This window comes from Melozone crissalis, unplaced genomic scaffold (assembly GCF_028551555.1).
Source record: "Melozone crissalis strain CALT ecotype California unplaced genomic scaffold, PUWL_Pcris_2 ptg000026l_1, whole genome shotgun sequence".
Lineage (NCBI taxonomy): Eukaryota > Metazoa > Chordata > Aves > Passeriformes > Passerellidae > Melozone > Melozone crissalis.
Genome location: NW_026535804.1, coordinates 9783511 through 9911180, shown reverse-complemented (window position 1 = coordinate 9911180; position 127670 = coordinate 9783511). Strand labels below are relative to the sequence as shown.

Sequence of the window (127670 nt, the reverse complement as noted above, 5' to 3'; positions counted from 1 at the left end):
CTTCTTTATATCATCAAGAAAGAAAAACCTTAAGATAAGTAAGTTCAAGACAGTATTTCTGCAGAAGTCAAATTCACTGCCATTAAAACTGCAGTGCTGCTGGCTGGCCCTACTTGTTCAGAAGGTACAAGGGCCTCATTATTCACAGTGTCCAGGTATTTAAGTACCAAGCCTGACAATTATTCATACCAGGGACAGTCAAAACTGACTCAGCAGGATGCCAGGAACAAATGGCTTGAGAATAACCCCCTGGATCCTGAGGTTCAGGACAGGATATGTCTGGCGGCCAGAGCAGCAGGCTCCAGGGCTCAGCCCCTCAGCCACACCTTCCCAAGAGTGCAGTAAAACTGCATTTCCTTCAACAGAGCCTTACTGGCAATCTGTGCTCTGGCAATCAAGACTGCACTAAGTTGCTGCTTACAGTGTGCCAGAAACCTCTCCCCAAGTGTTTTTCAGAACTTCAGAAAGAACTTTTATATACATTACACTTTACAAACACTTTGATTTCTCTTGATCCCTTAAATGGCTGTCCCAAAACTCTTCTTTCCTCTGAACTCCTTCCAACTTAGCCCAACCATGACAGAAGAGCAGTCACAGGCAGCTGCATTCTTACAGAACCCAGTCACTGCCACTACCAGATGATGTTTCCCTCATCTGATTATTTTGATTGCAAGCATACAGATTTTTTAAATTCTCCATGTGTGGTATGTACTTTATTTACCACATTTCCAAGTTACTTTTCTTGTTTAATAGATCAGGTGCAAATTTACCCAATTTAGCAGAGCATCAGTAACCCCTGCTCCTTAAAAAAAGTTATGTGCTCCTACTTAAGCTTAAAAAAACCTGAATTCCAAGACCTCATTTTGTTAATATCTATAAAAGTCACATCACTGAAATACTGTTACCTTTGTAAAGAAATTTCACTAACAGCAAGATGTCCAACTTTGTGAAACACAAACTGCTGCAATGAGAGCTGAAATACTGGAATATAACTAAGAACACACTTCATCCCTCAAAATAAAGAGGCATTTCAAAATTGCCTATTTTTTATTTTAAGACTCTAAGAGATTCAGATACTTTAAGCAAGAAGTACAAAGCCCCACAATGTATTATTTTGAGTTAAACAGTTTCCTTAGGCATTCTAGGGAAAAAATAACTAAGCCAAATGGTCCTATAAATGAAGCAAGTGAAAGAAGTACTAGTTGCAGTAGTTTATCTTGAACAGTTGTTCTCATCTTCACTGTTATCAGAGGGAGCACCACAATGAGAATTAGCAAAGCAAGACCATGCTCAATAACCATTCTGAAACAGTTAACATGGACATGTAAATTTTCCAGTCAGACAAGGATTTGGGGGGAGCTTCTACAGGAAAAATGCAAAGGGCAGAGTACAAACAAAGAAGGATATAACAGCAATGTGCAATCCACTCTAAGTGAATTACAACTCTATCCTTGAATTAAAATTACTTGAAATCCCATTAGGGGTCAGTATTAAACAAAATCTTGAAGAAATAAATAACTATGTTCATAAAAAAGCCTCACCACAAACTTGAAAAATATCTCAAAAACTTAAAAAAAAAAAGTCAAACCAGACTCCCACATTTGTTTATTTACTATTTCACTGCTGGTATTCTACAAAACCAGCTGTTCTGAAAGTTTCCTTAAGCAACCTGAAGCATTCACAAACAATGGATCTGCAACAGAATCAGCACCTTTTTCTTCACTAAGGGTAGAAATCTCTGCTAGGCACTGCGTGAAAGAAGGAACATCAAATAAAGGTAATTCTGAATATGCAACAGAATCTCACAAGGTTTAAAAGAAAGTTTTTCAACTCTTACTATTGTTGCAAGAGTCAAAACATTTTCAAATTTGACATATTTGAGATGGAGGAAGAAGTTCTCCCTGAACTGAGGAAAGAGAGACTGAGGAAAAGGTTCTCCCTGAACCTGGCAAGCTGAAAAATCTGCAGCTTTGATTTCTCACTCTTCTACTCTGTGTTACCAACGAGGATCTGATCTCTATTTCTTCACAGGGCTCTACATTAATATTTGTTGAGGTGCAGCTCACAAACACAGCAGTATTAACACCTTAACCTTCTTCAAAGAAACTGTATTCTGTAATTTGGGCTACAAATTTTTGTAGCAATTAACTTACTAGTTCAAATCTATTTTAAGCTTTTCAATAGATACACATCCTCAGAAGAGAAAACATTAATAATTGGTATTTACATGCCACTAATTCAGAGACTACACAAAATGAACACTACCAAACCCAAAACCAAATACAGCACAAAGGCAATGCAGGGAAGATGGGGATGGGGAGTCTTAAGGACCACCTGAGCAGCCTTGAAGGAAATGCATTCCATTAAGAGAAAAGGTACCCACACATCTTAAAACAGGTTCCCCCCCCTTAAGACTCTTAAAAACACAGTGATAATAAAAAGAGAAATATTAATATAGAGCCCATCTACCAAAAGAGAATAAAAAACCTAAATTAAAATAAATTTAGGGGCCTTCACCAAACTTGCTGCAAGTTTGGGGACATAAATATCCAACAGCCATAAAGCTGTGAAAGCCCCCAGAATGAATAAAATAAATCCCACTTGCCTCAGACTGAACAGGGCAACACTGAGACTCTGCCTCAGCCTGTCCTATGGCAGGGCTATAGGAAGAAGAAAAATTTGAATTTTAGAAAAAACATGACCCAATTAAGTGAAAGACATGCATTAAAAATTAACAAAATTCCACTGATCAAGCAAACAAAAGAAAATGACTGCTATAGCACCTCTTTTGTTAGGTCCAAACAATATTTTTTGTTGCTGGTAGTGATTTCTGAATTGGACAGCTTGTTTTGCTTTGTGTCTTGATCAATGGAACATCAGTTGTCTTGGGGCATTTCTCCCGTAACTGATCGTATTTGTTGTACTAGTTCATGGAAAGTTGAGTAAAAGATTCCACCAGCCACTGAAAATGTTCACCCTTGTCTTGGTGTTCATGTAGAAACTAGACCAGTACAATTATTAAGACATTTACTAAGAAGTGTCATCAGTTACCATTTTAAATTGTGGCCCCAGCTCATGGATGGTTTATCAGTCTCAATTTAAATGAAGGTCATAACGACCTTCTTGCTGTTCATAAAACTGAAGTAATCTTGGTGGTTTTGTTCTCATTTTGTATCCAGAATGATTTGATTCCTATAAAGTAACTGCAGGTTATCTGTGCCATTCAATTTCATCCACGTTTTAAGACAGTAAGTTAAACAGTTCTGTGTCAGTACTGCTCAAGAGCTCCTCAGACTAAAATCCTGGCAGAAACCACAGAAGGCAGATGCAGCTGAATGTGTTTCTAGAAGCTTGTTTACATTGTCCCATGCATGCACAGAGCGAGGAATAGTTATCCACTGTTATTAGATAAACAGCCCAGCCTCAAATTTATTATCAGCACCTAAAATATCATCTGTGGGGGAAAAAAAAAGTAATCCAGAGGTTTCAGAAGAAATTTTCAGCCCACTATGCCAGCTAAGTAGTATTTTATTTAAAGCAACTTTGCCAATGGCAGAAGGCTATTCTAATGGCTGTATGGTAGTTATACAAAGACTTCTAAAAATCTAACCCAAGCTTTTTCAAGGTTCTTTCATGCCAGTCTCTATCCATTTTGCCCTAAAGATCAGCTGCTTATTATAATATTGAGACCATGCATAAAATAACTGAGAACCTTCTACAGAATCCTAGATGCAATAAATTCTGGCATGCTTTCTGTTAAACCTATTTTCCCACCTGTGTCTGAAATTTTCTTGTAGCCTAATCCTTTGTATTCAACATTTGCATTATATTGCAATTTCAAGGCTGGTCGAAATGCACTTGCAGGTGTGAATTTTAATGCAAGATCTGCCGTGGCAGAGTTAGGCAACAACTGAAAAACAAAGCTTGTGCCTATGTAATTACATCACTAGGGTCCTGCAACAGCTCCACAAGATACGCTTCTCTGTAATCATAAAGGCCTCTGCAATCTCCTTCCAAGAAAGGATTAACTAAAGCAAAAGCCTGTTTTCATGGCTGCATTACATCAGGGATTTTGCTGGCAGAGCTATGTTGATTACACTTGGTACTGTAAACCAAGTCTTGGTCTTTATACAAGCAACTATTACATTCAAAGTAGTTTTACTGTTTTTGGGTAAATGCACCATAAATCCAACTCTCTGAACATTAAGAAGCAGTACCCAAAGAAATGAAGGCAGGGACCAACAGACAAGGCAGGCACCAAAACATGTGCCTGTTTACAGAAGAATCACACAGGAGACAAAAAGTAACTGAAGACTGAAGGCAGCCACACCACAGCTCTTATTGCACAGGAATGACAGGAGCAGGAAATGAAATGTCCACGTGAAAATCGCAGAAAAATTGTTCACCTGCTTGTATGCAGTACCAATGAAATACACGTGGAAGTACCTACTCAAGGGGTTTTCATAACATCACTACTAAGGAAAGATTATTCTTAAAATGCATTCAAGCTTGAAGTCTATGCAGTATTAGCTACAAAATGGTACCATTATCAGAATGTGACATTCACTGTTTAAAAGAGTGAAACTTAACTAATACAACTTGCAGAATATGCCAAGTTAACATTGCATGCAGTAAGGTTTTATCCCAGGAAAAGTAGGGGTCTGGAAACAACATATGGAAAATTACAGAAAGACACCAGAGGGAGAAGGAAATTACTTGACTGGGGCAGAAGGGCAAAGCATCCTTAAAGCAGCAGTATGATCTTCAGAGAAAAGTGAGAAGTTTTATAGTTTTATAAGCAGTAGTTAAGATCACTTTATAATGTACACATTTTATGTGTAATATTATAAAAAGGACAAATAAGACATCATAAAAATCTCTTCAGTATTTTGTAATGATCCTAATTAGGTAAACAGAAGAAAACCAGAGTATAAAAGCGCTGCCTCAGCAAAACAGGTTTTATCTGTTAGACTTATGTCTAAAGCAAGATGAAGAGCTAACAAAAATTCTGACATCAAGGCCCACTCAGAACATTTGCAAGCCAAATATTGCACATCTGACAGGCGATCAGCAGATACCAGTGATCAGAGAGAACTGCTTCTCAAACAGAGGCTTGGACTTATGGTCTTAAAACTGAACACTTCAGAAAAAGGTGCCTGGCAATTCTTAATGGTTAAACCAAGGCCATTCAGCTGCAACTAGATTGCACTGGATGCTCTAGTGCTTTTGAGACATTCTGTGACCACAGTTTAGAAGCTGAGACAATGTAGTATTTTAGCTGTACTGTTATTTTTGTACTTTTAAGAGACAGTACAGAATAGAGCCACATGAAGGGCTTTAGTGCAGCTACAAAACCCCAAGACTTCCAAGAAATAGAGCCATAATGCTCAGTATGAAAATTAAGTGAAAAACTTCCACCATCTACAAAAACTATGAATATAATGACACAAAAATGCTAATCCTTCTACCCCACCCTACAGAAGAGATATCCCCATTAAATTGCAGATAAGGCTTGAGGCTGGAACATGTATTTAAAGTTGACCTGCAAATGAAAAATTCACCACTCTTTTTTCCCGGTTGAGGAGAAGTCAGAGAGGCTCTCACTTCCCTCCCCTCCAAAAGGTCTCCCTCTACATTCTCATCAGAGGTGTAACACAGGAACACATGATGCCAGACTTAACTACAACCATAAGAGGAACTTGTTGCTCTACTCTTACAAACAGAGAAATTACTAATTCAGAGGGAAGATGTGTCTTTGATAAAAGGTCTCTTACTCCAGAAACTTTCACTGAATGGTTCAAGAAAACTTAGACAACATCTGATCATAGCACACAACAGATGGTTACAGATGGTTCACCTTTCAGAGACTGCCAATACATGAAATTCTGATCATTTAAAGTAAACACACAGCATATAACACATTACTCTTGCCTGCTTTGCCTCTTCTGTGCATTAAGAGGGTTAAGCTACTATTTCTCTTTTGCAGGTCAACTTCAATACATTAACTGGAAGTCACTCACCCATGTGCCATGCACCTAAGCTTCTAGAAATCTTCACCTAAAGGATACTAAAATTCATCTCCACTTGCACATTAAAAAGCATCATTTGCAAAGTGAACTAATGGGACACACCCTGGCACTAGGATGTATCTCAGAGCACTTTCACATCCTACAAGCAAGTGCCAGGATTAGAAATCATTTAAAATTTATTGAGGACAAGAAAGCACGAGTAAAGAAACATATGCATTAAGAGAAGTTACAACCAAGAGTTAGGATGTGCCTCCTGCAGCCTCAGTTTTGAGGAGTCAGTTAATAAGTGTACAGGTCTTTGTCTACTCAGACGTACAGCTAAGGAGTGACTTTTTAGAACAAGAAATTCAGACTTTATCAAAACAGCACCAATAACTGTGTTCATTACACCAATGGCTACCAACGGCATGCATCTGTACAAACCTTTCAGGCAGTTGTCCACAGCTGGTCATGAATAAAAAGGCATATAAATTTTTCTCCTCTTTTATTACAATGAAGTTTATAACAGTACAGAAAAGTCACATGACCTTAGTGGGTCAGTTTACTTAAACCCTGGAACAGGAGGAACTCTGAATACATTAAATATTGTTACAAGTTCAGACTTTAATGTACAAGTAGTTGGGAACAATTACAGCCCTCACCAAACTATGTTGGGGACATAAGTCCAACAGCACTTGAAGTGCTGTGAAGGCATCATTTCACAAATAGCAACGTAACATTACAGAACTTGCCTTTAAGGTGGTATGTTCATGTAATTCCAGCGCCTTCACAATTTAACGAACCATATTTACTATACTTCACTTCTAAAAACCTAGATGAAACATGAAAAAGAAGCCATACAGTATAAATTGCAACATCAGGAAAAGTTCCTGTTATTATTCCAAATAATTTTTCCCATGTAAAATAAAATGTCCAACAGCTCCTTGCATGTGGGAAGATACTTATTTTTTTAAGAGTCACAATGAAGCCTTAATTGACGGAAGCTCGGCTATATTAACAGCACAAGATGAGAAAAGGTTTAATCTCCAAACCTATTAGAGCGTGAGTAGGAGCATCAGTAGCGGCCACCTTGCGACATTACGGGCGGTCTCATTCCCATGGGAGGGCGAGGAGGTCCACTCTGGTACGGGGGCACCATCGGAGGTCCCTGACCGTATGGAGGCATTGCCCCAGGAAGGTATCCTGGCATGCCCTGGTGATGAGCACCATACTGACCTATAAACAGAATAGTTAAAATGCAAAGAATAATTTTTAAATTTTTTTTTAAATAGTGAGAAGTGTATTTTGTGAAAAGCTTCAACCCTCCCTGCTAGCATAGGCAACTTCACAAATCTTTCCAAAAAATAGGAAGCTGGGAAACGTATGATTACCATGAGGTGGCATGGGAGGTCTCATTCCTTGCTGCTGTGGAGGAATTCCTGGCTGTGGTGGCATCATACCTCCAATTGGTCCAACCGGTGGATTACCCAGGGCAGCCTGGCCTGGTCGAGGAAGGTTGCGCTGGTATTTGGGCAACTGTGCCCTTCTCTCTTCCTAAAAGCAGGAGAGACAACCACAACACATCGTGTTAGAATTCACCGAAAGTAAAGAGAGGTACAAAACAGCAGATTACTAAACTATTTTAGCTACCTTACAAATTCAAAGACTACTAGTAACATTACCCAGCAGCAGTAGGATTTGCCTCCCTTTCTGCAGACTTTCTTCCTTAATACAGACCAATTTGAGTATTCTCAATGGAACTCAAATCCTCCCTTTCCCCCAACTGAATAAAGCCTTTTTCTCTTAAAAACACAAACCTGAAGATCTCTGAACTGTAATTAACGTTCATTTGTTTTATCCATAAATTCCGTATTTCTAACTGCTGTAATAGCATCAAAACAACTTCAAACTGTTCAGTCTTTTGTTCTACACAAAAGTCCAAATGCAGCAGAAGTCCAAATTGCACTTTGGATTGAGAAATTTCCCACCACCACCAAAGCTAAGGCTTAGACTGCAGCATTGCCAACATGCCAATCATAACTCAGTTACATTTTTTCTGCACAGTCTGCACTCTCACCATTACTAAAATACACATAATGCAGAGCACAGATGAAATTCCATTCGACCTGCCATATCATCACAAATCGCATTTTTCAGTAAGACAATGAAAACATGTTACTTACCAGTGATATATCCTCATCTGGATGGATCAACTTACTGGTTGCACTGGTTGTTGTGAGGGTAGCAGGCTTACTTGTGATAGATGTAGCTGGTTTAGCTGCAGTGCTGTTTGTTGTGCTAGTGGTTGAGGCTGTAGACTGTGTGTAAGCCGGGAATGTTGGTTTGGGGGGTTCCGTTGTTGTCGCAGGTGTAGAATTCAAAGGTTTGAAATCAGTACCAACTGGCCCTGGCACAGCTGCTGCAGCCTGTGAAACACACAGACTGGTCAGTGTTTATTCTCAAATAAATTTTTCATTTAAGAAAACTTAAATGATGACTGTTAGACCTCTGAAACGTTCCAGTGAGATATATGATTATACAAGCTTGACAAAAGTAAAGTTCAGCCTTATTGCAAACTAGAGCAACTGAAACCAAGACAAAATAAACCCCGGTATGTACACATATACACACACACACAGGAAAGTCTAAAATCTGCAGGTCAAAAGCCACCACAACAAAGGAACAACAAAGAAAAAAACACCCTATACTTTATCTCAAACACTGAATTTGGCAAATATGTAAATCTTTCCTGAATCACTATTTTTAGGAGCCTCTAAGCATAGATTTATTATTAGTCTTTCACTAAATTAACATATTTCAGCAACCATTAGTTTAGAGTACAGCTCAAAGTGCTAGTATTCATTAAAATTAGGTATTTAAGAAATATTTTAATCAAATATTTATGAAAGCTCTATTGTGTCAGGGCTTTAAGTGTTCTCTCTATAAACACAATGCAGTATCCTCACAAAGTACTATGTCTATCCACAGAACTTTAATCTTATTTGTGAATGAAGAATCAATGGAAGCAGGTAAGAGGTCCACTAGAGAGTCCAACACTTCATCTCTCCTACTCTTTTGTTACAAAAACCCTGTAAAGGTCTGTTTTGCAAAGCTGTATCTGAAGACACAGCAATCTCCAAAGCAAACCCTAGTTATGAGGGAATGATTTTGTTTCTAGTCACTGGATATTTACAACTATCTGAATCTCTCAATAAAAAAAAAATTAGCATTTTGCACATAACGCAAATTTAAAATCCCCTACATTATGATGTAACATATTAAACAACATAAACTAAAAAGCCTTCACCATGCATCAAGCTAACCACTGCCCACTAAAATGCATTTAACTGCTTTCATGCTCTTTTAACCCTTTAGAACCAGGATGTTACATTTCATTCTTTCACACTAAGAAAAATTGGGCACTTTGACATGCTTATTTCTGGTAAGATGCAACTCATAATCAAGGACTCTGTAGTTTTACCAGCTAAACATAATCAGGAATATAACAAAAATTATCTGAAGATGTTTAGTCAATTTTAGATTTTACAGAATGGTCCAAAGGGTTAAGTTGCAAAGCAATTTGTTTTAAACTGTGACTTCCTGCGTACTTGTGCTGTGCTAGGAAACAGAGCGTTAGAAGATGCTGAGAGACTTTCTGAATTGGAGGAAGCTGCACTTGAGCTTGTGACAGGTGTCCCCATCTGTAGCATAAAAGAAAGGAAACAGTGAAAAGTCTCCAAACAAATGGGCGGACAGTATCCAGATGAAAGGATTTCTTATACTAAGCCCTTTCTTATGAAAGGATTGTATTTTTGTAAACATGTATAGTCCCCGCAGAAGCCCAAAATGCCAACAGTATATTACAAAGGCCTCTGCAACACACTTGAAAGCAAGTAAGAACTCCAGGACCCACAAAAAAGTGCATTCAAAGGGAAGAGGTCACAAGCCACTATCAATTCCCCACTTCCCCCCACAAAACACTGAAATTAAATTTTCACTACACCAACTTACTCCTAAACTTTTTGAAGTAAGAAAACCTCCTATCTCAGGCAATGTTTAACCAGTTTAACAAGAGTACAGAACAAATTTGTCCATTTATCAGTAGAGAGCCCATTATGTGCAAGTACAAGTCATGTAAAGATTTTTAACTTGGAGAGGTAGAGTTCTACGCAATCAGACTCCTACAGCTAACACAGCTCTTCACCCACCCAAAGTTCCCTTAACAACAACACAATTAAAGGCCTTTAAGAGTGTTTCGCCTACTCCTTTCTTCCCCAGTGCTTACAGAACTTCTCTCTGGTTTCATAGCTGCTTTAAGACAAACAAAAGAATATTTTAAAATTTATTCAAGCACTACACTGAATTAAACATCAACCCAAGCAAAAACCTGAACCAGTCATTTCTTAGACCTCCTCAATAATAAATAGGCACTATTGACACAGTGGCAATTTGAAGAACACGACAAAGATTCCAGGCTCTGGGATACCTTACCTGCCCTGCGCTTGGGAAGAGTGGTTTGGTAACTGGAGGCTGTGGAGTTGGTGCTGTTGCAGCAGGAGCTGGAGGCCGGTTCAGAATGCCCGGGGCTGTAACAGGCTGTGCTTGTGTCATTGGAGGCATGCCAGGCCGAGGCCCAACAGGAGGGGGCATCCCTACAAACCACAAACAACGGGCGGCGGATCAGGCTCCAGGGAGCACCAATATTCCTTTAGACAATCCCGCTCCCGTGTTCCTTAGAACAAAGTTTCCCACTACAAGATGTATTTTTAAGGCAACAGTAAAATAAAACATGACAAAGGGTAATGCCAGCAGTCAAGAGTCAATGGCTATGCACAGGCAGTAACCTCTAACACTTCAGAACAATGCTGGATTCAGTTGATTTTTACTAAAGCTGCAATAATGAAGTTTATGCCCTCAATAAACCAATACAATTCATGCAGTAACTGTTTCTGCCACACTGCAGGTATGCTGCCAAGAGCGTGGATGATACTGTTACAAAATCTGAGAGACTGAATTGTTTCTGAACAGTACCAGAAGTGCGACAGAGCCACTGCCAGCTTTACTGGGGCCAGCAGTAAAGTGCACTGGGACATTTCACAGTGTCACCACAACACCTGCACTTGTGTGTGTGGAGCTCTAGGAAAGGGTCAGTGGCAAGTTAACAGCTCCCATGGGTTCCATCAAGCAAACCAGTTACTGGTCAGATGGAACACCCAGGGAACTCAGGGCTACTTAAGAGCTGCACAAGCTCAACAAACATCTCTTCTAGCTATGGTAAGAGACCAAAATGTCAGTTAAGCTTCTTCACACTGCAGGCTCATTAGCTGGGCAACTATTCCACCCAGCTATTCCCCACTTTGCACATTTTCAGTCATTACTGTTTTCCAACTGCAGCCACAAACATTAATTAAAAAAAAAGGATGAAGAGAGACCAGGCAACACAACAGTGTGAGAAAATGCAATAAATCAAAGAAACAGTATTCTGTTTTTTACTTCAATAATAGTATAAAAGTAAAATAACTATTTATAATCAGAAGCTATGAATCAACCACCTCTGCACACAGTGGCTTCTGTGGCAGTCCAACCACATGAAGGTGGTGGGTGGTGGCATAAGTCAGAATGTTTATTACAAAAATTCTAAATCTTAGTAGAAAGAAATAAATATAATTAAACTCTCACCATAGTACGAGTTCGACAACCCTGACCTACCTGGTGGCATACCAGGCATAAGAGGTGGGATTCCTGGCCCAGGAGGCATCATTCCACCCATTGGCATCATCCTATTGAAAAGAAAATGAGCACTGGTATGAACACACGTGACCAAGTTTTAAGACAATTGGCACATCCCTGTATTAGACAAAAAATAATGGTAAATAATTTCAAGAAGCTCTCAAGAGAGGGAATTCCAAACCAGCTCCACAAGAATAAAACCAAAACATAACCCAGCACCCAAAACCCCAAACACTTATTTGAACTTTAATTTCTCAAGATCTCACTGTCTCTAATATGAGATTTCCAGAACTAGTGTCTCTTGAAATCTCTGTCAAGATTACAGGCTGCAGCTGAGTGTTCCAAGGACCTGATCTCAGTACATTCATGGAGTCAATGTAGGAAAACCAGCTAGCTCCAATCACACCACAATCACTGGATATCTGCTACTACTCCTCTCTGACACTGACTGGCAGATAACCCAGAGCTGCAGAACTATCCAAAAAACATTGACAAAAGCAGAGCAGAGATCACAGGGCAAGAAGGCTTCCAGAATTTCAATTACAGAAAACAATCCATATACTAATGACAAAGTGGGATTTTGGTTTTTTAATGAACATCCTCACTGTAACATATTTTTTCTCCACATTAAAAAGAAACGATTTGGTTTCTCTTCCTAAATGACTATGTATGAGCCCTTTACAGGGAACAACCAAGTGTAGCTTAATTTTGCTTAATTTTTTGCAGACATTCAAAAACGGATTAGGGAAACAAAATAAAAGAATGTTTATTACTTTAGTGAGCAAGATCAGCTGATCTGCAGCACTCCAGCACAAACCAAAATCCCACTAAGAAGCAGTTTCTGTTTGTATGACAGTTAAGACACCTTCACCACTGCTGTTTTCAGATCAAATCCCATGAACAAGTGAGCATTCTTTCTGGCAAGTCTGATTTCTGCTCTCAACTCATCTATCACTGCAGAGGCAGCAATGACTGGGAACACAGACCCATCGTCCCTTTTTTGGTTGGAGAAGGCAAAGTCAGTCTTGCCACCCAGCAGACCCCAAAACAAGTGCTGGGTGCTCACTGCCTGCTGCTCCAGAATGACTTCTGAGAAAGTGCAGATAGTGCTAGAACTGGTGTCACACCAACACCAAAGTTGCTTTGTCTCTCCTAATTCTTTGGTCATTGTTAAGCAAAATTTAATCAGGTTAAGAAAGCAAAACTTTAGATTAGACAAAAGCATAACACAACATCATCCTCTCCCCCCAAAATGAAATGCAGTGAAATTTTGGCAAATTAATTTGTGTTTTTACAGGTGACATAACATACACCTGAAGTTAACAGGGAATTTAATGAGGACTAAGTATCCGACAACCTGATTAAATTCTGCTGAGTTTCCACCCAGAAAAGCTAAATTTCTGATCAGCATCCACACCATGTTCGACTATGATATGATTTTTCAATTCAAAGGCTGTTAAATCAATATTTATGTCTCAGAAGTCAAGGAGCTTTCCCCTCAGTTAACTTAAAGTTTAGATTAAACTGAGTTCCTGCAGAATGTCCTGCAGCGTGAAGGATCAAGCACATGGAGCTGCTCAAGCTCTGGCTCAAGAGAGGCTTTAAGTCTCTAAGGGTCTGCTTGGTTTATATTTTGTTGAATGCATTTCACATACAGTTTTGTATTTAGATAAAACATAAAATATGTGTTTAGATAAAACATAAAACCTTCACATATTATACAGTAACAAAACCTAACTAGACACCTTCCCCAAATTCTTAGGCAATATTCAAAGATTTTCAGTAAAACAATTTCTAGCTTATCAAAAACATGACATAAAATGGCATAATGAATGTACCTAGAATTACATTAATGAGATGCTTACATGTTTCCACCACAAAATGACTGCATGTATTTTCTCTGTTGATGTAATCTGTGAAAATTTATGACAAAATCAAAAATCTAACTGTGAATTTCCAAACACATTGTGATAGGGTATGGTGTCAACCCCATAACAAGCATAAAAACCAACATCTTTTGCCCAAAATACAAGAAAAATATAAACTGCCCAGTACTTTTTTCCTCTTATGTTGATGACTGATAACCAGATGCACAACATATGTGCAATACACAAGGGAATAGTGGCTCACAGAAGGCTCTAAACCAACACAACAAAATTTTGTATTAATATATTACTACTTAATAACTATTAAGTCAGGAGAAAGGCAAGATACTTTATACATAAACCCAGTTTGGCCATATTTTACATGTTGGTTTACAGCCATCCAGTTCTTTGGCTAGTCTTAAATATTTAAGTTACAGAGTTCACAATTCCCTATTGTACATTCTTTTAATTAGCTTTACTTTTTCTATGAGTTTAAAATGCACAGTATGAACATGTAATATTAAGTCTTTCTTGCTACTTACCCAGGTGGCATTCCAGGCATAACTGGAGGCATTCCAGGCATCATAGGTGGAACACCTGCCATTAATGGGGGTATACCTAGAAAGAAAAATAAATTTTCAACAACTCTGATAACATACAGTTGCAAACAAATGTCATCTAATAAGTTTACACTGGATAAATGCTTTACAGCAAGTTCTAAAAAACTGGGTTCTGAAATAATACTGCTTACAAACAGTGCAATATAAACACTATCTGCAAATTTGATTTTGATTGATTGTCCTCAGCCCTGCAAGACTCTGAATTTCCTTAGTGGTCTCCAAAGAAGACATCTTACTACAAGAGACCATCCTTCACTCACTGATCAAACTCTTTCCTCACTGTATCTGTGGCCTGGGTATGAACGGCCTGTTCTGTTAGGAGTCTCCAGATGCAGAGCAGCTCTGCCCTGTTTCCAAACCCTGGGATAAACAGTATGAGCAAGTATCACTGCTAGACTTCTGCCTGAAGCACTAAGCTGCCTTACAACCACAACCTTCAATCTACATGCCAGCATCAGGTATCTGAATCTAGTCCACCAAGGAAGATGTGCTCATGCACAGAGGAGGGAAGAAAACGAACCAACTGCTTATCTGCACCTCCCAGAACTATTCTGTGACCCCAATGATAAAAGGGCAGATTAGCACTCAAGCATACAAGCAGCAATTCGTGTTTCTGTGAGGTTTTCAGCAATGACCTAACATAACACACCCACTCACCTGGAGGCATCCCTGGTGCACCTGGCACAGGAGGCAAACCTGGCTGTGCCATTGGGGGAATGTAGCCCTGCTGTGGCTGAACTTGCTGGGGTTGAAACGAAGTTGAAGCTGCAGATTCATCATCTTCATACTCATCAGAATCATCCTGTTGTTTCTTTTTCTGGCTCTCTGCAGACAGTACAACGCATACGGTCAAACTGAACATAAATTATATTCCATAGAATTAACTAACAGCAAAATTCAAACCTTGCCAGTGCTCAAAAAGTCACAGAAATACAAAGAAAGAATGCTGTGTGAGCCCACCTGCAGCCATAAATAAAGGGAAGGAATGTGACTCACACTGCCATTACCCTGAACATACAGAGGGATCTGCCTTTGTGTCAATATCATGCTGTCCTGCATAAACCAAAGCAGTTCAACCAAAGGCTTGAACAGCAAAGAAACTGAAGCATTTGGGAATCACCAGGACAGTTTTACCTCTAGCCTTTCCTCCCCTTACCCTCACAAACAAATGACCATGTCCATATTCGTTAGGTAATTGTTGTAGCTGCTCTGGCAGCAGCTACTTGTGAACACGAAAGGAAAAATCCCTCCCACGTGGCTGGCAAGTGCCTGGAGCTGCTGGCAGAGAAGGAATTAAATCCCACCCTCACTGAGTGCCACAGCTGAGTAAGGAACACACCAGGGAAATGACAACCAGCCACATTCCACCTTACCCTGAGTTTTTTGTTCAAGTAACCTCCTCCGTTCCTCCATGTCTTTTTCTGGAATGCCTTCCATTCCATAGATTTCCAGTTCAATGTCTGTTCTTCCGGGAATAGCATTTGGAACAGCATCTATTGTTTCTTTATGTACCTAAAGAAAAAAAAACCCAAATAAAACCTGCTGACCACGTTTCAGGGTAAATTCTCTGTGTTCTTCAGGCAGTTTGAAGACAGAAAAGGAACACCCTTCATGGGACTAATCTCTCTGGCCAAGCATTTTCTTGATCTGTGTCTCCTAATCTCTGTAACTACTATTACCCCTAAAACCAGCTTACATTAACTTAGAAAAACTGAGACAGCACAATTCCTTCACTCCTACAAAACACTCCTGAGAAAGATCTCTGCTGCACAGCGGCCATTTGACTGCTGACACAGCAGGACTCCTGTGCTGCAAAGAGGCCACTGCTGTCTTTTTCTCACCTGTTTTACAGACTCTGGAAGCCCCTAACCCCCCATCTTAAGGACACTTCAATTTTAGATACTGTAAAGAAAAGCTCACGTAAATCTAAAACTCCTTACCTGCATGCAGTGTATAGCTAAACCAGGTCCTGTATAGAGTTTCTTATGACATATATGGCATTTAAAGTGCTTTGCTTTTTGATGCTGTATAAGGATTTTCTCATCATCAAAGTCCCTATTACAGTACCTATTGAAGACTGTTAAGGAAACATTTAATACTGGAAGTGACCTTTTAGCTACGACTAGGGTATCGAGCATCAGTTTGATTTTTCTGAAGCAAAAGAAAGGCACAAGAAGCATCTCTGAGCATTCAAAGAGTGACAAACATTTAATGGATGTCTGAAAACAAACACCCTCATCCAGTACAGCACACCCCTCTTTACACAGGTACAGAAGTAGGAAGGTGTCTGCACACAATCAGAATCATCTGATTCCATATTGCTTGACTCGTGGTTTTCAAGTCCTACCTATTTTTCTCTTCAGGGGTGTGAATGCTGCTACAGCATTAAAGGAGAAACAGGCTTGAAATCAGCAAAAGGGAAATTATGCAAATCACTCAGAAATGCCTCTTTAATCAATTACCAGTAACTAACAATCATAAAAGAGAACAAAGGTTTTACTTTAAAATTTCCTTCCTCTTCCAGTTATCCAGCTATCAATTTTTATGACACAGCATAATTTGCTGCAGTAACTGAAGAATTCAGCTTTTAAAAAGAAATATTTTAATCAAAGAACTGTTTGGACGTCTACGTAACACCAGAGGCAAACTGCATTTCCTTTCTGTGGGCCAGCATTGATATTTCAGCAAACACTCCACACATTTCCCTAGGTGAGAAAAATACACATTATCTATTTATTATTAAGAAACTGTTAACATTGCTAACACACTGTGTCTCTTGCTTCCACCAAAACGTGAAATAATGTCTAAAACAATCACAGATGCCTCCCAAGACAAAATGGTAAAATACCTCGGAGCACCTTTTAAGCTTCTTTATTAAACAATTCTAGAGAACAGAAACGTAAGAGAGAGAGTAGATTTATAATCACTCCGAAAGTGAGTACATTCTGAAGGAGCGATCAAATAAAAATTCACCAGTATTGCTGGATACTGAACAATTAAACCTGATCATGATGCAGCAATTATAAACTGAAAGCTCCCCCCGTCACGAAGAAAAAAAAAAAGCTTTAAAAATTCTCTTTTAACCACATCCCACCTCATTCCGTGAATAAATGTATTTATCAGTAGCAGGATTTTCTCCCTTTAACATTCTCCCTCACAAAGGATAAAGACAACTCTCCATTTCCCGCTGCCCTGGCTTTAGGGATCGGGCGAGAGGCCGCGGCCTCGGCGAGAGCGACAGGAGCGGGCCGGAGGCCGTGAGGGGGGTGGGGAGCACAAGAAGGCCGCGGACTGAGCCCCATCCCGAGGAGCACAGGGCTGGAACAGGGCCAAGCACCGAGACAAACCGTAAGGATCGTGCGGAGAAGGGCTGAGCCCCATCTCGGTACGAGACGGAACGGGACCGAGCCCCGACCGCGCCAGGCCGCGCCGCCACCCTCCCCCACCCAGCTCTCTGCATCCGCCGCGTCCCACACAGAAGGATACCAGCACCAAGGCTTCAGCTGCTTCTTCTTCTTACGGCCCATGGCAGCGTCACCCCGACCTACAGGGCAGGAGAGCCGAGCGCTCCCTCAGAACCGCAGCGACCGCGCGGCCGCCCCGGACCGAGCGAGAGGCACAAAATGGCGGCCGAGCTCCCTCAGGCGCCGCTGCGGCCTCCGAACTCCCAGAACGCACCGCGCCAGCAGGGCGGGCGGCGCCCACGTGACGCGCTCGCGGTCGCCCCCGCCGGGCTGTCCCGTGACGCCTCACGGCGCCGCCGCCATTTTGGCCAGTCGGGGCTGTAAGGGCTCTGCCTGCGGCACCTGAGCGTGTCGCGGGAACAGTCACGGAGTGGTTTGGGCTGGGAGGGGCCTTAAAGCCCATCTCGTGCCACCCCTCTGCCATGGGCAGAGAGACCTTCCGCTAGAGCAGGTTGCTCAAAGCCCTGTCCAACCTGACCTTGAACACTATCAGAGATGGGGCAGCCACAGCTTCTCTGGACAGCCTGTTCAGGGCCTTAGCGCTCTCAGAGCAACGAGTTTTCTCCTAATCTAAACTGTTGCTTGTCTTCGTGTTTTATGTCACAGAGAAACTGTGTTTTCCCCATTAATGTTACTGGTCAGGAAGCTGGCTGCTCTGTGCAGTGTTCTGGTACTGGCTGTACCTGTGTTGCTGGGTGCGAGAACACAATAAAACCAACTTAAATGTGTTGAGCCATCAGTTACCTGGATGGGGGATGGTCCCTCTGTTACAGTGACAATCCATCAGGGTGTGTGTCTGTGTTACCCCCATGGTTCTCCACCTCAGTTACAGGTCCACCAGGTGCTTAGAAGAGAATCACAGAATCATTGAGGTTGGAAAAGACCTGTAAGATCATCAAGTGCAGCCATCTGCCACGTCCAGCCCTTGGCAGTGGCCCAGTGCAGCTGGGGGTCACAGCTGCTCCCTGCAGGGCTTGTCTGCAAAAGGAGATTGTGGAGTCTCCATCTCTAGAGGCATTCCAAACCCACCTGGATGTGTTCCTGTCACCTGCTCCAGGTGACCCTGCCTTGGCAGGGGAGTTGGACTGGACGATCTCCAGAGGTCCCTTCCAACCCCAACGATTCTGTGATTGTGGTTCCGTAACTACCCGGTAGCCACAAGGCCGAGTTAACAAACGTGCTGTTTTAACACGGAAAAGGTATTTCAGAAGCAGAACTTTTTAAAAGCAGACAGCATGGCTGATCCTACCAAATCCCCTTCCAACCCAAACCATTCTATAATTCTAAATGTGATTTGAGTAGATCCTGCCGTTAAGTCAGTGACCGGTTTTGAAGGATTACTTGGACTGACAGAGGCACCGCGGCGCTTGTATTGCATTTTTCTGTGCATTACACAAACGGAGGAGCGGCGGCAGCCGGAGCGGTTTTAGCACGGCTCGGTACCGCCCTCGGTAGGGTGAGGACACGGCCCGTGCGCTCCGAAGGCTCCTCCCAGCTCCGGGCCCCGGGGCGGGTTCACGGCACAGCCGGCGGGGCGGGGCGGTAGCGGGGCCCGGTGGCTCCCCGCGGCACAGGCGGGGCCGGGGCCGCGATGCTGCCGGCGCTGCCGGACGGCGATGAGCGGGAGCTGGAGAGCAGCGAGGAGGGCGGCGGCGCGGGCGAGGAGCGGCGGCCGGAGCGGCACGGCTGCACCTACCACAGCCTCTATGGCTACCGCAGGTGAGGCGCCGGGTTCCCCCGCGGGGAGGCCGTGCCCAGGCCTTGGCCGTTCCCAGCTCCCTGAATTCCCTTTATTTTTTTTCCCCTTCTTTTTCTCCCTGGTGAGATTCTTTCACTCCCACAATGCACGGATTCCCTACTCCTGCTTTTATTCGCCCTCGGGCCGTGCCTTTTCCCTGCTGCAGCCGCTGTTCCCTGTTGCGTGTCACGGCTGTAAACTCACTCCGGCAATCCCTCGGGTTCCAGGTCCGCGCAGCCGGGAGCCGCCGCCGGGGATGGCAGTGCCGGCGGCGCCGTGGCGCACACACCCTCCGCTGAGGACTTCAGGTAAAGCCGAGCCGCAGAGCGGCACAATCACGGGAATACCCCGATTTGAAGTCTTTGCCGTATTGTTGTCAGATCACTGTTAGGTCCTCTGCACTCCTTTCAAAACACAACCTCCCTCTGAAAGCATTCTGGAGTCCCCATGGCACTTCTTTTGGAATACCTGGAGAATGGACACGCATACAGAGCTCAAGTAATGTATTAAACAGAAACTATCATCCTTGAGTTTGAATTTTTTTTTTTTTTTTTTTTTTTTTTTTTTTTGCTACTAGTAATTGATATTGCTGTATTGACTTAGTTTTTCATGTAGGTAACATACAACAAGAATTTATTAATTTTCAAAAGATGTCTTCCCATAAACTCTGTATTACAGTTGAGGAAATTTAGGAACAAAGAGGGCAGTGTTTTGTCTGTAGCTGCTGGGAAGGTCAGCATGAGCTGACACCACATCTCCAGACTCCTGGTCAGTGGGCAAACCACTGACTGCTCATGATGGGCCAAAAGTCACAGAGCTGCCTTAGCTGCCACCAGAGAGATATCACAGGGAGTCCCTGCTAGAGGCAGGTTCTGCACATCCTGAGAGACACTAAACAATAACATTTGCCTTTGGGTAACGATTTCCTCTGGTTTTTAAAGCCTCTCCTTGCTGGACACCAACCTGCCCGCCGAAGCGGAGACGGAGTTGCGCAGTTTCATCGCTAAGCGCCTTACTAAAGGAGCGCTCTTTGAAGGAATGGGGAATGTAGCATCAGTGGGGCTGAGGTAAAATTTTGAAATTATTGGTGAATGAGAGCTGTAAGGAACATTGGCACATCTTGCCTGCCTGCTGCTGCACTTAGTTTAATCCTGATTCCATGTTCCCAGTCTGTTGTTGCTGTTAATAATAGCCTTACACAAAAACACTTTCCTTTTTTAAATAACTTTGAGAAAAATACTGTTTTAAATAATTTACTGTTTGAATACTTTAAAAATACTTCAGATGTTTATGATTACTTCCTTTTAAACAACTCTTATCACACAGAAGAAAAAAGAGAAGGTCTAAGAGCTGCACCTATGGCTGCACCTACCACTGCCATTGGAGCCAACAGTGCTACCTGTTAAAATTACCTCAGAAATAATGTATGTCTGCTTTTTGCACTCATTTATTGTGATGTATCTGGAAGAAAGTAATTTTTCTTCCTTTTCTCATAGCATACCAGAAGGTAAAGTTGGGTGTTACTACTGTCGTTTCCAACAAGAAAGTCTTCTGGAAATGGCAACGTTGGAATCAGACATCAATGCTCCAGAATATGTGGTTTGTTTCTTAGGTGGCTCAGAGAAAGGTCTGGAACTATATCCTTACCTTGAACTTTCTTTACCTGTATTGGGAAAGGGGCACGATGGATAAATTATCTTGTCATTTTGTCTGTTCCTACTTGAAATCACTCGTTTGTGCACACCTTTCAGTAACTGCAAAAGTCAGTAATAACCATATACTGAAAGGAAAAAATACAGGTCTTAACTGATGCATCTTATTTTCCTTAAGAAGATACTTTCAGACTTGAGCTGGACAAATACATTCAAAATCTGAAGATAAATCTTGATTTGGAGGTAAGACCTAACTTTTTTTTTAAGTGGTGAAAATTAGTATTTATGCAGGTTAATTGCTAAAACCATCTGGAAGATCTAATCTATAGAGACAAAATAGGTGTTTCAAGTACCAGTATGAAACACAGGGAGAGATACTTGACTCACTGTAGTACAATGAATGTCTAAGGTGCTATCAGCCACACAAGTCAAAAGAAAAAAAGAAAGGGGGGACCTTTTTGTGTCAGTCATAAATCTCTTAAAGGTCACTTACTGTTAAATTTGGAGAGAAGAGTAACCAATAAAAACTAATGGTCTATAAGGAACTTATCAATGTCCACCTCAGTTCTTGCCAGTTCTGAATGTTAAGAAAGGACATTTGTGGGTTTCTTGTCACAATTTTCTAGTGGAAGTTCTGCATTTTAAGTCTTTTTTGTCATCCCATCTGCTGTTGCATGGTTTTCACTCAATATATACCATAATATTACAGTTCTGGCTGTTTCTTAAAATGCAAAGCCTTTCATTGCCAATAAATCTCAAACTCACTGTTTTAGTTCACTGTGGTTTGAGATTAGGAAGGTCCCAACATCCAATTAGCTGAGATTGAGTAGATTATTAATAGGCTTCTATTGATGTAGAAATCTGATTTTTAGTTAAAATTTTAATGCTTAATGTGTTACAGCAAAAAAACTTGGAGGCCTGTGTTAGCCCATACCTGAGGAGCTGGTTTGAGGATGCCATCTGCCCTATCCAGAGGGTTGTGCAGCTCTTCCAGGACAAACTTGTCTCTCTGCTACATGCTGTAAGTGTATTTAAAACTGGCTAGCTAAAAAAAGCTAAAAAACCTTCAAAAGGCATCTCAGTGACTCCAAATGTTTAAAATATTTCTTTCATTTGCTTTCCCAGCAGGAGGAAATTAAAAACCCTCATTTTTTTTTTCTTTTTGTTGGGTTTTTTGTATGTTTGTTTTTTAAATTCAGAGCAAGCACTTTTCCCCTGCTTATTGCTGAAGAAGCACATAACAATTCCTTCTGTCACTTAAAAAAAATTACTTAATGGTGTCCACACTGAAATTAGAGTAAGAAAATCAGAAATAGCATGAGCAGTCTGTCCATGCCATAATTGTCTGAATGAAAAGGGATGTTATATTGTGTATGTGTCTTGTGTAATTCACTGGAAGCAGAAAAGAGACAAATCCTAGCTCTAGTCCCTGAGTTTGAGGAGGTTCTGGATGGAATAGCTAACAGAGTATAACTGCTGAATTTCTTCTGAGTGCAGAACCTGTAATGGCAATAATAGAGAGTACTGCCTTGACAAGGGCAATTTTTAAAGTACCACATTATGTATTAATTGCTCATAACTGCAATATAGCTACAAAAGTAATACTGAAGTTGTATCCATCTTTTTCCTTTTTTTTTCTCTTTGTTTCTTTTTTTGTTTAAGGCTCTGAGTTACACTCCTGTAGAAGTCAAAAATGCAGATGAAAGAACAGAAAAGGACATCAGCAGGTAAAGATAGTTAGAGCCCAAGGAACCTTTGAGTAACTTGGCTACTGTGTCTGACGGTCCCCTCAGTGTGCAGGAGCTGGAAAGGAGCAAGCAGTTGACAAGAGCTTTCTGTGTCAGGTTCCTGGCAGCTGCCAGCCTCCAAGGACTTGTCCAGGAAGGCACAATGACCTCCCTGTGCATTGCCATGACAGAGGAACAGCACAAGTCCATGGTTATAGACTGTAGTGGACCTCAGCCCCAGCTGCATAATGCAGGTGAGATTACAGCAGGGAACCCTTCCTGTTGCTCCCTTGGGTCCATCAGCTGCTGAGAGCTGTGACATTGAGGATATTCAGATCATAGGCCCAGAAACTTTAGGTTCTGTTTTCCTGTGAGGTACCAGAGTAGTTTGTTACACCAGACACACTGGAATTCTGGGTTGAAAATGCTTGGCAATAAAATCCACAGTACATTTAGTTTGTGGACCATGAAAGTATGACTTGTACTTCAGGGAAGTATGACTTGTAATTCAGCGAATCTGCACAACTTTTTTCCTGTTGTGGTTTTGACAAATGTTGGGAAAAGGGATTCACCAATCAGAACACAGTCTTGCGCAATCACTGTCACTGTGTTTGCTTTTCTTTTCCATGTGTATTGGTTTTCCTTAAGACTCATTTCCTGGCCCAGGTATATTGCTATCACTTGTTATGTGAGAGTGATTAAACCAGGTGAATGCAGCTGTATATTTATGTGGAGCTCATTTGCTTTTTCTCATCTCTTCTCTGTGTTCCTGCACATTTAACAGGAAGCAACAGATTCTGTGAGGACTGGATGCAAGCTTTTGTGAATGGTGCTGAAGGTGGAAATCCATTTCTCTTCCGGCAGATTTTAGAAAACTGTAAATTGAAGGTACCTGTTCATATATGTTAAAGACTTGAAGAAGATATTTGGGTTACTGTGGGAGCAAATACTACACACAAAATATTATTTTGCACTGAATAAAAGTTTTAGGTTATTATGATATCTATATGTCTGTTAACTGACTAACTCTGAAGTTTAATTTGAGGGCTGGCTTACTGTAGTTGACAAGAACAGCTGTAAAGTAGTGTCAGAGTTTCTTCAGTGAATGCTCCAAAGGTGTTTTCTCAAATTTGAAGTAAGACCCACCTTCATTGTTACTGTTTTCTTCAAATACTGTTAATCTGAGACTTGCACACACAGTCTCATGTAACTGGTAACAGGGGTTCAGTAGCTAACAATTCTTAGCTGCCATAATAGAATTCATGCTACAAGTTGGACACATCACGTTGTGTCCACACATTTTGCATCATTACAGTTCCAGCTATAATATGCATCCAAGACAATATTCAATTCTTATACTACTCTTAAGTAGTAATACAAAATTTCTGTTGGAAATGCTTTTGCTTCTCCTGCTATTTATCCTTTATTTTCCACAATAGTGTGTTTTCATTCCATGTAGGAGGATAAGCAAATGCTCTGTTGCTCTTTGCCAGGCCATCCAGGACATTAACAACCTGAAGAGGTTTATCCGCCAGGCTGAAATGAACCACTACGCCTTGTTCAAGTGCTACCTGTTCCTAAAGAACTGTGGCAGTGGAGACATCCTGCTGAAGATTGTGAAAGTAGAACATGCAGAAATGCCAGAGGCCAGGAATGTAGTGACCGTCCTGGAGGAATTCATGAGAGAAACATCAGTGGCTTAAAATTATCTTATGTATAAATCATTAATTTCTTCTGTGCAGTGCAGCTATTGCTGGATTTTTAATTTATATTTAAAAGTATTGCCCAAGTCAAATCTTAGCTGCAGTTTCACCTGCCTTTTCTTGGTTTTAGACAAAGCACTATGAGCTTTTTTAATGTGTACATATCAGATAATACAAACTCCTGCAGAGTTTTCAGATTCTCCAACTGACTTGCTCCTGTTCTGAGGAAATCATGACATTTGATTTTTATAGTCATTGCAAAACCAAACCCAAATCTCTTACCTGGCAAGCATGTCACTGTTCTAAATAATTTAAATATCTTTAAAATAATTTAGATCTGGCTGCTTTGTTTTTATAAAGAAGTACAAACATCTGGATAGATCTAGATAATGAATTCATCATTTTAGTTTAGAAATGAGAATTTAGGTACCAAGTCTGTGTCTGGTTTCTGCTTTCAAACTGCTGGTTTGTTCTGCTGCCACTGGATAAACAAGTTGGTAGTTGTGTGAAGCAGAGCAGCCTGAAGACTGAGCCATTGCAGTGGTCAGTTTGTATGTGCCTGTATGTGTGCATACACACACACAACAGGTACCTGAAATTCCCAGGCTATTTGATGTATCCTCTTCTTCCTTAGGCTGAGATGTGATCAAGACCTTCTTTGTATGTTCTTATATTACAGTTTTGCATAACTGTAAATAATGCTATGTTTTTCAGTCATGAAGAAACTAAAGAGTTTCTTCTTTAACATTTAATATTAAGACTTCTTCAGAATTTGAAATAAATGAACTTCCCAAATTAATTACTCAGACTTTAAAACATTAATTACTCACTTTAAAACATTTCAGTGTATCAGCAATGGATTCTTACCCACATCATGGGACACATAGGCAGCAGAATACCTGAAGGAAATCTTTGGCTACAGCTGGAATAAAAACTTACGAAGTCTGTGAGTATTCTCATAAAGAGAGCAATTTCTGCAAACCTGATACAAGCAGAATTCCCTGTTTGTTCCCTTTGCAGCAGAGGGTGTTTGAACTCCCCTGAAACAGTGCCTGTAACTAATGTGGTTCAGTGTCACTTGTGCTGGTGCTCTGTACTGTGAGGGCAGGAGTTGCTGCTTTCCTGTGACACCACATGTTGAACCTATAATAAGGCTGACAATAAAACACGTTGAAATCCTCACCAGTGTGCCTGTAAATTGTCAGTGAGTGTGGTCCTTGATGTCTGCTGCTGAAATCCATTTATCCCTCAATGCAGAGGAGCTGCAAGTGTGGCATTAACAGCCATGGTGGCATATAATGTATTGGAGAGGAAAAGTAGTGTGAAAGAAAACAAACCCCTCATTCAGTCATTTGCAGGAGCTCTGAGAAGAAACAAGTGTTTTCCTTCATGAGTAAGTACAGCAGCAGCACTCAATAAAACATGTCACCTTTTGTTGCTCCTGTACATTCTAAAAAAATTGGAGCACTCGTGGTTGAGTTTTCTGGCTGATCAGGGCACAAGAAGGAGCTCAGTGCTTAAAACAGTAAGTTGGATGTGAAGAATAAGTAGCAAGAAAATGTATGGTGCTAGTAGGCTGAAACACTTTTTGTATTAATTGACAAAAGCTGACAAAACCCACCTTACCTTCATGTTGAAAGTCCTCAGCTAATGAATAGAGTGATTTGAGTGTCTCAGAAAGTTTAGTTCAGTGCAGAGAACTGACAGCAAGAGCTGAGTCCCACACATGGTACCAGGGATCTGCCTCCCTTTAGAGTAGCACATCTGACAGGAATTGCTCCTACATACATCTTCATTCCTACAAGTTACTCTTTAACCCAGTGTTTCCCAACAAAAACACAAGTTACTTTTCAAAACAAGCCTCTGCCTTCTACACTGGTAGAAGGATTTTTATTTTAGTCAGTTGGGGGTTTACTTTTTTCTGGAGATGTTGTTTCCACTCTTGATTTGATAGGAGTGTTGGCTCAGATTTGAAAACACTCAGTAGAGCCTAATGTTAAAAGAGCACAACCCTCCTCCCCAGTAAAAGAAATTTACTCAAATGTAAAAAAATGTAGAAAAATTTACTCAAATGTTGTCAACTTCCCTGCAGTTGTGAGGCCACGGCAGTGAAGGGACAGCTGCCAAAAGGTGGGACAACACCTGAATTTCCATACATGTCCCAAGCCAGTTCTGCATCCTCATTAGATCTTGTGGAGAAATGAAGCTGCAGTTCACTCTCCCCTTTATCTGTTAGACAGACATAAAAATGAGTTACCAATGTCATTATTAGAAGATTACATGGCAGAGCTCCAAACCAAGGGCTCTTTTGTTGAAAACTATGTTAACTGTAGACAAACTTACAAAATTGTCCTTGAAAGTTCTTTCTTGGTTTTTTTTTTTAGTTTGTGATATAGAACAACTCAATTTTATTTAAAAAAATAAATAAAAGAGAAATTAAACAGAAAACAAAGAAAACCACAAAAAATTTAATGGATTCTGCGCTCAAATAATATTGTCACAACAAAAATATACAGAATGTACACAATACAAAAATATTTGGAAACATACAATAGCATCTTACCTTGCAAATATCATTTTGCTTTACTAGCCCTTTACAGGGAAAGTACCATTTGTTCAGTATTTTAAGGCAGAAAATTATGTGGTTTAGTGCTTTGTGTTTCACACTTGGATGTGTTGTTAGCATTACTAGTGTAAGCAGAAGAAAAGCTGCATAAATCTGGCTTTATTTGCAAACTGAACAGACACTGTGGGAGTCAGGAGAGAGTCAGTGACAACGTGTCTATCAAGCTTGCTGAAAACAAGGTACTTTAGCTACTTGAATCATAGGGAATATTTTGTGCTTTGTGCTGTAAATACCCTGAAACACAAATTTTCTGTACTCCTACTGGCATATTAGAAAGCTTTTTCCAATTAAAAGCCAATGATTATTGGTGACATTAAAATACATTTGCCTTTAAATAAGCTTGGTTTCTGTCTTAGGTGTGATTCTTTAATATGGAACTGCAAAATACACAGCACTCCTTTATAACAAACTCTTGGCATCAGTGATCAGAGAAGGAATCTTTGAGTTCTACCCCAGAAAGCACTGCAGAGGAGCAGGGGAGCAGCAATATTCAGAGGTGCTGGCCTGGGCTCTCCGGTCCCAGCTTGCCCCAGAGGTGGCTGGTGCTGAACTGCCATGTCCCCATTCTCCAGTTCCACTTGGGGCAAAGCCAATGGGTGGGATGGGTGTTCCAGAGCAATTGGGCTGAGCTTGAATCTTTGTGAACAGACTTTGAGCTCTTTACTCACTGAAGGATGTGTGAAAGTCCTACCCACCATCTTGTGAGACTAAATATTGGCAGAGAACAGCAGCTGCCTTGTGAGGTCAGCTGTCATGTCAGTGCCAGCTCTGAACATGTCAGATGCCAGCCTCCAGAGCACAGTGCAAACTGAAAGGGCCCAATCTGCTCCGTAGCACATGGCCAGTATAATCCATCAGAAGCAGCAAGGTGTTGGGATACAGAATCCCTGAGCTTTATTTCTAGTAACAATTTCTCTAGCTTCCCCCTTCCCTGTTGATAACATACTTCCCACTGCCAAAGGAGCAAGTAGTGAAAAAGCACAATATGCCACGTAAGTGCTAAGATTCCTCATCAACTGACAAGGAAACAGTGACACAAGATGTTGTTTTAAAAACTCAGCAAAAGTAAATTCATCAGCATTTTTATGACTACTACACCTCACTCAGAAATTGTGTCTGGAAACCTCCTTTCCCATCACTGCATCACAACTCTCTCCCTCCTCTTGCCTATGTTATTACCGCTGTGTGTAACACTAATCTTTACCTGTCTGGGAATAACAGGTGCCACTGCAGTCGCCGTGCACTTGGATCTGCCTGCTTCTCCTCCTCCCTCCTGCTCCTCCCGGCTGCGGGAGCGCCCTGTCCGGCCGGTGCCGGTGCCGGTGCGGCGCTGCTGCCCGCGGCCGGCAGGGGTCCCCGGCAGCGCCGGCTGCTCCCCCGCCGCACCGCTCATCCTCATCCTCATCCTCATCCTCATCCTCATCCTCATCATCCTCACCGACCGAGCGAGCTCTGCTGCAGTCAACTCACCGCACGGGAAATCCACCCCCCGCTTCTTCCCTTTCCTCCCCCAGGTGTCGTGTCCTCGCTCAAGGACACAGCGTAAAATAACTTGCTCCGAGGTGCACTGCTCAAACCTGTACACTGGTGACAGTCCTTGCCTTCTGCTCCAGCACTGCACAGTCATAAGCTTCAATAGATTCATGGTTTATCTCACTGATAGAAAATCCTGGCAGTAGCTGAAATAAAACCACAACAAATCACTGAAACCAGTCCCTCAGTGGATGCTCCTCCAGGAACATGCTGCTGACTGTGACAGGTTGGAACCACAAATGAGCAGGATGGAGAATATTACATCTCCAACAGGAGCCAGCAGCTTCAAGGACATCTGGAGGTAACAGAAAAGCCTGGTTGCTGTTAGCTCTGTGGTGCTGCAGCACTGTGGCACTCCTGGGTGCCTTAGAAAAGAACATAACTGGAATTTACAATACTCTGTAAAAACATAGCAAGTTTTCACACTGTAATTTTAATGATTAAAAAAAATTTTTAAAAGCTTAAGCACTTTGTGCTGCTTCTGGCTCCATGGGCTGATTGATTCTTAGCAGACAACAGGCTCTGTGCACAAACTGCTCCATGTATGGGAGGAGATTTCAGCTCAATGAACAGGAATGTGAGAGGGTTTCATTCCTTCACCTTCCATAAATCTAACACTGCCTTAAAGTCTGGCCTTTCTGATCCCAGGGTTGTTTGTAAACTTGCTCAGGCAGGGTATGGGGACATAGAATGAAGTCAGGAAGATGGACAACAGTTTAAAAGAGCAAGTCATAAGATCAAATTCAGAGCTGTTTTCAACCAGTTCATGTAAACTACACTCATCTATGGAAAAAGGACCAAGGAAGGCTGTCTGCATTACTCTGTTCAGCTCCTTCCCACTCCTGAGCTGAGTAAAGACATTTTGGCCATGATCAAGCTGTTCAAGAAACTGGTGATTCTTGAACTTTTATCTTGCTGCTTCACCTCAGAGCACACACTGGCAGCAGGAAAGGCATGGAAGCCTTTACTGGTAAGAAACTCATGGGCAATAAGTAGCTTTCAGCTGAGAAACCAAAAATAAAAGTCACTTGGTGCACATTGCACTCTGGTAAATTATAGGCAAAATAATCTGGGCTTTTTTGCAATTGAAATTTTCTACCAAAATTTTAAAAGCTTTCCTAAGATTTCAGGAGAACTCCCATTCCTGGTCACCTCTGTTTTCAAGGCATCTGTAATGAGAAAGGCTTAGCAATAGGTGAGGGAAGGAATGTCCTCCTTACTTGATAACCATGTCAGAACTCTCCTTGCTCCTACTCTCCTTCCTGCCTGCTCCCAGGGGGATCCACAGCTACAGCACTCACTGGGCCAGCACCTGCAACAATCCATGGAACCCTGTGACTGCTGGGATCTGGACCCAAACTGCAGAGGTAAAATGGCTCAGGGAACCAATCCCTTCTCCAAAATGATCAGAGCTCTGGCCCTTATCCCTTCCTCTTGGTCCTCAGTGAGGGCCCATGAGCAATGTACTGGCCATGTAGAACAAGAAAAGTGCAATCGCCCTCAGAAATCTCATTTCTGTGCACAAAGGTGCCAAAAATTGTTTCTTTTGCAGGTAAGGCTTATTCCAAGCTCCAAATACAGTTATTTTCTATCCCCTCCTTCTGAGGCAACAGAAGTTTTATGAGTGCATCTGGTAGGAGAAGACTTCACCCCTCAGCCCAGAGTTATTTTTCCATAAGAGGCAAAGAAGGGGGAAGCTGATAAGCACTTGTGGGTGTCCCCTCTAGAAGGACAGGCTCGTACTAGCTTGTGGTATCATCTGGCAGCATGGAGAGCATAGCTGAGAGAAGAAAGTCCACAACACAGAGACATTTTTCTACAGAGCAAACACAACTGCTACGGTGCCCGTGGGATGTGCTGTGAAAGACTCTGGTGGCTGTGCCTGGGCACCAGCAGGAAATAGGAAAAAGGAAGAGAGGAGCTTGTCTGGAGAGACTATTATGGCTGCTTTGTCCAGACCTTTGGATAGGTGGGTAAAGGGCAGAGAAAAGGAGGGCACCCACAGTCCTGGACTGTAATTTGGCAGCTCTCTGAAGTGACAAGCAAAATAAGCACCTTACAGAGAAGAGTACCTATAAGCTCTGCTTGTGCTACAGATGTCCCCATGTGGTCCCTAAGTCTGTGCAGGCAACTGTGTGAACTGTGCCACAGCCCACTCACAGATTGCCTGAACTGACCAACATTACAGAAAAAGGCATCACTCAACCAACTCTTGTCTGGGGCTCCTGAACATCCACTGCCTCAGGAGGAGGCATCCTCGACATTTTAGAAATCATATTAAAATCAGTTTTATCCATTTCACAATGATCACTGTAGCAAATAACACCCTCTCCTCTTCATTGGGAAACCAGTGCTACATACAAACTGATTTAACTCCACTGCCTTCAGTGGACTTGGCCCCAAATGAATTGTATGGCTGTAAAGACTGGATAGTTCCCACCCTGGGCTGCTGGAGGTGATCATGGTCCCATTTTCCTAGTAAGAACCTGCTGGAAGAGTTGAGATCCTTGCTAGGAGCTGACTGCAGGACAGGTGTTAGGTCAGTGTGGTCGGAAAAATAATGAGAAGAAAACAGCACCTGATTGTCATCTGATAAAACCACAAATGAACATTTGGACTCCTTTTCTTCATCTCTCAAAAAAACCCCAAAAAAACCCCCAAAAAACCCAACAATCCAGCCACACCCTCTAGCCACAGCAGGCTGTGGAAGGGGGAATAATTAATGAAAATCAAGTGAAACATGCACAGGAAAAGTCACTTCTGGCTGGGTATCCACAACACTCTAAGATTCCCAATGTTTATAGTGCAATTTCATTTGACCTGTGGTTGAAGACCAGTCTCCATCACTTTGTGTGATCAAGTTCTGCCGATTCCTTTGAAAGTTGTGCAAGACAAGTTTCAGCAGAGGCTAAAATACCTTAGGAACCATTCAAGTAATGAGACAGTGGCACTGGTATGGCTGAACAGTCAGACGTGTCCAAAGAAACCAGACTCAAGCTGCCTTGTGAGTACCATTTGAGTCTCTAATTAGTAAATGCCTGCTCTTTTTCCCTTTTAGTGTTCAGTAACATGGAGGAAATTCACTGAACAATTGGCCACAATTCCAGCACTGACCTGGAAAATACAAATATCTCATAGAAAATATTGATGTGTGATAACAACCCAAGCAGTCAGTGCCCAGATGCAGGGCAGAAACTGCAGGGCATGGCCAGCCAGAGTTACAGAACCTGCTGGATTTGTGAACAAACTGATCAGCCCATTCTTTCATGAGATCTTTAAGCACCTCCTCCAGCACACTCACGTGTTCAGAAGAATCATCCTCCCAAGTGAAATACAAAAATAGATCCTCCATCTTCATTCATTTAACACAGCTGACAGATGACTTCTGCTCTCCAGTTTTCTGTCCCATGTTTTCAAGGAGGGGGAGGTAGCTTGAGATCCAACAGACTGTAGGCAAAAATATTCCAGAAGATGGCAAACAAGACAAAAATGACGTAAATAGAAAGGAAGATCCACCATAAAGTCTGATCTTGGAGTCTCTGCTCGTAGTTCCTCAGGATGATAACACCAAGGGTGATTCCAACCATGACCCCTCCCAGGTGGGCCATGAAGCTGGGGTGGGGGCAGGGGGGGTAAGCAGAGGGGTGGAATCGCAGCCACACGGCTCTTCCAAATTCAAAGCTCACTGGAACAAAGAATAAAAAATGAGTTAATTGTCTAGGTTTATCCTTCTTAAGTCTATGTTGTGAGCAGCACTGCATCCCTGAGGAGACAGAGAGGGAGAAATTGCCTGGTATGGTGAGCACAGGGAAGCTGTGGCTATGTCAGGGCTGTGGCACACAGACATGAGGTCTCTCCAGTGGCTGGAAAATGGTCTGGGTTTGTGAGAGTGTAGATAGGTTGGGGAATATTCACCTTCTGAAATTTATACCAAAAGCATACCAAAAATAAGTTAGAATTTGGAGACAGTTGTCTGTGATGAACACACAGCTTAGTTTCCCTTATTGTGCCCCCCTGAGGATAGGGCTGGAAGAGAATTCACCAGGGTGGGTATAATGCTGCTGCCACCCCAGACAGGACGTGCTCTAGGAAACCCAAGTATTATCATTATGAAAGCACTGCATGTTTGAGACTGCAGAGAGAAGATATTTAAGCTCCTTCACAAACACCACAGGCTACAGATGCTGGCTAATGACAAATCCTTGTTTACAAAGGCTTGTGTTGAAAGCCAAAATCTGCAGTGGAGAGCAATGTGGTTCCTGCTGCCAGAAGGTCCAGCTGCAAGTTCCTACCAAAACTGCTGCAAAGTCAAAACCCTCTGAATCAGCATGAGGTATTATGACAAGGACAAACAAAACAGGACTGGCTGCACGTGTGCCAAGCACTGTGTGGTACTTACTACAGATCAAGGCAACAGCCATGCGCAGCAGTTTGAATTGGCACTTCATTCCTGACCAGTTCTGGAAAAGAGACAAGGAAAACAAAGTAATGCTGCACACAAACATGAAGGGATATTACATTTAAATCTGTCACTTGTCAGGCAACTTCTCAGTGCATTCAAGACCTACTGAGCTTTTTCAATGCTACCTTCTGTGCCTCAGGCTCCCTGAAATTCTGCAGCTCAGATCTTTGGCAGAGCACAGAGAAACAATAAAGACTTCAATAAAAGCATATCAAGGAAACAGTGCCATAAGAAGGCCTGGACTTAGTCTCCTCTGTCTTCAGGCTTGGTTATTAATCAATATAGTGGAACAAAAATCTCTGAATGATAATCAGAAATAACGGAGAAATATTAAAAGTCCTCCTTTTCCACTCGCACGTAATTTTAAAGCAGGAAAAGAGATCATGTTTTGAGAAATTCAGATGTATGACAACATTATTATTATTTTACCATTACTATTATGTGACTAAATGAAAATTTGCTTATTGAAGGCAGACTGAGATGCCAAGATAATAATGTTTCTTGTGAAAAGCCCCCTATTTTTTCACACTGAAGAAATAAAAAGAATGCTTGTAAACTCCTCAGACTATCTCTAAGGACACCTGGGATGGCAAAAAATGCAACCTCCACAAAATAAGTAACTGATTTTCTCTCTCCACAGAGAGATCTAACCCAGTCAGAAAGCTCTGAGCTCATGCTGATTAATACTGTGCTGCCTCTTTCACTTTTAATTTCCATGTAGCTGATTTGAATCCCTCACTCTTTTCCTTGGGGTGACATGCTTTATTGCTTCCCCCTGTTGGTTATTTTATGTATTTCATTCCAGTAATATTTCTTTTTCCAAGCAGGAATGTTTCCATTTCCTTTGGTTACCAGGAGGGAACAGAAGATTCCAGAGACCCTCCCTGCCACAGTCCCTGCTGTCCCCAGCTGTGCCAGACTGAGCTTTGCAGCAAACAGCCAGCAATGCCTTTCAGTGTGCAGGAGCATTGCATCTAGATAACAAGTGAGCACAGGGAGACAAGGGGGGGAAAGGAAAGCAAAAACATCCCTCCACCAGAACTGGAAAGGCAGCAAAAATAACTTCAGATGAGAAGAGAGGCAGTGGATAATGGAGAAATAAAGATGCTAAGGTAGCAGTTGCTAAACAGATTTGGCAGAGGCCAATGAGAAGTGAAATGACAGATCACTTTGTGATGGTCTAAGAAGTCAGGGAAGGTAACTGCTGAAAACTCTTCACACACCTCTGGAAGAGCCTGTTCCTCTAAAGCAGACTAAAATTTCCTCCAATGTCCCCCTCTAACCCTGTGAATTGTGGTGTTAAAAACCCAGAGTCTGCGTTACCACCCTGAGAGACACAGGAAGCTCCCTCCTGCTTCCCTTGGCACAGTGCAGGGAACACAAATCACACTGGAAAGAACTGAATGTAGGGGTGCAATTCCCCAGCAGAAACCCTGTGCTAAATGGGCAGCCCCTCTCCTCCCCTCCTGACCTCTCTGCAGCCACTCAATGTCTCATTTGGACAGCAGCCTCAGCTCACTCATGCTCTGAAAAGCTTGAAGAGGGTGAAGCAGAGCAATTCTGCTCAGGGTATCTCTCACTTCCCAGCTGTTACAAAGCTGTCTGCAGCAGCCCCACTGAGGGTCACAGCTGAGCCTGCTGACTTTGCTGCAGACAAGCATCAAGCACAAGGTTTTCTTTTAGGCTTGGCTCCACCACCACTACACACACACATCTTCCAGCACCCATATAACAGATCTGCTGTCTCTACTGCAGCCACCTCACATTATCTTCCCACTCAGACCCAGGGGAGGAGCATTATCCTCGTTTTTATGGTTATTCTGCTCTGATATTGCTGGTACAGGACACACATGAATCTCCTATCAGCAAAGCTTTTTTTGCTCAGCGTCAGCTGAGGAGTCCCCAGGGCAGCTGTGCTGGGCTTTGCCACCACCTAGCTGAGGGCTGGGGATGAACTCCTGTTTCCAAACTTAGAAGAATGACAATGCTGGTGTTTGCTCACCTTTGTAAAGTATTTCATGAGGTGAAACAGCAAAGAGATGCATCATTAGATCACCCAGGGTTCATCTTCAGTCTGGGTTTTACAAATGGAGATAAGGAATATTCTGCACATGAATCCACTGAATGCTAAATTTCCTTAGATACTCACTAAAATTACATAGCACATCCAGACAGAAACAGGTCTGCCACTTCTGCACAGCCAGTCTGCTTTTCCAACATTTGTCAGCCATTGCATGGAGAGTTGATAGCCTGGAGAACACTGATAAATCTTGGATTACCAACATCTTTAGGTTGTCCTGGCAAACTGTCAGCTATCAGGGTACCAAGCCACCAAGTGCAGGGTAATATTTCCATTCCAGAACCATACCACTGAGACAAGACTCTTATCTGGGGCAAGCTCTGAATGACCAACAGCTGGGCCAGGCCTTACTTCCAGCCCCTTTGGGCCACCAGATGTGGCTCACTCTGAGGTCAGACAGTCACTCTGGTACTCACCATCACAATATTGGCCAGGTGAGCAGAGACAAGAGCATACACACCTCCAGAGGAGCCCACCACCGGCGCCCTCATGTCAGCCACAGACACTGCCAGGGACCCTGGGGGAAACAACAAGGCTTTGTGACAATTGCCCACCAAATAAACACACCCTCTCCTACCCTACCTCCCTGCTATGGCCTGTTTGTGCAAATTGCTGCAGGTCAGGAATACAGAAAGAGAAGGAGGGGGAAACTGATTGACTCATGAAGCCAACTCAGTCCTGTCAAGGCAGTGACTGATTGATTCCTCTGCACCTACTTTAAAAGCAGCCAAGCAAGGCAGCAATGTGTCTTTAAACTTGTCCTGCAAAAAGGCATTTATTCCCTGATTGAAGGAACAAGGGAGCAGGAGACAGACAAACGCCTGTGTTTGTTTCTCACCTGAAGATAAAAAAGAAGGAGCTCCCGTGTTGGCAAGAAAAATATTAGCACAGGCAGAAGGAGCTGGGGACTTGTAACTTAGCACAGACCTCTGATCAAAGCACAGCCTATTACCTGTAAAACTTCAGAGTAAAACTAGTCCAAAATAACCTGGATGGAGGCAGTAGGCACATGACAGCAAAATGACAGGTCAAGTACATAAAGGCACCACTAATGACAATACAGCCAAACACAGACATTGCTTCTTCTTATCCCAGTTGGAGGCTTGGATCTGCTCAAAGCTCCTTTCATTGCTGACTTTAAGAATAATTTAAGCGATAGAGGGAAAGGCAGATTTGCTGTCACAAGGAAGGGATAATGAAGATCTTTGTGACGATTGGGAATGGGAAAAAGACATATTGGCAAATCTTGAAAGAGCCCTTGGTAGCACAGAATCTAACGAACTTTTTTGCTAATTGCCCAACTGATTCCAGGTCAAGAAAGTGCTGAGCTTCCACCAGCCAACTCTGCTGATAGCTCCCTCCTTCCTTGTATGGCCCTGAGAGTTCTCAGCTCTTACACACTGCCATTAAGGAAAAAGTTAATGAGAAATAGAGGAAGGAGTAATAAGAACTTGCAGTTAAGTCCTCAGACACTGCACTGAGCGCCTCAATTTCCATTCTTAATGTGTCTTCTTAGTAAAGCCAGACAAATGAGAAAGAACCATAAAAGTTGTGGCCCAACTACATTATACATTTTACTACATTTTGTCTATTCCTGATTATTTAGCAGCTGAGTTACCTTTATATTGCCTCAGCATGAATATACCCATTTTCCTCTCTCTTGGCACTTGACAAAGAATAAAGGATGTTTCATAACTGGCTAAGATATCAGTGAAGCCCTAGGGTTTGGTAGGTGTATCTGTGTTGAAAAGCTTTATATGGGAAGTTGCAAATTGGGCACCACTTTTGTTAGTGTTTGTTAAAATAACAGCCAGGGGACAGTGGAGCTGCTCTGCTAACTCCTTTCTCTGCATTAAATACCATTGATGTTTGTACCATGCCTCATCCTGTGTCCTAGTCCAATTATTCTTTCCACAGACTGTCTCCTGGAATGCAGGATTTATTAGTACCCAGTGCAGCCCATTCTGCAAAGGGTTTATCTGCTTATTATGGAAAAAGTAATTATGTGGCTGGAAAAAACCAAACAAACACTATAAATCTTGAACAAAGGTAGTCAATCACTGAGTTCATTGTAAAGCTCTTGGTTGTTTGTTTTCACACCCTCCTTCTGTTTTAACTAGATTTTGATCTATTGTCAGCTTCCATCACCTCCAAACTGCTGGAAATTCCAAACATAAATAAAAGCAATTCAGCACAAACTAAAAATCAATCAGACCCCATGGCTTAATAATGAAATGAATTTTCCAGATTTCTGTGCACTGCTCACAATCTACAACCAAATACTTCTTGCTTACTTAGGCTGCAGAAAGGTGACAGACAGGACAAAAGGAGGAAGAACTGCCACAGGACCAGCATGACTCCACATTCAGGAAGATCATCTAAAGCAAGGCTATTTTAAAATAACAGGCAGTTGGTGCATTTTTAACAGGCCTCCTAAACATAGAGTCTATGGCTGCATAGAAATAGATGTCAAGTTGTACCATATTTTCTATGTCCAGCCCTGCAAAGGATTTCAATGCACAGATCAGTGAATGTTCCTCTCCTAATCCCAAATATCACAAAACATTTCTCCAACTCAAAAGCCAGCACAGACCATTTTCACTGCTTCTCCACCTGGGGCATGCAGAGGTGTCACCTACCTGCCACAACTCCTGCAACGTACACAAAACTGATCCTCGCAGCTCCGTGCACCATTTCCAGAGGAACCCCAACCAAGAGCTGAAGGACAACATTGAGCCCAAGGTGTTCTATCCTGCAGCAAGGAAAAACAACAGTTGTCCTCTTCTCCAACTCTTCATCTCCTTTCTCTACCACTGAGAAAATCAAATAGCACCCGATTCACATAAGTAGACTAACACTGGGCAAAACAGTGATTCCAGAAAAATCAGACCCAGAGCTGCAATATTTCTTCCCTCCTTGCTGCTTTTATCTTTTCCATATCCACGCAGGTCCTTTCAGCTAAAGACCTCACACAATGTTTGGTTCTTAGTCAGACATTTTTTTCCTTTTTCTTTGCTTGAAAAAGTTCAATGACTTGTCAAAAAAAAAAAGCAGCAAGATGGCAGCAGAGCCTGGAACAGAAGCCAGAAAACCTGCCCTTCTCTTCTCCTCTCCTAATGATTCCACTTTTCCCTGCACACATCACACTGCCATGATGGGGAGTGGTTGTTAAGAACGAGGTGGATGTAGAAGTTCCAGGAGAATTGCCAATTTCTGGTGCTGTAATGCTCCTTTACAGCATGGGTGTCTGACCCTCACCCTTTTCTGTCTGCTGTGCCTACCTCAGTGGTCAGAATGGGAAGCAGAGGGCATTTTGATGTCTGCTGAGGTGCCCAGGTGTACTCACTGATGCTCTCTCTTCACCCACCCTTGTTCCCATTACAGCCAATAGCAAAACTCCAAATCTGTTGAACACACAGCAGAAAGCTGGGCTGAGGGAACCCCAGCAAGGCCCACTACCAACAGGGCAGGACCACTGGCAGCCTGCAGGCAGAGTGTGACAGCTCAGATGTGTGTGTTGGGTAGAGACTCCAGGGCAGCAGATCTCCCCTGAGCTGAATCAACAGCTTCAACTCAAGTTCTCTGTTGCTTTAATCAATACTACTTAACAAACCTGACCTGCCACTTTTCAAAGCTCTATACAGACATTCATCTGTAGGGTCTCCAGTGAGCTGACACCAGCACCAGGCCCTGAGCAGGATCCTCAGCTCTCTGCTAGTGTCTGAGATTTACCCTGGGCTCACAGGACTGTGATCTCACTGAATGGTGACATCCCACTGGAGCCAAGGGTATCCTGCTCCTTGTATGAAGAGAGCCTGCTTACAAAACAGATGGATCTAAAAAACACAGTGGCAGCCTCGATGCAGAAGGCCAGCATCTTTTGGGGAAAAGAGAGCAAAGTACCTAATGCCTTGAAAATACACATCCTATTTTATACAAGAGAAGGGTTGCTCACAGGCAGGCACTAACAAACTTTGGATTAAGTTACATGCATTTCCACTGTTTTGATCTTTTTCATGTTACCGTAGCAATTTCCCATATCCAGCAGAGAAAAACACTGATGGTGAGATTCAGTAATGACAGAACAGTCTCATAAATGAGAATGTAAAGTTGGACTGCAAAAAAATTGCTAGAAATGATACTGCAGAGAACAATCCTCTCCTGATATCTTAAGTTTGTTTCCGTTGAATTTCTCTCCAAAGATGAATTTCCCTCCTGCACAATGCACTCAGCACTGCAATTTTTCATCATGGGAACCTGATGCATGTAACTGAGTTCCTTCATTACCTTTTCAAATCTTTTGAAGTCACTGGACATGGTCAGCACTTGCTCTGATCCTGCATGCTCACAGAACGCCGGGAATTAAATTAGGAACAACCAGCAAAGGTCAAACTGAGATCACTGGGATGAGTCCAAACATCCAAGTGCCCTTTCACAGAGGGGAGGGAAGAAGCTTTGGCTGGCACACAGTCAGCATCATGAGGTGGCACCTGACAGTTCCACACAAAGCACTGGGTCTTATTTTTCAAAGGAAGCTTTTGTAAGAGCTCAGCACAGTTTATCCTGGACTCTGAAGTGACTGCTCTGATTCACAGCTGTTCTTAAAAGACTTCTCAGGAGCAATCCCATTCACTTCTCTTCCCCATCATGCTAAGAGCTTTGAAGGCACCAGAGTCAATAAGTGCTCATAAAATATAATTACCCTTTGCCAGTGCTGAATGTGTCATTCTTGAAATGACAATTTCATTGATTTATTAAGGACTTTCTCCTTCCCTGGGACCAAACAAATGGGACTGAGCATCAATGCAAGTCATTAGTTATGGCAGTGATACAAATGTGTGGGCTTCAGATTATCAACGTCTGCTTTCCATGAAAACAGAAGGGCAGAATTTACAACTTTGCCTTTTCAGCCCTTGACAAAGCTCCCTCCATCAGAACCAACACAGAGCCTGCACATTTTTGGAATCTTTCTAGAGGCACAGCCAGCCAAGCCTTAGCAACTGCTGCCTTCTCAAACACCTTCCAGCTGCCACTTGCTCTTCAAAAAAAAGACAGAGTGCACTAAATTAGGAGCAGTCCACATTACCATTTAAAAGTCTCAGCTGGAAGCAGGGTAACAATAGACCCATGGCATTGTGTTATCCTCTCATTTGAAAATGAGAGGAGAATGATGGGTGTCCACTAAAAGACAATATTACCTTTCCAAGATTTATCTGTTTTCCTCACAAGAAAGGAGCTTAATACAGAGAACTTAGAAATAAAGGAACATTTAGCTTAACTCCAGATACTGCAGATAAATCACAAGGTTTATTGTTCCAGTGGGACTCTCCATTGTTTTAAAGGCTGTGTAGCTAAAGGACTTGGAATCCATCATGACAAATCCCCTGCTCACCACCTTCCATTGCTCCACTCTGAGTCAGCCAGAGGTGAAATAAACCTGAGGGATTTTTGGCCAGTGAGTGTGAAGAACGCCAGGGAACTGCCTGCTACAAGGGTGACCTGGCACAGGTTAGGAAACCATGCCACAGAAAGGCATTCAGTGCTGGGAAATTGTCCTTGTGCAGGTGTTTCTCCTCCAATGTATCCTAGAGCAATCTGTAGTTATAGAAGGGATATGGTAAAACACCACCACCATCAAAAGAAAGCCCAAATACAAATTAACTAACATTAGTTAAAAAAAAGGTTTTCTTTCTTTTACAAACCCAGTTTTCCCCATATTTTCAGTGATGGAAATTTTCATTTCTCATTTCATGTAACCAGCCTCATGTCTAAGCCCAGCAGTCCCCCCTTGCAGGATGGAATCTGTGTTATCTGTGTAATCCTTCTTTGGAGGGATTCAGCATGCAGAGGACAGAGGTTGCCACATCCAAAAGTTTCTTCTAAAAGCTTTTCCCCACTCTTCCCTTGGGTGGAGTCTGTTTTTATCAAGGGATCTGGGGCACATTTTGTGCTCCAGGGCAATTACACACCAAGGAAGTTATTCCATGGCAGGGAAGAGACATCAGCATGTCTTCCATCAGAGATGTGGAAAAAAGGCAAAGATCAGCTTGATCTTTCTGGCCTTTCATAGAAGAACATTGAGTGATGGAAATATAGGCTTCCTATTTAAGAACAAAGGGTCCTTATGCAGTTTCAAACTCTACACTACTGCTGAAAGGCTTTCTGCTGTCATTTTTCAATGACAGAATTAAAGAAAATTGCAATTATCTGCCAGGAATGTGTGAAGATAATGATCTGAGAAACTCTTCAGAGGGGGTAGAATGTTTTGTACAGGGATGAACTTTCCAGTGACACTTACTCATCACCATGGCATCACAAACATCACACAATTAAGTCTATTCAAATTTTGTGAGGACTAGGACAGCTGAGAAGAACAGAGTTAGAATCCCCTCACCTTGTATATTCTTCCCAAGTCTGCTACATACCTGCCATGGGATGAAGGAGGATTCATTTTATTGTGCACCTTCATTTTGCATGGACACCATTCCGTGTCCATCTGGTCACTCGAGACTGTCAGCTCTTCAGGAACACTGAGTTTGCTCAGTGTGTACAAAATGGGAGTTCAGGCTTGACACAGCCTTCTAGGCACTAGCTCAGTCCCTACAGAAGGGACCAACATTACTGAGTGATGACAGGTCCCAGGCACAGGAATTTAACTGACTTTTCCAACACCCTGTATTTTTAAATACCAGTCCAGCATCTTTGCAGACTTGTCCTACCACCGGCACAGCTCCTTTAGTGGAACACTGGGCTTTGACCTGGTTTTAGGAAGTGCACAGTAAGAAGAAAGTGTGGTCCCAACACTGCTAGGGAGGAGAGCAGCATCTGTTAAGTTCCTTTTATTGCCTTTTCCCTTCAGAGAGCTGTGAAGGTTTGCACCTCATTGCCCACCAGCCCACATCATCTTCAGATTTTTACACACAATTTATAACTGAGTTTTTAAAATTTAATTCTGAGCTGATTCTGTCACTTCCTCTATCTCTCTGGGGAACCTGAACTGTTTGTAAGTACTCACCCTGCATGCATGAATATGTAGGTTAGGTACCTCCAAGCCTGGGCCCGAAGCTGGGGATGGTACAGCAATGCATTCTTCAGGTACAAGGGGTGGCTGACTTGCAGCACAAATCTGTCTAAGACCACTCCATTGTAAAGAAAAAAGGCAACCTAGAAGAGCAGAGAGATTCATTGGTTACCAAATGCCTTTTCTCATCAACAAGCCCCTTTTAGCTAAAATTATGGAGAAAAAGTAATATATAAAAAACTTTTCTCCCATTTGACAGCTTCACACAGCATGAAATTCCCTGTTTTGAGGAACCTGCAACACATTGATATAACTGTATTTGTAACACACCAGCCCCTGAGTCAGAGGAACCTGCTCCCAGTCAGCACCCTACTATCAGTGTCATATCCTACTCTGTACTTACTCGAGCACATTACTCAGCAAATGTGCAAAGATCTCATTTGGGCAACACATGAGCAGGTCAGAATATTTAACCAAGAGGTTCTCTCCCCTCCTTTTTCTCTCTACTCACAGAACAGAGGTAGCTGTACAGAAATTTTGAATTCCATTGACTTATCCATTTCTCTAGAACTGTCCTGTTTTCACTCCTCAAACAGTTGTGCTCTCATTTCCCAAACTGTGTAGTCCCATATACAGATTGTTCCAGTGACAGGATCACAGTCCCCATTTAAACACACACACTCCAACAGGCAACCAAAATGGCCACTGGCTTCACATCTGTCCTTGTCCAGGTGTGAACGAGTCCCTCTCTGTGGTGGTGTTTACAGGGATCTTAGGATGAGGGAAGAGATGAAAATGTTGACTCCATGTTTCAGAAGGTTTGATTTATTATTTTATAATATATATTAAAACTATACTAAAAGAATAGAAGAAAGGATTTCATCAGAAGGCTAGTTAAGAATAGAAAATGAATGATAACAAAGGCTTGTGACTGACTGAGACAGTCGGGACAGCTGGACTGTGATTGGTCATTAATTAGAAACAACCACATGAGACCAATCACAGATTTGCTTGTTGCATTCTACAGCAGCAGATAATCATTGTTTACATTTTGTTCCTGAGGCCTCTCAGCTTCTCAGGAGAAAAAATCGTAAGGAAAGGATTTTTCAGAAAGTACCATGGCTGCACCTCTCCAACCCTGACTGAGTCCCAGCAGGGCCTTGGGCAGTGTGGGGAGGCTCCCAGGGAGGTACTTGCCTCCACGATGGTGATGGTGATCATGAACCAGGGCGGGGGGCAGCAGGTGTAGCTGTCGTAGTACCACTTGCGGTCGATCTCCCGCGGGAGCGTCTCGTAGGCCACGTGCCGGATCAGCCTCTGCGAGAGGCTCAGCCCCGTCTCCTCCAGCAGGGCCTTGCTGCACAGCCTCCTGTTGCCCTGCAGGATGGCCTGGCGGAAACTGTTGGACCTCTTGTTGCTCATCTGGGTAAAAGGGGACAGAAGAAACCATGAGTACAGGCCTGGCACAGTCACCAGGGAGAACAGTGCCAGTTTGGCAGCACCAGATCCAGGCAGGCAGGAAAGCCACCACCAGGCTGAGCTTTAGGAACCAAGACTTGGGACAATGACAGGGTGACCTACTTGGGGTGCAAGGAAAACGAGTACCACAGTTTACCATTATAATGTCAATAAATGAGGTCAGGGCAGAAATCTGGCAAGGCAGAGCAGAGGCTGCTGATGCACCTGGCTGAGCTCTATGGCCCATTCTCCAGCCTTCCATGGACTGTCTTCACCATCAGTTATCACAATCCACATTTCCTGTGTCCTCCTTCCCTCTGCTCCCCCTGCTCTATCAAACTTCCCTGCAGTCTCGGGGCAGGAAATTTCTCAAATGTAGCAGCAGGCACTTTCAGAGCACATCTAACCCTTGGGGCAGGAGTTAGCTCTGGGCAAAGAAAATTATCTCTTTGTGTAAAACAAAACTGCCTGGGCAACAGCAACAAACAACAAATTAATCGCCTGTACAAGGTGTCTTAGCTCCTGTAAGCTTGCAAGCCTTTACAAGGCTTCTTTTATAAGTTATCCTCAGTGGGGGCAGGCTCTGAGAAGGCACAGGCTTACAGCTAATTTGTATATGCATTATCACCTCACATGCATAGATTTAGCTATCTTTCTGAGCATACACTTTACCAGTTTGGATGCATAATTAAAGCAATTGCATTTGCAAATTAGGCAGATGGAATCTTATGCTTAGCCTTCTGGGGGTGGAGGAACAAACCAGGTCTGAAAGAGCTTGCTCCAAGATGTGTATAATTGTTAATTAGCCCTGATGTCAAACAAAGCTGCTGCATTAGAGCCACTGTCTGTACTGGCTGAATGTTTGGCAGGGAGCTCCAAAGGCTCACTGTGTACATAGGCTGCTGCAGGGGGATCTTCCACTGAGCAAACATGACAGCCTGGTCCTTCTGAGAGAGCTGCTGACTGCTCTCAAAGCATATCCAGCCTCCCAGAACCAAGCAAGACAAGACACTCAGCAGCAGTTGTCTTGGATCATGCTGGTTTCAGCTGATATCCCAAAGCCAGCAAAGCCCAGAGCTTGTGCTCTCAGTGCCCAGGCAGTCAGGGAATTGCTCCAAGCTGGACCAAGCTGCTTAAACACAGTAATCACTGCAGGGAGCCACCTCCCGTTAATCACTGGGGGAAGGCAAGGGGCCATCTGAGGTGATGGCACTGCGACCTGCTCTGCCCATCCCTCCTTAGCCTTCATTTCTAGCCTGTCCCTCCAACACAGAAGAGCACTGAACGCCAATTGATATTCTTATACTTCTTTTAAACTGAGGAAAAATGTGTTGCTGTTGTTCTCTTTGAGTTGTTTCAGTGAGAAGATGTTTTACCCTAACAACTCTCTCCATTGCGGAATTTCTCCTTTGCTCTCTCTTTCCTTCATTGATTTAGAAAACACTTGTAAAAGAACTTTTCTTGTAAAAAAAGCAGAAAAACAAAGAAGAAAAAAAATGTCCACAGAGTCTCTCTCTCAGTCTTCTCATGTCTATCATCCAAAAGCCTGCATCTAAAACTGGGGAAGATGAGGGGGGAAAAATTGTTGAAATTGTTGTGGTCCTCTGTTGCATTAAGAAAGCCTGTTCATACTGAAAAATAATATTTTCATAGAGAAATATCCAACAGGTACAAGGCTTCTCTTAGCATGTGTGAGATGCCTTTTGCTAGGCAAGAGATGTACCTCTGTTTCAAAGATACTTTTAGCCACCTAATGACCTCTCTGTGTCCACAGAAGAAAGCTTAATCCCAGGTTAGTTCAGAACAGCCTTTTAGAGATGTTCTGCATGTGCTCCCTCACAAAGTTCATTTTTTCTCTCTGGCTTTGCCCCTCTTATGGACAAGAATAAATTCAGACAAACTATAAAATTGCCTGAAGATGCCAGACAGTTGAACTGGAGCTGCTGATCTGCTTATTCCAATTACAGTGATAAATGGGATTTCCTGCCTACCACAAAACAGTCAGTGCTTTTCCCTGTTGCAGCACTTCAGTGGAAAAGATAATAATTTCCAGAGTCAAGGAAAATCATCATTTCAGCATCAAGAAGGGCTGGCCACCCTCAGTAGATGATCACCTCATCAGTGCAGAGATTGCCAAGGGAGATGGGCAGGAAACTCCAAAGGCTGCTATGTCCATGGTTAGGACCACATCCAAGATTTCTTTGCATCTGTTGAGCAGAGGATCCTAAGGGAGGCACCCTGAACTCCTCTGTTACTGTTACAAGGGATGGCTCAGTTCAGTCACCTGAACTCAGCACAGCCCCATCAGTCCAGTGTCCCCTCTGCAATAATGCTTGTGCTGCCCATGGAGCCCAGAAAACAGCCAGGGCACTGCAAATTCATCACCATGACATTTCTGAAGATTCTCCTCAATATAATAAAAACAAAACAGGGAAAGGTCTTCTTAGATTTAAGAGGAAAATATTGCAGGATCATTGTAGATGACCAAAGCCTCCACTGGCTCTTTTGAGGAGGTAGGAAACTTGTCTACTGTTCAGCAGAAAGCTCTGCCTTCCTTCTTCCAGAGAGGAAGATAAATCACAGGACCTTGCACACCCTACACAGAAGCTAACATGGAAGGGACATGAAAATATTTGCCAGACCATCTTTAGAGCAAAGGATATGGAGAGAAGGTCCAGGTTCCCTCTACATGCTGCAGTCTTGGCATGGTTTTACCCCCCAGTGAAGCAGGGACACAGTGTCAGGAGTGTGTCAGACATGCTGAAAAGCCCTCACAATCCCTCAAGATATGGATGAGTAGATGTACTGAGCCCTTGTTGAAATCAGACCTCTCAGGAAGGAGGCATCCTGCTGGTCCCCACCTGCACACATTGCCATGGCACCGAGGAGGAGATGATCTCCAAAGAGGCAGCACAGCTGACTGCCAGGGCTCAAGCAAACACAGCAATCCTGGCCCTACTCACATGGCCTTGGATTGGGCTACGAGGAGATGGGCATGAGGAGAGACAGAGGATTAAGTCAGTATTGCTGCTCTCACCAATTCTTGATGAGAAGTCTATTTTGTTCCTCAGACTGACTTTGGAAGAATCAAATCTTCCCAAACAGAATCTCGCATATGGTCACAATTTGCTGACTGGATTTTGCAATTACATAATATTGGTATTTATGAGCCAAGTATTTAATCATCAGCTGAAAGAACACTAGGCCCATTGTTGGCCTGCACATTATCATGGCTCCAGGAGCCCAGGGCAGCCCACCCCACTTCTCTTCATGCAATTGATCTAGGACTTCTTTAATGAGTGTGATATTAAAGCTGCAAGCAGATGGGTACAGCAAACAGTATGTGGAGAGAGAAGATAGCAGTGGGGAACAACACATTCCCTTAGTCCTTCCTGCCTGCAAAATGGTGTTCTGCAGAAAGAAATTTCCCTTGCAGAAGAGCCAGGCTGAGCTGACTGGTACCCAGGTGGTGCCATCTCTGCCCTTTGGCATCACCCTACCAAAACAAACCATGGCTCAGGGCTGGAGATCAGCTCAAGGGCTGGGTCTGATACCTCTGTGCAAATGGAACATTTTTTCCTACTTAGATCTGAACCTGTCTTCAACACTGAAAACATCAACATTTAGGATGTCAAGAGTAGAACAGTGACAAACTTTGATGAAGTACAAAGCCCTGCTTTTGTTTAGCACACATGGCATTCAAAAATTACTCAGGGATAATCTGCAACTTGCAAAGCAAGTTGTTCATCCCCACTGGCAGACCAATTTCTCTGTCTTCCTTGGATATCTGTAGTACTGTGGCTACCTCTGATAATCAATAGCCAAGGCATGTAGTATTTCCCCCATCTCCAGTTTCAGGACTTGTGTGGGGCACAGCACACTTTTTATGGTTTTATTCAGCCTCACTCAGAAGGTTTGGAAAACACGGATTTCTGCTGATTACGTATTGGCATCTTTGAGACTGGTCTTGAGCTATTTTTAAACACATGCAGCTCTGTGACAGGCAATGCATTCAGCTCTCCAGCTCTGATCCTCCAAGACACAGAACATTAAATCAGAAGTTAGCACAAGCTTTTTAAAAGCCTCTGCCAGCTCCAGTTTTATAACCCACTTTACTTACAAATGCAACCTCTCCAATCAATTTTGCTTTCAAGATTCACATTTATTTCCTTCCCTCTGCCCACACTTCTACAAAATGCTAATGTGGGTAGAGACAGCTTTCCCCAAAATGCATGTCTCAGCATTAAGTTCATCTGTCACAGATGTTCACATCCTCTGAGCCAACCTGGTGGCACTTTCCCAAACAGTATCAAAGGGAAAAAAACCTGAATACCAAATACCAACATTCTGATCTGGTTTGACCAAGCAGTGGTTTACTCAAGGGATTCAAAGAAAGAGGCAGGAGAGACAAAATAAATTATCCCTGCTCAAGGTTTTGCCTGATTAAATGTGCCAGGCTTAGGCCTTCCAGCTCTTCCAGTAGAAAAGGTAAAACACTTTCAAATTGCAAGGTTACTTGAAAGAACATTGCTTGCAGGACCAGACTATACATTGTGGTTCAAATAACATTGCTACACAGTGCTTCAAAAATGTGCCTCGTTCACACTAAAAATGAGGTGGAATTAGCCTGTCCCTAGAAGCCAGCAAGGCCAGGGAAATCAAAGCAGGCAGTGATTCTTGGTCTGGAAAATAAAGGATGTGCATTTAATTAGTTATCATATTTTGCTCATTATTGAGATATTACATCAACTTCAAGTTACTACAAAGCCACAGCTAAACCTTTCTGCTGGAAGCAGCAGTGTTTCGTTTTTCCCAAGTCACATGAACTCTGTCTTAGAGCTCACTACTTACTGCAAGCTTTATTACAGCTCATGGGATATTATGTGAAGTAACAGCAATTGCTGTTCAGCAAGAATCCTAGCAAATAATATCTCAAGGATAATTAACTCCTGGCTTGTCTCTTCTCTGAAAGTAGCAAAGTTAGTTAAACACCTTGGTTCTCTATCTCCTCCTGTGGCCCATGCTGCTCACAGCCAGAATTTTCTCTGTGCATCTCTTTTCACAATGCTGCAAAGCAACCAGAGAGCACAGATGCACAAGATGTCTCCACTTGTACAGGAAACACTTTTGTTACTCTGCACTGTCTCAGACACAGCATAAGAAATCCCATCTGAAACTCCTTTCTGCCATTACTACAAACCACAGTGCAGAAACAGAAATGGGTATGATTGCAGCATTGTGTTTTACAACTACATGAGCTGAATTTCACACACACAGAGGAGAAGTAATTTCCAATGAGCTGCCTATCTGATCTTTTTGAGCCTTTTCTGTTTGCAGATCACACCAGGAGTTTTTATCTTCCTTGAATTTATTCATTTCTCAATTTATTTCCCGAGTGCTTTCTGGGGTCTAGTCTCGTATTTTAAAACTTTCAATTTCATAAATTTAAGTTGCTTTGCTGAGAGCAGGCATACGTGTGGATGTTGCTATTAAGGTGAGAAGTCCTATAATTACACTTTTGATGTATCTAGGAGTTCACAAAACATTTTGGACATCAGAGGATAGCATAGCTTTGCTCAATAGCAGTCCTCTAGCTGGGGATCACAGTGCCTGAGAGAGCAGGCAGAGATCTTGGAGCTCAGAATGATGCTGGAGAAAAGGAAAATCATACCTACAGAGAGCCTGGCTTGTAAAGCCTCTGGTTTAGTAAAAGGTCAGCCTTTCCATCCCCACACCCAGCAACATCATGTTTGGCAGCAGATCAGTTCTTGCTAAGCTACTGAAACAGACAAATTAACCTGAGCATAAAGCAGGGAGGGCTAATGATCATCAAGCACAAACATGCACCTAAACACCACCACACCACGGGCTGACAGCTAAGAGGTGAAGGAAATCCCCAATTTCACAGTGATGCTGCATCAAATGTGCTGCTTCTTTCCATCAGGAAGTTCAAAAGAAAGTTCAGAAGGAGCCCTAAAATAAAAAAAGTTTGGATGCTGGAAATCAATAGAAACTAGAGGAGAAGTGAGAAAAGAGATGTCATTTGTAAGTAGTTTAATGTTTTGGCATTTGCATTGCCTATTGATTAGAAAGTGCAAAAAATGCAGACAAGGATAGAGGGGCTGGTGACAGGAAAATCAATGGCTTTTTTATAGGAGTCATTCAATAGTAGTGAAGGAAATTTGCTGTTTTGCAAAAACCACATCACCTGGGTGTGAGCTGGCACAGCCTCCTATTCCCAAAGGGGGAGAATGTCCAAGCATTTCAGTTCCCACCTACCTCTCATTAGTGTGTGCTGCTCCTGAGCCCTGTGGAGCAAGGAGAGAGAAAAAAGCCCAGCTCTATTCCTGAGCCTGTTGCCAATGTGTTGGCTGGCCCTAGGCCATCATTTCTGTAAAAGAAATTCGATGATGCCTCTTCCTGCTACCTAAGGGTTGTGCAGCCCAATTAGTGAATGCTTGCACACTACTTTGAATATCCCCAACTGTGGAACAAGCAGCTGTTACTATAAATACTCTGCTGAGCACTGAGGACCACACTGTTTGTTATGCTGGAGTGAGGAAAACCTCACACTGTGTAATCTGTTTAAGAGTTGCTGCATTTATTCTACTGTGTACCTAGACACAGGCAAGGGGCTTACAAGACTGCCTGGTCAGATACAGGAGGTTTATGTCATTCCAACAAAGTCACTTCACCTTGACACTGCCCACAGCCTGATGGAGGTCATGACCTGGGTCCTTGACAGCTGGGCCATGTTACCATAACTCTCTGATAATTGTGAAAACAGGACAGATGCAGGACTCTTTCTAAACCAAGAACATGTGCTTGAGTGACCATGATCAAATCCCACATTGTCTGCAGAACACACAGAGATACAAATTACTGTACTCAGCAACAAGGACACATCCAGCTTTCCACAGAAACCTCAGAGATGTCACCAACTCCCATTCCCCTTTGACTTTGTCACCCAGGCTTATATTAATATTGCATTAAATCTGGGATTCAGGTGTTCAATGACAAAGTAAGAACAAGGCAAAGCCTCTGAATGGCCAGTGTCCAAGATACATAGCAAACAACATTTCTAAGCCATCCTGGGCACCTGACAACACATGTCTGCAATTGTGTTGACTCAACAAATTGCCTTGACAAGAAACAGAGCAATCCCTTCACTAATTGACTCATTAGTAGAGATAGAGAGGCATCCAGATCATGACTCATGCACTCTGAGACACCTCACCTGGCATAAAATGAATGTGACCTAGAAACAATTTATCCCTGTTGCTGTTGATGCCTACAGCAGTGCAATATGACTCCACCCAGCATGTCAACACAAAGTTATCTATACATTTTTGTCTGGAAGTGGTGAAATCTCTAGATAAAACAGGAGACATCCAGACTGACAGACCTCTGCTTGCAAACAAATGGCTCATTATAGCAGCTAGCAAATGATACTGAGAGCAAAAACTTCCAAAGTAGCAGCAGCCATTGCTTCATGATATTACTACAGTTCCCACAGTTCCTTCCCATGCAAATTTGTTTCCCTGGAAAAATCAGAAGCAATTTGACTCTTGCTGAAGCAAGTCCACGCAGAATATGATGCAGCAAAGACTGGTGTTAATAAAGGGAGGGAAAGAGACACTGTGGCTCAACAGCCCATGTTTTAAGTAGAACCAAGGACTGACAAGCCAGAGCACTCACCAGGTTGACGAAGTCCTGGTAGCAGATCCTCCCCTCAGAGTTGCTGTCTGCCAGGGCCAGCAGCACCTCCAGCTTGTGGGGGTCCAGCTCCGAGCCGTGCCTCTGGAGGAGGGAGCGGAACTTCTCCGTGCTGATGTAGCCAGTGTTGTCAGGATCAAACTGGGACAGGAGGGGAGACAGCCACAATTAACAACCCCATTTACACACAACTCTGTCCTCCTGTGCATTCATCACCCACTGCAAACCCACAGGGACCCAGGGGCTGCTCTAGGCTTTGGTGACACTGCCCTGCTGCAGAGAGGGGTGAGTCCAGGCATCATCATCCACCCAAGCTTCAACTACATCAGCTCCCTTCACCTTCCTGCCCTCTGCATCATCATTTCTCTTGTCTATTTTTTATATCTCTTTCTAGCTGGAACATCAAGCAAACCAGAGATACAGTTTGTGAGATAAAATGCACTGGAAACAGTTTTACTCCACTATTTCCTAACACAATTCCTAGCACAATGCCACCCCTCCTCAGGGCCCTTCCATGCTCAGTGTTTCTGACAGTCACCTTTCCAGATCATCTCTACAGATGCCTTCACTATGGTAAGTGCTTTCACTGCTGAAGAGCTATTTTAAGACAGTTGGGAAAGAAAATCTTTGGACAGGAAGCAAAGCAGATGAACACCATGTCAAACTAAAAGTGACAAAGAAGCCACATGCCATTTTGAGAATGCAAACCAGAGTCATTAGAAGGAAAGTCCCAGGTGAGACCTGGAGTGAATCCCACTCTGACCCAAAACATCACTGTTTTCCCTGAGCCTAAGTGGCTAATCTAGACATGCCACTGATGAAAAGAGACACCTTTGCAAGGCTGTCCGAACTAATGACTGCTCCAGTGGCCTCTAGGGCACTCTGTGAGGGGCTGCCAGCTCACAGGGCACAGCCTCAGCGCTGACAAAGGCAGTGCTGGCACCACTCCAAACACCTTTCTGATGCTCTTGGAACAGAGTGGCTGCAAGCTGCCAGAGCAGTCTGCACGAGCCCTGGTGCACTCTGATCTCTACCAGTTCTCTGTTGCTGGGAGATTTTGCCTTTGATTTCCCAAACTTGGCCGTGAGGACCCTGGTGCTCGCTGGCCTCCTTTTGTAGATAATGATATCAAGCTTGTTGGCTGGATTGAATGGCTGTCAGGGGGCAGGGTGGTCAGGAGGGAGTCTTTTCATGGAAACATTTGGGACATAATAGGCCTTGGCAGAGCCAGAAAGGTCCTATCAATCCTCACTCTTTCCTAATGGAGAACAAAAGTTGAGCAGGCACTGGGCCTTCGATCAGACACAGTGGAGGGAAGTGCCTTGGCAAGAGAGGGGTAGGAAGGAGGATGTGGCAGAGGATGCAGCCTGCCAGCAGCAGGGCTGGCACAGCTCTGCAGTGAGCAGAACAGCTATAAAACAGAGCAGCCTCAGGCATGGCTGCTTGTTCAGAGGCTGTAGTGCCCATGTGTGAGGATCTGGCTCCATCTCCTTCTGGCCTGAACACCTTTGTCCCTCTGCTCTGCTCTCCCCAGCTGCTTGGCTGAGGAGGAGCTGTCTAACCTGAGGAGGGCAGGTCACAGCTCCTTGCTGGAGTGGGACTATCTCCCTTTGGCCAAAGCAGCAGCCCCTCTGTGAAGAAGCTGCTGGGGATTACACAAAACAAAATAAACCAAGTGACCTGTGGACAGTCAGAACTGGGCACTCTCCTGTTCTCTGTCAAAGATTGTCCTGCCCTTGTGAGGTGGCCTGGATGTGCCTCCCTGACAGATGGCACCCAGAGCCAAAGGTGGATTTCATCAGCTGTTTACTGTTAAACAAAGGCTTAATATTAATCCCTGGAGAAGTTTAGCTCCTCTACTCTGTCCCACTCTGATGCTTTGAGTTAACAGATCAAGCTCTAAAACCAGCCCCAAAAGTCAGGGCTTCTGCACTCAGGCTCAGCTCTGGTGAGTTTGGGCTCTTGCTGTAACTCTCAGGCCAGCCTGTTTGTGGTGCACAATCCCAGCCACACATACCCAGGAAATAAAGTATTATTAGCACAATACCTGGGATGACCTTTCTCAAGGGGAGTTTGTAGGAGCTGTGAGATGAGTCATTCAGTGAATGGATCTAAGACCTGCAGCCCCATGGATACTGCTCTGTTCATCCCCGTTTCTCAAAAACATTTGACCTAACCAACATCTTACTTAACTGCACCACTTTAACTGTGTCTTGATATTTAAAATATCAGAACCTAGCTTGTCTAGGATAAAACCATTTGCTCCTTGAAGGCTTAAGTACCTCTCTACTTTGAGGGCCAGGGTCAGCACCCAACGTGTGGGACTCTCCCCATGCTGTGTGGTCACTGACTTGGCAGGAAGACCAAGGGCTGCAGCCCCAGGGAACATGGCTATTCCTTCAAAGGGCAGATGCGATACAGAGCTGCAGCACACAGGCCTCCAGAGAACAAAAGAGCTGCTGAGATCACAAAACACTTTTCCCAGATTTTGTTCTGCTTTCAAGCCTTCCAAAAAGAAGCATTTTGTAACCAAGAACAGAAATTACACAACAGCTTCAGAGCTTCAACCCAGCCCACAAGGACACACTAATGACTTCAGGCTCACTAGTGCTGGAGCTGATACATCCTCTCACTCAGGATGTTGTTGTGACTGCTGCCTTCCAAAGGCACAGCTGAAGCTGTAGCTGTCTGGTGGCTACAAGTGAATCTGCTTCTTTCTCACACCAATAGGCACCAGCACTCCTCCTTCAGCTCACTGAAGTCTTGCTGTTTGCTCCACAAAAGTCAAAGCAGTGGCAGAAGGTGGCTGGTGTTTTCTGTAGTGTAATTTGGCTATTCTCTTCTCCTCTTTCATGTTATTATATATAATTATTTTTGGCACCATGTTAATGATAATAATTAGAAATAAGTGTGAAGTAAAATAGTGGATCTAAACAATGTGAGAGTAAGAGATGAACAATGAACAACTGGCATCTGAACTCAAATACCTCAGAGCAGGGCCAGAGCACAGGCTCTGCAACCTGGAGCAGAATGTTTTACTGTCAACCTCACCTGTAAAGAAGTCCTCTTATTTATGTTTAAACAAATTTTTAATTGTGCAACATTTCTCTATAAAAAGAATGTAAAAATTTCATCTGTCACCACTCAAAATCCACACCAATACTTCAGACTGCTTCAAACCCTGTTTCTGATATCACAGCTATCCACAAAAATCAAGGGGTTGAGCAGGTCCTGCATATCCTATGTCCCTACACAAGGCAAATCACAGAATCACAGAATGTGCTGAGTTAGAATGGACCCATTAGGATCATTGAGTCCTCCATGCTCCGTCCAGCTCCTGCTCCCATGCAGGACAGCCAAGAATCCCATCATGTGCCCGGGAGTGTTGTCCAAACATTTCCTGAACTCAGACAGGCTTGGTGCTGTGACCACAGCCCTGGGGAGCCTGTTCCAGTGCACAACCACCCTTAGATATTCAACCTAGACCCCTCCCTCACTCAGCTCTAGCTGTTTCCTTGACTCCTGTCGCTGGTCATAAGAGCAAAGAGATCAGAACCTGCCCCTCATGCGGATGTTGAAGACCACAGTGAGGTCTCTCCCCAGGCTCCTCCAGGCCAAACCAACCAAGACACCTCAGCCGCCCCTCACACGGCTTCCCCTCAAGTCCCTGCATCATCCTCATGGCCCCCTTTGGACACTTTTTAACAGTTTCATGTCTTTTTCACAATATCATGCCCAAAACTACACACAGCAGTCCAGGTGACGCTGCACCAGTGCAAAAACATGTGACAGCAGACTCAAAACACTCAGCTCCATCAATTATAAAAGAGAAAACTGACCTTTGCAAGCCGCTTCATGCATTTATCCATGACGATCTCCTCCGGGGCCAATCGTCCCCCAAGCCCAGCCGAGCACCAGGGTCTCACCCGAGGCCAGGCAGTGCCTGCAGGCAGCAGCAGGGCCGTGCTGAGCCTGCTGCAGCCCCACGGGGAGCAAAGCTCCCCCAGCACAGGCACCTTCCCTCAGCACAGCTCCTTCTGCCTGGGCAGGATCCCGGGCAGGCAAGTGATCAGGGATGAGGACGCCGTGTCCCCCCCCTCGTGCCCCCAGACAATGGGACGCTAACGGCAATTTCATGCAAGGTTTCATCCGCATTTCAATGACAATCACCCTTAACTCCCCTGATCCTCAACCAGGCTCTTAAGCAAAAATGTAAATATGTTAATGACCGTAGCAGCCATCTGACCCAGGATCTTAATTCCCTGGCCCAAAACAATCTGTTTTTCTCCTGTTCCTTCCTTATATTAGAGAAGACACACCACAAACTAAAGGTCTCCCAGCAAAACTACAAGACAAAAGTAAGGTGAGGGGACCTCACAAAATGTGATGAAAATAGAAAATTCAGTTGAGGAAGGAAAATGAAATCTCAAATTGTTCCTCTTCTTTAATTAAAGACACATCAGCCACGGTTGAGTGAGCAAGTAGGGTGGAGGCTGGTGCTGCAGACAGACAATGAGTATCTTGGGAAAACTGAGACATTTCAGAGTGCAGCCAGCTGCTCCTCTCCCCATGGCAAACAGCCCTCAGGGCCATGGGGGCAGCTGGAGAGTCAACAGCTGAACTGGGCACAACAGCAGGATCCTTGGCTGGCTTTAGGATTGCAGGAACAGTTTGCTACCACCCATAGTTTCCTCATTGAAGGGCTTTGTCTCAACATCACCAAAGCCACAGTTGTCTTTCCAGTGGGCAAGGCTCCAAGCAACTTCATCTAAGTTGGAAATCAGCCTTGAGTTAGACCAGTTCCTTGAAATCTGAGTCATTCTAAGGTCCAGTGGTGTCTTCACTTTTGGCCTGGCAGTGTCAGGCCTCCTGGCACTGACCCCAGCTCTGCTCCAGACTAGGAGATTCTGCAAAGAGATTGCCCTGAGCTTCAGCTTCTCCTCCCTATTATATAGAAATGACAACAACTGATTCATTTCCCAGCAGAAAGGAGCTCTCAATAGTTGGCCTGTTTCTTATTTACATGTAGGTCCTTTTCCACTAGAAAGTGGAAATTGCATGCAACATCTTTTCATCTTCAAGGATTTCAGAAACCACTCTGAGCTTTGCTGGATGGAACTCAGGTGGCACAGTCTCTGCAGTCTAGGAATACTTAATGATCCTGCTCTCTCTTCCAAAGGAGAGAAGTGCATGTGAGAAATCCTGATCCAACAGAGAGGAAGGGCAGTCAGAGGTAAATGCATATCCCACCACCCTGAAATCCAGCTTCCCACCATTTAAAGTCACCTCATCTGAGTTGCCTGAGCACACATGGTAAACCATTAGTGCTGGCTCCAGTGACGCACACCCGCCTCCCCTGTAAATAATGAATTTACTCACCACTGCCCAGACAATATAAAGTGATTAAGGGCTGTCCAGCAGTACTTTTAGGGCATGTTAGATTGCTTTGACCTGAGGTGAACCCGAGGGCTGGAAACATCACCCAGATCTCAAAAGCCAGATTGCTTTCAAGCACAGAGCATAGTCCCTCACCAAGCAGTGTTCCCAGAAACACCTGCTGCTCAGGAAAGATGCAGTGAGAGCACAGAGCTGCCCAGCTCAGCTCTCAGCTGGGCCAGGAGGCTTCCCAGAGAGGAGGGCCTGTCACCTGGATTTGGGTGTCTCTGCATGTAGCACATGGCAAAGTGGAGATAGAGGGGGCTGGTATAAGATTCTCTTTTCCCTGAACAGCAGAATAGCCTGAAAGACCAGGTTCATGAGCTAGTTGGCCAATCTATAGAGGCATTTCTGTTCTAATTTATTTCTCCTACTGTCTTAGGCATAAAGACAAGAAAGGGACCTACATTACTACCATCTGTTGTTACCTTCTGCAGAAGCACTTCATCTAAACAGACAGTAGAAGCACAGATTCAACAAGAATGAGAGAATCAAAAGATTCTCTCAGGAGTGTGCCACTACTCAGTTCTGAGGCAGACTGGAAAGAGGGCTTGGAGCCAGATTTGATTTTTGGTTTTGCCAGGATTGCTGGAGTGAGCCCACAGACTTGTGTGGTGTTGTGACCTCCCCATCTACAGGGCACAGGCACCACACCTGTGTTTGTGTGATCCAGCACAGTGAGGGCTGGGCAGAGCTCAGAGTGTGGCTGGATGATGGCTGCAATGGCAAAGGGCAATGGCCAAGCCACCAGGCCAAGCAGCACAGGGACACTGTGAACAGAGATGACCTTCTGGGGAGGTTTCAGGTGCAGAAAACAGTCAGACTTCCCAAAGCCAGTGACAGCTGGACACCACACTAACTTCTTGACTCTACAGAGTTCTGCATGACCTGGTCCATAACCACCATAGGCCAAGCAAATCCTACACTTGGAGACCCCAGTAATTTCTGACCCACAGCTTGCAGGGGAAGCTTATCATGCTCAGACACATAACCAAATTAATGTTTCTGTCTCCATGTTAATTTTTAACACAACTCTCTTCCTTATCCATCCTCTGCCCGTGGGTTTCTTGCTGCAAGTCCTTGCTAAGACAGGACAGAGCTGAGAGGTGCTCACAGGACCAATGAGTGGGTTTTCAGTCCTCAGCCACCTCGACATCCCACCACTCTGAGCAGCCCCTCTGTCTCTCTCCAAATCAGCCTCCTGGCAGAATACTTCCAGAAACAAGCCTCTAGTCTCAGCTGGGGAATTAGAGACAGTGTTCAAGCCACCCAGAACTAAATTATTCAAAATACACCACTGTGCTGGCTTTGAAACCAGAGCCGCTCCCCAGAAAGAAGCCAGGGTAAATAAAAGCTCCATTACCAGCATCACTGACAGGGAAGGAGATGCAGCACTGAAAGTGAGGGAGATAATTACATGATTAACGAGACAGTATGGGTGGCAGGAGATGCCCTCCATTACACCACAAGGCCTAATGCAAAGAGACATGTTTATAGACTGAGCCCTCTCCAGCTCTGCTTCTTCCTGTTTTATTATTTATGGCAGTGCATTAAGGCTACTGGAAAGAAGCTGAGGCATTCTAAAAAGTCACAGGTGAGGTTTTTTTAGGTGAAAATATTCTTTTTAATCTTGATCCAGCACTGACCATGCTGCACGTTCCTACATGGGCAGTTGTCTCAGCTGCAGTAACAGGCTGGGCAGGCTGTGACCCAGACAGGTGACTCACATATCCAACAGCACCAGCCCAGGCTCTGGTGCTCTCTCTCATTCCTGAGATTGTGGACAAGATGAAGCCAACAAGAGACCACCTAGTGATTGGTGTGACCAAACTCACATGAACAGTTAAAATATTTTCTTAAATCCTGAGGCAAAGGGCTTATAACTTTGCAGAACTGCTTGTCAGCACTGGCCCAAACATTCTTAATGTATGAATGCCCAATCTCTTGCTCTCCCTTTTGAATTCCTCCAGTTTTTAGGCCTCCACAATCTCCTGAAGCAATGAGTTCTGCAGTTTAGATAAAATAAACTCCACTTTTCATCGGATGGTGTAAGGCATTAAATATCAAAAGCTGAAAACTGCAATATCCTTAGTATCATAAGACACGTGATATTCTCATTCACCACCACATAATTATTGTTTCGGTGGTTTTAGACATATCTGACTGGAAAATCTCAAAATTCTCTATTAATATTAATTAAATCTCTCAGGGCTTCTACATGATCAGGGAATGTAATATGTAAGTTACTTCATTCAGATCCAAAATGCAACACACTCTGGGTGAGACGCTGCATTGATTTGCATTACATAACTCACCAGAAGACATAAGCAGGCACAGTCAATCTCACAACTGGGAGACACACAGGCTCTAATCACTACTGCTACAAAAAAAAGCTAAAAAAGAAAAACCCAAAGCAAACCAGAAACTGACACACAACAGTGAGAAGAACTGCTCAGGGGGGGCTGTATTTCACACCAAGCTCCTGCAGTCGATCCCTGCTTACCCCTGGGTCAACTAATGATACATAAGATTTCTGTAAAATTCACTGCTATAGATAATGTCTCCTGTCACAGCTGCATCTATGCTAGTACAGTCTAGCATATGAGTCTGTGAGTCTTCTCATTCAAAACAGGTTTTTGGTCTGATATTATCTGGAAAAAGTTGCATAGGTGATTGTTGCGGTGTGTCTTAAGCTTCTGGGTCCCTTTCCCAGGTGTGCCTATATGCCTCTCCCTTCCCCCTCGCCCCCTTGCTTAGTGTGTTGTGTCAATCAGGCTTAACATTCCAGCAAGGCATCATGTTATTGGTCAAGTTCAAAAGATGCCCCTATGCCCAGGGGTCATTGGTCTATGTCTAGGTATCCCTCGTCCCTTGAGACCCCGCCCCTTTCACCTGGTTGGTGGTCACCTGTCCCCCCCCCTCCCCCCGCCCCAGGAGCTTAAAAAAGTGATCAGGCCATGTGCTCGCCATTCTGCTGGAGCAGCTGCTCCCGTCCAGACCTCTGTAACCATGGAATAAACTTCTGGACATTAAACTCTCCAGCGGAATCCTCTCCTTTTTCTCTTCACCATCGCCAGAAGCTCTCTCTCCTGAGGTAAACGGAGTTCCTGACAAGCCTGGACTTGCTCAGTGCCCAGCTGCAATCTCCAGCAGCCAAGGTATCTCTGGGGTGATTTACACCACAGTTGCTGCCTTTGGCCCAGCAGCGAGGGTCAGACTGGCCCAGGCACCATCTAACTGATAATATTGGGATTCATATTCCATTAGGTGATATCAGTGTGAAAGAGTCAGGGGAGTTGAAATGTTTCTGGTTTTTATGTGGACAAAAGCCCAATTAATTATCTCTATCACATGATGATGATGATGATGATGATGATGATGCACTTTCTGTCCCAGCAGTAACTCTGGAGAATGTTACACAGCAGCTGCTAAAGTTAGTTTTGAATCAGCAGGTCAAGGTAACTTTCATCCAAAAGGTTTTAAAAAGTCATTACAAATACTGATTTTCTGCAAGTCTGGGAACACTGGAAGAACATCAAGATCTGCTTGCTCCCGTTCTTCCAGTTTTGAATCAGCAGTACAGCCCTTCCAACCATGGCTCCAAAACTCCTGTGCAATCACAGTGACAAGCACACACCCTGCTCCCTGAACTGCCCAGCAAGAATTTAATGGCATACAGCAGGTCCTGATGGTCTAACAGCAACCCACAGCAAAGGAACAAATGACTGATATTGAGTAACACACACTTGAAGGAGGACTGGTCTAACATCAGTCAGAACAGCCCATAGAAAACAGATTATGTCCAGCTGATATTATCTGGATGAGAACACAAACTGGGCACAGATCATAAGCCAAGGTGGCCTGTATGACTGATTTCTGCAGGGCATCTGACATCACCAGGCAACCCTGAGTCTGAGGATTTACTGTGACACAAACTCACACTGTCACACATTCAACATGCTGAAATCTGGCTATTTGACAGGTCTCAAAAATAAATCTAAGCCAGAGAGCCACCATCAGGTGGCAATGCCTCTAATGGGGTCCCAGGAGAATTCATTCTTCCTCCTACAGAATTCTCATTAGTGACTTTGGAGCAAACTAAGGAAAAGTCTGTTATCATGCTCACAGATGAGTTAAAGCAGCAACTTACTAAGTGTGAGCAAGGTCTTCTGGTAAATCTGGGCACTTGCAAACAATATATTTTACAGTAAAAATAAACAGCAGGCCATCTGGCCAGGAGCCAAGAATGCCAGCCAGTGCACAGGGTGGGGAATGCCATCTTCAGCAGCAGCCATTCCCAGCAGGGGAAAAAACCCCTTGCTTGTTATAGAGAGTGCTCTCAAGGTAACACTGCCTGCAAAAAGGGAAATGTGACCTGCAGGTTTGTAAATGAGGTGACATTACCTCTTTGGCACTTTTTACTGGTACAGTCTGACTGGCTGCACTGACAGGCTCAATTCATTACCTTATGAAAGGAAGGTTAAGAAATTACTTGATCACTGTCCACAGGAACAGATATTTGGCAGTACAGGAGTTTCCACCAAGACAAAGGTATAATCACATCTAGGGGCTGGAAGTCAAACTGGACAGCCTTAGATCAGCCTAGGTTGATTATTTTTATTATTAACAAAAGAAATGTCTCACTAACTTCACCAGAAGTTTTACAATTAAATTGCAAGTTCTCCTAGGAGATGAGGTATGGCTGAGGTCAAGCAGAAGATCACTCAGAAAACCTTCTTGCCTACATTAGGAGAGACTAGATGATCCCAACAGTTCTCTTCTGACCTGACAGCAAGTTATGAGGGTTCAGAAAAGCTCAAGCTAAACAGATGAATTTAAAACTCCAGCTAACAAGTGCCATAGCCCACATGTAGCCAAAATGACCCACCTGTACTGGAATTCAAACCACTCTCCTGGTTACAGCAACAGCCATGGAGCAAAACTCCTGCTAAATGGACTGGGAAAGGTATTGAGCTCCTGTTGGTATCACAACTGGCTTTGCTCAGTCATAGGAACTAGAAGCTATCAAAGAAACTCTGCTTCTTAAGTGAAACTGGAGCAGAAGTTTAAGTCAGCCTTGTGAAGAGGAGACAGAGCCATCACATGATTCCTTAAAATGTCTTGTAGGCACTGGCACTACACTGCAATGACACAACCCTCTCAGAGGTACTGCAGACAGGCTGGTTCCAACTGCAGCCTGGAGCTGGGAGCATTCATTATTCTCTAACTTCTACCATTTAAATGCTTGAGAGCGAGAAATCCTGACTTGCATCTTTCCAGGGTGATCACAGGAGTTACAGCTCCAGGAAGGAGCCAGACTGCTGGAAGTTGTGGTGGTTTGAATTGTTTCTTAGGTGATCTATCCAAATCGCTCCTGGATGACACCCAGACTGCAGGTTCCCTGCATTGATCTGCAATAGTCATTTCTGCAGTGTTTGCACTTCACCAGTGTCTGCTATGTCAAATGTGCTTTGGTTTAAGCGTAGAAGAGATTTGTCCAAGTGCCAAAGTTGCAAAACCACAAGTCAAGAAAATCAAGCTGCATTTTGGATTCCTATATGCTCTTACTGGATACAAGGGACAGTGTTTCCAGGGTTCTCTCTGCCACAAGTTTTCAAACAGAAAGAAAATGTGTCTGACATTTTAAAACAAATCATGACTAAATAAACTCCACAGCAGGAATGCAACTAACTTCACAGGAAGAAGTGCTGTTTGTGCTGTGTTCCCAGTCCAAGCTTTGCTGGCTGCAGGTGACAAGATGCAGGGCTGGCCTGGGGTTAATGTGCCCTGCCAGGTTCAATGTCTCTGTGGGGCACAAGCACAGTGAACAGGGAATCTCATTTACACACTCACCAGCCTGACAACAAACCACAGCAGGGTTTGAAATCCTACTTTGAGGCAGTTATCAGGGGAAAGGGTCCTTCTCAGAGAACTGACAAGTCCTCCCAGAGCCTGGCCCTGCCAGGCTGTGTCAGGGGCTCCTTTCAGCCTCATGAGACACAGGGGATGCTCCTTTCACAGCCTCCCACACAACAGAGAGCTGTCCTGTCAGTCGAACCTGCAGACACTCACAGAGCCCCTCTCCTTGCCTGTCTGCACCTCATTTCTGTCTCCTTTACTGAGCTGATCAGATTTCCCACAGGCACAGGGAGCACACAAGCTTTCAGAGCACTTGCTTCCTCCAAGCCTATCCACTCTTCCCAGGCTCTAACATTCCCCTTTTATTTGACCAGACTGACTTGAATGCAGTTTACCCATTCAAAGCTGAAGCCCCCCATGGGCACCCACGGGCCAGCAGACCTCCCACTTTGTTTTCCTGCCACACTGCAGCAGAGATCTGCTCCTTCAATACCATGGGGTGATGTCTGCACACTGCTGGCACTGTGGGAGCTGCAGGGGACCAGGTGCTCAGCAAACTGAGAAATCTTTGGCAAGGCTGTGGTCCATATTTCCTGTGTCTGCATCACAAGCACAGGGTCATGGCTGCATTGAGACCCAGAAACAACAACGCCTGACTAATACAATTCATAAGCTCTGTTTCCTGGGGAACACTTAAAACACATACTGGAGAGCAGAGATGGCTTGACAAAACTGATACAGCCTCCAAGTAGATGATTTAAAAGAAAAAAGCAGAGAAGACACAGGCAACAACCATAATTACAGAGCCAGCATAATTAAGAAAATTCATGTTACGTTCCTCAGGAATGAGGAAATCCAACCAACCTCCCAGGGAATCACCTGAGAGCTGCAACTGCTGCAAACAAAGGAGAAACAAGCCAGGAGGGAGAGACAGAAAGACCAGACTGATCAGGAAGGTTAGCAAATTGTAATACTCTTCCTGTTCATGCATCATGATGCATCTCCAGGAAGTGGAGGTAAAAGAAATCTTCTCACCTGCAGGGTAAATAGAGAGACAAATCCACCCAAAACAGTCCCACCAGGTTTCCACTGAGGATTAATTTGCTCATCAGCTGGGGCCAACTTCTAGAAGAGCATCCTCACAGAGCACACTGCAGACTGCTGAGCTTTGGATGGCCACAGAGAAGGGAGTGCAAAGACACAAAAGGAGGACTGTGGAAGGGGCAGGAGGAGAGGGCAGCCCAGCCTGGGTGAGGGGAAGCCCAGATGAATGGGGAAAGGAAAGCAGGGAGGTGAATGAGCAAGAGGTGATGAATGGTAGGGAGGGCATGGAACTTTTACACAGGGCAGAGAGCAAAGACAGAGCTTGAATGGGGGAGACTGAAAGATGCTGCCTGAATGGAAGGGGAAAGAGGGAGGAGAAATGAGGCAAGAAGAGAGCTGAGCAGCACAAAGTGGAATAGTGCAGACAGAACAGCTTCCCACATGGACTTGACAAGGCCTTAGAGAGACAGACAAGCAGCACAGCATGAACTTTAATCCAGGAGCAGAAAAGCTGCCTGGAGCAGACAGTGCTACCATCGTCTGTCCCTGTATAATCCCTCCACCACTGGGCACCTCCCTTGCTCCCAGACAACAAATTCTCATGAACCCAGAGCAAATCAAACAGCAGCCACCAAAGGTCAGACTGCCCCCATCAAGGGGAGCTGTAGCAAAACTGAACCAGTGACATGGAAACGGCCGATAGGATAAAGCACCAGGATAATTACAAGCAGCAGCCCAAGAGATGCAAGTGTAACACTGCTCCAAGGGCAGGACAAGATGCAGTTTATATGCAGAATATTATGTTTATCAGCAGTGTTATCTGCAGGGCTTGTCTCCCACTTACACTGCAAGGATAAAGTTTTTCCAAACAAAACTTTTCCAAGCAAAGAGATTTCCTGAGATTTCAGTCATGCCAAGACTTTCCTGAGAATTTACCTTAAATTTGAATACTGATTGTTTGAATACTGATTGTTTAGAAGTTCCTTCAGATTCTAAAATTCCAAAGCACTGGACATTGCCATTTTCAAAATGTTTCCTTAAAAACTGTCATTTACATTCCTATTCAGAGTGCCCAGATGGTTCAGCTCAAATCAAATTAAATATTTTGCTTGAAAAGGAAAAAGCACTGATTCCCCCAGTCTTTTGGTGAATTTCAAACAAAACTCCCTGTATTATTATTCATCCACCTCCTCCCTTTGCACAGCTGGGGAAAACAAAGCATTTTAAAAGGGCACATCTTATTACTTGAACCTCACTGGCAGAGCTGAAAACTGGGTGCCCTCCTCTCCTCTTTGGGTGGCCAATGTCTGTTTTCCTCCCAGGTCCATCAGGCACCACTGTGTGAATATGTGCCAAAGTTATTTTCCCAATGCAAAGCAAAAGACAGTGACTCAGCTTAAAAGAGATAGTGTAAGTACCTAAATCACAGTATTTCACTTCATATTTCTTAGGAACAATGATTTAAAAGCTAATTCAGTGTCTGGAGCAGGTGTTTTGCTTGCTTATAAACAGACCCCACTAACACATAAGCTAAAATGAGAGGTCATAGAAATGCAGAAAGTAGGACACTCCCTGCAAAAACAAACACAATGGAAAGAACCCAAATTTAAATGTAAGACTTGACCCTACTTTGCCTTTTCAACATCAGGGAAGTCAAACATACAAACTAGCTTTTAATGGGTTGCTAGAGGAACCATGAGGGGCCCATCTGTACCCCAGCTTGAGACTGTTCTGCCCCTTCCTTTTTTGATGTTCCTTGCACCTAGCAAACATAACAATACCAATGTGGGTAATTTCAGGCAAAAAATGTGAGTCTTGGAGTCAGAGCACAAGCAGCATCTCATCTGAGAAAACACATAAGGATTTCTTTCCCTGCTCCATGTCCTGCCAAAGAAAGAACAAAGGAATTCCTGAGAAATCTGGGCTGGATCATCAATCCCTCAGAGAGATCCAAAAATGTAAGGACAGAGACTTGGGATCTGGCTGTTAGCAATCAGGTCTCTAGGACATAGTACATTTTGAAATGATAATTTGTGCTCTTTACAATTCACAGTGGTATCACTTCATAAGGAGTTCCACTTTTGAACTGGGAAACAGGCAAAGTAATTTACCCAAGTAATTACCAAAGTAATTTGCAGGGACAAAGTAACTCACCCAAGGATGCAAGAGGCTTAAAATGCTACTGCAGCTGAGATGAGGTGCCTGTGCTCAGCCACCTCCATGACATGCTCCTGTATTGCCACCTAGTAACTAACTAATAAAATCTTTTAATTGCCAAATACTGGAGGGGGGACTTTGAAGGATAGAGTAAGATGGAGTAAAGGTCGAAGCATCTCCACAAAGCACACTAAGCTTGGTGATATCCACAAGCAACAAGGAAAGATGTCCAAGAGCAAGGGTCTCTCCTGGAAGCAGCAGGGAGATAAGACATGGATGTGGGTCTGTGCAGGCACACACACAGCAGGGCAGGGGGACAGAAAAGCTGCTCTGCCAAAGCTCACAAGCTGGAACACTGCAGCTTCACAGGCCAGTTGAGCCCATGAAGAACCATTACTGCAAACAGAAGAGTTTTGGGTTTCCATCTGGCAGCCTGGGCACAGGGAGATCATGTTACACGTGGCACTGGGGGGAAGGGAGAGAAAATACGATTCATTCTCAATCCAGTGAGAGGAGTGAGAGCTGTGCAGCTGCTGCAGTGCAAGCACGTCCTACCAGCACTAGCTAGTGCTTTGGGTCAAGAGATCATACCATTTCAGCCTGCTTCCTGACTTCTGCTCCATCCCAGCTGCTTTCCTCTTGCTTTAGTGCCTGCCTGCAGGAACAGCTACCTTTCTGGAAAAAATCCAAACACAAGGAAGAGAGGTTACATGTACCTGAGGGAAAGGACAAACACAGCAGGCCACTGCTTAGTCTAGAAGCATTTGAGCAGGGTCAACACCTACTGACAAAAAAATAGATAAATACACACATACACACTACACAGGGGAAGGATTTCCTTGTATGGAACAGCCAGACACTCAGGCATGCTTGGGGTACCTGGAATCTGCATCTTTGGGAAGCTGGCAGCTCTTATATCTGAATCAGACGTGGTCAGGGACTTGCAGTGCCTGAGATCTGACAAGTTATCCTCCTTCCAGGAAGGGCTGCTGTACACCCATGCTGCTGGGGACCACAACAGCCCCTCTCCCCATCCCACTCAGCCTGGGGATTCCAGTTCTTTCCTGCTTCCCAATGACAGTGTCCCATATCAGACAGCCAAGGCAGTGCCACTGCCACAGGCTGGTCGATCTTCTTATGCAAATGAAATGAGGGTAATTGGGACAGTTACAATGAGTCCCTGACAATGTTTGCCTTTGTGCACACCAGTGGTAAATATAGACTGAGCTGCTTTCTAAGGATGGGGTGAGGGGAGAGCTGCACCCAGGGACAGCAGCTCAGCTTCTCACAGGGATGATGAGGAAGTAAATGCTGCTTAAACACAAGAATGCTCTCAAAAATGTCAACCTGATACAAGGAAAGAGGCAGATGCTGCAAGTAAAGTCACTGCCTGGAAGTCTCAGAAATACTCATGGAGCACAGCCACCGTGGCAGGCCTGTGGAGCTGTCCCCTGAATTCCAACCCTCATTCCACAGACAGAATGCTTGCAGAGCATTCATCCCACTAAGGATCTCAGCCCACAGAGTCAGAGCTCTACCAGAGCCACAACTGGACGTGGCACAAACAGCCCAGCCAGAGCAATTGCTGGCAGTCTCCAGGCTGCAGGAGCACAGTGGCTGGTCAGGCTCAGTCACTCCTGCACTGAGAGCTTTGCCCCATGAATCTCATAACACAAGCTCTACCTTTGTTGTAGCCCTCCAGGGCCCATTGCAGCAGCAGTGGAAGAAATCTAAACAAAAAGCAATGGCCCCCTGAAATCCTGTCATGCAAACAAGACTCTTCCCACCCATTGCCAAGAGGCCTGAATGGAAAGGGACTGAACAGCCCCCACCCAGCCCTGCCTGGTGGTCTCTTTGTCTTGTGACCTTCCCCACACAAACACAACCCCACAACAATCAGACAGCCAACACAATGTGCCAGCGCCGGCTTTCCCAGCCCTTCAAGGAAAGCTGGGGAGGGGAGGGGGAGCTGGGGAGAGCTGAAAGGAGCTGGGGGTGACTAACAGATAGCATGGGCAAGGAAATAGCAAGCAGGGCTTTAATTTCTACTTGTACAGTCTCATGAACCGGGATAAAAATAATGAAAGAATGTTTCTTTATAATGAAAGAAACAAAATAAATTTTTCATCTCAAATGGCTTAAAAGAGACATGGGAATACCAACCAGTGAGATTTTCATAGAAAAATAAACAAATCAAAAAATGCTTCTAAACACTGTGAACATCTTTTAACATCCCCTTCAAGAAGCCAACAAAATTGAGCCCTTTGGTGCAAACTCTGCTGGTTTTACTTGGCTATCTTTATGATTTGAGAGTCTGAGATGAATTAGATATAAAGGTTTCCTTCTAGACTGGGAGAAGACATTTTTGCAGCTGCTCTAGCTGTAGAAAGCACTAACACACATGGAAACCCTTCCTGGTGTGATGGCTTCACACTCTGTCCTGAATATGGAAAAGAGAGTCACCACTGTGCTACTGCCAGCCAGCAGCAACTGCACCTCCAGGCCCAGGCTGCCCTTGCAAGGTAACTTTTGCTTACTGCAGGACACATTTCACCTTTGGGAAAGAGCAACAAGGGTTTCCAAGGGCTTCCCAGGAGCAGACCAGGAGACCAGCCAGGTAAGGGGAAACTCCTCACCTCCTGAAATGCCAGGGAATACTTCCAGGCTCCCTGTGCAGACACAGGGAAAAATACAGACTCCACGGGAAAGCAAACCTGATGAAACAAAATGAAATATAATCTCTCAGAGCCTGGATTCAGTGAGCTTAGCAGGGCCCTCACCTAGGCTTCAGGCACTGGAATTGTATACCAAGTACCTTTCCAGGGAAAGGAGACCACACTTTTGCCACAAGCTGAGATCTGTGTCCCACGAAATGCTGGCAGCTGAGGCAGCAGCAGAAAGCAAAGCTATGGGGAAGCACTTGTGTGATTTACAGACACATTAACCACCTGGGGACCACGACATGGTAAGCAATGACATCTCAGCTCCCCCTGCCAGCACTCCCACTACTCTGTTAGCGTTATCACTGCCTTGATTAAAGCTCTGTGATCACACACTGGTCTGCACCTGACCAGGGATGGTGCAGCTGATGTAAACAGACAGAAAGTCTCCTCGAAGGCCATGTGCAGCAGCTGGGTGTAGGAGGCCTCTCCCAAACCCAGACCAGACCATGTCTGGCCTGATGTGCTGGTGAGAGGTCATGGAGCTGCACCTGACCCTTGCCCATGTCCAGAACTGGAGGAACTGGAAGAGCAGCAGCACCAAGCATGCACACACCTGGCACACTTCCCACAGCAAGGATGCTGCCTCCTGCCAATCCACTCCAGCCTTAATCCTGCATGGAGAGATCCCATCAGCACTGTGCTAAGAGGCAATCTCTCAGGCCAGACATTAACAATTAGTGATAGCGAAAATGACGAGGAAGGGACAGATGGAGAACAGATACAACCAGGCTCTGCTCATCACACTGACTTGGAGGAGCTGGGCAGGAGATACAGACAGGATTTTTAGTTTTGGTTAGCCCTCAGTAAAGTACTACACATCAGCATGCTTGGGCCAGCTAAAAAGCAAGCCCATGGCCATCACCGTCTACTCTCAGCATTTCTTTGCTAGAAAATCTCACTGCATAGAAAAATGTTCATTGTAGCAAGTAAGGAAGTACAACAGACTGGTTGCTTTGCTGAGATTTATTCCTGTCCTATTTATTGCATGAAAAAATTAATTATACTACACCTTAGTCTTATTATGTCAATTAAAATTATATTGCCGTTTTAATTGACCAGTATTCCTTGCTCCAGTTCTCAACTCTAGAGAGTTTGGAGGCACCTTAAGTAAAAATTGTTTCAGAAACTGCTACCTGGTGTCACCAGAAGAAGCAGGTCCTGGTGAGTAGCTTCTCCATTCACTTTTCCCTTCCCAGGCCTTGTGGTCCTGGTCTCAGACAAACTGAAGTGAGAATCTCTCCTGCACCAAGGAAAAGGAACATTCTAGAGAACTTTAATCTGCAGTGGGGGCTGATGGGGAAGGGGGGAAATTTCCTGAGGTCATTTTCAGCCCTCTACATTCATTGTTCCTTTTCCCTTGAGCCTCATGAGCTGTGGGCAGGGCTGTGAGCTCAGGCAGCTCAAGCCAGAGCTCAGCTCAGTGGCACCAGAGCTCAGGGGCACCAGAGCTCAGTGGCACCAGAGCTCAGGGGCACCAGAGCTCAGGGGCACAGAGCTGGTGGTTACACTGACCTGTCCACAGTGCAATGCTGCCTTCTGCAGCCCCAAGGAGTCACTGGTACCCAAAGCTGCCAAATACCTTCAGCTGCCACTGAATTCATGGACTTGAGACAAATATGAAACTACTCATGAGAATCTTATCTGGGAGACAAAGTCTCCAGAAGAAAAGCAGCTGAGGTTTGCCTACATACTCGCTGATGTCCTTCAAGGAAACACAGCAGGTTTCTTACAAGTTGAAAGATGTGTTTACACTAACCCAGAGCAGGCTGCAGAGCCCTGCAATCACAACTACCAATTTCAGAGCCAAGACATCATAACCAGGCACCCCTGCTTGCCTCTGGGGGAGTTTTCTTCAAATGCCACAATGAGAGAAAGAAATGTCACAGAGGTGCCACCCACAGCCTCAGGCACTCCACACTGGTACTTCACCCTGGCTCTACTCCTGCTGCCCACACAGCAAATCTGCCTCTTTCAATGGCCTTCTCAGAAACACAGCAAACCAGGGCCCTTTTCTCACCCTGAAAAACTGAGACACTGTTCAGTCTAAGCCTGGCACACATCCCTTGAGAACAGAGCAGGCAGAGGTGGATGCAGTACCCACAGAGCAGCACACCATGACAGCAGTGACAGACTTTCACAGCCAAACTCTGCTGTGCTGAAATCACCAGGATCTGGAGGGGTGGTGCCCAAGGAAGACGCAAGTAAAAGATTTTTTGTCTGATGTGAAAGATGCTGGCTGGTAGCAAGGCTTGGATCCAGCACTTCACCTTAGAAAATATTAAAATAAATCACAAAAGCCTCAGGGGAAGGGTTCATTTGAGCCTGTATATTCCTTTCACCTTGGCACAACTTTATGGTGCATATCACAATATTCTCCCTGCATAGTTGTTAACGTCCCTTCAGCCCAGGCTTGGGGAAGTGATGAAAAACTGAAGTATTTGCCTCACAGTGCTAAAGGGAAAAACAAGAAGCACCAATGTTTTCAGAATGTAACTCTGCAATATCTGAGGGATCATCACCATCTCATGTGTTTGTAAAATGCAATTTATCACACAAATGCTCTGCCATGGAAGGGGCGTACAGCTTCCTTTAATGAAACCCTCAGCAAAAGAAATTTAATATTTCAATGCCTGCATACTAAAAGAAACATTGTAAAATTAAAATCAGTGGAAGTCCTTACCCTTCTGAAACCAGCAATGAAATTAGCATGGGGCCCAAAGGAAGCATGGGAGGCCCCTTCCAAGAGGCCAGGATTTCATTTTGTATTTAAAACCCCACAGTGGCAGATCTGTACTTATTTTAATGACCCACCAAATCTTTTTAGTCCTCTGTATCCCTCAACGAAAGCCTAATAATGAAATATTATCTACTAAAACTTGGCTTTTCCTGAAAAATAATATCTGAACAGATCTCCAAAGACAGCTATTTCTATGGACACCATGAATTTTACTTCAGTGTTTTGTTTTCAGATATCATTGCATTTCCCACTTTCACAGCTTCCTTGGAATAACATTTGATACAGAAAAAGTTGAAGTGATACTCACAGACAACAGAACAGCCAGCCCTCAGAAACCACAGAGCCTCTCCACTTGTATTGCTTTTTGTAACAAATACAGCCAGAGCCACAAAATTACAAGAGATCCTCAGGAGACTTAAAAATTCAAGCAAACCATTGCCATTGCAACATTAAATGCATTCGTTTTATGAGCATCAAATTCCACCTATTAACAGATCAGTCATCCTCTGCAGCTACCAATTTACATACCCAGCCTGTGAGCTGCTGAGGGGCCAGTGGACACAAAATACATGAATGCATTAAATCTGAGAAAGGAAACTAATGTCCATTATACCTCAACTTAATGATCATGTTTTCTTTAGGAGCAGCAGCAGAGCCCATGCCTGACAACCACACACCCTGCAGAGGCACCCCAGGCGCCAAGAAGCACTGAACCCTCTGCTGTGAGACTGTGACTGCACTGCGAGCAGTGTGCACAAATTAATTACATTCAAGCCCTGTACAAAGAGGGAATTCCACGGAGCCACCTTCTTACCAAGTCACTAAAACCCTTGCTATTATTGTACATGGACTAAATCCAAAGGCCTGAACCTCACTGTGGAAGATAGTTTATCTGAATATACATTAAAACCCTGGAACACTTTGTCAGGCTTTTGCCAAGCCAGGCAGTATTACCAGCTTTAATGTAACTTTTGATCTTGAAACAGGCAGTTTGTTGCTGGTACATCTATTATTGCTCCTGGAACAGAAGCGTGGCCTGATACCACACCTACAATTCACTCTTTGTGCACAGCTATCCAGAAAGAGATGCGAGTGTCTCAGCAGCCTGTACCCCCTCCATCACCTCTCCAGCCCAACCCAGCACCAATTACAGCTATGGCAAGGAGAAAGGCTTCTATTTTAAGCTTCTTGAAAAGGGAACTGGGTGCTGCAGGCAGAAGAACAGACAAAGGGGGGAAGACTCCCCTAAACTGGTTCTCCATTTTTTCAGTTGGGCACCACACAGATAGACAACACCTTGAGGAATTAGGGGCAATTCCACAATCAAATGAATTAAATTCCTTTTTCAGGTCTGCAGCAGGCAGTTCCCCACTGTAACAGAATATGATTACTGATCTCCTTATTCCATTTTCCCATCTATGAAACTAAATGAACTGATACTGGAGAATGAGCTTTGAAGTCCTGGAAGAGGAAGGGCTATTGCAGTGCTGAATAAGGCAAATTCCCTCCAACCCACAGCCACTGTGGTGATACATGCAAAAACCCTGAGGTGCAGAAGAATCGGGCTCTGAAGGAAACTAAAAAGCTCAGACAAAAGATGAAAGAAACTGAACATGGAAAGTTAATACTGCTTTGAACATTTGCTGAGCAGAAATCCTTCCCAAAAGTGACAGAACTGTGGTTACCAATCAGGGACTCTGGGTTCAGGCTGTCAGGCAAAGCCCACACCTCCCAGGAGATCTGACTGCAGGGCTTACTCAAAGCCATCTCACAGGCACCAGCTACAGCAGTGCCTTAGAAAGGAAGGGCAGGAGCTGTTACTGAGCAGTGGGGAAGAAGCAAACACTGCTTATTTATTCACAGGTCTTGCTACTCAAACTTGTTGCTTCCATCAGATGTCACAGTGATAAGTACCTGTTTAAGAAAAAATCAGGAACAAGAGCAAAACCACCCCCCTGCAGCTAATCCAATTAAGACACAACATAAAGTTGTAGAGGTTAATCAGATCTGAGCCACTGGGTCTCTCTCTGCTGCTGTTTAGTGACATGTCTGGTGAGCAGAAACACCAATGACCCAGCCAGCCCCAGAGACAACTGCTGCTCCTCCCTTTTCTGCTCCATCAGGCAGAAGAGTGGAGCACACTGCAGGGCAGCCCCTGGGAGAGCTGCTGGGTTCAGAGCTTGGCTGTGCCCCTCAGCCTTATCAGGTGCCAGGATGCTCTGACCCACAGGCTGTGTTAGACACCCCTTGCAGCAAGCACCAGGGCTGTGCCTACCCCGTGCTGCAAGGTGGAATCCAGGCTGGAAATGTACTCAGCAAGGAAAAGTTCTGCCATACAAGTGCAGGGAACTCCTGCTACCTTGTGTTTCATTAGCTGTGACTCTGTGTGTAAAAAGGCTGCAGCAGGGCAGGTGAGGGCTGTCCCAGTTCAAGGGGCACCAGCACAGAAACCACCTGGACTGTCACACACAGCCCCCCCAGCACTGGGAGCCAGGAAAAAGCTGAGCTGGGCTTTGCACTGAACCAGCTCCACCAGTGTGGGTTCAGTGCTGATGTGGGATTGCTGCTCCTGTCACATCCAAGGTTTCCTGCCTACTGCCTGGCCTGAAGTCCTGTCCTAAAGCCACCTTGCAAAGCTGGGCACTCTGCTTTTCCCCAACTCCAGCCCTCCTGTACAGTCAGATCTGCTCTGCCTCTCTCCCTCCTCTTCCATGTAGAGCACAAAGCCAGTGGCCTCAGCCCTTATTGCTGTGACCAGCATCTGCACCCTGGGAACAATTTGCTATCCCATCAGCACACCCAGGACAGGGTGCAGGACACTCAGCATGCAAGGATGGACCTGCTCTGGAGAGTGAGCTTCCCTCTGGCCCACCAGACAGGGCTCAGGCACAGAAGGGCACATTCACTGGGCAAAGGAGGAAACATTTCTGCATGCATTTCTTCTGGGCAGAGACTGCATTTGGACCAGAAATTCATCTTCTCTCCTGGACAATACATGCCAGCCCTTCAGGAAGACAGGTGGAGCAGGCACTCCAGTGGGATGACAGAACTGTAGTGACAGCTAGAAGGTGATGAAATGTTTGTAAGCACCATTCTGACAGTGATGCCAATCTCTCTGGTTGCAAGAAATATTGTTTCAGGCAAATGATTCCTAATCCAGTGACTGTCATCTTCTCCCCTGGAAGGGAACTGGATCTTTTGATACCACTCTGCCATACAAGACTTTTGTTTGTCTCCTCTGATTAATTGTTCCTCCTTCTTGGTAAATTCTTTAACATGAGGACAGTGACTGCCACTGTTTTTCAGTTTCTAAAAGGAACTAAAACCTGTATCCCCCAAATCAGAACTTCTGCCCTTCCTGAAGGAAGTTTTTTCCTTCCTTTATAGACATGAAACTTTATAGCAATAATCCATGAAACCTGTCAGGAGAAAAACTACATTTTCATACTCTGGACTCAAAACACAGAACATTTCAGAATATTGCTTAAATGAAATAAAAATAAAAATAGCTTATATTAAAAATAGCTCCCCTTTTCACTGTCTGCCAGATCTGGGAGGAGGGTGAAAATACACAGGGACTTGATTTGATGTGTGAAAAACAGAATTCTATAGCAGTGAGTACGTGCACACATTTCTTTCAGGTTAATAATAGCTCTGCAATAATACTAAGCTTTGTGGAGAAAACTAAAGCTGGGATAGACCCAGGCTGGCTGGTGCTCTGGTACTGAGTACCATGACAACTTGAGCACATCCATCAGAAAGAGAATAAATAATTTTTTTTTAAATCTTGTCACATCACAGTTTTCCTGCTTTTAGGATACTTTCTCTTTCAAATTCCAGATACCTGCTCCCATATCAGCAGTCATGACTAGTATCTTGGCTAAACTGGTAGATCTTAGGAAAGGATAACAAGAATCAACAGCTTTGAGTCTAACAAGAGAGAGTTAAACATCCAGTATTAGGGGTTACTGAGTAATGCAGGAGACTGAAGGAGAGTTACCTCAGTAATCTGATTAAGGGAGAACAGGCAGTCATTGCCTCCCTCCGAGTGGTGTCAGATGACAGAGGCTGGATCACCTGTACAGGGCTGGTCAGTGCCTTGGCACTGTGAGGAACACAACACCAGGGCAGCCAGAAACATCTGTGCTCTGATGTCAGCATCACAGCTGGCACACACAGAGCATCCCCACCACGGCAGACAGGTCCTGAGCAGGGCTGGCTCCGTCTGCTAACATCAGAAAAACACCTTGGTGTTCCCACTGAGAAAGGGCTCATTCACCTATGTGTGAGGAGCAGAGAATGACCTCAGAAAGACTCCAGTACTCCCACTGCAGAGAGCAGCTCTCCTTGAATGAACTGCAGCAGCTCAGCGTAATTCAGGCTGCTTTAGACTACAAGAAACCACCCAATGCAGCTCTGTGTCAAACCTCCACCTGCACATCAGCTACATAATTAATAAGGATGAAAGAGAACTTTATCCCAAGCTGGTGTTCAGAGCCTCAGTGATCAGTAAAGCTTGTTATGCTCTGTTCAGCTTTGGAAGCCAGCAAAAGGAACATAGTTCACACACTGCACTACATGCTTGGTCATTAAACACAGGCTTATAAACCCATAAAGTCACTGTTGCTTGCAAGTGTGGAGTATTTTTGCATGATTTTGTTTGTTTTGCAGTAGGCACAAAAGTTAATTAGTTTTCACAGTTTGATTACTCCACATGGTCAGATAACAGTCTGGAGCTTCCAGGAGCTAGAACTGCATAAGACCCAGAAAATTCTTACTGTGCTTTTCAGGACTGTTCACTAGGGTCATAAATCAGCAGCTGGCAAATGACTTTCTGGCTCTTCTTGGCCACCAGTACCAACACTAAAAGATCCCATAAATCAATGCAGCAATGGCAGCTCTCAGCTTATGGAACACAGAGGGAATAAAGATGGAAAACACTGTTTCAGATACATTAAAACAATTATTTGGGAGGAATTTTGGCTATCACTACCCTGGAACAAGCCATCCAGAACACTGGTCTTGTTGAATTTGGTTCATTAAGCCCTAGAAGAGACAACACCAGAATATTTAATATGTCAAAGTCACATCCTGCACACAGCACATATGCACAAGACCTGCCCAAACAGTTCCCAGGGTTGGCAAGTCCAAGTGTAATAAAGCAAATACAGCTTGATGAAAAATTTTCAGACACTTTATTCAGGTTGGAAGGAACTTATTCCTCCAGCCATGGTCTCCAAGCACAGCTCAGAGACCAAGGACAGCAGCAGCAGGACTATCTCCCATGCTCTCCACAGCAGTCTCCCCCAAAAGGGCTGCCTAAATGCAAAAAAAAAACATTTCCCCAAGACCTAAATACTATTGTCAGAGGACATATGAAGGAAAAATATTTATGCCTTGCTTGTTGACAGGGAGGAGAACAACCCAGAAACAGAAATCCAGTGATAGCAGGACTGTGTGCAAAAGCAACTCCTCTATCAGCAACAAAGCAGGAGCTGAGGGAAGAGACAGCAGTTCCAATGGAAGAAGGAACCATAATAAACACTTTGATTTTCCTTCCCAGGGCAAAAGACAAGGCTAAAACCCAACATCATTCCATGGAAGCCACTGCCTGAAGTGAGAAAAAATGCTCAAGTCCTAATTTCCATTATTTCTCAGTGTGAGCATAAATGTGAGAGGAGTGGCAGGAACACAAGCATCTGGCTCTGTCTTAGAGCCAAGGGGCAGAACTAAAATCCCACTTTGGTCTCTAAATTCCTTAGGGCACACTCCATTCTGATACCCACCCTGGCAAAGCATAGTTTATTCAGACACAGAAACAATCCAGGACACTTGTCACACTTGTTTTCAAGTGCTTTGCTAAACCAAGTCAGAGCATTCAGGATCAGGTCCTCCAATAGTTTTTGTGACAGTTCCAGTTTTTCACCTTCTAGAATATTGATCCTTTCTCTGCCAAGAGGCAAACAAGGCTACCTCTCACTGGCTGCAGGCCGCCATCAACAAACCCTTCCACTGCCACTGTACATCATAAACAAGTATGCTCCCCAAACCAGGCACTCCTATTCATCACTGGTACCTTTTTGTGGAGGCTCACTGAGGCAGAGATGTTTCCTCAGGGAACATTACCCTGAAGAAATGCATCAGACCAGAGGTTTGATGATAGTCACAAACAGCTCTGCCTCCAGCTGTCTCATTCATCTTTCCCACATGAACTCAGGAGCTCCAGAGTATTTGCTACTTACAAAGTATGTCAAGTATCAAAGAACATGAAGAACAGTTCCTAGGGGCAAGATTGATCTTGCTTGTTTAACATCAGTTTCATACATCGTTAGTCTTACCAACAACACAGGGTCACTGCAGATGCCTGTTCCTAAGCAACAGGAATGGACACTAAGAACTCATAAATTCTCTGTGTCTTGCTAGTGTGAGGTTTTACTTTTAAAGTTGAAAGAATTCAAGGTCCAAGTGAGACTTAGAGGGATCACAAACATTCAGGACTTTCACTACACTTTTCACCAAGAAATATTGTGTCTAGTGAACAGAATATTCCCTGTGTCACCCTGAGCAGCCAGATTGGGCTTGATGCCACCACTCAAGAGACTGGGAGAGGGAAAGAAGTGCTACAGCTTGAACAGGCAAACACAACAAGGTTTGAATCACACAAAAATCCAGGGCATTCAGAGATCAGCTTCCCTCAGGAGCCTGTATGTACAGTGGTGCAGGAAAACAGCCCATCAGCTGAATCCCATCAACTCTGTCTCATGGTCTGCTGTTACTTAACTGATTTCAGACCAACATATAGTACAACACCTAGTGAGGAGGCAGAGAGAGATCACAGCTTTCTTGGATGCTGTCAAACACTCCTACTGCTGCATTTAATTTGCAAACGTGCCCCAGTACTTTTGCACTGATTGCAAATACCAGAAAGCAATGGGAACATCATACTTCCTACTGTAGAGGAGAAACATTTGTTTTGTCTGGTAAAGAGTAACTTTAAAAGTCCAGTAAATGTTACAGGTGTAAGTGATGATGGTGTAGAAAAGTACCTCCAAACTGTTTCCACTGGCTAAGCAGCTGCCTTGCTCCTCTGGAGATGAGATGATCTCTTCCCCTTCTCTGTCATGGCAGCACACAGCCACAGAGCACAATGCACCAGCTGATTTGCAAAACAGCATCAATCCACTCTGTGTTTATGGCTTTTTCTCCCCTTTCTTTCTAAACACGCAGGCTTAAACGTTTTTATTGCTTCAGTGACTTTCTATGTGCAAGACAGGATTTGAGAACAATGCATTAGCAAGGATCTATGTGCCTAAATCCCATCCCACACATCCAGCTGAAACAGCAGAGCAGAGATTCCAAAGCCCCTCAGTGCAGCTGGGATCAGGAAGCAGCAGAGACACACGGCTCTGGACACTCCAATGTGCAGGTTCCTAGACTCAGACGTGGAAGGTACACAAATGTGTAGTGAGTAGGAAGCCTCCTGAGGCTTTTTACAAATCTAGAGACATCAAGCTGCCAGTAACTCATGAGCTGTGTAAGACTGACTCAGCCTCCATGTGTTTTTTGGTGTGTTTGTTATGACTCCTTGAAACATTTCAGGAGATGCCTGGCACAAGCTTAAGAGTGCTTTGTTTGCTGTGCTGCCAATATCTGGTTCATACTGATGGCTTCTACTCCCAACTTTTTGCACTAGTCAAAGCCAACAGTCAGTGTACAGGGTGGTGGGATTGGAGAGAGGAGTGCCCAAATAGCCAGGGAAAGGAGAAATGGGATAGCTGACCACAAACTTTTCAAGCTGTAGGAAAGGTGTAAAATAAAGAGATCCACATTCAGCGTAAGGGCTGGCTGGTGCTCCATGTACAGTGATAGAAGATTAAGGAGGAACCTGGGACATTTTTGCTGTTCATCTTGCAAGGGGTGGGAAGATCATTAATGATCTCCATGTGGCTTTTTCATGCTAAGCCATCACTCCAGGGTATTTTGGCTAAAAGTCAAATCTGGGTATAAGCCTGGAAGTGCTGGGAGATTGCCATCCACTGTAACAATACTGGGGATGGACAGAGGCTAATCCAGGCATGGTAAAGGACATTATCATGCAGAGGGAACAGTCACTTGGACATATATTTGCTGCTCAATGCCCAAGTTTCCCTCCTTGACTGAGGGAAGGATAAATTCCCTCCCCTTTCCCGGGTTGTATTTAAAAAAGCCTCTGGCTGAAGGCAGTGAGGAATTGACAATCTAGAGGGCAACAGCAAACCAATCTTCAGCAAAAACACATCTCCTACCAGCCCCTTCTTCCCTTCAAGGCTATCCACAGGGCCATGAATTTGAAGAGATTCTTTTTTTTCCCCCAACCCCATAACCCAAAGTGGAGGAGTCAAAGGGTTAATGCTGTACGGCAAAGGTCAGCCCAGTTTGGGGAGAGAGGAGAAAGGGAAGCATTGTGGCCACAGACAGCTCTCTGCGACCACAACGCCACTTGAGAAATGTAAAGTGATGGTGCTGCTCAGAGAAAAGCCTGAGAGCCCAGCCTAAATCCCAGGGCTTTATCACTCACAAAAGCCCAGCCCCTCGAGTCATTAATCGTGTGCTCCATGGCTGGGTGCCTCAAAGAGCAGCAGATGACACATGCCCAGCTGCCACTGCCGCCCCTCCTCAAGGTAGCGGGGCAGAGGCAGGTGCACTCCCCGTGCCCTCTGCTCGGGACTAATCTGTTCTCCCTCCTTGTCCTCCGCCTTTCATCTCCTCCAGCAGCCCACGCTGACAACTGTAAATGAGATTAGACTTCAAGGCGTGGGGCAGATGCAGAACCCCCTCTGTGCATTGTAGAGACCCTTGTAGATTTTAAAATGTCTCTCCCCTTTACAATGCACAGCTTGGCAGAGGGGGAGAAGGGGACACGTTTCCTGTCACACTCTCAGAAGCGTCTGATATGGCAGACGAGGCAGACGCTGGTTTGGGGCCTGGAGGCTTATCTCTTATCACCATGGACAGTCTTCCCACCAGCACCTCTGATTCCCCAGTCACCTCAGCAGATGAAGTAGAAAGTTGATGACTATTTCCTACTCGCAGTTTCCACAGCCTCCTATCTGCAGCACCACTCCATTTAAATGGGGACAGATGTCCCAATGAACACTATAACGGCAGCAATAGTCCAAAATTCAGGCAAGGACTTGAAGGCTACACAAAACCCTGGGCTCAACCCCCCGGCTACACTGCTGCTATCACTGCCATAATTTCCTATTCTTTATATTACAGTTTGTGCTCCACCTGTTCCCAGTGATCCAACAAACCAGCAGTGAGGCACAAGTTGTTTGTTAGAGAAAGAGATGAAATTTCAAGGCACAAACCACTGCCTACAGCTCAGTGAGACCTGCCTGGAGACGTCTTGAAGCCACAGCTGGCAGGGGTTTGCCAGCAACAATAGGCAGGGGAATGTTTCAAAGTGAAGGGTCACGTTTAGCTCAACAGTGCCACAGTAAATAAACTGGAATTTCTTTTACAGCGTGGGAAATAGCTCTGCCTGCCTGCACTAAAGGCTACCCAGAAAAAAGGGACAGTTAACATAAAAGTTCATTAAGTTCAAAATAATTCCCTTCCCTGGTTACCACCAACAATGATAATAGCTGCCCCAATTTTATGGATTGCTCTGCAATTTCAATTGTGCAGGAACCAGCCCTGGATTTAAGGCAGCTGCAAAGTCAGCACCTTTTAAAGCATATTTTAATCTTTTATGAGACCATGGCGGAGCAGGTTCAGCTGCACCCACTGCTGGTAGTGTCAGCAACTGAACTCTTCCTGGCAAGTGCATGTCTGTCTCTACAGCCTTGTTTCTGAGCTCAAGTTTTCCATTAGCTGCCTACACAGACTGGGTAACTTGGCATCTCTCTGCATTCCCCATAAACTCTGTTCATCTGTTGCCATCACACCCACGTGCAAGTCTCAGGGAGGAATCTAGGATTTCTAAAGCAGCTGCAACAAAAACACAGCCTGGATTGACAAGCAATAGGATCAAGGTGTTGAGGCAGTAAGGAGGGTCTTTTTAGAGAGTTTTTTGTGTGTCTATTTAAAACAAGTTTGTTGTCATGACTACAAACCAGGGTATGGGTGAGAAGAAGTGAGAACTCCAAGATGAGGGCTGATAATGCCAATTCATCCTCAAAATCTCAACAGCCATGGGGATGGGGAAGCAGAGAAGATGACACAAGCTCCTACCATCTAACAAGGTTAAAAGCCACCTTCAGAAGGCAGGTCTGTCCCAAGAACACTGATGTCCTATCCAGCCCCTTTCACCCAGCCCAGCCAAGGGCTGGGTAACACCAAGCAGTTGCAGTCATTGCCAAAGCAGGGGCACTGGGGACACGGTGGCAAAGAACTGCACCCGAGGCCCCAGAGAGGGCGTAGCAAAGCAGGAACAGCCCCTCAGGACACTCATCTGCAGAATCACGCTCCAACCATCAGACAACTTGGCTTCAGCAAGGACTGGGAGATGTTCTCAAGTCTGAGTGCAAGGCAATTAACAAATCTTATTAACACAGAGAAGCATGAAACTGTCAGCAGCTGCTCCTGGGATTGTCGCATTTTCAGCTTTGCCAGAAGATTAACAAAAAAATGGGGCTTTGGCCACTGAAGAACAAATGAAGAAAACCCCAAGTGATTGCAGAGGGATGGAGAGAGCTTGCTCTGCTCAGAGCTCAGATTCCTCACAGAGACAGCACAGAGCACGCAGCGATGGTGCAGGCACTGCAGAAGGCAGCAGATGCAGAGCTAATGTGTGTGTGGGGGTGGAGGGTGTTTATGAGCACAATAAATAAATGTATGAATCCCTATAAAAGTTCCCATATAAAAGTGAGTTAGAGCTGCCCGAGGGCCATGGCCTTGTAATAAAAACCACATCTTGCAAGCACAGTATGAGGCAGCAGCTGAACTGTAACTGTCTGGCTGCAGCACTGAAGAGCTGTGAGTCTGCCTGTTCCCAAACTCTTGGGTGAAGTGCTGACCCCACTAAATCCAGGAGGAATTTTGGTACTTGCTTCAGTGTAGTCAGGGTTTTGTCCTGGGAAGGGCTTCTTTGAACCTCAAAGCATAGGAAGCAGTTCTGGGTCTGAGCTTTTGTCAAATTTAAGTTCCTTTAGTTCCTAAATAAATCAGTCTGCAAGTGGCTGAAGATCTTGGTTTGAGATACTGACAGTTCCCGGTGTGACAGATTAGAGCTGGATCAAAACAAATAAAAAATTCCTACAGAAAACATGGTCAGTCACTCCTCTCTCCTAAAATAACCAAGCAAAAAGCACTGCTTTATGGCTGAGCAGCAATTTTTCCATCAAGAAGTTCTGAATTTTTAATTTAAGCTGGGGAGGGGGAGATCATAAAAAAACCAAACCCCTTAAATTTTGTATGTCTAAACAGAAAACTTGCTGCTTTTTTTGGTCAGTAAACTTAAATGAAAGTTTTAAAAATACTTCCTAAAAAAAACCCAAACCAAACAAACAACCATTAATAATAATTTCATTCCCCTCTCAGAGGCTGGGGGTGTGTGCACTGACCTCTCCTTCACAGTTTTCTGGGATGACAGAGTATAACAGCAACAAGCCACTTGCAGACTACCAGCCTGTAAATTCACAACTACTCTTAACACTTTCTCCAGAGCCTTCTCTGGCTCTCTTGGGTGGTGGTGACTGCAGGGGCACACGTGTCTCAGCTCAGGTGGCTCCCAAACCTCAGTCCCAGCCCAGGAGCCACAAATGCCCGTGCACCCTGGGCCACCCATTGCCACTGCAAGTACACACCCAGTCAGGTCCTGACTGCCAGGGAGAGCTGCAACTGTTCCCAGTGCCAACACACGGGCTTTCTCTAGTTATTGAGACTGTCCTCATGTTTCACATGTATGCCAATCAGAGCTAAACAAAGTGCTCCCCTCTCCTCCTAGCACATTGCTGCTGGGAATAGCAACCTTGTTCCATGACAAACAGCATCTTGCAATTCACTGCAGGACTAATTGCATTGCTTTGCTGATATAATACTCCAGGAAGACGTCAGCTTTGCCCACAGGCAACAAGGACATCATTGATTTATTCAGGACTTATGTGTAATTGTCACAGGTTGCATTCTCTTTGATAATAAAGTCTTACAGACAAGGTTTAAAATTCAGCTGCAGCCCTAATTGAAACACAGCTAATTACTGAAGGTCTGTCTTTACAGCCTGTTCCATTGTTACTGGGCTAGTGTTCTGTACATCCAACAGTCAAACTCCCTCCCCTTAAAAAGAAAAAAAAAAAGGAAAAAATCCCATCTACTATTCATATAAGTCCAATGGGAAATTACAGATTCCTCTCTTTGAGCCTGAGGTAGCTACCAGCCAACAGCCCCATCCCACAAGGACTCAATGACTTCAAAGGATGCTTGTAGAATAAGACTCCAAATTAGGGCCAGTGTTGGAGACAGGAGAATTCAAAGCGGCTGAAACAAACATTCAGCCCAGACCACAAGCAATTTACTGTGCATCAACCTTTTCAGTGGCAGCATCCCCTCTGAGCCCCAGCAGATTCAAACACACCACACAATTTAGGTGTGATCAACAATCATAATACCCAGCTCCCAACTGCCTGCTGACTGTAGCACAGCCAACTTGCTGCAGTCCAGACACGTGGATTAGCAGTTGGTCACGGCTAACCCTGTATAAATGAGCACTCATCAGAACAGGCAGCCCCAGTTAATAGCTGGATGATAACAGGACCCCCAGGGTACCAAGGACATCCTTGTGCAGGCTGCACCACAGCTTTGGCTTTGTAGTGCAGCCAGACACAGAGGCAAGATTATCGCTTCATAAAGCAGGGATGAAATCCCATCCGAACTTTATTGCCAGGATGATGCCAGCGTCAGAGGAAGCTCCCTCACAGAAGGTGACATTTACATGCACACACAACAGCACAAAAGTTTATGACATCAAGAGAGTGCTGCAGTTTAGAAGCAAATCAACCCTAGAAAAATCCCTGTTTATAGCTGCAACGCATTTCAACCCGGCAGATGGAAGGGATACCACAAAGCAAACACGTCCATTAAAGCAGCTAAAAACATCATCTACAAACTAGAACCCACAACCCAAAACCTCAGCAGCTACAGTCTGGAGCTCTTCAGAGCTGTGCTGACTTCAGCCAGCTACAGATCTGTCCCAAGGCATTTACCTGACACAACCAGAGTCTTTGGTACAGAAGCAGATTCTTTGCTCATCCTGTGCAAGTTTAAAGCAGCAGGTCCTGCCTGGATGATGTAACCCTGCAGAAGTCAGTTTAGCTGCTGGGGAGCCATTTCAAAGAACCCTGTGCTGGTTTTACAGGTCTTAGTCTGCCTGCCTGAAAGAGCAGAAGATCCTTTAATCCCCAAGCAAGGACAGCACAACTGGCAGGAAACAGAGCACCTGCTGCAGCACCTTGGCTCAGTCCCTGGGCCACCAGGAATGGGCTCACTCCTGTCCCTGGCTGCTCTGAAGAGGAACTGAAGAGAAAGGCCCAAAGCAGCCGTGATAATTATGACTTGCACACCAGCATCCTGCATGGGAGCATGCAGCACATTTCTCTTAGGCTGTATTTTAAATGCAGGGGAAAGCCAGCACAGAGGAAATTAACCAGAGGTTAGGCTCTTTGCTCACAAGACAGAGAGAATATATCAGTTGTTCACATACCTGATCAAATAGGGCTTTCCAGTGCTGAGAGGCAGCGTAAGGGAGGAAAAAGAGTAAAAAGAAGGTATAAGAGCAATGACATTAACATGCAGTAAACTGTAGAAGTATATTCTAACAGAGAAATAACCAAATTATTTAATGCCATTTCCAACATCCTTCTTCATCCCAGAATCACCTACCCTTCCGGAGGAGGAGGAAGGGGAATCTACCAAACACAGGGAGAACAGTTTTCATTTACAAATCCAAATTTGGATGAACTCAAAACATTCATGTGTTAATTCTGTTTTCTCCCACTATGTCTATTTGCAGGCAAGCAAGGAAAAAAGGGGTTTTTAGTCACAGAGATCAAGAAAGCTCAGTGTATGGATGAATTAGCAATGTTTTTCCAGATCACTTTCTGAGATCCTGTGGCCCAACACTGACCCATCAATTCCTTTGCTGGGTTGTCAGAGCCCTGTCTGCTGCCTGCTCCTGAGTCTGGCTTTCTGCAGGCTTTTGATAAGGCATCAGTTCTCTGAGCCTCACATGTCCACATCTGAAAAACAGCTAATTCCTCTTGTGCAAGGTGGGAGGATGGAAGGCTGGAGAGAGCCCACTGCAAGGATTTACCCCACATCTTCTGTTCTATCAGATCTGCCTTTAAAATGCTGTATAGGAGGAAGCTCCACTTTGATGCTCACAACCATGTGAACACCACAAGTCCTTGTCACTTGGAAACAGAAAAAAATAGCAGGAAACTGGCTCTGATTTCTGCTTTGTAGAGAGACTGATATCAACTCATCTCCCTGTCTCACTGTCCCACGAAACAGAGGAAATTCCTACTGAATTGTTTAAGGCTCTCATCTATCCTGGATTTAGGGGCCAGTTGAGAAGACAGCAACTGCCATGGGGCAGCACTGGGGTAACTACTGGCTTAGGATCCCCAGAAACATTTGAACATTTCCAGGTCTGTTGTTTTCTCATTTACCTTCCCAAAAAAAGAAACAAATTGAGTAAAACAACAAATATCAGACCTTTATAAGCAAATCTCCTCACAGTGCTATTAGCAAAGCAGAAATCTGGTTAGAGTCCTATCTAGTCTTAGAAGAACATTTCCTTTCACATGGTAGGCAAATCTAAAGCAGAATTGACTGAAGAGACAGTGGGGTATCAGGCCACTGAATTACTTTTCATTAGTTAAGTTGTTGGCTCCCCTCCTCCCCATGTCTCTCTCCATTTATAAGCTCTCATTTATCATCATAAACCAGTCCAGCACTTTAAAAAGAACATTTTGGGACTGTCTGAATCCTGGCTTTATGGAATGCTGCTCTGAGAGCTACAATGACATCACAGCTGAGCTGTTACACACTGTCAAGGCTGTGACAGCCAAACCTCCACTGTGTTATATTTTTGTGGTTAATAACACATAAAGAACTGACCTTGTGTCAGTTCTTGCTGGCCAAGCCAGAGAGCTTCCATCAGGCTTTCAGATGTAATAGCAACAACACAAATCAACCCCCAGCTAGGTCTCAGGGGGCACAGAGTAGCACAGAGCAGTTGAAATTTTCAGAGATGATGCTCTGTAGCCTGCTTGTTTCAGCAGGAAATCTTGGCCGAGTAGAAGGAGGGCATTTGCACCGCTTCCTGCTTTTCTGACTTGCAGATGATACATGATACCTCAGGCTTCTGTCACATCATCTATTGCCAGGTCTCAGCAGCTTCCCATAACCAGTGCAGCTGCAGGCTTTAGTTTTGTTGATTATAGAAAACAAGGTACCAGAGTCAAATAACAATGCAAGTAATGGCAAGACACTGCAAGCTGGATCTGACCCAAGCTCTCCTACCTCAAGGTCAAGCAGGAAGGCAGCAGTGGAACTGGGATGAGAATTTAGACTTCATGAGGGACAGCTCCTGTCCCAGGAGCCCAATCCTGCCAGGCACTCAGCATTTCAGCATCTCCTGGGCCCCCTGGCAGGATTGAATTGCTAATGGCTGCGTTTGTGTAGAGGCTGGAGCAACTCCAAGGGGCTCACATGTATCACAACAGGAAATCTTTCCTCTAGGACCATCCAGACAAGCACAAAATTTGTCAGAGAAGAAAAGGTCACAGTCTGACGTAAGCCAGCAATGGGATTTGGAAACCTGGACTGTAAAAGCTCCAGGAAAGCCACCCTTTCCAAGTCATAGCTGCACACACTCCTGAGTCAGGCATCTCCTCTTAGGACTGTCTGGCAGTGCTGTAGCAGAGGTCAACCTGCATCACACGCTCCCTCCTGACTGCGCTGTGCTCAGGAATACAGACTGGGAATGCAGCTCTAGCAAGCAACTGCACTTCCTCCATTGCCCTCTGGGAGGAAAATCCAACAGCAACCGAATTCTAGGTGATTCAGAAGGGCTGGGGGGTGAAACACAGGCTCTGTCCCTAAGCATGCCTGGGCGGCTTCCTCCAGCAGCATCAAAAAGGCCGAGAGAGGGCCGAGGGGATGTGCCGCTGCTGGACGTTCAGCTCCCAAGTGTCCCTTTTGTAGTGGCGCAAGACCCGAGCCAAAGCCCGCATCAGAAAGACATTTAGTGTCTCTGCTTTATGTCTGACAGGCTGGAGCAGACCCTGCATTTACCGCTGCAGACTGAGCAGACACTTTTCAGTCCTCATCCCAGCCAAGTTTGCTGGGAATGAGAGCTGTGAGCAGTCCTGGGATGCACCAGGATCTCTCACGTTCACTCCCTCCCAGACAGGTGCACGGCAGCTCCTGCCTCCGGGTCCGGCAGATGTAGAACGACTGCCCGAGCTCTGCAGGCACTGCCGCCCGGCACGGCAGGAGCAGATCTGGAGCGCGCAGGACCCCTTCGCGTCCTTCTGGGCCGGGTGAGCAGAGAGCCGGTGCTAAGTTATCCCACCCTCACGTGCCTGCAGAGCTCGGAGGGTGGAGAGAAGCCATCAGCCCTGCCGAGCCGAGAGAAAACTTACTCGACTCTTTGTTGCTCGGGGGCTGGAAGAGGGAGCAGCTCCCGAGAGCGGGAGCGTTTCACATCTGTCACCTTTAGGGAGGCTGTGACTCTGGAGGAGCTCTCTGTCCCCCGGCCGCCCCTCGAGACAAGGCGTCAGCTCCTCGCCAGGCTCCAGAGTCGCGTCCGAGCGCAGTCCGATGCCCCTGCCCGATCAGCCGCCACCCACCGGACGCGGGCACCCAGCGAACCGGGAGCCTGTCCGGGCTGCCGGGGCTGGGAAGGACGGGAGCTGCGGCCCCGGGGACGGAGCCAGCCCGGCGGCTGCTGGAGCCCGCAGACACCCAGCGGCGGGAGGCGCGGAGGGCGGCGGGGACGGCGGCTTTCCCTGGTCCCGCAGGGTCACCGGCCCCGCTCCTGCGCCCATCCCGGGCTTCAGCTATGAATAGCTTGAGCCGATTATCCCGGCCCGGGGGAAAGGGGGGAAGACACCGAGCAAAGGAAACTTACATCCTCTGCGGCCATAGGTAGGACATCTTCGGAGTCCAGCACCTCGATTTCTTCCGCCTCCGAGCTGGCAGCCACAGCAGGGGAAGAGCTGGCGTGAGGCTCCGGCAGCCTGTCTCCCATGCTTGGAAACGGTCCCCCTCCAGCCCCCGCCCCCCTTTCTCCCCAGATCCTTAAAGAAATTAAACCTAGCTGCTGGTTGGCAAACTTTCAAGCGCAGCCGAGCCTGCCTTCATGACTCCCGCAGCCGGGAGGGGAGCAAATCCTCCATGCACGGAACATCCAATTAGCGCGGGCAGCGCCGGCGGGCGGCATCCCCGCGGCCGAGCTCCGGCCGGGGCAGTGACCCCTCCCCGCCTCCCGCCCCTGCGGCCGGGCGGTGCCCCCGGCCCGGGCACGACCGGCGCCTCCCCCGAGCCATCGCCCGGGGACGGGGGTCCGCCCTTCGCGGTGCGGGGGGAGCCCCGGGGGCGCTCGGAGGCAGAGCCCGGAGCTGCGGCACGTCCGAGATGCGGGCTGGGCGGCGGCGGGGGGGCAGCGCCGGGCGGCCCCTGCCCAGGGCCGGCACCGCCTCCCACGGGGCGACCCGCGAGGCTCGGCCGTGACCGGCACCGGCACCGGGCAGCCCCTGCGGCGGGGCCCGGCCCGTTCCCGCCCTGCCCTCCTGCCCGCGGACAGGTGACCAGACGTGCCGGTTCATCGGGGCTCCCTACAGACTTCTCTGTCCCAGAGGCTCGCCGTGAGAGGCTGGTGCGGGGGTTTACATCTTTTACCATAATTATTTGTTCCTATATGTCAGGATGGACAACTTAACCATCTGGAGCCTGGATTAGGAACTTGAGGAATGCCTTGACTGCCGGCAAAAATCCAGCAGTTTTAGCTTCTCCCAATCAAGTACAGAAATAGCAGGTTGGCAAGGGGGAAGGGCGAGCAGAGCCAGGCTGATCCACATGGTGCCAGTGTCTCTGCTTTCTGCTAAGAGCCAGGCAGAGCACAGTCAGAGCAGAGTCCAGCACCACAGGCGGTGTTTTCTTCATGAAAAGGTCCAGTACCAGATCAGACACACCTCAGCCACGAGTACAGAACCAAGCTGGAAGCCCCTCTTTTCTCTACAACCTGTTTAAAAATCAACCAATCACAAAACCAAAACCAAATCAGCTAGAATACCTCTGGAAAAGGAGCAGGACCTTCCATGCCGCAGTAGCAGGGCACACAGCAGAGAAGTAAAACCAGAGCCCTTGGACCTGAAGAGAACTTTTCAAGCTCAGGATTCAGGTAGGAAAATGACAACAAAATAAAAGCTCTTCTGAGGTCTTTAGTGCAGCTGACAAAGAGGAGGGCTTCTGTCCCCTTAGTGACATCAGTGAAACAGAGCAGACCTTCTGCACATTTAAAGGCAATTCCTTGAGCCATTTCTCCCTGGTCTAGAGCCTGTCCAGCCTGCTCTCCTGAAGCATAAGAACAGGATACCAAATCCAGCGCTTCTGAGAAGCACTAACCCACTTCACTCACACCGCTCCTGCCAAAATATTCCAGGCACTAAACAGTCATTATACAAACAATCTCTTTTTGATTGAAAAACTAAACCTCATCAAAACTTCAAAACAGATGGATAAGCAAAAATATGCTATGCCAACAGAAAGAAACAGCAGTCATTATGTCTGTAGGGAGGAGGGAAGTGAGTTTTTAGAGTAAAGAGAGAATACATGAGCTGAATTTCAGGGGTAACAGGTTCCACTCAGCTGGGGACTGTATCATCTCTGATTCCAGATGCTAGTGGGAAAATGCCAACTGTGAAGTCTAACAGGAATGCAATCAACAACAGCAAGAACCCCCAGAACTCCTTACCTTAACACCAAACTCCCACTAAATTGAGAAATTGCTGCAAAATTACAAGTTCATTTTTCTTCTCTAAGGACTGTTTTTCACTAGTGGTAATGATAGGTTTTGGGTTTTTTTTTTTTTTTTTCAGGAAAATATCTCTGCACATTGCACATATGAGCTAGTGCTGTGCTATAATTGCCACAGAAAGGAAATTAACAGTATTCTAATGAGGAGTTTTGTTACAGACAAATTATCATCTTGCAAGTGTGTGAGAGGCTCTTAATTTAGAATGCCATTTCTCCCCACTGCATACCCTGGTGACTCTACCTTGGAAGACAGTAATTGCTGGATAAACTGGGGGGTTCTGGGCCACCCCAGAGCAGATGCAGACAGAAGGAGGGGCTTCAGAAGAAATGCAGACAGAAAGGACTTGAGATAATAAACCCCAATCCGTTTTCACACTCAGTCATATAGGCAACTTTTATATTCCAAATACTGCGAACAAAGTGTAGATGTACGTCCTCCCTGCATTGGGAGTGGCTCAAAAGGTCAGTCCATGAATATGCAATAACCCCCTCAGAGCAGGGACCCAGCCAGCCTCTGTTAGCTCAGCCCTCTGGGGCGAACCTGAACACTTTGTGCACCAGTCCTGCCTCCACCCAAAGGAGCCCCAAAGCTACAAAACTTCCCAGTTCTGAGAAGCAGCTTCCCAATTCTTCCCTTGTAGCTTTTACAAAACTTCCCAGTTCTGACAATTGGAACTATGTGGAGAAAGCTACTCAGCTTGATTTCCATACCAGAGCTCAGCCAGCTGGCCAGACTTGGGAGGCAAGGAAGGAAAATGCAAAATTTTGGATCAAAACCCCAAAATGCTGCACACAAACACAACCTTAGGAGGATATTAGATAGCACATACACAGTTGGGACTGGATCAGACCCCTCAGATTCCTTCAGCTAAAAACCTCTAAGGACCACAGATGGGAGACAGGGGCTTAAACTCAAGCCCAAAAGGTAACAGTGGTAAAGGACTCTGAGCATCACACTCCTTGTGCTGGGACAACACAAGTTTACCTTTCAGAACCAATATGAATCAGACTATAAGTGCTACCATTTGGCTTCCCCCTGACTCATGGGTACTCTCCCTCCTGGAGTGAAGGAATAGTGGGAAAAAATAAACTCCAATCTCCTCTGTGATTTCTAACTTGTGTTGAAAGACCATCATCATGACCCTTCCTATTCCATGTTGTACTTAGAACTTTCCAAGTGCAGCTCTGAAAAAGCACTAGTCTTTCCACCTGCACCCCTCTCTGCCACAGTAACTGTTACTGGTTGCAGCTGGTTCGAATTGTCTTTTTGGTTTTTGTTAGGGAAATAATTAAATCTGCCATTAACCCTTTTTTGGGGCAGTTGTCTTAAAAGGGTGCTCTCCTATCAGGTCAGCCTTGTGGTATTTTAAAATGTCTGCTTGTTTTTACCTGTCACCTGCTGGGATCATAACACAGGTTCATTCCTAAACAAAATAATTGCTTGAAATTGAGACCAATTAGTAATTTAAGGTTAATTTCCAACATAAAATCAAGTCTTGCTTACTATTAATCCTGAACTGACAAGCTTTCAGACAGGAGGTCAAAGCTGAAGCATGAAGGATGTGTCTCCGAGGAAGATGAATCAAGGTCTTTGTCCTGTCAGTGACTTTACACCATGGTCAGCCAATTCATGCATCAGACTGAGCAGGAAGAAATTGAGTCTGGTTGTGGAAAATACAATGAAAGAAGTTATTAGAAAACTGGCGGTGCCAGAAGAAAGAAAACAAATTGCTGTTGAGAGTAAGTGGGCTGGGGTGCTGCTCCTTCTTCCCAGCACTTAATTGCAGTAGCTAACTTTTGGACATTCTTCATTATATAGTGAAGAAGAATTTCCCCTCGCGGTAACTCATGAGAAGAAGAATTTCCCCTCACGGTAACTCAAACCCTCACAGGATCCAGGAGGGCTTGGCTGGCGGCACCAGGGCTCCCTCAGGGAGCACCAACGACCCGCCTGGGTGAGGCCACAGCAGAGCTGGATAGCAACACTTGTACGCTGTTCCCTAAGAAAATTCCTGTCCCCAAACCACTGGGGAAAGCCTGTTTTATATAAGCGGGCGGGGATCCGCTCCGTCCCTCACCTGCGCTGGTCGCCTCGGGCCCTGAGGGCGGCCAGGCAGCGCCTCAGGGCAGGGGCGCTTCCCTCCGGGGGACGGCAGAACCCGCTCCGGCCGGGCCAGGCTGGCGGGGCCGCTCGTTCCTCACGGGGACCGCCGCTCCCGCCGGGCCGGGCTGATGAGGCCGGGGCCGCTCGTTCCTCACGGGAACAGCCGCTCCCGCCGGGCCGGGCTGGCGGGGCCGTTCATTCCTCACGGGAACAGCCGCTCCCGCCGGGCCAGACTGCCGGGCCCGTTTCCCGCTCCCGCCGGGCCGGGCTGACGGGGCCGTTCATTCCTCACGGGAACTGCCGCTCCCGCCGGGCCGGGCTGCTGGGTCCGTTTCCCGCTCCCGCCGGTCCCAGCTCAGCGCGGCCCCGTGAGCTCGGCGGCAGCGCCCCCTGGCGGCCGGTCCCGGGCGGGCTGGGGTCCCTCGGGGCATTCCCTGGGGAGCATCCCGGGACTCCCCACAGCCCCCCGGGAACGCCGCACTGCTGGAGCCTCTTTAATCAACACGAAAATATTAACTAATTCACTGCCCACAGCGTCCTACACACCACGGAACTACTTGGTCTTTTCTCCCAGTCTTTGTCCTTGACAAAAATTTGAAGTTCATAGTTGACTATTTGCATTTCAGCTTTTAAGTATCATAGAAGGCACTTTAGTCCTCTGATATAAATCAGAAATAAACCTCTAATGGAGGCATGAGAGAAACTGCACTGCCAAGATATGTGACCTCCAACAAGTGAGGGCACTGGCAGCATCCATTTACATAAAGGACAAAGTTTTGGTAAACTCCAGCTTTCGGGGCACAGGAAGGTAAAGAAAAAGAAGAAAAAGACAAACACAGACACAGTACACAGTTATTTTATTGAAATACTTGAAAAGGCCAGCAATGGAAAAATAGGTTTGTCATGAGGAATTTAATGTTTGGTTTACTTGATCATTAAAAAAGCTGTGTCTATAGGTAATTCTAGCCCATTACAGAATGCACTGTGATCCATGCAACTAATATACTACAGTAGAATAGGCACTGTGTACTATTGCAGTTTTCTCTTATACACAGCTTTTAATGAGAGTATGACTGACAGATGTGAGAAATTAAACTGCAACACTTCCAAATTATAACCATTTAGAACATACAAAATTTGCTCATCTGATTCATGAGGGTTATAAAACACAACATAGTGAAAAATGAAAAACACAGGTTACACACAGTGTATGAAGTTGGTCTGGCAGTTTTCAAAGTTTTACTTTTTTCCTCCTAAAAGAGGCCAGACTCTAAATATGTCACTGGTCATGTAAAATACAAAATCATAGGCCAGGACAGCAAAGGTGACTCTTTCCTGAAATACATGATTAGAGGGGCAAATTTGTTCATCAGTTAAAAATATGAACAAAAATCACAAATTCTGCCTGCTATAGCTTATAGTCCAAAAAGATGAAGTCACTTCAGATGAATGTGAAATAAATAAGCAATCCTTGAGGAAGTATGATCCTTGAGTTGAGTCTACTCTACTGAAAATGAATTTCACCTATACACTAGAATGTCACCATGGTGAACATCTAAGAACAGTATTTTGAATAGGTTTTTGGGAAGCAATGTCTTACTTGCTTTAATATGTACAGGTTATTTACAACAAATTCCCTTTTGGCCTTACAAGTTAAGCCATTTTAGCTGGCTGTTAAGATGCAATTCCTTTTTTCCACACATTATGCAATACTGTAGTTGGAGCTATAATTTAAAATAATCTTAAGCATGAATTACAAATATTAATAAAGTAACTCTGCATATATAAATATTTCTAGCAGAATTTAAAGCATTCAGAATGTACATAAAAGTGGTTTTTTATTTATTTATTTGGTAGGGCCAGATGTGCTTCTTCTCAGATCATCGCTGCTTTAGTAGTGCTTTGTACATGGCAAAACCCAAAACTGCAAACACAGTAGCACCAAAACTTGCTCGGAGCCAGAACGTTGAGCTCTTGAGGTCCGCTTGTGTCACATGCCTGAAATTTAACACACATACAGAGCCAGGTTAATTCCATGCCAGGAACTCCAGACAGCTTGTGCTAAACTACTCTGCTTTTGGAAACTCATCACTACACTTGTCACAGGCAAACAGCTCACAGTTCAGCCTTAACGAGCACTTTACTCTCATTTTGCTTTTCTTAAAGCTCAGGGTTTGATCTGCAGCCCTGAGCACATCTGATCTCCCTGAAGTCAGAGGGCTCACACAGCTGAGGAGAAATGCAGGAGCAGATAATTTCTCATGGATATGGAGAGGGCAAGGTGTCCTCCTTTGAGAGTACCAGCAAGCATTCGGGAAAAGAAAACAAAAATAGCTACAAATAATTAGTAACTCATAGTGAGAACAACTCTGTCCAGCAAAATCCTTTTTTCTTTCTTTTTTATATGTTGAATTTAATATTTCTGCTTTTCCATTAAAAACTTCCCAGTCCTGTTGAATACCTACTTATTCTACCCCCAAAAAAAGTTTACTGACAAGTAGCAAGTAATATTTTTCCAAAAGCTAGAATCAAACCATTTTAAAATCCCTTTCTTCCCAGTAGTCACAAGAACAGAAGCAGTCATCCAACACCAAGCTGAAAGCTAAGAGAGAGTGCGAGTGAAACAGGCAGTGACGATGGCACCAACAGAAAACGACAGTATGGAGTGACTGTATGACAGAAAAATCCACATCTCACATGACAGTGGAGACAGGCAATGACCCAACTCTCCCAAATATTGCAAGAAGTCTGTGAACATGCTCAGTTAAGCAAGGCTGACCACCCTTAACAGCAGTCTGAAGTATGACAGCTTACCAGAAAGCAGGAGCTACCATTTAAAACAAGTTATCATAAATGCCATAATTCAAAGCACAGGAAGTTCCCAAACAATGGTAAAGTTGATTTTTTGTTTGTTTGCTTTAGAGATAGAACTCAGAACAGAACTTCACTAGCCTACATGTTTTAGCCTGTGTTAATCGCCATGGGTTACTCAGTGAAGCCGCAGGAGGGTTAAGGAGAGGAGCACAGAGATCCTAAGCACACACAGGAGTTCATAGAGGGAGAACTGCAGAGCTGTAGCTCACAAGCTGTTTAACAGAGCAGGAATTGCTACTTGCTATCAAAACACACAAAACCAGTTTTGAATATGCTTTAGTAGACTTCTGCAGGAGCCATAACAGCCAGATAGTTAATCAGAGTTCTGCCATACCACATGCTGAAGAGCAGGCTCTTTGATGCACACACAGTTGCTCTTTAGTCTAAAAAATCCTGATCTTATTTAAGAATGTCTTGCTGGGTTATAGAACACACCAAATCCAAGAACTCCTGCAAGCATTAGTTTTTCTACAGCTAGTTTTGACAAAGTCTCTGCAAATTGGATGTCAGGTGGCTTGCTGGGGGGAAGACAGGGAAAAGGCAATGGCAAGGTCACCTGGGTTTGGCTGTTGTTACCTGGCTTCAAGCAAACGTGGACCAAGAGATGACTCCATGAAGATGGAATCTTCTACAGAGTGGACGGCGTGCACCTGCTGCATAATCCTGCTCTCCTTGTCTGCTACCAGCATGGCCCCCACCTCAGCTAGGTAGGCTCTTAACCTTTTCACACACATGCACAGTGCATTCATTGCATGGCTCAACACAGCAACCCTCTCAAATCAAAAAGCTCAGAGAATTCCTGATTTATAGCTACCTAGCCACTGATTCTTGTGCAGTTGTTAAGAACTTAGTTTTGGGGAAAACCAGAAAGAAATCAAGTTTGTGCTTTTAATAAGCAAAGTAAAATGTATGATTTCATGTAGCTAAATGCCTTAATTGCTTTAAGGACAAAGAAACCTGTTTATGAAACTGGATTTCTCTTCCCACTCCATCTCCACAGCCTCAATTTCCATGTGTCCCACAGGACACTGCAATACTCTGCACCATGTGCACATCAGCCATAAAAATGAGATCCCACTGCTGTTGAGAACTCAAAGACTGTATTTTATCACTCCAGTGATAGTAAAAGGCTGTGAAATCCTTTTCTTCAGATATGTAAATTATAAAACTAATCTGTGTCTGTAACATGAATCACTTGTAGGTAACATGATTTACTAGATTACATTTGGTAGTACACAGTGCCTGTATTTGTGTAACTAACAAGTCTCCAGTTTAATTTGGTTAATTCAAATGCCCAACTATTTGTACAATTTAAAATCCCATCCCTTTAAATATGCAAATCAATGTTTCAATTGCAAATTAATGCTTTTGCATTGCCTCATAAAGCACTATCTCTCACATCTAGATTTTCTGATTCCTATCTACAATTTGCCTTGTTTTGCACATGTCCATATTTAATAGTATGCAAGAAACTTGCTGAGCATGCTTCATCCTTCTAAAAACAATTAATATGTTCTCAGCCATGGTAAAATCCTCTTGTAATGTCTAAAGGGAGACTAAATTGGCTTTGATCTCTTTTCTAAGCCTAACAATAGCAGATTCTTTCATTTAAATAAGGAACTAATTCGAGACAGGGACTCGTCTTACAACCTCAAGGAAATCTACTCTGAATGTCTCAGCCTGAAAATCCAAAGTTCAAAATGCTTACTGAAAGTCAGAACATTATGGATGTCTAACTGCTTTACAACTTCATAAACATCCAATTTTTCTTCTTTCAATGTTCCTTATGCTGTCATAAAATCCATTTTTACAACTTTAATCTCCAATATTGTTTAGCTGCCATTAAAGGAACAAAAAAAATTCTGAGATAATAAAAAAGAATCAATATTTGTTTCTAGTGCAGGTTCTTTGACATGAAGGTGGCTACAATGCACCAAACCCTTTTTCAATACACACTGAAAAATTCAACCTCATCAAATAATAACTTTCAAACTTAACTTCAGTCTAGTTGTGCTTATGAAACTAATTTTCACCAGTGGTGGAAATTACTACTGCCTTGTTAGTAAGAGAGTAACCCTGAATTAGAAAAAATATTCTCTCCAAGGGTAAAACATCTAAACAGATGTGCACTTACACACACAGAGAGTAGTAGTGAGGACTCCATAAGTGAAGCTGCATTTGAAACTCTTGCTTATTAATAAGAATGATGGTTCAAACTTTCCAACCAGGCTGCTGTGTGTACTTAATCATACAACTAGTTCCACAAATATATGAAAGTCTAGAAATTTTGCCTTTGGCACAAAATTTGGATTTTAATGCACATTTTGGAAAGAAAAAGGCATATTTTTATTCAACCTACTCTTAACAGTGAGTCAAGTACCTTGCCACTTGTTGACGAAGATCTTTGAAATCTGGATGGGATTTTTTTTTCAAGAGACTTCAACAACTCACAAGAAGTTTGTCACATGCACTTGCTAAGAAGTTAACTGAGCATGCCTGCCATGGGTACACACAGAAAACTGCTGAGTTACACACTGATGCTGACACTTCTCCCAAGGTCAGCAGCACAATAATTCCCAGCTCTGGGAAGGTTTATCCTTAAATACAGAACTTCAAAAACATTCCTATAGTAACTTCCAAAGCGTTTTAAAAGCACAGTGCTGGGGCCAACAGGCTGCTCACAGGGCTACTCACAGCAGAACCCAAAGCAAGATCATGCAGCAGCCTGCTCTGACAAAGGCTCTTAGCATTAAATATAAGCAACTGAATTCCAAAAGCATCACATAACCTGCACGAGCTGCTGCAGCTTCCCTTCAGGCACATATTTTCCTAGGTTGCAAACTAAGTCCAGCAGTTAGAATTTTCCCCCATGCATTAGTAATCTAAAATGTGAAAAGCTCCAAATGCATCTTATTATCCACAAAACCTAAAAATGGATGTAGAATGCCAATTCATTACACTTTGTTTAGAAAGAAGTCAAGGGACACAGCTTTGGAAATTTCTATGCACTCTGGGGCATCAAACAGCTTAGAGAAGGAGGAAAATAAATTAGCAATTTCTAATGTCCTAATGTCATTTTGGGGATGTCATTTAGCAATGTCCTAATTTGGGGGACACCTAAGTGTAGAGACAGATTTCTGCAATTAGATTTAAAGGCAACATGCAAGTTTTGAAAAGAAACCTGTGTACACTGCACATAGTGAAAGGTAAATTCTGGGCTATACTCTTAAAACTTCACCATTATTACAGGAAAACACAATAATAATTTATTGTCTTAACTGTAATTGCACAGAAGGAAGGTTGTCACAGAAACCAAAACCTTACTAATAATTCCTGAAACAACCAGGTTTCATGTGGAAGTAGAATTTAATTTCAATTCCACAGTGTTTTAAAAACTTTTAAAGAAAAACATCCTCCGAGAAGTCTCCTTGATGAACACAATTCTCATGCATTTGGATCATCTTATTTTGAAATGAACTTAGTTGACAGAAAAATGCCACTGCTGTACAAGCAAAAAGCAACATGGATGATTTGAAACCAAGGGAAAAAAAAGCCAAAAATCCAAGCTCATCATTAAAGGGTTAGAATGACTGCTTTTGGTAAAACAATGTAGTAAAAAGAGATTAGATGCCAGCCAGCCAAATTCAAGTGAACACCTAAAGGAAAGAACATATTAAAACTACAGAAATACTACAGGATATTAGCAAGTCTCATACATGCATGTCCAGTGCTTTGAATGCTGTGCCTCCTTCCTCAAAGAACCAACAAATTGTGACCCTGGGCAGTTCAAACCAACACAGCAACCTCCAGGCTGAACCTGCCTTTCTGACAGCCTGCAAGCCTCAGGGAACTCCTGAAATTTGTCCAGAGAAACTGAGGGGAGCATGAGCAGGTTTCTCAGCTGCACAGAGGCAATGTTCTTCCTTTAATTACTACAGTGGGAATATTCAAATGTGAGTTTTTGTTGTGCCTTGGTAACAGTGTTTAGGGGTTACTTAGCAACAAAGGGCACAGGAAGGGGTCCCGTGTGAAACATTCCAGTTTACCTGAAAAGCTCCCACAGCCTAAGGGAATAGAAGGGGATCAGGAGAATAAAGTGCTCACTAGAAACCTCCTTCCCCCATCAGCTATCTAACTTTTGCCCAACTAGCTGACTTAATGGTAAGCACTTGTGAAGGCAGAGTAAGAAAATTTATGGAAACTATCTGAATCAGAAAGTCCTTGATCCAAATGCTTTCTCTAATCACACATCATTGGATGTATGATTTTTATAAGACAAGAAATCCATCTCACCCTCCTGTGCCTACAACTGGGAGCTATTTCCTCTTGTTTAGAGGTATCCCAGTTCTACCACAAGTGCTGTTGTGCAGCAGTTCACGTGCTGAATGGTAAATAACCTCAGCAAGGTGTTTGGTTAGGGACTAGGTGAGATGAAGTGAGCGTGCTGGAAACCTGGAACAATCCCTAGTGACTGAGAGGCAAGGGGATTCTAGCAAGTAATTCTTTCAGGAGGGAAGGGTCTGTGAGGAATTCTCCTCACCCTGAATTACAGACTTTTCAGGCAGTAGTGGATTCCTGTTTGTTATAGTCTCCCTAGTGATAAGGTGAGAATGACAGCATCCCAAACCTCAATAAAATATTTCAGTACCCTGAGACCCTGACAGCACTTCAGAGGAATGAAGTTCAATGTCTAATGCAGGACTCAAAAAAACCCATACAAAAGAGAAACAATCACAACAGCAAATGGAGCAACCTATACCAGTTCCAAAAAATGAAGATGTGTTAGAGGAGATTTCAGCCTCAATAATGAAGAGCTGGGATTTTCTAGTAGTGACTGCTCAATGAAGTTTTAGAGTGACAATATGCAGAGATTGCTGTTTCAAGGTATTTCTGTCTATGGGATGACTGCTGTAGAACAGATGCAGCATGAAGAGCCTCACTCATTCAGTCTTTTCCTAAGCTAATCAGTTTTTCACCCTTGAATTCTCACTCTGTGGTTAACACTTGTATCTTGGATTAAAGTGGTATTTGACAAGGAAAATGCTCACTCCTGTAGGTGGGTGTATCAGCAGAGCTCCTACATGTGTGTCATTTGCATTAAAAGGAGGCAGACACTCTTACATGGAGCAGCTACATCTGAAACCTGTAACAAGCAGTAACATCCATGGACCAGCAGCATGTCAGGAAACCTCAACCATGGCCTCCAAATAAACACATTTCCCATCTAAGCCTCCAAGAAGGCCATGGAGGATGGAACTACTGCACTGCAACAGTTGTTTGGTTTGAACTCCCATTTGCTGGGGTGTGATGAGAAGTGCTGAGGTGTTAGTAAATCCTGTGTGTCCAAAATTGCCTGCAGAACAAGCTCTAGCACTGTTTTCAATGCTGAAAACCAGTTATCTCTTTTACCAATTGTTTTTCCAAAAGTATCTGGAAATGCAAATGTTTAAGCATTTACCACTTACATGTTGCATTTCATTCAGAGAGGAATTGGATGTTTAAACATCTGGATTATTTTTTAAGACAAAATGCCCACTCTTTGTGTAAACCAAGCATAACACACACACACACAGAAATTCTATGAACTCCCAAATATCAAATTAGCAATTATAAACATGTCATATATTACATGATGCTGCTGTAAGTCAAGCTGTGCCTTTATGAAAATACCTGTGTAACTGGGATCTAACAGGCACTACCTCTAATCAATACTAAACAAACCTGCAATGTCTCAAGTGAGAAACATTACACAGCTGTGCAGACACTACTTAAGGACTATTAGCAGTTCCCTAAAAACCCAGTACTAATTCCTGCAATCACAAAGAGCCTGAATCAACAACCAAATCGGTAATGTTTCACAAAAATGTCTAAACTAAGCTCAAAAGAACCTCCAAGTTAAACCAAGTTTGATAATTCCATGACAATTATTAAAGTATTGGCCTATTTAGTGGATATGGAGTGAAAAACCTGCAGTATATGAGGTTACCAATTGGTATTCCAAAGACACCCTTTATTTTAAAAGCACACCTGGTACCTAGTAAATAAAGTTAAGGACCTGTTAAGAACTGCAGTGAAGAGTTTGTTCTTTACAGATTGCAGCAAGTCTGAGTTGAGGAAGTTCTGACAGATGCAAAATGTACACCTGTTGCAGGCGCACATACAGCGTAACCGGGCATGGCTGCGAAAACACACAGAAGGACAGGAGTTGAAATCTTGCTCATCAAATCAGGTGCACATTAGGACTGTGCCACAACCAAGAGAGATTCAGGAATAAAAGGTACATTTGAATGAGTAAGGAGAGGAGGAAAAAAAAATACACTGGGGAAGAAAGGGTACAACTACAGCTGTGCAGAATTTAAAGGTTAGAGGTTCTACGTCTTGGACATTTTGGCATCACCACCATATACAGATCTTAACAGCAAAGCACAAACATGAATGAAAATGTCTGATGAATTTACACAAGGTTCCCATAAAAGAGAAGCACTTAAAGGCTTCTGAGTATGTCTGCACAGCAATAGATAACACCCCTTTTTCAAAGGAAAGGAAGCCACATTTTCTACCACTTTGAATGCACTCTTTACAGGGTGAGTGTTGCCTCGATTTTTCCCACCCTACCAAACACACATGCTTGAAAACTAAGGGAGAAGCAGGAATATTGATATGACAGACATTTGGTCAGTGCTACACTTTAGTGGTTTCCCAGTATTCCAGTGCTACAAAATGAACACAAGAGTAAAAAAAAAAAAAAAAAACCAAACCCAAAACCAAAACTACAGCTTTACAGATGTAATTCAGTAAATTCAGTTTCAAATAATTAAAAACACCCTATTATTTTGGGTGAAAGTGACATTAGTTCTATTTATTTTAAAGCAAATGTCAGCTGTCATACTAGACTCCATCTGCTGTAATATTTATGTAGTTCATCACCATATCAAAAGCTTCACCCAACAAAAAAAAGAGATGCAAAGTGAGTTTAGCAACAGTGAGATGCGTAGTGAAGAAGAATGTGAGGTTAAGTATCTTGTACCTGAAGTCCAAAGATGTTTATACAAAAATTCTATTAAAATCATAATATTTATTAGATGAATGACCTGTAGCACATGGTAATAAACATCCTGAAAACAAAAAGTATTTTAAGCAGTGCACTGGGGAAACTGTTGTGCACTAAGGGGCCATTGCAATCAGCTGTCGAACTACCAACAAGGATTACAGTACACCTCACTCTCAAAAATACCAAGATGTAAAACCTTATGTACTTTTTATATCACCAATATGGACCAAACAGAAGCCTGTTGGCTGGAATTTGCATCATGAGCTGGATGAACTAGGGCATTCTTCAATTTAGCAACAATACCTGAGACTGATTTCTGTGTTGGATCTATGCCTAGCTCCTCAATTTGAAATAGTTTAAAGATCCCACTGAGGCCATTTGTGTCTCTCTGTTGCTAAAGCTCGGTGAGGCAGTTCCATCCTGTGGCTAACAATGGCATGCAGTGAGTGCTGCTGTGTGACCATGCACATGGAAAACAGAACAGCTCCAGTACTTACGGATACATGGCCATAGTTGTCAGTTTTACAAAGATATCCTTACTCGGCACATCAGCAGTATTACAAGTAAAGGCTTGGGGTGGAGGCATTTTGTGTTTTCTGCAGAATTCAGCAGGAGAAATACTATATTCCTGTCTAACTTCATGCAAGTCGGACTTGGCAGCTACCACTAAACATGGTATTCTGCTGTCCATGAAGTGCTGCTGCAAATTTAAAGAAAAAGAAGTGAAAGAAACAGTATATGAAAAATTCAACCTGGAAGAGGCTGTATTACACTGGTTGCAGCAGCATTGAGATACATTCATGCCACTGAAGTCAGGCACTTCTAGAAGCAGAGTAGTTTACATAGAAAAGCAGATGTTTGCTTTGTATGAGTAACAGAAGTGCACCACTGCTAAGGCATCCTGATAAATAACCAGCACTTAGAAATAAAATGTCTTTTAAGCACTAGAACCAGTGTATAGGTCAGGTAACTGATACTGAATATTTAGTCAATGAGAAGAAATATAAATGTAGAGGTTTGTAAATATAAACTCTACAAACCTTAAAAATCCTGGCACAGTACTCAAAGGATTTAGGATTACTGACATCATATACCAGGCAGACAGCATCGCATATGGTCTCAGCATCAGTTAAAAAGTCTGAGTCACTGACATCGTGTAGCTGGAAAAAAAGATGGTTGCACAGGGAGGAAAGCTTGTTATTATGCAGTTAAAGGAATTTTGTAATTTGTCTCATAATTTTTATAGCTTATTTTTATGTATCCTTCAAACTAATGGACTGACAGTAGGCAGAATCAATGAAAAAGAATAGTAGGAATTTACCATGCAGCCAGCATATGTGAGCTGTTAACATCACATCTGCAGGCAATCACCACCTCAACATAAAAAGTGATATTTACTTTAGAACAAAGGCTTAGACAGCTACAGAAATGGGCATGCATCCTACAGAGGAAAACCACAGAGCAGGACTAGATCTCAGAAAACAGAGATCATATTATCATAAAGAAGAACTAGAATGGAACAAGCCTTAAAGAAGTGATTTCTCCCACTGAATACTAATTTTAGCCATTCTAATCACTCTGTGTGACAGACACTTCTTACTGAATAGGTAGACTGACTTTTGATCATTTATCACACGTTATAATTTGATATGCTGCAGTGTAACCATAAATGGACTAGGTTTTGTACAACTCAGGTCAAGGTTTCAAAAATAGCAGGGGTCTGACCAGGTTCGGCTAAATTATCAACAAAAAAACCCAGAACTTATTTGGGACAGAAAATAATTGGGAGAAATCCACATTAAGAAGAGAGAATTAAAACTAGTTTGTGGTAGAAGGCTCTGAATAATTCACAGAATTTTAACATTAACCAGTCTAAGGCAAACAAGAAAGAGGCAGCCTTACCAGCAAGTACTTTTCCTGTCCATATACATAGACTGTATTAATGGCATAGTAAGATTTGTGTTCTGCACGTATTTGCCTCTGTCTCTGAAAAGGCAGAATTTCATGTTAGACCACAGCAACTTTTCCCTTTAAGTTAGATTTGAACAGCTTGTTTACTTCATTTATTAATAAATTAAAATTATAATTATCTTTGGATTTTTTCCAAGGAAATGCATAGCTATAATCTATGATGTACAAATCATTATTGCATGCAATAGCCACTGCCAGAATAGAACAAAACCAAAAAAAACCCAAACTCTTCCGTACTAATTCTGTATTTCCTCAAAGAACTCTGCAAACTGAGTAATAACCACTAAAGCTCTAAGATAATCACTTCTGCTGTCTAATCTTAACTCAAGAGCATATATAGATGAATACTGTATGTTTCTTACTATTAGATTTCTTCCAAGAAGAGCTTGAAGAACTCCACTTTTCCCACAGCCTTTCATTCCAACAACATTGCATCGGAAGACATTTCGCTGAGTCTGTTTTTTCTGGAGGTCTATCTTTTTATCTCTTGTCACTTTTGGAAAAACACAAATATTTTTCACAAGATGTAAACACATGTGAAAACATGAAAATGCACACAAATCAACCTTTCAAAAACATTAAATCAAAGGTTTCACTTGAGCAGAAAGTAAAAGAGAGTAAATGAAAATAGATGAACCATCAAACAATTTACTCTCTAGTATATTTCTAAATTTAAATTTCTGTGTTGTATCAAATTTTTATTACCTGTGATTGCTGATGCTTGAGACTCTTGCTCTGCAAGTATGGAGTACCCCAAATAACCCAGGTACTCCAGGCAACGCTGCACATCCAGGTATGTGGTTAGTCTGGCAGAGGGGACAAAAAGAATTTTCAATTGTCACCATCTGGAGTACCAGTTATTTATAGCACTGAAACAATCCTTATCTCCTATCTCCAGACTGACATGATAGAAACATTCCTGGCACTATGCAGTACTGAAGGACAAAAGTATCTGAATCAATGAGTAAATGGTGATAACTCCATCAGTCTTACTGGTCACCAGCACTCTACAAAGGCAGTACAAGCAGAGGCCTATCAACCCACACTGTATCTTCTTATCTCCCCAAATAACATTTTTCTCATTTTCTGTATTTTAAATTGGGGAAAAAAAACCCTCATTATTGAGGACCATTTTTCAAACCATCTCTAAGGGGCAGAACAACAGCAGTAACATTTCAGCAGGGACCATAGGGATTTCCACATTTTGAAGAGAAACTTCTTCATTGTCAGCAGTAAATACTGGCCAAATCCTGAACAGGTTATCACAACAGTCTGAAGATCAGGCCACTGGATGGCTACAAAAAGTTGACTGCTTGGATCAATTATCAACTATAAATCTTCTACTCTTTCCAATAGTCTTTAAGAGGAATCCACAAACACATGATCATACCCAGAGTTCTCAACTACTAAAATGTCCTATATCACACTCACGTCCACTGCGAGAGAAACCCTTGGTATGTGATCCATCCTCTTTCATTTGTACAAACTGTGTTGTTCACATCAGGTCCCCATGGCATGTAAGGGAAGACTTTGAACAAGTCTTTCAATTCATCAGGAGATAAAGCACAATCTCTATCCTGAAACAAAATATGGTACCAGACATAATTTAATTCGTGTCTATTCTAAACTGGCATTTTCTTGCTGTGCATTTGCAAGATTCAAGAAACCAAGCTTATTTCTTTTTAATCATTGTTCTTTCCTTGTTTTTAATAAGATTAAATGTATGAGCTAGTTAAAAACAATTTGGTAGTACAGCTATAACTGCCAACTCTCCTTGTAGACAATCATAAGCTGCAGGTTAGTACTGACTCTATAGGTTAAGCTGAATAAAATGACATCATGATAAAAACCATTTTTGTTAGCAAAACTCCTGACAAACCAAGGCTTGTAAACATAAAGACACATACACACACACACAAATTAAATGCTTACCAAATCATGTTTATCAAAAATACTTTGAAGAAACAAGTACGCATGATGATTTAGTTCTGTTGTGCAGTCAGGGGGAATTTTTAGGCTGTTCATTGAAAACAAAAACAGATACAAGAAGCATTAATTGTTTATGAAATACAGAATATTAAAACTCAAAATATATACTTTATAAATTATAACATTTAGTATCTGACTTGGCACTTTAATAATTTATCTTCACATAGATCAAAGCACATACTTTCTATTAGGAATTCTAAAATGATGAGTGAGTGCCTTTTGTGATATATAGCTTTACAGTAATCACATTTTTGTTGGTTTGCTTTGTTTTTGTACTTTGGGGTTTGGGGATTTTTAACCAAAAAATGATGCAATTACATTTTTTAACAGAAGCCACAGAATTGGTCAATCTCCTTTTGGTTTGGGGATTTTCAATAGGTCTCAAATGCTACAAAAATACTGACAAGTCTTTTAGAATTTAATAATAATAATAATAATAATAATAATAATAATAATAATAATACAATAATCACACACAATAATCAACTGCTCAAATTTATGTTCCAATTTTATACTAAGAATCTCTTCTGCCACCTTTCTTATGAAGAAAGAGAAGAGAACATGATTTGGCACAAGGGAGTTCTTCCTTTGCGTTCAGCCACATGAAGGTTTTGGCTGGATGGCCATTAAGTAAGGGAGGTGCTTGATGTAGTAATGTGTAAATAAACACAGTGGAATAACCCTCTCCTCCTGGCAGAGCAGGGGCAGCAGAGCCTGACCTCAGGCTCAGTGGTACCTACGGAGGGAACAGGTACTCTGGTGTGAGCTCTAAGTCGTCGTCGTAGCCAAAGCGGCGCAGAACAGTCCAGGTTGTCTCGTGCCTTCCTCGCTGAATGAAAAGTGTGTGTAGAAAAAGAAAACCTAAAAATCAAAAATGGTGAAATCTTAAGGCTCTGAAGTGCTCTACCTGCTACAAGTGTTTTCAATAGAATCAGTATCAGATATGGAAACAAAAAAAGCTCAAAATACACATTATGATTTTAAACCTCCTGGGTGATAGTACAGCATTATCTACACAGACTGAACATTCAGAAATCATGGTATTTGTAAAAGAGCTCTCCAAGGAACCATTTCCTTCAAACAATCCCTTGGTTTTCTGTTGTTGTTTGCTTTTTCCAGTACCAGCATTTTAGAGCTGTATGAAAATAAACCCAGTATTTTCAATAGTTTAAACCAGAAAGTTTTAGCCTGGAGGAGCCTGGAGGGCAGTTTAATGGAAGACTTCTTTGAGTTTTCTTGCATCAAAATAACTGGATAGGATTTTTGTTTGGCACTTCCCAGGGCTTAAAGAACACCAAGATATCACTGTTTAACAAGCTCAGCTCTTGCAGTCTGAAAATCAAGACAGAGATCATATTCCAAAAGACCACTTTTTTCATGTAAGAGTGATTGTCAACTGTATAAAGACACATTTTTTAAGAGTTAAATAAGGCTCACCTTTTAATGTCAATCCATTATCTGCAACTCCATCACTCAGGTTTTTCCTGACTACATTCTTTACGTCTTCCAAAGCTTGAGGTGCCAGTGGTGTATTAAAACAAATTCTCTAACACAAAACCCAAAAGCAGCATGTTAGTACCACTGGCTACTGAGCTGGACAAACAGCATGTCCTGTACGAAATACAGCCTTAAAAATTCTGATAAGCTGGTTAAGGACAATAGAACAATCTCTTAGTGGAAATAAAGGCATAAAAACTGCATTTGATTTTTAAGTACATTAATAGATTTTTTAAATTTTGGTCTTGAATTCAAACTTGAACAATGGTTAGAAATAAAAATAATCTCATTTCTGTTTGTACAAATCCATTCTTCTATGCTGCACTTGAGACCAAGTATTTAGGCCTGATTCCCTTACAGTTTCACACTTCTATTATTTATTCAAAACCAATAATTTGTTTTCTAGAATTATACAGCATATATATACACCATTATATAGCACTTTTAAGCATGGTGGAAAGATAAGCAAGAGAGGTACCTGAAAGAAGTTGAGCTCTGCATCATTGAGAGTACCATCATTATCCTGATCAGAAATTCTAAAAATGCGAGTCAGTGCTTTAATACAGGCAGGTTTCATCTAAGGAATAAAAGGAACTTCAGTATCTTTCTAGGCTTGAATAGAAAAAGATTACACTGAATGACACCAGGCAGCTCAATCACATGGAAACACACACTAGTCTTCATTTACAGTTTCAGAACAGAGACATTCATTCACATGTACACGAAAGTAAAAAGCAAGAGGAAATAAAAATTTGATTTAGCAAATTTATATTCATAAATTTAAAACAATTATTCCACATTAAATGTTTTGCTATTCAATTATTAGAAAAATCTCAAGCTCTTCACAAGCTGAAGGTGGCACTACTGTTATTTAAAAGAATAAAACTCAGTTCTTTAAATTCAGTCTTATTGCTAGAGAAAACTTCGAGAAGCAACTAAATAAGTTTTTTTTTCCCCCAAAACCATTTTTTGGTGGGGAAAAAAAAAATCACCTTAAATTCCCAGTGCTTTGCAAAACTAAATAGGTCTAGAACTACAGCCAGCTCACTTCAAACATCAAATACTGAAAACCTTCACAGGGCTCATTCATCTACCAGGCAAAGCATGGAGCATATGGACTATCTCTAGGACAAAAGAACTGCTAGGATACCTTCCAAGTGAAGGAAAACAGACACTGGTACTGCTCTCCCAACAACTACTGTGATGATGGGCTCTTCTCTTCACAGAGGTCACACAGATTGCATAGACATTGGTTTTGGAAAACCAAAAAGATTTCAGCACAACAATTTTATCAAACATTACTAACTCATATAGATGATTCTGATGGAAGAAATCAAAACAGGGTTATTCTCTGATTCTCTACTTAACAAAGTATTTACAGCTGAAGCAACTTTCCTACTTCCCAATACTAAATGGATACAACTAGAGATTCTATTTGTACTTGCCCAGAAAATTTAAAAAAATAAAATACTCCTTCATAATATCCTCAGGAAACCACCTGATCCCTAAAAACCAGACTCATCACTTGTTTCTCATCCCTTCTGCCAAAGTTTCCCAAGATTCTCAGGAAAAAAAATTCTCTTAGATCAGGCCAAGTCTAGAGTGCTTTCCCTGAAATAAATGGAGTTCCTGTAAAATGTACATCTAAAGGAGAAATGAATTGAAGACACAATTTGGGTCACATTACATTTGGCTCAAAGCCATGAGCAAAGATTGTCATTTTACCCAGCAGTTCACACAGGCAACAAAAAACTGTCCTGACTGCTTTGAAGGGAGAGGAAAGACAGGCCAGGTTCATACATCACAAAACAGCCCCACTGGTTCTGGGATGCAATGCCTGACATTTGGGGTGGGGTGCTGGTAGCAGAACACACTCAGAGATGCAAAATCCACTGAAAAGGAACAAGCGGCAAAGTGATTCACTCCCCCCAAATTATTTGCTCTGAGAATCTATGGATAAATACCTCTTTCTCCTCTGGGCAATAAAGAGGACCTGTAGGATGTAGAACAGCTTTCTGTGCATAATAAAATAGCTCAGATATATTCTTCAAGTTTTTGGCTGAACACTGAAAGAGAAATCCTCACATTGATGAGCTAGTTTCTTGACTATTTGGCGATTTCTTCTGAAATTTAAGTAAGCATCAAATTTTTAAAGACCTAATCCCCTCCTGTTGGTACAGGGCTGGTTTGGAAAAAAGACATCCAGCCCTTGTACCTGTTCAATTAATTAACAAATGAGGTTTCACTACAATCTGCTGTCATACCAAGAACAGAAATCAAAAAGTGGTATCTGCTTTGGAAAAAAACCAAAGCAAAACAAAACAAAAAAACCCACAACATACCCACACATTAAATCAATTCTGAATACTTTGCAGACATCTGTCTGGCTTAATATGAAATAGAAAACCCTTGTTAAAGGGAAGCATGTAAGGAGGGAGGATGCTCTAAATATTAGAATTTGACAGTAACATTTGATTATACAATTGTGTAACCTTCCCTAAAGAAAGATAACATAAAAACTCACTATTATAATTACTCATGCTTGAAATATTTAGTTTGGAAAAAACAAACAGAATCCCTTTTTCTACTATAAAATTGCCATAAGTGCCTGGCAATAATGTATTCCCTGTTACTTTCTTTAACTTTAGAAAGTCTTGCATACCTCTACACATGTTTCTATCTCTGTATATTGATTCATAATGGGAAGGATTGTTTCCATACTGCTGTACTCCACTAGATCAGACTTGTTTCCAACTAATATAAGAGGAAGCCTAAAAACAAAAGAATATTAAGAGCTTTATAGACAGATGGATAAAAATATGTATCTTAATTTAGCATTTTATGTCCCACCAGAAAGCACTGTATTATTTTCATGATGCAATTAAATGCCACTGGAGGCAATGGGCAAAATTAAATGGCAGCAGTTTAAATAAAGTGTTTTGATATACACTTAGACAGAAATGTACTTCTTGTACATTCCACAAAACCCACACATTTACATACAATGGTAATTAATCCCATTGTTATTACCCAAACCAGCACCAGTAGAAAAGCTATACACACCCTAGAGCAAATATAAACACACCTGGTAAAAGCTGCCCATGAAATTCAAAATAAATAACATTGCTGGCACATGTAACAGACCTACATACTTCAGATCTCCTGCTTCTTGGACTTCTTATACAAACTTTAAGTTTAGTATTTGACTGTCTTAAACAATTAACATCCTCAACACTGTTCACTGACACCCACTGATGTGCAGCCCAATTCACACTTCTCATCTGTACTTAAGCACCTGCTGTCTTTGTCTGTCCTTTCATTGATGAGAGGAATCCATCGACTCGTTACCTAAAGTGGGATTAAAAACAGACATGAAAAACACAAATTCAAATTAAGTGTGACTGAACTGGGCACAAGTTTCACTACAACTGCTGCTGCTTCTTCCCCAAAAAGGCACATACTGACCCACAAAGAAGGAAACAAAAATTGGAGCTGATTAATGAGCAACTTTCTCAGACAAGTGAAATGACTAAAAACTCACATGTGGAAATGGAGCAGAAGCAAACCCACATCTGTTCATTCTCTTAACAACTGATCTCAAACTCCATCTCAGGCATTTCAAATGTCTAATCCAGATTTCAGCTTGACATCAATTAACAGAGCACAAGTTACACCTCAATAATGGGATAAAATGTGTTACTGTACCTTATCAATAGAATTCTTGTTGTTAACAGCATAGACTATACAAATCACATTTGCCTGAAATGAAGAGAAAGGAAAGGCATGGAATTCCTCTGCTCAGAACCCCTGAGCAACACAGACAATTAAAGACCATACAAAACAACATCAGAGTAAATTCACTATAGAACTCTGTTCCTGGCTTGTTTAAACTACTTGGAGCCTGACCAACAAGATTAAAACAAAGAACTTCTATGGTGAGAAGTGCCAAAAAGCCTGTCTTGCAGTGAGACAGTCACAGCTTGTGCCTGCAGAGACCTGTGCCACCAGGAAATCCAAACTGAAGAGTCATCATGCGCAGCCTCCACTGAAGCACCAAACTAAATGCCAGAAATGGAACACAACACCATGACAGACTGTGCAGAAAATGTGCAAAGGTGCTCAGAAAGAACTGAAAATAGGAATCAGAAGGGATGACAAAGTCACCAAGAAGCCTGTGCTATTCATAAATGCATTAGTACCATGTGACAGAAAGCAGCAAAATGGATCTTTTCAGGACAGAATTATTTATACAAAACTGGCTTGCTTATTAAAGGATATTTAGGGTCTGTCCTTTAACTTGGAAGGACAAAGCTTAAGCTCAGTTCACCAATACAGTGCCAGTACCTACTTTCTTTAAGATTTCTTAAATAGAGGTATCTCTCCTATAGCACAAGTCACAAAACAAAATAGAAAATGCCAAGCACAAAAGGTTTTTCCCTTCAATTCAAACTGAAGCCCATCTAATGCAGAGAACTTTGAAGGAAAGGACATTCTCCTAAACCAGTTTCTAGCAAACACTAAAATACACTTACCTGTGATATTTCATGATAAAGCTGCTCATCACTTTGCTCTGCTTCTGCATTTGATAGAAGAAATTACTCATTAATATTAAAATTTTTGCAAACAAAATAAAAACAAAAACTTCTGCAACTGAACTTGGGTATTTCAGAATGCTCATGAGGCAGCTTTGTCAAAGCTGTCTGCCTGTGCCAGGGGCTGTTGAGGCAGACAAACAATTCCCCACCACATCACTGAGGGCACTGAGCAGCCCCTACCTGAGTAATCCACGATGTGGGTTGGCACTCTTTCAGGAGTCACATCAGCTGGAATGGTGATTTCTTCAGCTCGGGGTGGAACCTGGGGTTGAAAGGAACACCCAGAAAGAACCTTTCAAGATAATCCAGATGGTGACAAAAGCCATAGACTATAATACAGCTGCCATTTAGTCAGCTTTAAACAGTGCAACCACTATTAGTTGTTCAGGTATTCGAGTATTTTGGGTTTTACTTGTTTGGTTTTCTTTTTTTAAAAGCACTGAAAGTCACTGCTACCTTCTCATTTTTACCTGTTTAGTTACTGCACACAGAACTTCCTGCATGCTTTGCAGAAAAGCAATGCTGTTGAGGATACATTCAATGAATACTTCTATAAAACTCAAGCCCACTCTATCCAACACCTAAACAAGCATGACAGACAAAATACAAATCTCAGTTTTTACACAATTGTAATCTGACAACATCCTTGCTTCTGACAGTGCTAAACATTAAATCTAGAAAATGTTGCAAAGCAAAAAGTGATGCTAGAAAAAGTTAATTCTGAAAAATGCTGTAAACTCTGATAGCCCTTTGTCCCAAAGAACCCTAATCCATATTTGGGAACAACCAACTTAAACCTAATTTTAATGAAAATCTCCTGCACATCTATTTATTGCCTTTCACCTGTTGACACTGAACTCTCATGATACTTTACTTTGAGTAAAACAAGGGAAAAAGAAAAGTCAATCACAACAAGAATGTCTCTTTGTAAAGCTTCAGGCTCTGCTCAGATCTTCCTCGAGAGTGATTACTGATAACAGCCTGCATTAAACACCATTTCCAGGCCTGAAGTGCCTGTCAGACCCCATAATGTTGCTCTGATCTGCCTGACTGGCCTGAGGAACTGGGCAGGTCTCTTTCAGCAGCTTTTATAGGATGAAGAATTTTTACAATAGTTTTTTCTGTAATTTCAGGAAGATCTCGTGTTACACATAGATTATGTTTTCTCTCTACACACAAATTTAATTAAATATTCTAGGTTATACTGCAGGAAGAAGTGAGAAGCGAACAGAGGACTACAGCTCACTAAGTACAATAACAAATAACTTGCCAAAGGAACTGGATCTCCTTTTTAACTGCAAGGTTAGGAACTAAATTCAATTAAGTTAACAAAATTCAGTGATGTTTACACTCCAGTCTTGACTCCTGAGCTGTGGTAAGCTACTGATCTGCATTAACTCTGAGCAGAGCAGATTCAAAGAGCAGCACATGATGTCTATTTTAAGACCTGTGATCAGAAGAAATAAACATTCATGTTTATATGTAAAAAGCTTAACTATTTGCAGCAGCTGTGGTTCTTTTTATGGTACAAAGAAAACTATGTGCTGCTTTTCAAAGGAATAATATGTAGAAGTAGCTTTTTCTGCAGTTTTTACTTCCAGACTCAATAAAACATTCTTCAAAGACAGAAGTAAAGGCAATGTCTTGCTTAGTCACAAAAAATGGCTAAGTTATACAATGTGACTTTTAATTCCTCATTCTCTATCATTTTGCATTCTGATTGCTCTTTAAAAGCAACATCCCCCAAAATAACTGATGGTCCTGCCTCTTTCAGCACCTTCCCATTTACATGTCTCTCATATTGAAATATGCTGACACTTTGGACCAATTCCAGCTCCTTAAAACATCTACCATTCATCACACATAAAACAATTTGTTTAATTAACAATGTGAAAAGGAAGGAACTTAGATAAAACTTCAATTTCACATCTACATGCAGAGATAGATTCAAACCAACCTACATCGCTCCTCCTGAAGTCATCTTTGCCATTTTAAACTTTATTTTGTTTTTAAACTTTACTTTACAGCAGAGTCTATTAACTTAGTATATGACAGGATAGAAATAAAACTTAGAAAACAAATAAAAGTGCTCTACCTCTTCTGGGAATTCCTCACTGACAAGGGACATAATTAGTGATGTCTTCCCAACTCTGGCTGCAAAAGCATTAAAAACAGATATTAGATAATTTGTTTTGTTACACTTAACAGTTGCACCCCATCTTAAAATGGGAAGATTTAAAAAGCATTTTCCAATTCTCCACATTAAAATCTTTTAAGCTATTGTTTAATTATATCAAATATGGGCAATCATATTAAAGATGGACAACAGCAATTTTCTCATAATTCTTTTATTGCAAAAACTTGGGCTCCATCTCCCACTTCTGTATTTCCACCAGAAGAGAAGTGAATTCTGCTCTGCCTTACACAGAAAAATTGCCAGGTTTTAACCTTAACACAGAACACTTAAACAAACAAATAATCAAAACAAACTAGAAATGCTTTAATACAACTTCAGAAATACAAAGATTGCAGACAGAAAAACATGCAGAAAATAACTGTTTTTATAGAATTCTTGAGATGATGATTGCACTTTAGTCCTAAAATCCCAAGGATGAGAGCTGGACAAGAGGACAGGAACCAAGCCTGCAGTACTTTGACTACTTTAAAGTGCAAGAGCATTAACCCTTTGATACAAATGAGCTGTCCCCCACTAAAAGTGAAAAATACCCCAAACCACCAACCCTTCTAAAGTCACAATTTTCTCAGTCTAAGATGATCATCTCAGCTTCAGCACCCAACACCATTCAATCAAATAAATGGCTTTGTTTACCTGCAAAGTTCAGACATCTGATATCACAACTGAGTTGTTTGTTTTGACAAGCTCTAATGCAACCATTTAAAACCAAGACTTGGTAACTTCTCTCAGGGTTCCACTCTCTGAACCCCCTCATCTGTGAATTTTCTGGCCCTCTGGAAGCCTTGCAGGACTATTACTGCTTTATTTAGTTTTGAGACATTTCTTAAAACCCAAAATGTTCATATGCAAATATTCCCTGGGACTGTCTATTTCCAACACCTCTCAATTCAAGCAAAACTCAGTTTCAGGCTGGATGCAGCAGCCCCTGTGCCAGCAGGGATGGGTAACCAGGCAGGGCAGCACTCAGAGCCTGTGCCACTGCTCCTGCTGAAACCAACAGAAAATGGCACCAGGGGACAGCAGGTGTGCAGCTGAAATCCTGCAGTTACACATCTCTATTAACTCTCCACAATTCTGAACTGGAAGATGAAGAGGAGTGATTGTGCCACTGGCTGATTCTGAGCAGGAACTGGTGTTACTGAACTGATGATCCAGTCAGAGTACACTCACCTTATCTGGGTCTATTTTTGGTACAGTAACATGTTCTGACATCCAGAAATAAAACCTTCTCTTCAACTTCCCATGATGAACAGTAGTTGTAAAAGAATTATGAAAAGCAAAGAAATGCTGTGCTAAGGAGGAAGATTTCTGTTTTCCTTACAGAGAACAGCTGTACACTTTTTCCCAGTGGTGCTCCCTGCAGAGCAGCAGGTTGCAGGGGTCCCAACAGCAGTGCAGTTGTGTTTCCATCAAAGATACTCAAAGGAGATAAAATCCTCACTTAAACTGCCAGGCATCCTCCTGCATCAACTCCACCTGAATTTTCATCCTGACAGAATCAAAAGAGCCTCAGAAGCTTTCCTACTTCCACAGGGAAAAAAGACAAGTACTTTCCTTATAGGTAAGTAAAGTTACTAATTAGTGAAAATAGTGAGGTGTGCTTTGCACCTGACCAAGACAGTTCTAACTTCAAATAGTGGCAAAACTGGTTTTGCAGATATAGAAACCCACTTCTCATGACTGAAAATAGAAGATTATGTATTGCTGGTGAGTAAATGTTCAGTATTTAGAAACTCCTGATACACTTTCTAGTGTCCTTGGGTTTTATGAAAATCCATAGGTTCTGGTGTAGAGATCTGGGTTATTTTGTTGAAATCTAGGTCAACTCTCTGCCTTTCCCAATCTGTTCAGAGTCTTAGAAATAACAACCCAAACAGCATCAGCTGACTGGGATGAAGGAAAGCAGCACAGCACTTTATGATAATTAATTTGTCCTTTTCCTCACATGTAAGTCTTTTACATCATGCTGCATAACATGCTGAACATATTCTGAAAATTACTGGTGCATATGAGGACTAAACCAACTTAAACCTAAACTGTGGACCACTGGGAATGGAAAAGGCTGAGTTCTGGAACAGGCTTACAATAAAGAGTTCTTGGCATATTTCAGATTCTGAACCTGTTCTGCTGTTATCATTAAAAAGTTTATATGGTCTGGACTAACTTGTGGTTTCAGATTAATAAATATACATGAGACACATACACAGAGCAGGACTGGCACTGTAACTGACAAGTTTTACCAATTTGTAAAACAAATTTCTCCCTCCTCCTCACTAAAGTCCAACAGAAGTGTAACATAACAATGCTCCCAATCTGATGTGTGCCATGCAGTACACACTGCTGTATTTAAGAAACCTTTAATATTCCCATTTGGACACACTGTGAACCTTGTTCCCAAAACAAAGTACCTGTTACACCTGTGCTGGAACCACTGCACACAGCCAGCCCAAAACACAGCCTTGCCAAAGACAATGAGGTAAATCAGGCATGTATTCTAAAGAGGAATTAAACTGCGTATTCAAAGGCACCAATTCCCAAACACAGTCATGCAAAACTAACCAAACACAATCTTAATGAGTTAGCTCTTCCTGCACAATGACAGCTCCCTCAAGATTCCTCTCCAGAAGAGTCACAGAGAACCTTTCTATGCAGCACAGACAGAGCCAACCTGCACCATAAAACAACAGCATAAACTGCACTATAAATATATATGGGGCATTCAGTCCTCAGGAAAGCCTTGTTAGCAATACCTTGTTAGACATTCTTAGTATAACTAGGTAATTTTACTAATAACCCTTGGTAATTACTCTGTATTCTTTCCCCTCGAGGAACTTAAGCTCTCTTTGCAAACTAACAGAACCTCTCTGCTATTTATACCGATGAGAAGCTGAGCCTCTGGGAGCCTTGTCAATTATCTGGGTACCTAAGCGTGAACTTCAGGACACAATTTTAAGAACACATGAAAGAATCCAGACCCACAGCACCTCTGGGATGCACCTTCGTGTGTGCTGGTTATCCAAGGCCACACAGAAAGTTAAAAGCAAAAAAAGGGATCTGGGTTCTCTGGCCCTGTCCTGGCCACAAACCCACAGCAGCCGACCTAGAACCACTGGGAACACATCAGGCCACTGATCTCCAAACTCAGTAAACGGGAAATGTGCAAGTGTGATTTTCACGCGGGCAAAAAAGAAAAAAGAAAAAAAGAAAATAAATAAAAGAAAAAGAAAACCAAAAGTTTAAATCGGCCGTGGCCAAACACCGGGCACGAATTTCACCCCGGTGTCATCTCCAGGGACGTCCAAGCTGCACAGTTCCACCGGGTGCCGGCCGTGCTGGTGTCCGGAGCAGGAGCCGAGGGCTCCAGGCCGCGCTCCGAGCGGTCACGGCGGGCCCGCCCCGACCCCTGCCCGCCCCGCGGGGCCGCCGCTGAGCCCCCGGGCCGGGCTGAGCCTCGCCGCACCGGGGCGATGTGACAGCCGGCGGCCCCCATCCTTCCCCGGCCCTCCTGCCTCGGCACTCACGTTCTCCCACCAGCAGGATCCGCACGTCTTTCTTCATGGCCGCGCTCGCTGCCCCCGGCCCGGGGCCGCTCACATCGGGCGGGGCGGCGGCGGCGGCGCCGCTGCGGCCTGGGCTGCCCGGGCTCCCCTCACGGAACGCGGCGGGCGCGCTACGGCGGCTCGCGAGGGACCTGCCGCGAGCGGCGGCTGCGCGGCGGCTGCGCGGGGCGGCGGCCGCCCCTGAGGGCGCGGGCGGGAGGCGGCGGCTCCCCCGGGCCGGCCGTGACAGCAGCGAGCGCTGAGGGACGGCCCGGGGCACCCGAAGCGCCCGGGATCACAGAATCAGTGAGGGTGCAAAAGACTTCCGAGATCATCCCGTCCAATCTATGGCCAACAGCACCGTGTCACCCAGGCCGCGGCACCGGGAGCCAAGCCCGGTCCTTCCCTACAGCCCTAGGGAGGGTGGCTCCAACCCGGGCAGCCCGTCCTAAGGTTTAATCACCTACTCAGGAAATTCTTCCCAATGTTCAAATAGTGACACAGAGGGTTCCCATCTGCACTGAGTGTTGTTAGGTGTGCTGTTGCTGTGATTCAAACCACAACAAATTGCTGCCCCTGGGCACTGTGCCACAACTCGTTTGTGGGAAATTGGGGATGTCCAGCGCCTTCATGCTGCAGCTGTTGTTTTTCCAGATAAACCAGCAAAGGACACCTCAACACTAACCAGGCAGTGGCTTCGGCTGTCCCAGGAAAGCCACCCCAGCCTTGGAGATGCTGAATGGCACACCCTGGGATCACATAAATGTGCATTTAGGCCATCAGTGTTCAGTGCCAGCAGAGAGCCTCTCTGATGGAGAGCAGCAGTTCTGTCAATCACTTTAAAAGACAAGGAGCTCTACTCCACTAAATGAAATAGCTGAATCCCACATGCTTTATTCACAACAAACTATCTATTTTGTCAATTCTGGAATGCCAGACTCTTCCTGAGAAAGCTTTTGCTTCTTGGGAATGCTATTTTCAGTGTGCCTGCGTGAAGCAGTGGATCTCTCAAATCAAGCTGTCCATAGGTTTTGTGGGACCTCAGCTCTGGTTCCCTCACACCCCACAAGCAACTGAGAACCTCTTGATTTGTCTCAGGCTCGTTGGCAAGACCAGATGGTCCTTCCCATGTCAAAGTCCTGTTTGCAGGCCCTTTAAAAGGGCACTAAAGTGACCACATGATTTATTAGCTGGTATAAACACACCCCAACATCTGCTTCCACAAGCATGCCCATGGTCACACCACCACCAGGACTAACAACCCTTTGGCCAGGGCAAGACTAAAATATGGTTCTGAGGAGATGATGCTCTTCTGGGACACCTCCCTGAAGTGTCAGGTCCTCAAATCCAAAGCCTATTTCACAATTACTGCCTACCCTAAAGGGAAAGATTTTCATACCCAAGATCAGTAACATTCTTATCCTTTGAGCATTCCTTAATCAATCAGATCTGTCTAAAGAAAAGTCACTTGACAAAGTAATGGCATAATCTGTTCTTCTGTATTTTTTCACATCAATATAGGAAAAATGAGGTCAATGAGAAAGGCTTATCCCCAACATTAGAACTTCCATAGTCCATTCTTTCTAAGAATATCCTGGGACTACTTAAAGCTGCTTGAGAAACCCACCTGACTCCTACAGGGGTGGTTACTGCCTTTAGCATAGGCTGAAATTGCTTTAATGAAGTTTGGCTAGGCCAGAGCACAGCATGAAGAGAAGCACAGCAGACAGAATTATCAGTGGCTGATTCCCAGGAAAGCCTGGGTAGTTATGCATTCATTCCTTGGTACACTCCTGTGCTAAACACTGAGGTTTTTATAGAAACTCTGCAGTCACTGGCAAAATTGTCCCTGTTCTCAGTAGGCTTCATCTCCTGTTTGGCTGACTTATAGTTAAAGATCCATTTCTTTCTAGAGTGTACAGCCAGCAAGCAGGGTAGAGAGGATCTGAGGTACTGATTTCAAAGGTGTGCAAAAGCATTTCTTTGTCAGCAGTGGAGTAAAACGACACAGTCTTCTTCTGTAGCTCCAAGAAAACTCCAACCTTCAGTGGTTTGTCCTTGTGCAATAACGTTTCTTGATTCTTATGCCACGCTGACAGCTGTTTTTTGGGACCCAGCCATTCTACACACCAGGAATGCTCAGTTCTTCCCAATTTGTCCCTTTTACCAATCATCTCATGAGCAACTCCAACAGCCCAGCCATCACTGTCCTTGGTAATTACTTCCCAGTAGTGGCACCCAGTAGAGAAGCCTTGTGAACACATGACCTGGCTGATGCAGAATCTTTTGGGTGATGGTTGATAAGTGGCCAGCTGGCTGGAAACCATCACCCTCCTGTTCTGGGCTGTGAGTGCCAGGCGCTCGTGTACTCTTGTGGGGTCAAAAGTCACATCCTCTGCCCCTGGAAGGCAGAAAGGAAAATATTCTCACATGTAGGCAACAAGAAGGCAGGTGCATCCCTGATCCAAAAGAGAAATGAAACCCAATGATCAAACCATAAACCTGAATCAAAGTTCAAAAGTCCTCAACCAAGCACTATGAACTGTATCCTGGGCACACTGAAACATGTAACAGGCACAACTGTGTAAATATCCATCACAGACTCATATGCACTCCAGTGGAAAGGTGAAAGTACCTTGCACCCTACTAGATGGATTTTATTCCCACTCACAAACTTTTTTTTAAAAAATTACCTTTCTGTCAATAACAAATGGGATGCTTACCTTCATAAAGCTTACAGTCATCTGTTCACTGGGACAAGTTCTTACCTATTTTATCAGTAAAAACATTTGTTTGCTGTGTTAAGCTACAGCTGTAGTAGAGTGCATTGACTGCAAAAACGGTTCTGTCAAAATGTTGCAGAATTCAAGTAACAACTGCAATAACTACATCTTAACAGCAAAGAGCAGTGACTGCCTGTACACCAGCTCAGACTCCACAGGCAGCACAAGCCACCAAGAGCTTACACAAAACAGGTTTCTTATCTCTTTTTTATCCTACATCCGCAGTCAGGTACAATGTTACATTATGTGCCAGTAACTGATTCATTCATGGCAACTCCATTGTGGTTCCATGGCTCAGTAAACAGCCACATTTCCTGCTAATGTTGGCAGGACAGTTTTCTGCAGCAAACTCAGTCTCAGGGTCACCTGGATGTGTTGAGAGTCCTGCTGGCTGGGATACTTACACTGAGAAAACTGGCTGGAAATGGCTGGCTCAGGACTTTCAGCTGCAGACTCTGGAGGTGATGAGCTGACACTTGGCTCCTGGTCTGAGTCTGGAGGATGCACTAAATACAAAAATGAGTGAAGTGTTAAGGCATTTCTTCAAAATGTACACAGGAAGTATTTAACCTTCTAAAGGAAAACCTTAAATAAACCCAGCTACTTGTCCAAGTGCAAAACTAGGAGCTGCATTTTTTGATTGCATAAATTACAAAGAACATGTAGGCAAACATTTTAACCCAAAATTAACAAAACACTCTATGCTGGCGTGGTCAGAGGGGAACTGTCAGAAGAGTGAGATGGGTAAAGCAGTTGGATCATTCTATGAAGATGAAGCAGTTTCTGTCTTAAAATTTTTTACAGTGTTCTTTAGTATTTGCTGAGTATTGTGTTTCTTGTTTTATTTGCACAAAGTAATTTTTTACTCTATTTGCTAAATCCACTGCCTTTAAGAAAAAGATTTCAAAATAAGGGAAACTCACCTGGTGGGAGATGCTGAGCATAATTCTCCAATAGTAAAATTTCCAACTTTCTCTTAAGATCTTCTACAGCACTTTTGACAACATTAAGCTTTTCATCAAGTGTAATTTTATTTATTGTCAAAGGTGAGCCTTCGTGCTTCTGCCCCTCACATAAGTCTCTCTAATAATGACAGAAGGATCAAGGGAAAGATGTAAACAGCAGCAGTTATTTAATCTCACAGATCAGATTATAATATAAAGCCCAAGTAGAAAAAGAGCAGTGATCCTTCCAAGAATCTTACTCTTTGTATCAAAAGTTTCCTTTATAGGACCTGAGCAAAACAACCTGAAATCTCAGAGAAAATAGTGAAGGATATTCTTAATAATAAAAAATAAAAAGACTGTGTTTTCCCCAAGAAAACCAAGAATGCAACTAATTTTTCTTTTATACATATATATCACAACTTCCTTAAGTATTCATATGAATACACAAAGTTGCTCTCTTTACTTCCTTTTTCTTCTTCTTCTAGAACCGAAACCAAAAGTTTGAAAATGTATCAGTGTGAGGAAAGGGTAAAGCTAGTTTGCCTAAATTTAGAAATTGTGGAAATCTACATCTGAAGTTGCTCTGTTGGTCTGTGTGTACAGTCTGTAGGAGGAAACAGCTTTTTGGAGGCTGGATTAATCTCCTTTGCAGGAGGATATCTCAGGTAGGCCAGACAACACTGAAAGTACCCATTCCTCCTCACTGCCTGCAACAGGACCCTGGATCAGCTGAATTCCAGTGTGGGCACCTGTGCCTGGGTCCTGAAAGTCCAATTCTGCCTCATGGCACTGCCCCACCCAGAGAGCCCCACTCCAAATTCCTGCTGGCTAACTTGCATCACTTGGCACTGCTGTTTTCAACATCAAACCCAGCTCTGCACAATCTGAAGTGCTTTAACTGCACCTTTTGAGAGCCCTTGACGTGTTTTCCACAAGAAAACAAATATTGAATAACAAAATATTGAATAACTCTGTGAGTTTTTTAACTTGCATACCTTTGTGTAAATACAAATTCTGGAAAATAAAAATATCATGAAAGATCTTAACTTTAGATCTGACTGAGGACTGAATTTCAGCACTGCAGCTCCCACTTCATTCCAGCTCACCAATATCCTTGGAAAAAATCTAGTTCTGAATTCCATTCCCAGCCTGTGCCTCTCTCAGTACTTTTTTTTCCTCTGAATTTCTCACCCCAAACTCTCCCTGCTGACAAAGTCCATGGATTGGCACCATTGTCTCTATGAGAATGGTGCAGTGGGGACCTCAAAGGTGCTCTGTACATATTCAGCTATCCCAGACAGTGAGCTTGAGTTTCTACCCATATTCTGCCACCTCATTTCATCACTTACAGTTTGGGCTTTGATGTCTGTGAGCTGGTGAATAGTCTCTTCAATTTTCTGTTGAGCAGCTTTTTGCTGTTGTTCAATGAACATCAGTGTGTTTCTCTCCTGTCTTTCAACATATTCCTTCATGCAACAGAAATCTTTAATAATCTGGCTTTTGATCTGAGATGTATATTCCTGAAAGGCAGAAAATATGGAGATCATTGTGTGGTTATGAAAGATGCATGGAATATGAGAATTAATGCCCCATCCAATGTGCTCTTTGACTGACCCCTGCAGACCAGAAAACTTTGTTCAAAGGAATAAAATACATTTGACACTATCCTGCATTACATGCAATGAGATTTTGGGCACGGTAAGGATCGTGAATATTTTATGGCCAGTGGAGTCTGCTGGACAGCACAGAAAGTTCAATATTCTCTCTTTTGATTTGTAATTTGTATCTAGTAAAGTGTACCAGAAACATTCAGGCTGCTCCTGGGATAAGGAGAAAAATGCAACAATGCACAATTCCAGTGGCCTTTGTGCCAGCCAAGACACAAATTAGTGCAGCTGATGCCATATATTCATTCTCATCAGTAAAAACAGAATTGTGACAGAAAGGAAGGAAACAAAAAGGCAGATTCCAGCTCTGAGCTGGAAGGCAACCCTGCAGTCAAACACATCTCCAGCCCAGAACAGTGCAAAATTTACTGTAGGTGATGATTGTACAATGTGTACCTTTGTTTTATTGAGGTCTTTCCTCAACAGGAGGATGCTCTCTGCAGTTATTTCTTGTTGCTTGGAGCTCTCCCATATCTCTTCCTCCTTTAAAGTGACACATTGGACTATTTATCTATATAAACCTCAGAGAAAGCATAACTAGGCTAGCTGCAGGATAATAAAAACTCCCTACATGACTGACATTAGTTAAGCAATGGACTGTTTGAGGAGGTGCCTGAGAGACACAATTCTGAGTAGGAATAATCACAATGAAGTCAACATCAACAATCACCAATTAATTAGATGTTCAACTACAATTGTGAGCTTCAATATGCTCTAAGCTTGACTGAAAAAGATACATATGTGCTAAAATAATGAAGGTCAACACATTTTTCGCATCTCCTCCTCTGGGAGTCGTTTTAAGCAGACACCTAGATCATGAATCTGTCCCATTTTGTGCCATGAAGCTGGGTGGAGCTGTAGCACTGTCTAATAACGCTATGCATCCTTTCAGCAGCCGCCAATGCAATGCTGATGCAATAACCCCCAGCACAAAGAAGTCACTTACTACTACTGTGCATCGGCTGAATATGTACAGGAATTAGTTCTTCTAATTCAGCTACGCTGCTCTCGATGTGTCAGACACCAGCACTGAGCCCCTAACACTGTGAGCCGAACCCATGTGCTCCATGTGTTACTGTCCCGTGGGACGGAACCCGGGCTGTGCCGTGGGACGGAACCCGGGCTGTGCCGTGGGATGGAACCCCGGCTGTGCCGTGGGATGGAACCCCGGGCTGTCCCGAGTACCGCTAGGTGCTGTCCCAGAATGGGACGGGCAGGACTCCCTGGGTGACGGGGTATGTCACCCCGGGATGTCCCGGGGTGTCGCGGAGGAGCCCCAGGATGTCGGGGGGTGAAGCTCCCGGTGTCGGGGGGCCCCCGGCTGCCTCCGGCCGTACCTTCTCCCCATGTCCCCGCCCCGCCGAGCTCAGGCCGTTGCAGGCAGCAGCTCCATGGGCTCCCGGCTCCTCCTGTGCATCCAACTCTTCCTTCAGCTCCCGCGGGATGAGGCTGAGCAGCGCGGCCAGCTCGCGGTTGGGCCGCAGCTGCTGAGGCTCGAAGGGGCTCCGGCAGAGCGGGCAGCGGGCGCGGGGCCGGCCCGCGCAGTAGCGGAGGATGCAGCCCCGGCAGAAGCTGTGGTCGCAGCCCGGGAGCCGCACGGGCTCCGCGAAGAACTGCAGGCAGCAGGAGCACTGCAGCTCCAGCCCCTCCAGCTCCAGCACGGCGGCCATGGCCCGGCCCGGGCGCAGCGCAGCGGCCGCGCGGTTTCGATTCCCCCGGGCCCCTCCTCCGGTGCCGGGAATGGCCCGGGCGCGCCGGCCCTGCCGTGCTCAGCCCTGCCCCGCTTTGCTTTGCTCTGCCCCGCTCGGCTCTGCCCTGTCCCGCTTGGCTCTGCCCCGCTTTGCTTTGCTCTGCCCCGCTCGGCTCTGCTCTATTCTCCTCTGCCCTTCTCACGTGCCTTGGTCGCGCGATTTGGGCTGCCGGTGGAAATGGACTGTGACGCAGAACACTCTAGAGCCTGGCCTTCGCTTTCATTGACTGTCCAAAAAAGTCCCCGTTATCTGCACTATTACATTTCCGCCGTGAATTTCCCTATTTTGTAATAGCGAGAGTTGCTGACATGGGCAGTCTGCTGACCCAGCCGGGAGAGCAGGGGCACAGCACAGCACAGTGCAGACCTTGTCTGACTGAAGTCCGGGCTACTGGAGGGACCAAACCCTTCTGAGGTCATCCCAAGCTACTCAGGTCATCTCAAAAAAACAATTAACAATGAAGACTGGCATTGTGCTTCGTACAACTCAAAAGCTGCTCTCTGTTGATTTCAGGAGCTGCAGGATTAGGTTGTTTAATAGAATTGCTGAACCACCATGTGAGCTAGAACGAATGGGGTTGTGTGGGGCAGAGCCGGGAACACAGGGAAGTTCATGGGAGCATACCAATAAAACTGCTGCACATTACTCAGAGCTGGACAATGAGCTGGCTGAGAAAGGCAGAATGATGAACCAATTCAATTCCTTTGCACTATTGGGCGAGTGGGGCTGGGGGAGAAAGAAGAATTAGTGTCACTAATTCCTGCAAATATTGGCACTTCTCATTTCTGTAAAAAAAGAACTATTTAAAGTATCTCAAGACCAGCTGGCAATTGTCAGCAGAAGGTGGAAGCCTCACCAGAAACTTGGTCTGCAAGACTTCCTCTTGATTTGCAAAATAAGGCTATCTGTAAAGAAGAATTAAATGTGTGAATTACTTGCTGCTTGGTAGAACCAGATCTCAGACTTTGTCTTGAGGCATGGAACACTCAGTGCTCTGCGTCAGCCAGGGCAATCTCCATCAGCTCCTGCACACAGTGGTACCTGATGAGAAGGCTCCCCTCCAACACTGAACACCAGTCCTCATTCACGGAGTGTTTGTGAGCAAGTCACTAAAGAAAATACTTTTAAAACTTGCTTCTGCCTTTCAATGTTCAGTTTAATCAAGCTCATTAAGCTTCATCTGTTCCTGGGTGAGCCAGATCAATGTATGTTCTTCCTTTACTCTTGACACATTCACTGAGGCACCGTGTGGGGTTGTGCTTTGGAAAAAAATCATTGGATGCTGGATTTGCCACTCACATAACAGCTAAACAGTAGAGACTGCTGAAAGCAAGGGGCTAGAAGAATGTGTGATTCCATTACAGGACTGGTTCCATTACAGTATCCTCCACAACTTAAACTTGGCTTGTTTTTTTATTGTGCCAGAAATGTAGTGCTGTAAGAAACATTCATCCCACTCTGCTGAAAACAACACTGTTCCTGTGTGACCAGAGGCTGCAGCTAGGTGGAATGCAGCTGCCTGCCTGCTCCTCCCTGTGGACATCAGAGCTGGGTGATGACTCCATTCAAGGCATCCATCCACTCCTTCTGCTGCCTGTCATTGTCACAGATAAACACAAACTCTCTCACTGGCGTGACCAGAGTGATCACTGGCTTCTTCTTCTTCACCCAGACTTTCTGGGGCAAATCATCTCGTACTTCATATCCCTCATCCTTCCTTCCAATGGAAACCTGGCCCTGTGCAAATGCATCCTGGGAAGAAGGAGGCAGAAAACAGCCATTAGCCAGCAGAGGGTGGAGCTCCAGCAGACACTGCCCTGTCCTTGACATGGGACAGGATCTGGGGATGCACGGAGGGGAACCGATGACACAGACTGGTGACACCAGCACGGAACACACAAAGGGGATTTTGCACTCACAGGCATTCTAAGGAGGAGAAGGCAGGTCCTACCCTCACAGAGCTGGTTGGTGGGTGTTCAGAAGGGACAGGAAAGGACATTCCCATGGCTAAAGCAGGACATTGGGGCTGTCAGCTGGAATATTGCTCATCTTGGCTAAGGTTACAGGCACAGAGGCACTAGGGCTGGGGGAGAGGGGGCATGAACCACAGGCAGCAGCAGTTACTTTTAAAAGATCTTTCTCACAGCCACTGTACAGGCCAGAGTTCCCAACCAGCTCAGCTTCAGAGACATCCTTTGGCAAGGGAGATGGGCTCTCGAGGCTGGGCCTGCTCCAGTCTGGCAGAGCCACTGGAAAAGGTGGATGAGAACAGACCCTTCCCCCCACCTGTTCATGAAGGGGCTGTGGAACAAAGAACACTCAT

At 43.8% G+C, this 127670-nt stretch overlaps 6 protein-coding genes across 14 annotated transcripts in view; 1 reads left to right on the top strand and 5 right to left on the bottom strand.

Annotated features, from left to right (window-relative positions):
* Positions 1 to 6496: 6496 nt before the first annotated feature.
* Positions 6497 to 17892, bottom strand: ZNF207 (zinc finger protein 207). 5 transcript variants are annotated; one of them, XM_054278592.1, is made up of 12 exons: positions 17710 to 17892; positions 16164 to 16290; positions 15597 to 15735; positions 14881 to 15048; positions 14146 to 14221; positions 11688 to 11788; positions 10500 to 10660; positions 9617 to 9709; positions 8192 to 8434; positions 7400 to 7562; positions 7061 to 7244; positions 6497 to 6840 (listed from the first exon to the last, which is right to left on the bottom strand). In XM_054278592.1, exons 1-11 carry the CDS (start codon positions 17748 to 17750, stop codon positions 7084 to 7086), a joined length of 1473 nt encoding a protein of 490 aa, XP_054134567.1. In that variant the 5' UTR covers positions 17751 to 17892; the 3' UTR covers positions 6497 to 6840; positions 7061 to 7083. The 5 variants fall into 5 exon arrangements, with proteins under 5 accessions (XP_054134567.1, XP_054134566.1, XP_054134568.1 ...); XM_054278591.1 differs by having other exon boundaries at positions 6497 to 7244; XM_054278593.1 differs by having other exon boundaries at positions 6497 to 7244; positions 11718 to 11788; positions 17710 to 17891.
* Positions 17893 to 19253: 1361 nt separating this feature from the next.
* Positions 19254 to 24604, top strand: CUNH17orf75 (chromosome unknown C17orf75 homolog). The gene is made up of 10 exons (XM_054278606.1): positions 19254 to 19406; positions 19653 to 19733; positions 20367 to 20492; positions 20922 to 21062; positions 21263 to 21320; positions 21979 to 22098; positions 22740 to 22804; positions 22922 to 23058; positions 23589 to 23692; positions 24298 to 24604. The coding sequence occupies exons 1-10, from the start codon at positions 19279 to 19281 to the stop codon at positions 24505 to 24507; spliced, it is 1170 nt and encodes a 389-aa protein (XP_054134581.1). The 5' UTR covers positions 19254 to 19278; the 3' UTR covers positions 24508 to 24604.
* Positions 24605 to 31329: 6725 nt separating this feature from the next.
* RHBDL3 (rhomboid like 3) lies at positions 31330 to 88595 on the bottom strand. Of its 2 annotated transcripts, XM_054278604.1 has the most exons (10): positions 88476 to 88595; positions 85041 to 85064; positions 66491 to 66574; positions 51386 to 51544; positions 43427 to 43651; positions 42224 to 42372; positions 37848 to 37960; positions 35625 to 35725; positions 33066 to 33126; positions 31330 to 32351 (listed from the first exon to the last, which is right to left on the bottom strand). In XM_054278604.1, exons 1-10 carry the CDS (start codon positions 88593 to 88595, stop codon positions 32080 to 32082), a joined length of 1308 nt encoding a protein of 435 aa, XP_054134579.1. In that variant the 3' UTR covers positions 31330 to 32079. The 2 variants fall into 2 exon arrangements, with proteins under 2 accessions (XP_054134579.1, XP_054134580.1); XM_054278605.1 differs by lacking the exon at positions 66491 to 66574.
* Positions 88596 to 93326: 4731 nt separating this feature from the next.
* Positions 93327 to 118280, bottom strand: RHOT1 (ras homolog family member T1). Of its 4 annotated transcripts, XM_054278622.1 has the most exons (21): positions 118182 to 118280; positions 114559 to 114617; positions 112644 to 112725; positions 112401 to 112444; positions 111574 to 111627; positions 111164 to 111216; positions 110531 to 110639; positions 109833 to 109934; positions 108347 to 108445; positions 107809 to 107917; positions 107112 to 107232; positions 106315 to 106399; positions 105814 to 105959; positions 105088 to 105188; positions 104745 to 104875; positions 104314 to 104397; positions 103452 to 103571; positions 102909 to 103111; positions 101416 to 101538; positions 95937 to 96080; positions 93327 to 94484 (listed from the first exon to the last, which is right to left on the bottom strand). In XM_054278622.1, exons 1-21 carry the CDS (start codon positions 118216 to 118218, stop codon positions 94367 to 94369), a joined length of 2124 nt encoding a protein of 707 aa, XP_054134597.1. In that variant the 5' UTR covers positions 118219 to 118280; the 3' UTR covers positions 93327 to 94366. The 4 variants fall into 4 exon arrangements, with proteins under 4 accessions (XP_054134597.1, XP_054134594.1, XP_054134595.1 ...); XM_054278619.1 differs by lacking the exon at positions 95937 to 96080; XM_054278620.1 differs by lacking the exon at positions 95937 to 96080 and having other exon boundaries at positions 102909 to 103108.
* Positions 118281 to 119156: 876 nt separating this feature from the next.
* On the bottom strand, positions 119157 to 125266 carry RNF135 (ring finger protein 135). Its single transcript, XM_054278811.1, has 6 exons — positions 124934 to 125266; positions 123993 to 124079; positions 123279 to 123449; positions 121906 to 122065; positions 121387 to 121488; positions 119157 to 120600 (listed from the first exon to the last, which is right to left on the bottom strand). The coding sequence occupies exons 1-6, from the start codon at positions 125264 to 125266 to the stop codon at positions 120065 to 120067; spliced, it is 1389 nt and encodes a 462-aa protein (XP_054134786.1). The 3' UTR covers positions 119157 to 120064.
* Positions 125267 to 126841: 1575 nt separating this feature from the next.
* The window catches only part of ADAP2 (ArfGAP with dual PH domains 2), a 6873-nt gene continuing 6044 nt past the window's right edge, over positions 126842 to 127670 (bottom strand). Inside the window, exon 10 of the mRNA XM_054278835.1 lies at positions 126842 to 127099. Within this exon, the coding sequence (XP_054134810.1) occupies positions 126890 to 127099 (210 nt within the window). The 3' untranslated portion in view covers positions 126842 to 126889. The remainder of the gene's footprint in view (positions 127100 to 127670) is intronic.

Excerpts from the sequence above, each read along its gene's own strand:
- ZNF207 (XM_054278591.1), bottom strand. The coding sequence starts at position 17,750 with ATGGGCCGTAAGAAGAAGAAGCAGCTGAAGCCTTGGTGCTG. Across the intron at positions 11,789-14,145 it reads ATGCCTGGAATGCCACCTGG|GATGATGCCAATGGGTGGAA; the intron begins GTAAGTAGCAAG and ends TCTTTTCAATAG. Across the intron at positions 7,245-7,399 it reads ACCTCCCATGCCACCTCATG|GTCAGTATGGTGCTCATCAC; the intron begins GTAATCATACGT and ends TTCTGTTTATAG.
- CUNH17orf75 (XM_054278606.1), top strand. The coding sequence starts at position 19,279 with ATGCTGCCGGCGCTGCCGGACGGCGATGAGCGGGAGCTGGAGAGCAGC. Across the intron at positions 19,407-19,652 it reads AGCCTCTATGGCTACCGCAG|GTCCGCGCAGCCGGGAGCCG; the intron begins GTGAGGCGCCGG and ends CTCGGGTTCCAG. Across the intron at positions 23,693-24,297 it reads TAGAAAACTGTAAATTGAAG|GCCATCCAGGACATTAACAA; the intron begins GTACCTGTTCAT and ends GCTCTTTGCCAG.
- RHBDL3 (XM_054278604.1), bottom strand. The coding sequence starts at position 88,595 with ATGGGAGACAGGCTGCCGGAGCCTCACGCCAGCTCTTCCCCTGCTGTG. Across the intron at positions 85,065-88,475 it reads TACCTATGGCCGCAGAGGAT|CACTGGAAAGCCCTATTTGA; the intron begins GTAAGTTTCCTT and ends GCTGCCTCTCAG. Across the intron at positions 42,373-43,426 it reads TCACCATCACCATCGTGGAG|GTTGCCTTTTTTCTTTACAA; the intron begins GCAAGTACCTCC and ends CTGCTCTTCTAG.
- RHOT1 (XM_054278622.1), bottom strand. The coding sequence starts at position 118,218 with ATGAAGAAAGACGTGCGGATCCTGCTGGTGGGAGAAC. Across the intron at positions 112,445-112,643 it reads CCACATCGTGGATTACTCAG|AAGCAGAGCAAAGTGATGAG; the intron begins GTAGGGGCTGCT and ends TATCAAATGCAG. Across the intron at positions 111,217-111,573 it reads ACAAGAATTCTATTGATAAG|GTAACGAGTCGATGGATTCC; the intron begins GTACAGTAACAC and ends ATCCCACTTTAG.
- RNF135 (XM_054278811.1), bottom strand. The coding sequence starts at position 125,266 with ATGGCCGCCGTGCTGGAGCTGGAGGGGCTGGAGCTGCAGTGCTCCTGC. Across the intron at positions 123,450-123,992 it reads AAGACCTCAATAAAACAAAG|GAATATACATCTCAGATCAA; the intron begins GTACACATTGTA and ends TCTGCCTTTCAG. Across the intron at positions 122,066-123,278 it reads CAGACATCAAAGCCCAAACT|AGAGACTTATGTGAGGGGCA; the intron begins GTAAGTGATGAA and ends TGTCATTATTAG.